Source organism: Polypterus senegalus, chromosome 12 (genome assembly GCF_016835505.1).
Source record: "Polypterus senegalus isolate Bchr_013 chromosome 12, ASM1683550v1, whole genome shotgun sequence".
In the NCBI taxonomy this organism is placed as follows: Eukaryota; Metazoa; Chordata; class Cladistia; order Polypteriformes; family Polypteridae; genus Polypterus; species Polypterus senegalus.
The window spans coordinates 157,115,041-157,259,219 of record NC_053165.1 but is presented as its reverse complement, the minus strand read 5'-3'; the positions used below and the strand labels follow the sequence as shown (position 1 = coordinate 157,259,219).

At 42.8% G+C, this 144,179-nt stretch overlaps 2 protein-coding genes across 5 annotated transcripts; one reads left to right on the top strand and one right to left on the bottom strand.

Annotated features, from left to right (window-relative positions):
- The first annotated feature begins 35,978 nt into the window (after positions 1 to 35,978).
- On the top strand, positions 35,979 to 52,765 carry c12h19orf67 (chromosome 12 C19orf67 homolog). Its single transcript, XM_039770440.1, has 5 exons — positions 35,979 to 36,105; positions 36,676 to 36,776; positions 49,249 to 49,434; positions 50,178 to 50,303; positions 52,413 to 52,765. The coding sequence occupies exons 1-5, from the start codon at positions 36,094 to 36,096 to the stop codon at positions 52,585 to 52,587; spliced, it is 600 nt and encodes a 199-aa protein (XP_039626374.1). The 5' UTR covers positions 35,979 to 36,093; the 3' UTR covers positions 52,588 to 52,765.
- On the bottom strand, positions 52,740 to 105,602 carry si:ch211-214c7.4. Of its 4 annotated transcripts, none has more exons than XM_039770438.1 (6): positions 105,413 to 105,599; positions 82,494 to 83,120; positions 78,969 to 79,071; positions 70,914 to 71,077; positions 64,974 to 68,450; positions 52,740 to 52,846 (listed from the first exon to the last, which is right to left on the bottom strand). In XM_039770438.1, the coding sequence occupies exons 2-6, from the start codon at positions 83,053 to 83,055 to the stop codon at positions 52,755 to 52,757; spliced, it is 4,398 nt and encodes a 1,465-aa protein (XP_039626372.1). In that variant the 5' UTR covers positions 83,056 to 83,120; positions 105,413 to 105,599; the 3' UTR covers positions 52,740 to 52,754. The 4 variants fall into 4 exon arrangements, with proteins under 4 accessions (XP_039626372.1, XP_039626370.1, XP_039626371.1 ...); XM_039770436.1 differs by lacking the exon at positions 52,740 to 52,846 and adding an exon at positions 54,464 to 55,054 and having other exon boundaries at positions 105,413 to 105,602; XM_039770437.1 differs by lacking the exons at positions 52,740 to 52,846; positions 105,413 to 105,599 and adding exons at positions 54,464 to 55,054; positions 104,673 to 104,782.
- Between the last annotated feature and the right edge of the window lie 38,577 nt (positions 105,603 to 144,179).

Below are 144,179 nucleotides of genomic sequence, written 5' to 3'. Positions count from 1 at the left end.
ATGGGCTGCAAGGGTGGATAAAAAAAATCAGGAGTGGTCTCCCTTCGACTTTCTCATATACTCAGATGTGGGGATGGCTATTTGGGGAGTAAACCACAAGACAATGATTCGATTTTTATATTATGGTACATTAAAAAACCATCAACAACAAATCAAATCAAATTAATATTATATTGAACAATTATTATAAAAGTAAAGTTGAATAAATCAGACTCTGCAGCTGCATGAATACAAGGTAAAGTAACACTTCTGGTTAGTGGAAATAGCCCAAAAGTTGATCGAAATCTACGTTTTGTACCAAATACTTGTATGCAAAATTTGGTTGATTGAAGTGAAAGTGTACTCAAGTTATCGCATTTACATACATACATACACACAGACAGACATACACACAGATATCAATCCAAAAAAACGGTATTTTCCGACTCAGGGAGGTCTAAAACATCGAGATTCATCAAAGTCTCGATATCGAATCTTTCGACGATTACAATGCTTCCCTATCCTTCGTATACGAGAAAGTCAGGGAGGTCTAAAACGTTGAGATTCATCAAAATCTTGACATTGATTCTTTGGAAGGTTACATTACCATATATACTGTACTCACGTATAAGTTGGGTTTTGAAGCCCGAAAAATCGATCATAAAATCAGACCCCGAATTATGTACCCGTTCAAAAATACGACACATTTTTTTTACATCTTCTTGCCTCCTCCAATCTCGCATCAGTTTCTCAGACACGTCGAATTTTGTTGCAGCAGCGCAGTTACCAATTTCTTTCGCTACTTTAACAACTTTTAATTTAAAAGCAGCTGCATATTTTCTTCGGATCAAACGCTCCATCGTAGATAAGGGATGCTCTTACGGTAAAGGTGTATGAGGGTTTGAGATACAAAAAACACAAATCGGGCAATCGTCTCGTCAGAATAGTTTGGGTATCACCATGTGGTGACGTACACAGAAAATAAAGGCCGTGTGCCCCGTGGTGACTCTCTAGGGTGGCCGTCAGCATATCATAATCTCTTGGACCAATAGCGTGAGTTTTCCTCATTCGACTTAAAACACCCACCGACATTATAGAATACCAGAATACCAGAGATCTTAAACGCAAGTATATACGGTACTTTCCCGATACTATGTATACGATAAAGTAAAAAAACAAAGAGGAGGGAGGTATTGCAAATTTGCCTTTCAAAAACTGGAAGGTGACAAGCCCGGTTCTGTCAAACAAATCACAGAGTGTGCTACGACCGATTTCTTTAATTCCCTCCCAGTGAAGTATCGAGCGCAATGGCGCACCAACACGAAGGACGTTAAACTAACAGGAAAACTGCATGAAAAGCAATCGATTATTTGGCCGATGTGATTTTAAGGATGACGCAATGAAACCGCTCCAAAATGAAATGCAATTTAAAGTCTTAACTATGTTACAATGCAATGCATATGCATGTGGTGCGTTTAATTTTGGCACAGTGTAAAAGATAGGGGGCGCCACTGAGCCCCAGACACACCACACTAAACAGTCCTTGGTATAAAATAAAGGTTTTTACTTTCACCAAATACCTCTTTTCCAACCAACCCACTGTCTTTCAATAAACAATCCTCTTCTTCCTCCTCCAGATGAGCTTTGCCTTCTGCCTTCTGCCTTCTGCTTGGTCTCGCCGAAAGAGGCTGGACGTCCCGCTTTAATGAGCCGGGAAGTACTGGCACATAGCCTGTCAGATGCACTTCTGGGTCAAGACAGAAGCCTCCTGAAACAGGGAGTTCTTCCTTATAGAGTGCCCCCTGGTGGCACCCATGGACCCTGACAGAGTTGTCCTGCAGGACTACAACTCCCATAAACCCCTGTGGGTATCATTACTGGGTCTACGTCAGCAGAGCACTGCCATCTATTATTGCTCTTCATATCCCAGCTCCTCCCTGCTGTCCACTAATTTATCCCTTTGCATGGGATGTTGATTCAGCACCGTCCCGGGCAGGTTGTGCCTCCTTCCATACTCTCCTTTCATTATGGCGTCCCGGCAGAGAAAGGGTCCAGCTCTGCATTTACAAAGTAATGAGAAAGAATGGCTTAATTAGGCAGAGTATGAAACAGTAAGAGTGGTTAAGGTGTTACGAATGAAAGGCACCTGATGGGCTTCCCCCCCGCCCAGAAATAGAAGGAGGGGCACCACAGGCCCATCAAGTGCTGCCCTACCCTGCAGAAAATGCTGAACCAAAGGGCTGCAGAGCAGCACACTTCCCTGTGAAGCACCCCCTGGAGAGCGTGAGAAGGAGAGTGACAAATAGGTACCATAAATGCCGTTTTATTATTCCAATCTGTCATCTGAAGAATGGTTGAAAAGAAACAGGCAGAGGTCACAACACAGCAACGCACAGCAGGGGCAAGCAGTGCGCATCCAAAACACCAGACATGAACGAAATCCAGCAAAGCAGACAGAAGGTCAAAATACTCTAAACCCTAAAATATTTTTAAAAACAACCACAGAAGGAGCGTAGACCAGAGGCTGTCACAAAGGCGCCCAAGCACTACAGCAGCGTGAGGTTCTCCTGCCATCACGTGACTGCCGCCTGATTGACGTTGCACGGCAACTGACACTGATAGGTGGAGTCGGGGAGAATGAGAAGGCAGTAGGAGTGGCCCGGTGGAGGCGGGGCCTCAGACTTCTGACAACAAGCTTGGCTGCAGTCCGAGAATGTTGTTGTGGTGACACAAATGCCCCCCGAATCATCTTCACTGTTTACTCCTGTCATTCCGAATTAAACGTGGGGCCTTTTTAATGCATGGGGCACTCTGCCATTCTCTATACTACACTGCAGTGCCAGTTTATCATTTGACTTTGGAAGGTCTTTCTGACTTGCGGCTTCCTCGCTGTCTGCTGTTTTGCTCTTTAAATCTGAATCTGTACTGTATAATCACAGCAGGCTCAGCCATCTTTTGTCAGTTAATACAGTAGATTATTTCGAAACTGTACCTGGACTGGTAGTGTGTGCTTGGTGTGTGTGTGTGTGCCCTGCGGTGGGCTGGTGCCCCGCCCGGGGATTTGTTCCTGCCTTGCGCCCTGTGCTGGCTGGGACTGGCTCCAGCGGACCACCCTGACCCTGTGTTCGGATATAGCGGGTTGGGTAATGACTGATTGACTGATTTCATGAGAAGTCCTTTATTGCTGAAATGCTGTCATAAATAAAAAATGTCATATTGCTCAAATGACATTTTTCTGTTTCTTTTTAGTTGTCGCCCTTTTCTAACATTATGTATTCTATGTACCTCTCTATCGGTCTTCTGTTGATTCACCGTACTTAGTTGGTCTGTCCTGGATTGTTTCATTGTTGGGGTCCGGATTGTCTTCTGTCTACCTGTGTGCCGAGGACTGATAGTGGATTCAAGGCTTTCCCGCAAGAAAAGGAGCGCTCCGGAACCATCCACCCGTCTTCACCCTTACAGTGTTTTTTTTTCATTCCCTTTCAATGTGCAGATCTCTGGACTTACTATCGCCATCATTTCATTACATCCAGGGCGGTCTCCATTGGACTTTGCTGTGGGGGTTGTTGGTGTTTATGTGTTTAATGTAATTTCGCCATAGGGGTACGGGGTGGTATTGTTTTTATTTATTTCATTTAATTCCATTATATTCTTTAATTGTTGTTTGATTCCAGTGTACAGTTGTGTTTGGAAAGTTTGTGAACCCTTTAGAATTTTCTATATTTCTGCATAAATATGACCTAAAACATCATCAGATTTTCACTCAAGTCCTAAAAGTAGATAAAGAGAAACCAGTTAAACAAATGAGACACAAATATTATACTTGGTCATTTATTTATTGAGGAAAATGATCGAATATTACATATTTGTGAGTGGCAGATGTATGTGAACCTCACGGATGATCAGTTAGTTTGAAGGTGAAATTCAAGTCAATGGGATGCCAATCAGGTGTGAGTGGGCACCCTGTGTTATTTAAAGAACAGGATCTACCAAAGTCTGCTCTTCACAACACATGTTTGTGGACGTGTATCATGGCACGAACAAAGGAGATTTCTGAGGACCTCACAAAAAGAGTTGTTGATGCTCATCAGGCTGGTAAAGGTTACCAAACCATCTCTAAAGTGTTTGGACTCCACCAATCCACAGTCAGACAGATTGTGTACAAATGGAGGAAATTCAAGACCATTGTGACCCTCCCCAGGAGTGGTCGACCAACAAAGATCACTCCAAGAGCAAGGCGTGTAATAATCAGCGAGGTCACAAAGGACCTCAGGGTAACTTCTAAGCAACTGAAGGCCTCTCTCACATTGGCTGATGTTCATGTTCATGAGTCCACCATCAGGAGAACACTGAACAACAATGGTGTGCATGGCAGGGTTGCAAGGAGAAAGCCACTGCTCTCCAAAAAAACATTGCTGCTCGTCTGCAGTTTGCTAAAGATCACGTGGACAAACCAGAAGGCTATTGGAAGAATGTTTAGTGGATGGATGAGACCAAACTAGAACTTTTTGGTTTAAATGAAAAGCGTTCTGTTTGGAGAAAGAAAAACACTGCATTCCAGCATAAGAACCTCATCTCATCTGTGAAACATGGTGGTGGTAGTATCACGGTGTGGGTCTGTGTTGCTGCATCTGGGCCAGGACGGCTTGCCTTCATTGATGGAACAAAGAATTCTGAATTATATCAGAGAATTCTAAAGGAAAATGTCAGGACATCTGTCCATGAACTGAATCTCAAGAGAAGGTGGGTCATGCAGCAAGACAACGACCCTAAGCACACAAGTCGCTCTACCAAAGAATGGTTAAAGAAAAATAAAGTGAATGTTCTGGAATGGCCAAGTCAAAGTCCTGACCTTAATCCGATCGAAATGTTATGGAAGGACCTGAAGCGAGCAGTTCATGTGAGGAAACCCACCAACATCCCAGAGTTGAAGCTGTTCTGTATGGAGGAATGGGCTCAGATTCTTCCAAGCCGGTCTGCAGGAATGATCAGAAGTTACCGGAAACGTTTAGTAAGGAGGGTCACACCAGATACTGAAAGCAAAGGTTCACATACTTTTGCCACTCACAAATATCTAATATTCGATCATTTTCCTTAATAAATAAATGACCAAGTATAATATTTTTGTCTCATTTGTTTAACTGGTTTCTCTTTATCTACTTTTAGGACTTGAGTGAAAATCTGATGATGCTTAGGTCATATTTGTACAGAAATACAGTACAGGCCAAAAGTACACCCATTACTACATTGGTAGATTCTCACTGAAGGCATCAAAACTATGAATGAACACACGTGGAGTTATGTACTTAACATAAAAAGGTGAAATAACTGAAAACATGTTTTATATTCTAGTTTCTTCAAAATTGCCACCCTTTGCTCTGATTACTGCTTTGCACACTCTTGGCATTCTCTCGATGAGCTTCAACAGGTAGTCACCTGAACTGGTTTTCACTTCACCGGTGTGCCTTATCAGGGTTATTTAGTGGAATTTCTTGCTTTATCAATGGGGTTGGGACCAGCAGTTGTGTTGTGCAGAAGTCAGGTTAGTTGGACGATCATTTATTTTTCAACAGGACACCTCCAGGCTGTGTAAGGGCTATTTGACCAAGAAGGAGAGTGATGGAGTGCTGTAAATGGTCATGAAAATAAAGAAAACACATTGAATGAGGAGGTGCGTCCAAACTTTTGGCCTGTAGTGTATAGAAAAGGGTTCACAAACTTTCAAGCACAACTGTACATTATTCTGTCTCTGTTTGTGAGTGTGTGCGGGTCGGGCCAAGGCTGGGAGCGTCCCTGGGATCTCCTCCATTAAAATTAATAAATCGCTGACTTCTTTACGGTATGAATCTTAGTGGCACCGGACCGCTACAGGTTTACGCTTTACCATAAGGACGTATTGCCCTGCACAAAAACACGGTCCAATACTTTTCTTGGGGGGGGGTCAGTGGGGGAATTCAATATAGAGGAACCTCAAAAAGCTCAGCCACCTATATAACTAGACATCAAGACGTGTCGAACTGTATATCAGATATGGGAGTTGTCTCGTAATGGGGTGGCACAAGACAAAGAAAAGCTGAAGTGATTGGAAAGCATTCAGAGGTAATTCTTACGAGTACAATAAACGTATTCAGTTTTCTGAGTTGCTACTACAAAAGGAATCATTCGTATTCTGTATTAAGGCATTTTAGCTAAATTATATTTACAAGGACAAATGTTGTGCAAAATACTCTGGTGCACTTCTCGATTTTTTTATTTGAAATACAAAATTAAAGGGCAATATCCGAGTCTTATGCCAAAGAATATCTGAAATTTCAGGCTGCCAAAAATATTTTTCAATTGAAACGACTTTCTTTTTAATATACAAAAAAAACGAATGCATTTTAAGTGTATTTATAGGTATGGATTTTAAAACCAATTAATGTATAATAGTGATTCAACTCCCCCTTATTGAAAGGAACTGCATAATGGCACTTCATTATGAACCATCTGCAGTAAATGCATATGTATATCGCACTTATGATTCATATTGGGTGTTTTTTATTGTTTTATCGTTATTTGTATCATTTTATAGGTAGTTTATTTTATGGAGGAATTGTACATTGACAATGAAGGAGTTCAATTCAATTCAATTTGATGTAACAAACACGGTGGTCTCACTACTTTATTTAACTCACATAATTCAAAATGAAAATCTTTTGTTTTTAAGAAGTCTTCGTAGTGTCGTACCTGGCAGGATTGGACAAGAAAATCAGCAACCAAACATTCACCCTTTTCATTCAAAAGATGTAAGTGAAGTGATTTACGAAGTACACCTGAATGATTGAAGGAGGGCACTCGAGAAGTTTGAAGTGCGCGAGGAGGGAACGCACCGTGAGGGTCGTCGATGCTGGACCCGGGATGTGGCAGGGTAAGATATATCCTTATTCCAAACCCTTAGTACTCCTAACCTTTACCGTTCAGACTTAATTTGGCCCCTAAAACTGAACTGATTTAATGGCGCTGCGGCTCTGCAAACATGGACAGCGTTACGCTGGAGCTGGGGAGTCCTCTACAGCACGGGTGTCAAACTCCAGTCCTGGAGGGCCGCACTGGCTGCAGGTTTTCATTCTAGCCATCTTCTTAATTAGTGACCAGATTTTTCTGCTAATTAACTTCTTTTGCTTTAGTCTTAATTAACTTGATTCAGACCCCTTAGTTATCTCTTTTTCCTTAATTAGCAGCCAAACAATAATGAGACACGAAACAAACTGCCACATGAGCAGCTCACCTGTGCCCATCACACAATATCTGAAAATAAAGAAAGGTGAAGGACTCGGTAAGGTTGATCTCTCAGGTCATCAAAGGATTTTGACGGTAAAAACGAAAATCAACAATTTGGGAAATGCCTGCTGTGGCAGAATGAGAGCAGCAACTAGCCGTGGAATTAAGTAATGGGTTTAATTAACAACAAGAATCAGCTTCTCATTAAGAGACTGGTTGCAGTTTGAAGCCCCAATTTAGCTGGTCATCTGTTGGCTCGTTTCACATCTCATTTCTGTTTGGCTGCCATTTAATGAAGAAAAGAATAAACTCAGAGGACTGAATCCTTAAAAACGGCTATTAAAATGAAGGGAAAAGAAATTAATTAGCAGTGAAAACTGGTCATTGTTTAGGAAAAAGGGTTAGAATGAAAACCTGCAGCCACTGCGGCCCACCAGGCCTGGAGTTCGACACCCCTGCTGCTCTACAGCCCATCTTCAACCTGATCCTGGAACAGGGGAGAGTCCCGAGGCTTTGGAAAACATCTTGTATCACGCCAGTCCCAAAGGTATCACGTTCTGGTGAGCTGAATGACTTCCGGCCTGTCACTCTGACATCACATGTGATGAAGACCATGGAGCAGCTGCTGCTTCACCACCTGAGGCCACAGGTCCGCCACGCCCTAGACCCTCAGCATTTCGCATACCAGGAGAAGGTGAGAGCGGAGGATGCCATCATCTGTATGCTACACCGATCCCTCTCCCACCTGGACAGAGGCAGTGGTGCTGTAAGAATTATGTTTCTGGACTTCTCTAGCACCTTCAACACCATCCAACCTCTGCTCCTTAGGGACAAGCTAACTGAAATGGGAGTAGACTCACACCTGGTGCCATGGATCGTGGACTATCTTACAGACCTCAGTATGTGTGTCTCGGGAACTGCAGGTCTGACATTGTGGTCAGCAATACAGGAGCGCCGCAGGGGACTGTGTCTTCTCCGGTCCTGTTCAGCCAACATACATCGGACTTCTAATACAACTCGGAGTCCTGCCACGTGCAAAAGTTCGCTGACAACACTGCTATCGTGGGCTGCATCAGGAGTGGGCAGGAGTAGGAGTACAGGAAGCTAATCAAGGACTTTGTTAAATGGTGCGACTCAAACCACCTACAACTGATCACCAGCAAAACCAAGGAGCTGGTGGTGGATTTTAGGAGGCCCAGGCCCCTCATGGACCCCGTGATCATCAGAGGTGACTGTGCAGAGGGTACAGACCTATAAATACCTGGGAGTGCAGCTGGATGATAAATTGGACTGGACTGCCAATACTGATGCTCTGTGCAAGAGAGGAAAGAGCCGACTATACTCCCTTAGAAGGCTGGCGTCCTTCAACATCTGCAATAAGATGCTGCAGATGTTCTATCAGACGGTTGTGGCGAGCGCCCTCTTCTACACGGTGGTGTGCTGGAGAGGCAGCATAAAGAAGAGGGACGCCTCACGCCTGGACAAAATGGTGAGGAAGGCAGGCTCTATAGTAGGCACGGAGCTGGACAGTTTGACATCTGTGGCAGAGCGACGGGCGCTGAGCAAACTCCTGTCAATCATGGAGAGTCCACTGAACAGGATCATCCCCAGACAGAGGAGCAGCTTCAGCGACAGTCTGCTGTCACCATCCTGCTCCACTGACAGACTGAGGAGACCCCACACTATGCGACTCTTCAACTCCACAGGGGCGTTCTTTAAACGTTAACATTATACGAAGTTATTGTCTGTTTTCCCTGCATTTTTTCACTCTTTAATATTGTTTTATATCAGTATGCTGCTGCTGGAGTATGTGAATTTCACCATGGGATTAATAAAGTATCTATCTATCTACAGGACGTCATTTACCTAATACAGTAATGAATAAAGAAATTGAATAATTACTACGGCATTTAATAAGCTAGGAATGTCAATACTAATTTATTTTAAAAATGCACGGGTTATATGCTAACAATCTCTTATCCTGTAGCGAGAGAACAATTACCGAGACTACTCAACGTGATTCATTCAACGTGACAATAGAATCAGACGCTTCTCGAATATGGGCGTATGGAAGGAGTCTGGAATACGAGCCCGCCCACATGACTTCTTGCCCAATCGTATGTCCTTTATCCTGGGAAGGGTTACTGAATACGGGAGGAGTCTGACACGAGGCCACGCCCCCCGGCACGCCGCGCAAATTGGTTTTGCGGTGAGGCGGGCAAACCAACGTCCGTGTCAAAAAGTGAACGGACTTTTGACTAGAAAGGTTTGTAATTAAAATTTAACGCACCACTAATTATTACATTCTTATCCAATGCGTTTTTATTTATTACGTTTTTAATGAATTGTTAATATTTATGTGGAGGGACAAGCTTTATAAAAAATACAAAACAGTGGTCCGGCATCGAGGTTCTCAACGCCGAAATGAACATATTCAACACCGTGTAGTCCAGTTTAAGGGCGTAGGAGGTCGCAGTCCATCACGATAACATCGGATAAGTTTTTAAACTTAGAAAGAAACTTGGCCTTTTTAGCAGTTAGATAAAATAAAAGCAAAGGTGCGAAATTGTATGAAACGCGAGGACATTTGAGCCATTTCAAGTTAAATAGAAGGCGTTAGTGCCAAACGAATTAGATGACAATTAAACGTACTTTGGCAATGTTTATTTTAGAAACTACAGTGTGTTGAAATTCAAAGTTTCTGTGAAACCTCAAGTTTATGTGTCGCTGGAAGAAACGGGAGATTTTTAGTTTCGCGTAAGTTGGGGCGGACATCAGGCCGTTCAGTACAAGGATGAAACCAGAACACGTGACGACGAATTGCCGTTGCAGGATGTAGACCTCTCGTAATCGGGTTTGGCAGTTTTAAACGTGTTATAGACGAGGACTGCCAGATTTGGGAATTGTAAGTGTTACAAAACTCAGGTAGCCACCCGGACACCGACCCACTTCGTAATATAAGACTTTCACTCTCGTAGTAGTATTGTCACGTGTTGACATTACAGCGAAATTATTACCTTTAACGGACTCTTCTCGCTTTGGAAAACCTTGCCATTCATTCAGCGCTCTTCTTGTAAACGTGTAGAAATAAAAGTGCCCAGCGCGCTTTAAGCCGTTAGTCTGCCATGTATATATCGTAGTTCAGCACCCGTTGAGTAAAAGTCCGGCTGGGGGAGTTGCATCAGGACAAGCCCCCAACTAGACCAAGTAACGACAACAATAAAATTTTTATTTTTAAATTTTATGTTTTCACTTTTTTACTTTCTGGTATACGATGTATAGGGAAAGTATTGCAATCGTCCAAAAATCAGATGTCGAGATTTTGATGAATCTCGACGTTTTAGACCTCCTTGACTTTCTCATATACGACGTATAGGAAAAGTATTGGAATCGGCCAAAAATGCCATGTCGAGTCCCGAAAATACCATTTTTGTAATTATGTCTGTGGTGTATATGTAATCACGGGAACTTGAGTACGCTTTCATTTAGGTCCACCAAATTTTGCATACAAGTACTCGTAGGTTTTTTTTATCAACTTTTGGGCCATTTCCGCTAACCGGAAGTGGTACTTTACTTTTTATGCATGCAGCTGCAGAGTCTGATTTGTTCAACTTTACTTTCATAATAGTCGTTCAATGTATTATTAGTTCGATTTGTTGTTGATAGTTCTTTAATGGACATAATATAAAAATACTAGCGGACGCCCGCCGTAGCATAGCTATCATACATATCTTGGACTTCCTGGAAATGTGGACGGTAATATAATCATTTTGCCTACACGTACGCTGTTATTTTCAGCGTTTGCTTGCAGCGCGTCTGTATTCAAACATTGTATTGTTTCACGCGCAGATCTTGTTGATGTAATCTGACATAGTTGAGACGCGCGCCCTCTGTTTTAACATACGCATCTACGACGTACTGTTGGAATAGTTCGCCGCTGGAGTACAAAACACTAAATGTATTCGTCATTGCTAATCTGTACGTTAAAATTGGCATTGAGTAAGCCTCATTCGCTTGGCGGTTCTTTTTTCGGGAACGTGTTATAAATCTTTTGTGCCAGCCAATGTCTCCGTAAGGGAATAAAAGTGGGTAAACCATAGGATCGCAATTCATATTGAGCATGGACATCTGTTTACAGGAGTGGCGTATGGGATAGATGCAAATGTCACTTTCGGCGGGCGTTTCGCCATCTTCTCCGACGAAAATCGGGGCATTGTATCGTCGTAAATCCTGCCTAGGGTTTTCTTTGAAAGCCATTTGTACAGATGCAGTTGGATTGGACTGAGCGATTTCATGCATGTGTTTGTATGATTTAGCGAAGGGGTTGATGGTTCTGAGCATGGAATCTAGCTGGAGAAGTACATTTTCGCTGCATGCAGAGTTTGCTTTATTTTGTAAGCGTACTGCAGTAGCCTGCGCTGTGTCAAAAACATACAACTGTCCATATCCTGGAGAGGTAGAAGTGTTAGCGTATAGTGGAGAGATTTGGCGATACATTTGCCCGTGTATTTTAAAACAGTATGGTCCGTGGCCAGGAGGTTGAGTTATCTATGCACCCATGGAAGCAAACGCTAGAGAAGAGTTGTATTCTCAAAAGGCGGTAAAGCAACTTTACCGTTGTGGCAGCACCTCGAGTACTTGTTGGATGTAGTGATGGGTCGTTCTTGAACGATTCGTTCATTTTGAACGAATCTTTAATGTGACTCGGGAAGAACGAGTCGTCTCGTGTGAATGATTCATTCAGTCGCGCATGCGCATTTGCGCAACTTCCTATAGTTTCTGTATTGGAATTGATTCACCTGTTTCGAGTCTTCGGGTTTTCGAGTCGTTCGTTCATCACGTGACAGCCCCATAAGCTTAACCAACTCAGTCTGAGCCGGAAACAGAATTGATTAGTTCATCTCTCGAGTCTTTATTGTGTTGCAGGTGTCATTTTAAATGAATACATTTGCAGTTTGGCCAGTGAGACAACTCACAATAACCAAGAAGTGGAAAAATATTTTTGTAAAGGTTTGCCCATTGATTAAAAGCTAAAAAACGGAACTCTCATTTCTTTAAGTATTTAATTATTTGAAAAATAATGATTTGCATTTATATAGCACTTTTCTCACTACTCAAAGCGCTCAGCAATTGCAGGTTAAGGGCCTTGCTATAGGGCCCAACAGAGCAAAGTCCCTTTTGGCATTTACGGGATTCGAACCGGCAACCGATAGGACTTTGCACAAAGGTCTTTGGCAGCAATACCAGCTCAGAGTCCTCATGGATAGGTCTCTATAAGCTTTGCACTCCTGGATTCCATTTTTCTTGGCAGATCCCCTCAAGCTCTGTTAGATTGAATAGGAAGCTTCTGTAAATTGATATCGTCAGGTCTCCCCATGCTTGCTCTATGGAGTTTAAATCTGGGTCTGTAGAGGGAGGGGATTCTTCCTGAAGTCCGATATTATTTCTTTGGTCTTGTCTGTGTTGAGGATGAGGTCATTCTCCTCTCCGTAGACAAGAGTGTTGTTTACCAGGGTCCTGTACCCTGACTCGTCCCTATTGATGAGCCCCACGATGGTGGTATCATCAGCGTATTTAATGACGATGGAGTTGTCCTGGGTGGAGACACAGCCGTAAGTGTACAGAGTGAAAACTTTGGGGCTAAGGCAACAGCCCTGTGGGGATGCTGTGCCGACTGTGAGCAATTCATGTGATTCAACTCTCCCTTATTGAAAAGAACTGCAGAATGGCACTTCATTATGAACCACTTGCCGTAAATGCATATGTACAGTATATCGCACTTATGTTTTCATATTGGATACTTTTTATTGTTGTTATTTCTATCATTTTATAGGAAGTTTACTTTATGGAGGAGTTGTACATTGAATTTCATTGTGTACAATGACAATGAAGGAGTTCAATTCAATTTGATGTAACAAACGCGGTGTATTGTGTTGCAGATTTAATTTTATATCGATAAATTTGCATTTATAAATGACAAAGTGGAAAAATATTTTTGGAAAGGTTTGCCCATTGATTAAAAGATAAAAAAACGGAACTCTCTCATTTCTTTTAAGTACTTAGAACTTTGCAGAAAAGGTCTTTGGTGCAATACCAGCTTAGAGTCTTCGTGGATCGGTCTCTACAAGCTTTGCGCTCCTGGATTTAGGCCCAAGTATTCCATTTTTCTTGGCAGATCCAAGATAGATTGGATAGGAAGCTTCTGTAAATTGATATCGTCAGGTCTCCCCATGCTTGTTCTATGGAGTTTAAATCTGGGTCTGTAGAGGGAGGGGATTCTTCCTGAAATCTGATATTATTTCTTTGGTCTTGTCTGTGTTGAGGATGAGGTCATTCTCCTCTCCACTAAGGGCACGCAAGACAGAGCCCCGCCCGCCAACTCTAAGGGCAAGCAAGACAGAGAGCCACGCCCACCAACTCACAAAGCCCCGCCCACCAACTCTAAGACCATGGGATATGCATGCATTTAGTGTATAAATGGATATAAATAATTGCATGTAAACGATTCTCCAAAATCTGTTGTATGTAAATGATACTGTTTAAAACGGCATTGTTTTTTCATCAGAAAACCCGGTTTCCACGTCTACCTGTATTAGTTTAAATGGCACTTTTACCACTCGCAATAGGGCGGACGCACTGACTTATCGTGTTGACTGCGGCATCTATCTATATATGCCTGTGTTTTTTGTAGCGTGCTACAGGAAGGTACTCTCTCGACCATTGGCATTGGTTTTGCTCCTTGCTATTTTCGTTATACTGCAACGGTGGTTTCCTAAGCCTTTGTTATACTGAATTCCTTTCTCACCGTTTTCCGTTCCGATTCTTACACCGCCGTATACTACGATGGGCTTCGGCTAGTATAATATAAGGACCTAGCTAAGAGGCTAAGACTCTAATTGTACGCTGTTGTACGGAGAATGTCCATCAATCCATTATCCAACCCGCTATATCCTAACTACAGGGTCACGGGGGTCTGCTGGAGCCAATCCCAGTCAACACAGGGCGCAAGGCAGGAAACAAACCCCGGGCAGGGTGCCAGCCTACCGCAGGGCACACACACACCCCAAGGACAATTTAGAATCGCCAATGCAACTAATCTCAGTTCTTTGATTGTGGTAGGAAACCGGAGTACCCGGAGGAATCCCATTAAGACACGGGGAGAACATGCAAACTCCATGCAGGGAGGACCTGGGAAGCGAACCCGGGTCTCATAACTACGAGGCGCTACCCACCACGCCACCATGCCGCCCTACGGAGAATGTATGGAAATAAATTGCTTTTCTTTAATCTTTAAGTGTTACATTTTTTTAAAGTTTTCAGTATTGGAAAGAAAGCTACAGTAACTTTGTATAACAGTATAATAGTATTTGTTCCAGTGCGGCCAACTGACACACGTATGGGAGTCGAAGCGGCCCACCAATGGTAGTGAATTTGACATGCCTGCACTACACAGAGCAGATTGAAAATTGTCTGTCAGACTTTATCTAATGGAAAAAAGTAACGATTCGAGTGTTGCCCAATGTAGCGGAGTAAGAGTAGCGTTTCTTCTTGACAAATGTACTCAAGTAAAAGTAAAAAGTGCGGTGCAGTAAAACTACTCTTAGAAGTACAATTTTTAAGAAGTTACTCAAGTAAATGTAACTCGTTACTACCCACCTCTGATACGCAGTATGTATATATTATATATAGCATTTTTAATGTAGGTAGATCATTTTGACCGGGTCATTTTAAAAGTAGCTCACAAGCCAAAAAACTGTGGGCACCCCTTCTGTACATGATTAGACATTTCAGTTTTTCATTTTTAAGAAATTTGCAAGCTTTCTGAAAAACAAGCTTTCATGTTGTCTTGGGTTATTGAGTGTAGATTGATGAGGAAAAGTTGCAAATCTGTCCATTTAAAATTTAAACACTGCTTCACTGTGCCTCCAGCATGAGAACACAGAAGTGGCAAGACACCATTTAACCCGTTTACATGCCAGTTAAACATTGTCCGATGCCGTGCTTTGAATGTGGGAGTCTGCCAAGTTTGCACCGGCATTGGGCGGAACAAAAACATTGCGCTCAACATGGGACATTTTTTCAGTTTTGAATTATTGATCAGGTTTAATGGCAAAAATCAATATGTGCCTTTTAAAACATCGGTTCATCCTTTTAGAAGCAACAGAGCTGTGTGAGTAAGTCACCAGCTGAATAAGCAATTAACTGCCTTGTCTTCTTTTAACCGTTTGTTTTATCAACAGATTTGTGGTTCTCAATAGCGCAGTAGCTCAACGTGTTAATAAAACAGCCCGATTAAATGTCAAGTAGTGATGAGCATATTGCGAAGAAACAAATCAGCTTTTGAATCAAAAGTACTAAATCACTAATAAATACACACACCACACAATACAATTTATACTGCAGGCTTCACTATATATACACACCAAAATGTTTTTCATCACATCTTCAACAATAGTCGGCTGATTTACTTAATGTTTGATACAAAGTGTATGTAATATGTTTTCCAACAACAGTTGTATTAATTACTCACAAGTTTATACAAGGTTCCAAATTTTATCAAAATCGGCCAACTATTGTTGAAGATGTGATGAAAAACATTTTGGTGTGTTTTTTTTCCACTCACAGTGTGTGTATGTATATATATATATATATATATATATATATATATATATATATATATATATATATAGGTGGTGCAGTGGGTAGCACTTCTCATGTTCTCCTCGTGTCTCTGTGGGTTTCCTCCCACACTCCAAAGACATGCAGGTTAGGTGCATTGGCGATCCTAAATTGTCCTTGGTGTGTGTATGTGTACGTGTCCTGCGGTGGGCTGGTGCCCTGGCCTGGGGTTTGTTTCCTGCCTTGCGCCCTGTGTTGGCTGGGATTGGCTCCAGTAGACCCTCGTGACCTCTAATTCAGCAGGTTGGAAAATGGATGGATGGAATTGTGCTGTATCATTAGTGTTGCTTGTTATTAGACATTTATAAATCAAAACATAGCAAAATACATTCAAATCATTGCGCAAATACACATATTTTACTTTTTTCTTAAAATAAAACAATTTTAAATATTAAGGTAAACTGTTTGCACTGCAATAACATCAACTTAAATGGCATGTTGATTAGCTCATGCACGTTAGAATGTTCACTCTGTGAACTGATAGTGATCCTTCTGGTTGCAATGTCTCTGCTATATGTCATTTGGTATGGGATTTGTAAAAGCCAGTGTTAAACTTTGTGATGTGCCATCTGTTGGAACGACAAATATAATGCACACTAGCCATGTGCGCCCAACTACGTTGCGTGTGTTAAAGTTGTGTGTGAAGGGCTCCCTGTTTAAACGCGGTTGCCAGTCGTGAACTGAGCCTTTCGTCGCACAGCATTATGATTTTTTATAAGGGAAACAAAATGACAAAAGAAAACCCTTGGACATTGATTTGATAGGAACGGCCCACTCGGAATCACTGTCCGAATAGTAATTATGTGGCGGTGTAGGAGCATTTCTGCTTCTGTCTGTTCACAGTCCGTCTCGTTTTCACGACGCTTTCGTTTCCTCTCACGATGTCTTCTCATCCTTTCTCCAATCTCGCAGGTTGCTTTGTGGCAATCCAAAGAGTAAGGCAATATACACGGAGCAATGGTTATAAAAGGGGGACACACAGGTATCCAGGCTCTTTAAAGCATAAATAGGGATCACTTCACTGACATGTGAGCAAGCCACGGTACAACTGTGAGACGCGCAGCACACACCGGCTACAACGTAACAATAAGAAATTCCGGAACGTGCTGTTACGTTGTCATTCATTATACCCACTGTGTTTCTTTTCATTCATATGTTACGTAGGCACGTACCTTTTATCTTCGACAATCTCATTCTCTAACCAGGCCTCAGGAGCTAACCAGCGTAACGCTGTCCACCACCACTTTCGTTATTCCGGCACATCGTTGACATCCGTGAGTAACAACAACGTACTAAACTGGAAGGTGGTCTACGCATGTGTGGAATTCGCAGACAAACAAAGATCAAGATCTAAATGAAGATCTCTGGAGTTAATTTAAAGCACAACAATTTGTTTAGTTTGAATGTCTGTGTTTTGAGGTGTGACTGGCGTACTACAGTCTTCAGTAGGATAAGCCTGGAGGAGATTCTTAATGCAATGCCTATGTTTTAGCTGTCTCTCTACTGCCATCTAGTGCTGCTTCTTCTAATTCATTCGCGGACAAACAAAGATTAAGATCCAAATGAAGATTATTATAGAAGATAGTCTCTTTTGGGCGGCACGGTGGCGCAGTGGTAGCGCTGCTGCCTCGCAGTTAGGAGACCCGGGTTCGCTTCCCGGGTCCTCCCTGCGTGGAGTTTGCATGTTCTCCCGTGTCTGCGTGGGTTTCCTCCGGGCGCTCCGGTTTCCTCCCACAATCCAAAAGACATGCAGGTTAGGTGGATTGGCGATTCTGAATTGGCCCTAGTGTGTGCTTGGTGTGTGGGTGTGTTAGTGTGTGTCCTGCGGTGGGTTGGCACCCTGCCCAGGATTGGTTCCTGCCTTGTGCCCTGTGTTGGCTGGGATTGGCTCCAGCAGACCCCCGTGACCCTGTATTCGGATTCAGTGGGTTAGAAAATGGATGGATGGATAGTCTCTTTTGTATGGGATTTGTAAAGGTAGTGCTAATGTGATGCTCCATCTGTAGGAATGACAAATACAATGTGTTTTATTTTGCCATCTTCTGGAATGACAGAGTCATAGCAACCGGATGGACACACAGAGACTTAACATTTTATGAACTCTTTCCTGGCGGATGTCGACATATAATAACATGTAGGAGTGTCTTTATGCAGCTACCAGCCGCTACACGAACGCATTCAGCACTACGATCAGCTGATGCTGGTTTATCGATCTCCAGATCACTTGCATCAAAATCGGAGACTGATAAGTCAGAGTCAGATTCAGCAATAATAATACGTAACAGGAGTATTTTGCTTTGCATATCCGCTTCGCTCTCCCACCAAATCCATCTTTAGCTCTGGAGGCCAGCAGCTGCTCTGCTGTGTATTCTTGCTGCCAGCCAAAAAAAATATTCAGACCTCAAGAAGTTAAGGTGGATGGAAGGAAGGCAGCCAAGCCTGTTGTCAGATGTGCATTTCATTTTCCCTATACCTGTCTGTGCCATTAAATACCAACAGATTACTACAAATAATTGTGGCGCAGAATCTGTTGAAATGACAAATGCGATGCAGATGTCTCAGTTATATGCCATTTGGTATGGGATTTGTCAAAGTAGTGCTATTTGTGATGTGCCATTTGTTGGAATTAAAAATGCTATGCATTTTATTAGTACATGCATTACAAAATACATTCCAATTGATGGTGCGAATTAACGCCGAATGCATGGAGGATTAGTTAGATTTTAACCTGCCTTAAATGGGTAGCACAGCTAGTAACCTTGCAATGATATAAAAAGCTACCGTGGTGTCAAACCAACCACATTTAAATTGATCTTTTTGTTTTCTGAGTGAACATCAAAATTTGTTCAAGCACTGGCGGTCCTTTCATTTCTTTCTTGAATGCCCCACTGATCAATGAAGGGTGTATGAAGAATGTATCATTTTGTATTTCCTTTTAAGAAAAATGAGATTGTCAATGCCGTGCACTGATGTGACAGTATTCCCTGCATTTGAAACACTCACAGAGTACAAACGACGCAGGGGGAGGCATAGGATTTGACCAGAAAAGCAAACATTGACCTGCTTTCTTTCCCCCCCATACTGCAGGACTGCTGTTGTAACATCCACCACTGTACGATTCCTCCTTGCTGTAATCTACCTGTTTCTGGATCTGTATAAAGCAGGGGTGTCAGACTCCGGTCCTGGTGGGCCGCAGCGGCTGCAGGTTTTCATTCGGACCCTTTTCCTAATCTGTGACCAGTTTCCTCTGTGCTAATTAACTCCTTTTCCCCTCATTGTAAGGATTCAGTCCTCTGAATTGATTCCTTTCTTCATCAAATGACAGCCAAACAGAAATGAGACGTGAAACGAGCCAAACTCGGTCCTGGGGACCCCCTGTGGCTGCAGGTTTTTGTTCCAACCAACTTCTGTTTTTAACTGGACTCCTAGCCCAATGAAGTGAGCTGTTATTTCCCAGTTTCTGTGTTTTGGAGTCAATGGAGAAATAAAACTATCCATCCATTATCCAACCCTCTACAGCAGCGCTTCCCAACCTCTCCCAAACCATGGCAGCTTTATGGCGCTTTTCCACTGCATAGTACGGCACGACACAGTTCAGTTCAGCTCACTTTTGGGGGGTTTTCCACTGGGAACAGTACCTGGTACCTGGTCCTTTTTTTAGTACCACCTCAGCCGAGGTTCCAAGCGCCGAACCGTTACCAAAACGTGACGTGTAAACTGCTGGTCACTGATTGGCTGGAGAAAATCGTCATTACTGCCTCACTGGATATTCTTTTCTTTTAAGTACACACACGCGGAAGTTTGTGTCCCGTCTCTCCATCGCTGGACGCAGTTTGTTGCATAAGTGGATGAATGTTTCTTCAGACATTAAAGTTCTCCAGCCACTGAGTGTTTGTAAAACCGGGAACAATCACATCCCACCACTCTGAAGCACGGTTAAATGTCCAAACAGATGGTCTGTTGCGGTGACTTTTTTGCAAAATGTGGAAGATCTGTAATATACAGAATCAGCATTTTAATGTTACACTGGCAGTCAAGTTCATTTTATGCTTTGCAACTGTGATAAAAGTTAGCTAGTGATGTGCTTTTTTTTAGATGCTTACCCTTGCGCGTCGTCGATTTAAAGTGTTGTCGTTGTCTGCGTGTTGTTGTAAAAGTTCCACGGTGTCACGGCAGTAGAGGCGGCGCAACTCTAACGACACGGGAATAATCCCGCCCACTCTAAAGCGGTAATAAACTGCAGTCGAAACGCAAACCGAGCCGAACCAAGGTGAGCTGTACTGAACCGTGCTGTGCCGTACTATGCAGTGGAAAAGCGCCTTTAGTGAAATCTTTTCAGCTAACGGCACCCCTTCACTCTGATATGTAACTACTCAAATTAACAATTTGTGTTTTCGTTTTTGCAACTTTACTGCTCCCCGCATGATCATTTTCACTGAGGTCGTTGATGCTGCTGTTGTTGTTGATTTTACGTTTACAACTTTCACTACGGTCGGCCATTTTTGGCGCAAAAAAACAAACAGACAACAGGAAGCAACATCACTTACCCTGTGGCAAGTAAGTAAATTACAGCTAATATTTATTAATTCGTCAGACTGCAGTTGAAATAGGATGCACGCCGGACTGTATTAAAGCACACAGGTAGCATGACTTTAGTCTTGAGGTGTAACTGGTATTATTATTATCAGTTCAAATCAAATGTTTTTATGGTTCTGACACCGGCACCCTTAGTCCGTGCTCATGGCATACCAGGGTGCCGCGGCACACAGGTTGGGAAGACCTGCTCTACAGGGTCACGAGGGTCTGCTGGTGTCAGTCTCAGCCAACACAGGAAACAAACCCCAGGCAGGGTACCAGCCCACCGCAGGGCACACACACACACACACACACACACACCAAGCACAATTTAGGACCGCCAATGCTCCTAACCTGCATGTCTTTGGACTGTGGGAGGAAACCAGAGCAGACACATGGAGAACATGCAAACTCCACGCAAGGAGGACCCGGGAAGTGAACCCACAGGTCTCCTAACTGCAAGGCAGTAGCGCTACCCACTGTACCACCGTGCCACCCGAAATAAAACTATGTTTGGTAAATTTTTATCAAAATGTACTAAGCACTTATAAAGGGATAGTTTTTAACTTTTTCAAATTTTTCCTCCCGATTTTCATTCTGCTTTTCCAGGTGTTGTGATTGTTTAATTTATTATCTATTGTAAGCGCCCGACCCGGCACAGACCACGCAGAGGCACGTGTATAAAACACACAGGCTTTATTCCTTTCTTCACCCGTGGGCGCACGTCTTCCCCGTGACCCACAGGCAATACACAGTTCCAAAGCACAAAACTATAACCAACCCTTTCTGGCACCACCACTCCTCCCAGGCAACCTCGTCCTCTTCCTCCCGATACTGGCCAAGAATGAAGGGAGGTTGGCCCACTTTATAGCCCACCCGGAAGTGCTCCAGGTGCCTGACCAGCTGGTCTTAATTGCACCTCCGGGTGGGGCTGGCCAGTCGTCCAATGTGGCGGCTGGCTCTCCGCAGCACCCCCTAGCGGCCACCACATCTCCCAACCGGGCTGTGGTGGACTCCATGTCATGACTGAGGAAGGACCCACGGCCAGGGAGGCTGCCCCCAGGCGCCCCGGGGGAGGCATTGCACTGTCCATGGTGGCTCCCCCGGGACATATGCAGCAGAGGCGTCCTGGCCGGGCATGGGACCCGGCTGTCCGTCACACTATCTAATTAGTGAGTCTGATGATAAGTTATTGCACCCTTTCATCATTCAGGGTTGTTTACCTGGCTGTCAGCTCTGTTTGGTTTTAATTATCATTAGTAGGATACAAACTGCACAAAACAATAGGACAACAACAAAAGAGCAATAAGCATTTAGAGCAGAAGTAGAAATATTTCTCTATCCTTCAGCCATCACCATGCTGATTGCTGCGTAAGTGGTCAGTCTGACCGAGTGCACCTTCATTCTAAGTTAACATTAGATAAGGGACAAGTGCAATATAACGTACGTACGTATGTATGTATGTATGAGTGGAAAACATTGTTCTGCTGTTATGGACAATTTTGGATACTTATTTTATTCCCTTATTTTAGTTGTAACTTGAGTAATTGTGTTTTGCTTTTGTTTTTATTTTTTCTGCACTGGAAAATTGCACCTAAAAATTTCGTTATACGATGTCAATAAAGATTTTGATTGATTGATTGAATCTCTATTTAAAAGCCAAGTACCGCTGAGTCACTCATCACGAAATCTCCCGAACCAGGAGGACCTGAAATTTGGACTGTAGGTTACCTTTAGCCCATCGGTGCTCGCTAAGAAACGGTTTTAAAAATGTGCGAAAACTCCAACGTCTGTCTCTCTGTCTGTCCGCTTTTCACGAGAGAATCACTTAACAGATTTAGATTGTTTTTTTTTTTTCTAGAATTTGCTTGAACATTCCGTTGATTTTGCGTTGAAATTTGGACTGTAGGGTTACCCTTGGCCCATAGGTGCTCGCTAAGAAACGGTTTTAAAAATTTCGTGGTCCAAGCGTGAATTTCTTATAGTTTTTTAGACCCGTTTGTCTGTCTGTCTGTTTTTCACGAGAGAACGACTTAACGGATTTAGATTTTTTTCTAGAATTTTCTTGAACATTCTGTTGATTTTGTGAATTTCTCATCGCACCAAGTATCAGAGTTGGCTTACGGTAACCGATTTATTAGCGCAAATCCCAGAGAGACTCCTCAGGGGGCGGGGCCCTCCTCACTCGCGCATCTGCCCCTCGGGGGGCTTAACCTTAACTCCGCTTAGTTAGCGAACGAGAACACAACTTAACGGATTTAGATCGTTTTTTTTTCTAAAATTGGCTTGAACATTCTGTTGATTTTGCGATTCTCTCATCGCGGCAAGTATCAGAGTTCGCTTGCGGTAACCAATTTATTAGCGCGAATCCCAGAGAGACTCCTCGGGGGGCGGGGCCCTCACTCACGTGTCTGCCTCGAGGGCTTAACCTTAACTCCGCTTAGTTAGCGAACGAGAGAACAACTTAACGGTTTTAGATTTTTTTTTTTCTTGTAAAAGTTGCTCAAACATTCTGCTCGATTTTATGATTCTGTCTTTGCGTTAAGTGTCAGAGTGGGCTTGCAGGAGCGATACATTCACACTAATCCGAGACAGAGGCTGGAGGGGGAAGAGTGACATCAGAAGTAGAGAGCCGGACCGGCCCTCCTCACTGTCCTGTTTCATTAATATGCGGGCAAAGCTGTGAGGGTTGGCCAGTAAAAACTAAAACAACAATCAAGACGGACCAGGATTGGTTCACATTGCACTAACAAAACACATCGAGACTTCTTCTAATGCACTTTTTCAGTTCAAGGTTATGGGGAGCCTGTGCTCACCACAGTTTATCATCACTTGAGTTCTGAATCCACATTAAGGTAACGTGCAGTTGGTCTTGGCAGTCACCAGTTGAAAGGTCATCAGCCAACACATTGCAGCATTGAGTGTTAAAATGAAAGGATTTAGACGTTACTTTTAATGTAACTGGATAGTCTGCAGTTAAAAACACCCCAAGTTACAGGGGCTGTAAATATATTATCAGTAAACGGCATTTCCCATAAATGTAATTGTCTCGAGAAGGCATTATTAAGCACATTTTGATAATAAACTGTGTAATATTAATTTAAAAAAAAAGTATTTAGTTATTATACACAAACATTTGTACTAGTTTGAGAAGTGTCTGCAATTAAAGAGGTGTAGTCAGCCCAACAGCGTCTGAAGAAATAAGGCTGCAGAACTGAAAAAGCAGGCTGAATCGCTCAGGGAGCCAGTGAACTGAATGCCGTAATCGAGTCATTAAGTGAAATTAACGTTGAACAAATTACGAGTATAAGCAGAATGGTAAACTGAATGAATCATTAAGTTAACTGAAGCAGATCTGGCGAGAACAATAACAGCAGCAATAACTTTTATTTTTAGAGCACGTTTTCATACAAATAAAAGTGCTTTACAAGATGAAGAAAGAAAAATAAAAATATAAAAATAAGATTGGGCGTTATTGAGTAACACAGAATAAAGTAAAGTCCAATAGTCAGGACGACAGAAAAAACAAAAAACTCCAGAGGGCTGGAGACAAAAAAAAAAAAAAAAAAAAATCTGCAGGGGTTCTGAGGCCACGAGACCACCCAGCACCCACTGGGCAAACATACAAATTCCACCCCAGCCCTGTCAGATGGACTCTTCAGAATTGAAGCAGTAGTGCCCACCACACCACCCATTATTGACATTTACACTTTGCTGTATTTAAACACAAAACATCTACGCAGGTTGGTCTCGAACACACTTAACATCTCATCACGAGTATCCAAAAATACCGCCATCAAAGGAGCAGCAAGTTAAACATTGACCTAGCTGGGTGAGCTGAGTAAGAGCAATGTCTTATATATAATTTAAACATCTCTTCAAACCTAACTATTACCTAACTGGTAAAGGATGTCGCCGAGTTATCTTTCACCAAGTTGTTTCTTCGCAGAATTCTTTTTCACTGGTTCTCTTTCGCGGAGTTCTTTTACGCTGGGTTGTCTTTTTGCCGAGTTCACTTTTGCCAGGTTGTCTTTTGCCAAGTTGTCTTTTCGCGGAGTTCTCTTTCGCCAGGTTGTCTTTTGCCAAGTTGTCTTTTCGCCAAGTTGTCTTTCGCTAGCTTGTCTTTTCGCTGTGTTCTCTTTCGCCGGCTAGTCTTTTCACTGGGTTGTCTTTTCGCCGAGTTCTCCTTCGCCGAGTTCACTTTCGCCAGGTTGTCTTTCGCCAAGTTGTCTTTCGCTAGCTTGTCTTTTCGCCGAGTTGACTGTCGCCCAGTTGCCACTGAACCGTTTTCTGCTAACATTACTACTACTACTACTACTACATCTACTCTAAATCAGCAGTACCTGTTTGTATAGTGAATATACACTAAATGTTAATTTTTATCTGACCCTCACAGACTCCCTGAAACCCATCGGGGTCCACAGACTTCAGGTTAAGACCCCCGATTTAGAAATAATAGAACGGCCTCTCCCTTTTACTTCTTTTGCAGAGTGAGGATCGCTTACTAATCGAAATGGCACATTTAGTTTGTGATGAGGATTCTGATGTGGAGCCGCTCAACAGTCCAGACATACAGCTGCTTGTGTTCATTGACTCCGATTCGAATTCCGAATCCGGTGAATATGAAGACACGCCAGATGTGCTGTTGGAGCAGGAGGCTCCGTTTTCCATTGAAGAAATGGATGCTGCGACCCTTCCGCCAGACTGTGAGGCCATCTTACTGATATACTCGGATGTGAGTGACCTCACTGCTGGTGTGGATTTGTGTGACATTTCCATGATAGAAAGAGAGCTTCATCCAGTTAATCTGCAACTCCAGCAGCTACTGAAAGAGGCCCAGGAGATTAAAAGCAGCTTGCTGTGCAGGTACCAGTTAAATATTTTTTTTCTTTAAATGAGTTTATAAAATTGTCATTAGAAGTTCAGGTATTTTTTGGGGCCTTTGGTGTCTTGAACATCTAAATATACCGTAGAACACTTTTGTTCACCTGAAAACTCTTAATTCTTCAAAATAATGGAAAGTATGTTGGATGTTTGAAAGGTTTCAATGGCCTCAGAGGCAACCAGCACTAGTCCTGAATGATTGCCATTTTGTCTGCTGGGTTGTTTTGAGAAGAACGTTTAAATTTATATTTAAAGCAAAGGTAATTTGTATTAAGTTAAGTGTACGTTGGTAAAAATATGATGATTAGTAAAGCTGATGTGAGAATTTCATAAGTCTGGTATGCTTGAGGTGAGATTTTGATAGATTTATTTAATGAATTCTTTTGTTACCCTTATTATTTCTGGACAATGAAACTGGACAATCGTTTTCTACAATACCTGCGCTGTACTACAATTATAGACGCATGAGGAAAGGAGCAGATTTTAAGTCGTGATGGTTGTGCAAAGTAGCCACTTCTATCTGGGCTCCTTCACGCCATGTGGGGCAAACATCCATCCATCCATTATCCAACCCGCTATATCCTAACTACAGGGTCACGGGGGTCTGATGGAGCCAATCCCAGCCAGAACAGGGTGCAAGGCAGCAAACACACATCGCCGATGTACTGTGGGAAGAAACACACGGGGAAAACATGCAGACTCCATGCAGGGAGGACCCGGGAAGCGAACCCTGGTCTCCTTACTGCGAGGCGGCAGCGCTACCCACTGTGCCACCGTACCGCCCCCAAACATACACCATTTGTATAAAGTATGTAGTAAACGGTTTGGCTGCAATAACCTACACCATTACATTTTTACATATAGAATTATTTTATGTGCCTCCTTGCTGGTGTTACCCAGTTGTAAGTTACAATGTGGCGCATACACACACACACACACTCGCACACACACACACACATACACACTCTGAGGTGAGGACACTTGGACAGTCGAGGAGGTGGTAGCAAACGGCCCTTCATTTCCAGGGTCAGGGGTACGCGCTGACAAATATTTAAAAAATACATCCATCCATTATCCAACTTGCTATATCCTAACACAGGGAGCCAATCCCCGCCAGCACAGGGCACAAGACAGGAACAGATCCCCGGGCAGGGTGCCAGCCCACTGCAGAGAAGTACATCTGAATTAATTTAAAAAGAGAATGGTTGCTTTTATTATTTTTGGTTCCTTGCATTAGTTGCTTCTGCCTGTCGTTAGGCTCTTACAGAATATCACTGTGCAAGCCAGATGTTCGTTTGAAGAAGGGTCCTGTAGACATCTGAGTGACAGCAGGAGATTCCTTCTGCCGAATCAGTGCAATCAAGATGGAAAAAACAAACCCACTAACTTGATAGTTTAGTCTTTTTTGTTGAAGCCTGTAGACAAGTTTTTAAGAGAAAGTTCAACTGTATTATTATATGTAATAGGATATACTGTATGCTATACCAAGGCTTCCCAAACTCGGTCCTGAGGACCCCCTGTGGCTGTGGGTTTTTGTTTTTAATTGGAGTCCTGGGGTAATTACGTGGACTGTTATTTCCCAGATTCTGTGTTTTGGGAACAATATAGAAATTAGAATACTAAGTTCGGAAATAAATAAATGAGTAAATTGCAATAATGTTACTGCCTCGCAGTTAGGAGATCTGTGGTTTTGCTTCCCAGGTCCTCCCTGCGTGGAGTTTGCATGTTCTCCCCGTGTCTGCTTTGTTTTCCTCCCACAGTCCAAAGACATGCAGGTTAGGTGCATTGGCAATTCTAGATTGTCCCTACTGTGTGTGTGCTTGGTGTGTGGGTATGTTTGTACCCGGCGGTGGGCTGGCACCCTGTGCTGGCTGGGATTGGCTCCAACAGACCCCCGTGACCCTGTGTTAGGATGTAGCGGGTTGGACGATGACTGACTGACTGATCTATACTAACAAAAGGCAAAGCCCTCACTGACTCACAGACTCATCACTAATTCTCCAACTTCCCGTGTAGGTAGAAGGCTGAAATTTGGCAGGCTCATTCCTTACAGCTTACTTATAAAAGTTAAGCAGGTTTCATTTCGAAATTCTACACGTAACGGTCATAACGGTCGACAACGTCTGCCATGTTAAACTTTCTTATTTACGGCCCCATCTTCACGAAATTTGGTAAGTGGCTTCTCTGCGCTAACCGAAAACCGATGTACATGCTTATTTCAGTGGTATGACGCCACTGTCGGCCGCCATATTGAACTTTCCAACGGTCTTTGTTACCTATGAGCCCATCTTCAAGAAATTTGGTACGCGGGTTCCCAACGCTAACTGAATCCTACTTACGTACATATATACGTCCAGAGCCTGCAGCTCGGTCACCGTGTGAGGCAGCGTTGGGTCCCCCATCCCAACTCCTCCCACATTGTTGGCTGCCTGCCTATATAAGGCCGTCCGTCACTCCAGTCTCTTCATTCCCTTCCTTGCTTCGCCACGGGATTCACGTCTCCCTGTTGATAACTACAGCCTTTTTATTTAATCCACGGCTTCTCCGCTGTTTTATTGTTCATTTATTACGATTATAGTTATTGTGTAGGTATTTTAGACTTACTTTACATTGTTCAGGTACCCATTTCCTTTATCGTTCCAACCGCACCCCATTAACATGTCTATCGAGGTGATCACCATCGATCAAAGAACTGTCACTTACCGAGTGGTTTCCATGCCCAGAGATGGCGCCTGCCTTTTCCATTCTCTGTGTTACATATTGCACGGCCATATCAGGCTCACTCTTGATATCCAGAGGAACATTGTGTCTTATGTATTGAATGACTGGGACAGGTTCAAGGTGTGGACTGATGACGGTACAGGAGATAATTAGACTACACAGGAGCACTAGAAGAGTGAAATGCTTAAGCCCTTCACCTATGGATCTGCATGTGAGTTGATGGCTGCCGCTGAATTGTTCGGTTGTCGCTTTCAAGTGTACCGAAATGGCCAAATATTTTACACCTTTGGAGAACCGCCAATGTCTCTTAAACATCTTAGATTGACAGGTGACGATTTCAGTAGTGGACACTTTGATGTTTATGAATGTTTAAACTCTCAAAAGCTGGATGTGAAGTTATCGATGAAACCGGTTGTATACTTACAACGCTTGACAGATGCTGAATGTCACCTCAACACAAGTCCTACAAATACTGTCGTAATTGAAACAAACCATGAAACTCAAACCGATTATGACAGCAGCAATCCAAGCTGTGAGATTTGAGACAAGATTACTGTTCACATGGCCGACTGTACGTTACATGCTCAAGAGTAAGCTCAGCGCACAGCTTGGTCATATTACAACGGAGGGCCGAACTCACAATGTGGTATACAAAGAGATCCTTAACAAATAATTATTGGCATATTTTCCCTCAGTTTAAAAAGGTTTAATTTTCTTCTTAATAAAAATGTTAAGGCAGTACTTCGCCGCTGCAAAGCGCAGGTATTTTGCTAGTTTGATATATAATAAATTTTGATGCATGAAGTCCTGTGCAGTATTGTTCAAGTATTTTGACTAGATCCTTTCTCTCTATAGTTTAGTTTTAGCAATTAGCAAGTTCAATTTTAATAACAGTTTTTAAAGAAAAAGTACTTATTGTGTGTTAGCACTTTTTTTTTTTCTTTTATTTGCCCACCATACAGCCAAAATCCTATAAATCACGAAGATTTGATCAGCTCATTCACTGAGTTTGTGACATCGTGCCAGCTGTATTTTACATACGCCGAGTCAACTGCACGCAGTGTAATCGTGGACCAGACGCCTCTACCAGAATACATTAGAAGACAGGTGAGCGTCGCCAATTGTGTCTCAGGTGTGAGGTTAATATTATCGTTTATTGATGTAATTAATAAAGACAACAAATATTGTGCACGAAAGAAAAATGCATGTTTTGTTTCTTTCCCTGTTGGTTTATCGATGTGGTTTTCAACAAGGGCCTCACCTGATAGGCGACTGACCCTTAGGAGCAAAACATTCGTCCCGTTTCATTTGAGACGGGCGTCCGCTTTCATACTGGTGTTAAGTTACAAGTAGTAGGCTGTGATATAATATTAAGAGCAGTATTGAAATTTTGATACCCTATGCCATATAGAATGTAAAGCAGTAAAAATGTCATAACATCTTAACATCATTGGAAACAAATAATACAAATTTTAGTCATTAAATGCAGATACGTCAATACGTGCGTATAATGGCCCTCTGTTATTGGGGCGGCCGTGTCGGGAGTTTTCTTTCTTTTTCATTTTTTTTTTGCTTTTTACTCATACTGGTGTGTGTTCAGACCTCTGTGTGTGTGTGTGTTTCTTTATCTACCTACCTATTCAGATATTTATTTATTTATTTATTTAAATATCTTCTGTTTTTCTTCCTCTTCTTTCAGCTGCTCCTGTTAGGGGTCGCCACAGCAGATCATCTTCTTCCATATCGTCCTGTCCTCGTCATCTTGTTCTGTCACCCCCATCGCCTGCATGGCCTGTCTCAACATGTCAATAACAAAAAAAAACTAATTTAAAAAGCTTCTGTTAAAAAATAAATAAAAATCCCCCTCTTCTCCACTGCAGTCTTTTGTAAGAGGTTTAGAGTAAATTCCTAAAAACAATCAACCAATTCAGAGATTTTCTTTACATTAATGAAAGCAAAAAGGGGCGGCACGGTGGCGCAGTGGGTAGCGCTGTTGCCTCGCAGTTAGGAGACCTGTGGGTTCGCTTCCCGGGTCCTTCCTGTGGGAAGTTTGCATGATCTCCCCGTGTCTGCGTGGGTTTCCTCCCACAGTCCAAAGACATGCAGGTTAGTGTGTGCTTGGTGTGTGTGTGTGTGTGTGAATAGCCAAGTTTCCATCCAGTTTTTTGTGACGTTTTGTTATCGACAAACAGAATATACGTAAAAAAAATGTGCGAAATTTGCCGTCTCCAGCCTGTTTCCATCCAACTGGCTTTTTATCGATAAAATGGTGTGCGTGATGACATCACCCCCCCCCAAAACGAACTGTCGCATAAGTTTTGTTGTATCGCGAAAAAAAATCTGCCCTTGAGCCGTTTCCATACATAATTTTGTGTATGTCGCAAATTATCTACCTTTTGTTTTCCACGTTACACCCCCTCCACTAAACAAAGAAATGGAGAGATTATTTAGGCAGTTTTTTGAAATTTGCCAGCTTACTGTTATTTCAGTTTCACAAATAATTAGAATTGTACATAATATCCGAAGACGACAGCAGAATGAAGCAGTTGCTTGTCCGATAGCCCTAGAGCGCGAAGAAAAGTACCCCAGTGCGACGAAACCCACGGGTATGGGAGAGACGACGAAATAAGACCTTCTGGGAGGAGGTGGTGGAGACACACTTTACAGAAAATCTCTGGCTGCAACATTTTAGAATGACATGGCCAACATTTGAGATGTTGTGTGGATTCATCAGTCCTGATGTTGCGCCAATCACAGGTTGCCATCGACCACCGGTTCCAACCCAAAAGCGGATTGCCATCGCCCTTTACAAGCTGGCAACCTGCGCCGAGTATAGAGTAGTTGGAGAAACTTTCGGGGTTGGTAAAAACTCCATCCATCGATGTGTATATGCTGTGTGCACCGCCATTAAAGAAAAACTAATGCGGCGTTATATCAGACTACCGCAATTCCTTGGTGCATCTTGTGCCACAGATTTACGGTGCGCTGGATGGCACGCATGTGCCTATTCTTCCCCCGACGGAAGGCTACCGCGATTACATTAATCGCAAAGGGTGGCCATCTATTGTTCTCCAGGCCCTTGTTGATGACAGGTGCATGATACGACACGTTTGCGTTGGCACTCCTGGAAGTGCCCATGATGCAGCTGTGTTTGTAGCATCGGATCTGTACAGGTGAGCCTACCATTCAACATCCCTTCTCAGTGCGATAACAACTGAATTAGTATTGTAATCTGCTTCCCTTAAGGTTTTTAATTAAAACTGAAATTTGAATTAATACAAACTAACGAAGTTTAATCAAAAAAAAACTAAAGTTAATATTAATGAGAGAATTTCTCATATATGCTAAAACATCTGCCATTTAATAATAAGAAAAAAAATGTTTAGATAATGAAACGCACGGTTTATTAAATATTTTGACTGGCACAGTAAACTACCTTTGCGGTTTTTGTATTATTTAGACATCCTGAGAGACACCCCCAGGCTACAGTTGATGTGGAGGGAGTTCAGGTACCCCTTTTAGTAGCCTTTAGGAGAGACCCAGCCTATCCGCTACTGTATTGGCTCATCACGAGAAATAGCGAGACTCTTCATCAGACCATGCGAACCGCTCCGCTATTTTCGTTTTGATTGCACATGATGAAAATGTATCATGTGACACATTTATTTGCGTTAAAGCCCTTTTTTTCCGACAAAAAATGTTTCCAATGTAGTTTTTGCGACATCTGAAGTATCGATATGGAATTTATGCGCTAAAGTTAAACGGAAAAATATTAGGTCGACATGTACAACATTTTATCGATAATTAGTATTTCCATCAGCTAAAATTTGAAGCGCTAAATATTTTTTCGCAAAAACTCCTTGGATGGAAGCCTGGCTTGTGTGTGTGTGCCCTGCAGTGGACTGGCTTCCTGCCTGGTGCCCCGGGATTGGCTCCAGCAGACCCCCGTGACCCTGTGTTAGGATATAGGGAAGAGAACCCACAGGTCTCCTAACTGCGAGGCAGCAGCGCTACCACTGTGCCACCGTGCCGCCCATATACTAAAAGTGATGAAATATAATTTTAAAATAAAAGTAACATGCTACAAAAGCAGATTTTTCAGCAAGGGTTTAAAAGTTGGAGGTATAATAATTGCAGACCCCTGTCACAATGTGTTAAATGTTTAACTGCCTATAAAAACACTTTTAAACTTGTAGAAAAAAAGTAAATGTCAAATCTCTACTTCAGACTCAACAGTTCACCGCAGGTTTATACTTATTAATGTTTCCATAATTTAGAAATACATTTTTTTTATTGAGTTGCTTGTAAATCTTACCTCACAGACTCACCCGTCCCCATTTCCCACAAAGTATTTCCAGGTGACCCTCTTTCTCAGTTTAGTGTGCCAGTGTAACCTCCGATGGCACTGAAGTGAACACCTCTGAGCAGATGGAAACGGGGCCGCAGCTCGAGTCATGGGGAACTGGAAGTGCCTTCGTAATGTAGGCTGTTGAATCGATAGCACGAGAAATGAGTAATGAAGTAATTTTAAAGTGTTAAAATAAGAAATACCTAATGATATGTTTTAGACAAATCTGTTCTTGGTTGAGCTTCAGAATTTAAATCACTGAGGGATTATAGTGTGTTTATCTGTTTGTTTAAGAACAGTGTTTAATAGAGAGAAAACTACACAACACAAAATAATACATGTAGAAATATAAATTACATACGTAAATATATAGATATGTGTATAACAGGTAGATAGATGTGAAAGGCACTATAGAATAGATAGATAGACAGATAGATAGATAAGGCACTATATAATAGGCAGATAGACAGATAGATAGATAAGGCACTATATAATAGGCAGATAGATAGATATAGATAGAGCATTATAGACAGATAAACTATATAACAGATAGATAAGGCACTATATAATAGACAGATAGATAGATAGATAGATAGAGCACTATATAACAGATAGATGGACATACCCTGATTTTGATAGTAAAATGTTTTCCTTACCTGCCGTGGGTCCACTGTTGGCGTCTCCTGCCAGGTAAAACGTGGGTTGCCTGCTTAGAGGGTTCTACTTCTGCCCAAAGAGGTCCCTCAGTGTACCAAGGTAAACTCTGAAGACGTATTCAGTTCAGAGGACTTACTGTATTTTGTTGAAGCGGCAGCAGCACACACACACACACACACACCTTGGTAACTGCATAGTTTCAATCTGACAAGTCCTAAAATGCTCATTTTGATCTTACAATAATCACATTGCCATTAAAATGCTGCCATAGGTGTTTATGTTAGTTTGTACAATAAAATAATACTTAAAATGTGCAGCCATTAAGAATACATTCGCATCAAGCAATATGAATATTCATACTGTATTCCTGCACTGCTACATCTTTTACATCTTTATTATCTAATGAAACATGTTGATGGCCTCATCTCTGTTTGTGAGGTGACGGCCCTCTTTGAAAGCCTGTCACATTCTGTCTGTCCCCCGCTAATATCATTCCTTCTCAATGTCTCTCTAAGATTTGTCACATGCCGCTACCGTCATTGCCCTCATAATGAGACTGCTGCGTCCACATGGATCCCCTGTCGTGGGTGTATGTTGGAGTGACCACTCTGCTCCGCTAAGGCCAAGAACCTAAGCTTTATAAGGCCTACTTTGTGTTTTCTTTTTATTGTTTTTTTTATGTAAACAACAAATGGTAATGCTAAAGATCTGAAGAGCTTTGTGTTGTGAGCACATTGTGGAGGGCTCTGGTGGTGCTAGTGAATATAATGGACATCTAAGACTGCTTCACCATGGCTTCTTCTTTTTAAATCACAGCATTTACAGTTTTTCTAAAAATATTTATTTAGTATGTTTTACTTCCAAGTTATTTACTGCTCTTTTGTTGGAGTCTGTAAAGATCATTTTGTTACTCTCACCCTCAAATTTCAGAAATGGAAAAACAGCCTTTCAGAAAGCTTTTCTTTAAAGTAAATGCAGGCTGAGCATTCCTAATGTGAAATGCATTTCAGATATACAGTGGGTATAGAAAAGAATCCCCCCCTTTCAAAATATTCCCATTTTGTTTGCTTTACAGCCTTAAATGAAAACACACACACTTAATATTTTTTCCAGCTTTACTTACTCAATGCAATCTCTAACATCCAAGTGAAAGATATCATAGCTACAGTTCAGAAAATTAAAAATCAAAAACAAGAAATCCTGAGATGAATAAAGGACCCCCCTAAACTCCATCAGGTGTCAGTGCCCACCATTTCCATTGCGGTTGCTGTCTTCCTCCCACCGTTGATCAGCTGTAATGAGTGTGATCAGTGAAGCTGTTCCTGGTCCATTCATTCCCTTCCTTGGCAGAGCAACTGACAGCAAACAACTGACTACGGGTGGCAGGCCACTTTCAAAAGATCTCAGGGACAGAGTTGTGGACAGACAGAAGGCAGGAGATGGAGACCAAAACATCTCAAAGGCTTTATCAATCCCAAGGAGCCCAGTAAAGTCCACAATAAACAAGTGTTTGGCACTACTAGGACCCTCCAAACTGGATGGAAGAGCACAGAGGAAACTGGTGAGAGAGGCTACTGAGAGGCCAATGGCCGCTTTGAAGGAGTTACAGGACTTTATGTCAAAGAGTGGTCATTAATGGTGTGCAGGTGACAACAATTTGACAAGCGCTCCACAATTGTGACTTGTTCAGGAGGGTCGCACTTCTCAAGAAAGGCCACATTAAGGCTCGTTTGAGCTTTGCCACAAAGCACCTTGAAGATTCTGATGCCAAGTGGGTAAAGGTCTTATGGTCAGATGAGACCAAAATCAAACTAATTGGCCTCAATGCCAAACGGTACGCCAGTGCAGCTCACCATCCACAACACGCCATACCTACAGTAAAGCGTGGAGGGGGCAGCATCCTGTTGTGGGGGGCCTGGGGTTCTCATTAGAGGAGAAGTGGATGGGGCAAAATACTGACTTGAGGAAAACCTGCTACCCTCTGCCAGAAAGTTGAAGACGGGCAGAATGTTCAGCTTTCAACACGACGACGACCCAAAGCACACAGCAACATTGAGAACATGGTGGCTGAAGGAGAAAAAAGTGAATGTCCTGGTGTGGCCAGTGAGAGTCCAGACCTAAATCACACTGAAAATCTGTGGAAAGATCTGAAGATAGCAGACCACCAACGCTCACCGGCCAGTTTGACCGAATTTGAACACCGAGTGGGGGGCAAATATTACACAATCTAGGTGTGCAAAGCTGATAGAGAAGAATCAACAGACTCAAAGCTGCCATTAAAGCAAAAGGGGGGTCAACAAAATGACATGGGGGGGTGGTGATCCTTTATTAATCTATTAATTGTTTAGATTTTTTTAATTCTTCTGAAGTGTAGCTGTGATTTCTTTCAGTTGGATGTTAGAGGCTGCATTGAGTAAGTAAAGCTGGAAAGAAATATTGGTTTGTGTGTTTTCATTTAAGGCTGTAAAGCAAACAAAATGGGAATATTTCAAAGGGGGGGATTGTTTTCTATACCCGCTGTATTTGGATTTTGGAATATTTACACGTATATAATGAGATGCCATGGGGTGGGACCCAAGTCTAAACATAAATTTATCATCATTTATGTGCATTTTATGCACTTAGCCTGAAGGTAATTTTATACAATATTTTTAGTAATTTTGGGCATCAAACAATGATTGTGCACAGTAGCATTGGCAGAATACCCGCATCAGCTGCCGGACCACAGAAACCACAAACAATGGCAGGTTTACAGTCAATACTTAAAATGCTGTGTTTTGAATTAAACATTTCTGTACTGAGAGAATGAGCAAAGAAAACACAGAGAGAGTAATGCACGATGGTCAAAAACAAAAATTCAGCTCGTTGCGCTGCCACCAGCTGCTATCGTTACCTTTCACCCTGTGGTGGTGCGTCTGCGGCTCCCCGCACACCCACCCCAGTCTCGTCATTCGTGTTTTGGAGCACCGCTTGAAATTCTAAGGAGGGGGATGAAGAAATCGGTAAGTACCAGCTCATGTGTTACTCATATCTGGTCATCAGTAAAAAAAGAAAAATACATTAAAGGGAACACTGGGCAGAGCCCCACATTGGCAAGTGTGGCGTCATGCGTGTTCTCAAAATGTTATGGCATGTCGGATTAGGGATACTCGGCCTGCATTTGAAAAATGATTTCTAAAATATTGACATGCAGTACTTTTTAAACGAGGAAGCTGGCGAGCCATCTGAGGCTGGGGATCTGTGCTGGTTTCCAGTTCGAATCCCCGTCACTGCTAAGAGAGATCCTACTCTGCTGGGCCCTTGAGCAAGGCCCTTAACCTGTAATTGAGGCTCTCGCTGTACGATGGCTGACCCTGCGCTCCGACCCCAAGGGGTATGTGAAAACTAACAAATTCCTAATACAAGACATTGTATAAGGCGAAATAAAGGATAAAAAAAATAACAGAGCTGTTCCACTTTAAAATTCTGCTTCTGCCAAGGAAGCGCTGAACTCGGCCACGACAGCCGTACGTTTTAGAGGTGAATCTGCTGCGTTTCGAGAGTGCGTATTAAGTGGCTTTGTTCTCTTTCAGCTGTTGCACTTCTCCCAGCAGCTGTCCTCATGCTTGGAAAATTTGACGAAGATGTTTGCCTCTTTCAACCTGATCACCCTGGATGAGACGGACCCCTGTGGGTATGTTACAAAAATGAAGTTCTCCTTGTTCGGTTACAGTTTTCAAACATGGCAATTTGAAACACCTCTGTACTATGCAAAAAGTAAAAAAATAAAGGCAACTCTCTCTCTCTCTCTCTCTCTTCAAATATTTAAATCAGGATCTCTGAAGAAAGTCCAGGAATGCTTTTTGCACTTTAATCTTCTCTCTGGACCAGAAGTGTGTATTGCTATAATACATTTTAAGTTCCGTTACTTAGCAATGATTGAACTCTCGGGCAAGGAGAATATGACATGTAGTAGTCATCAGGGTGACACAAAGTGTTGTGGTCCCACGTCCGGGCGTTATTCAAATGGCACGTATGGGCAGAATACTAGAAAAAGACTTAAAAAAGTCCAAGCATCTTAGCCATTCCAGTAAAGAGAACCTTTGATAGTCTCTGTAAATTGTCATTTCACTTGTATACTTTGAAACTGGCTCATTTGGGTCCCGTCACTGGAATGGCTGGAAGAAGCTCCAAAAAGCTTTGAAAGGCTTCTTCCTGATTGTGCCACAAAAAAGGTCCCAAGTTTCAGCGCTTTGAAAACAGTGACATCTAGTGGTGTAGGGAAATCATAGCAGCTGTGAGCTGGAGACGGTCAGGGAAAAAAAAAAAAACATTAGAACGATCGAGACGAGAACACTGCGGTGGGTTGGCACCCTGCCCGGGGTTTGTTTCCTGCCTTGCACCCTGGGATTGTCTCCGGCAGACCCCCGGGACCCTGTAGTTAGGATATAGCGGGTTGGATAACGAATGGATGGAGACGAGGACAGGCCATTCAGCCCAACGGAGCTCGCCAGTCCTATCCACTTATCTCTCTATTATTAAATAAAAAAATAATCTTGGGAGGGAGACGAGACGTGATCTTCTCGGAAGACACTTTGACGTCACGTAAGACAAAAGGACGGGCGCTGTAGAGGCTTTTAAATGATCAACGCGCAGGGCGACATGCAGAACACGCAGCAGCAAGACAGCAGACCCCATCTCCTTAGCGTGCGTTCAGCCCCCCCTTCACAATGCGAGCGGCGTAATACGACCCGCAAGAAAGACATTTAACCAACGCCCAGGGCCGGAAATAAAGGACAAAGAGTAGATGACAAAGTAGAATGTCGTAAAGAATTCAAAAATGTTGGCGCGGTACACATGCAGAGCAGGTTAGAGATAACGGAAGTACAGAAATTCAAGAGACTCAAAAAAATTATTGTAAAGATCGCATTAGTGCAAACAAACGGAAATTATTACTCGGTGAAATAACGGAACAGCGAAAAGAGATCGAATATATTGTTTGGATTTAAACTTTAAGTTGGAGACTTGTAGATCGTCTAATCCGAGTTGCCAGCGAGAACTAAAAGATTCCAAAAACGTTGCTGCGGTATGAAGTCCTGTGAGACGGAGACTTTTAACAGGAGACTCTTTCAAAGTTACACCCAACTTACAACTGTTTTTCACAGGGCTGTGGAGTCGGAGTCAATTTTGAGTACCTGGAGTCAGAGTCGGCAAAAAGTTACCCGACTCCGACTCCTACTAAATTTAAATGGGAATTAAAAAAGTAAGTTGAAATGTCCCAATTCACAAACAGTCATAATGAACTACTTCTCTGCTGTAAGAATAAAGCCCAATGCATGCAGTGCGTAATGTTACCACAAAACGAACATGTCAAGTAACCATGAAGCATGCTTTTCATTGACTGTATGCGTCACTATATGGGATGTAATGCACAGGTGAGGTGCGGCACCGCTTTCCATTGTGTCGTGTTCCACTGTTACAGGGAACTGTGAACCTAGCCTAAAGCCCCCCATACATTTACAGATGCACTGCCGATTTTTCGGCCATTCAACGAGTCATCACGCGTCAAACGCCTGAAAAATCATCTGGTGTGTTCTCAGCTCCGTCGGCTCCCCTTCGCTATGCGCTAGTGAAGGGGGCCGAAGGAGCCGAGAACACAGATCTCCCTACCGGTCTCCAGCAGAGGCTCGTTCTGCTGATCAGCTGGCCGGTGAGTGACACAATGCACTAAACTTCCGGCTGGCTGACAGAGGAGACGGCCACTGCAGCAGACAGAGGCATCACGTTACTTTGGATGGGGGCGGTGGTCGAGATTTTCGGCAAGCTGGATCTGCCCGTCCATGTGGACACCCGCAATCTGCGGCCGCCAGTCAATTGTGTTTGTCTTTAATCTGGCATTATAGTAGAGTGTTGGCTTCCTAGGCAGTAGTTCTGTGGTGAAATGACATGCATGTTGCCTTCCTTTCCTTCAATGGATGTAGAAAATACATTAGCATAGTATATACATACAGAGGAGTTGGAAGATTTAGAAACTGAGGAGTCAGAGTCGGAGCATTTATCTACCGACTCCACAGCCCTGGTTTTTCAAACAAGACCACGGTCCTCTAACCTCTCAGTCGTGTGAAGGCTTTTGGCAGACTCACTTCCTGCACTCTCCGCTCTTATAAATTTTATCAGGACAGTAATTTTATACGCTCTAAATGACACGTCAGCTGGGATTAATGGTGCCTCCAGCAATGCAATTGGAGCTTGATCTACTGCTGTTTGGGGAGACATGCTGGCGCAGTGCTCAGACTACTGCCTTGAAGACCACACTTTCCTCCCACAGTCCAAAGACATGCAGGTTAGGCCATGCTAAATTGGCCCAATGGTGTGTGTGTGTTCTGCGATGGCCATGCACCCTATGCTGGCTGGGATAGGATCTCCATCGGACGCTAGGGATCTGCACTGGCAACCGGGAGGCTGCCGGTTCGAATTCCCGTAAATGCCAAAAGGGACTCTGCTCTGTTGGGCCCTTGAGCAAGGCCCTTAAGCTGCAATTGCTGAGCGCTTTGAGTAGTGAGAAAAGCGGCATATAAATGCAAAGAATTATTATTATTATTATTATTATTATCCCCCAACAAGACCTTGGTCTGAATTAAGCAGATTAGTAAATGAAATCACACGACTAATGGTGCTCAGTGGTTTCAGTTCAGGTTTCCTGCGTGTGTTGACTTTGCTTTTCTTCCCTTTTTCCTCTTTGCTGTTGTGGCTTGAGCTTCATCTTCTTCCCCAATGAATGGACTTGTAATTTGACTCAGGCTGGCTGGACCAAGGTGGATTTCCATCTTATGGTTGTTTATTGTTGACCTTTCTTGTCATCTTGTTTTTGATTAAACAACTACTGTGATCGCACAGAAAAATGGTGGCACCTTTGTTGTACATGGTGTACAGCAGTGGTCTCAAACTCTGGCCCTGGTGGGCCGCAGTGGCTGCAGGTTTTCATTCTAACCCTTTTTCTTAATGAGTGACCTGTTTTTGCTGCTAATTAACTTCTTTTGAATTCATTTTAGTTGACTTTCTCTTGAAGACTCAGACCCCTTGTTTCTTTTTTCCTTAGATAGATACTTTATTAATCCCAAGGTGAAATTCACATACTTCAGCAGTATACTGATAAATAACAATATTAAATTAAAGAGTGATAACAATGCAGGTATAACAGACAATCTATATATATAATTCACTAAGGGCACGCAAGACAGAGAGCCCCGCCCACCAACTCTAAGACCATGGGATACACTTGACAGAGCCCCACCCACCAACTCTAACCCTCCTACCGCGTCATGGGATATGCACGACAGAGCCCCGCCCACCAACTGTAACCCTCCTACCACGTCATGGGATATGCACGACAGAGCCCCGCCCACCACATCATGGGATATGCACGACAGAGCCCCGCCCACCACATCATGGGATATGCACGACAGAGTCCCGCCCACCAACTGTAACCCTCCTCCCGCTTTCCAGCGTCGCTCTTGAGGCTTGTGCACTGCCTGCTCATGTGCCCGCACGCAACAACTCACCAAACACAGCCTCAGTCGCTTTCATCTGTGCTACACTCCACATGAGAGAGACACACACACACACACACGCATTGTTGCAATGTTACTTTTCTTGGTTGTTTATTAAATTATGGATTTTTCAAATGTTTATTTTTTTCCCTGTGCTTAAAACTCATTAAAATAAAGTGTTTTTAGCGAGCTGTTCGTACTCTTGCAGTGTTGGTTTTCTCTGTTATTCAAGGTTTTTACATCAGTTTACTATTACGCTGTGCATTCTAGGGTGTAATTAACTATATTTGTGCTTAAAAATATATATATTTACATACAGTTCATACGATCTGGAACGGATTCATTGTATTTACATACAATCCTATGGGGGAAATCTCTTCAGTTCACGACCAAAGTTTTGGAACGAATTATGGTTGTGAACCGAGGTTCCACTGTATATATAAAATCGACCAAGTCACCCAACCATGGGGTACGCACGACAGAGCCCGGCCCGCCAACTCTCACCCTCCTCCCGTGTCCACCCTCGCTCTCGAGGCATGCGCACTGCTTGCTCATGTGCCCGCCCCCAACATGTCATGAAACACATCCTCACTCGCTTTGGTCTGTTTGCCAGCTGTGTGCCACGTTGACTGTTCACGTTGATAATTATGCAGCGTATGCTACAGCGCGGGTTGGCTAGTAACTTTGTATAATGTTAACGTTTACCCCCCCGGTGGAACTGAAGAGTCGCATAGTGTGGGGTCTCCTCAGTCTGTCAGTGGAGCAGGATGGTGACAGCAGTCTGTCGCTGAAGCTGCTCCTCTGTCTGGAGATGATCCTGTTCAGTGGATGTTGTGGATTCTCCATGATTGACAGGAGTCTGCTCAGCGCCCGTCGCTCTGCCACAGATGTCAAACTGCCCAGCTCCGTGCCTACAATAGAGCCTGCCTTCCTCACAAGTTTGTCCAGGCGTGAGGCGTCCCTCTTCTTTATGCTGCCTCCCCAGCACACCACCGTGTAGAAGAGGGCGCTCGCCACAACCGTCTGATAGAACATCTGCAGCATCTTATTACAGATGTTGAAGGGCGCCAGCCTTCTAAGGAAGTATAGTCGGCTCTGACCTTTCTTGCACAGATCATCAGTATTGGCAGTCCAGTCCAGTTTATCATCCAGCTGCACTCCCTAAATTAGCAACCAAACAATAACGAGATACAAAATGTGCCAAAACAGGACCAGCAGTCTGTGACCATCATACAATATCTGAAAATAAAGAAAGGTGAAGGCCTCAGGAATGCTCATCTGCTCAGGTCCACAAAACATTTGCCCAGAGCTCTTAGAAAAGAGAAAAATCCACAATTTCAGAAATGTCTGCCATTGCACAATGAGAGCAGCAACAAGTCATGGAATTAAAGAACGAGTTTAATTAACAACAAGACTCAGCGCCTCATTCATAAGCAACTGGTTGGAGTTTGAGGCCCTGACTTAGCTGGTCTTCTGTTGGCCACTCACTTTACATTTCACTTCTGTTTGGGTGCCATTTAAGGAAAGAAATGAAACAATTCAGAGGAACAAATCTTAAAAAACAAGTCCATTAAAATGAATTCAAAAAAAGATAATTAGCAGCAAAAACAGGTCACTCATTAAGAAAAATGGGTTCGAATGAAAAGCTGCAGCCACTGCGGCCCTCCAGGACCAGAGTTGGGGACCCCCTGGTGTACAGCACCTCATAATCAAACCAGGTTCTGCTCCCATCATTGAAAAAGCTAAAAAAACAAAAACACTTCCAGAGAACGTGTCGGTAGGTGTAATGAATACAGCGGACTTACGCCTCGTGGGAAGATCAGAATACAAATAAATCCTCAAAGAGTCCTTTGTCTTGAGTGGTGCTGGGGGTCTAATGACGATTGACGTTGGGCCCCTTGATAAGCGAGTAGAGGAATGGATTCAGTGGCCCAGAATATCTAAGTATTGTTTCAGATCAAGTGCGCCCCTTCATAGTTGATGCGTATCCATTTGTAAATTGAGTTTTTTTCCCTCAAATGCTTGATTATCAATGCCACAAAAGAGTGGAAAAAAAAAAAAACAAAAACCCTGAACTGGTTCCATGAAAACCAAGGTACAGTCCAGGGGGTCCTCGGGTTACGAGGTCTTGACATACGACGTGCCGAGTTTACTACACTCACTCCCATAAAAACTTAAAATTGAGACGGCAGCGTTTTGGCATACGCCGCTAGCGCCGTACTTGCGCACTACTGTTGTTTGGTTATGTGCGGCGGAAGAATACGCAGTGACGTGGCGTGTGAGGGAGGGAGTTGGCAAACTCGTTTCGTTACGCGGGGCACAAGTGTTCTGTTTGTGTGGCTTTGTTTGCCGACCTTGTGGCCCTTATCATGGCTCCTAAACGAAAGTCAGAGTCTTCAGATTGGCAGTGCTTTGAAGAAGAGGAACGCCATCACGATGGAAGTGAATTTAGACCTTGTAAAGAGATCAGGAGGAGTAACGGTAAGGACATTTTTTTTTTTACGCTCATTTTTTCTGTTACTACAGTTCAGTATTTTTATGTCCTTTTCCTGTTTCTGTGGCTTAGTTGTGTTATGTTCTAGATTATTATTTTGCAGATGGGTTAGGATAGGTTGTGTTAGGTTACATCACTGTCGTAGGAACAGAACTGTGTCGTAACCCGAGGACCCCAACCCGTGTGTTGAATTAAATGCCGTGTTCTTTCTCACTGCTGTAGCCATCATGGCCCAGTTCACTTAACCGCTTTTTTAGATTTGTTCCAATTTGTCGCATCGAGTGGATATCCACTGTCACCACATGCAGCTGCCATTTGACGTACGGAGGCCACACTTCACACATTCGGTCTGTCCAGAGGGCATGTGAAGGACCACCCGAGGTGGGTGTGCCCGTCGTAATAAAGTTGTCACTCTGTGTCTAAACGTAACAAGGCGGTTTCTAAAAGCATTTCTGACCGATGACTCCGAGACCTCCAAAATGTTACGCAGCATGCAGAACAGGACATCACATAGCCAAGATGCTACAAGACCCAGCCGTCGACAGGCAAAGTCTGCCAACCTCCACAGCCAGCCAGCGGGCACACAAAGAGCAGTACGCACGCCCACCATGATTTGTGAGGTTGGTGGAGTCGTTCCAGTTCTCTAACCTCGATGCCGTTGTTGAAAGCTGCCAATGTTTTACTTGTGATCTGACTAGTCGTTTACGGTAGGGGGGCATTTTGGCAGGATTTGCTTTGAACGTGTAGTTTGTGCTTCAAGTGGTCTTTTCCATTTGAAAGATCCCGGCCACTTCTGTTGTTACTAGAATGAGATGATGCTGTATTTATGTGCTTTCGAGTGACATATGTTAAAAATGACACAAACACTAACCTCCTAAATAAAAATAACTCTTTACATTTATAGGAGCGCTTTACGTAGGGAGTGGGGAGCCACTTCAGCCACCACTAATGTGCAGCCTCCAGCTGGATGATGCGATGGCAGCCACTTTTGCACCACCCATGCGCTCTTAGGTGGTAAAGTGAAGAGACAGTGGATGACCAGGCCGTGGCCATCGGGATGTTCTTTAATGAAGGATGCCCAGGGATCTTTTATGACCACAGAGAGTGTCAGGACCTCTGTTTTTACATCTCACCCGACAGATGGTGCCATTTTTACAGCACAGTGAACCCCATCACCACACTGTGGGCATCGGGAATCCACAATTCAGACCACAGGGTGAGTGCCTCACCAGCAGCAACCCAAGATTTCCCTAAAAGCCTTACTGTATCTTCAGGCGGATGACATCTTCTGAAGTGCGGTGGTGGCTCTGAGGCGAAGGATCTGTGCCGGTATCCAGAAGGTTGCCGGTTCGAATCCCCGTCACTGCCAAAAGAGATCCTCCTCTGCTGTGCCCTTGAGCAATGATTAATTAAGGTTCAACAACAGCAGGAAGCACGACAGATAAACGTGACGCACCAAAACAAACTTTTTATCTCTATTTGCCCCCTGCCCTCCTTTTAACCTCCTTTGACCCCCCCAGCAAGGACTGCTGGGAGATGAAGTTCTTACATATTAGCACTGCTGCAACCCTTAACCTGTAATTGCTCCAGGGGTGCTGTACAATGGCTGACCCTGCGCTCTGACCCCAAGGGGTATGCGACAACTAACACATTTCTAATACAAGAAATTGTATAAGGAGAAATAAAGAACAAAAAACAAAAGTGCATGTGGTATGGCTGCTGGATTGAATGATATTCAGATGAGAAGTTGGGGTTTACATGAGGGACTTAAGAAGTCCAAAAAGCACCTCAGATGTCTCCTCTTAAACCAGAGGAGCAGCAGCAACTTCTAATCGAAGGCTCTTCCAAACTGGGTTCACTTCCCGTGTTCTCCCCGTGTCTGCGTGGGTTTGCTCCCACAGTCCAAAGACATGCAGGTTAGGTGCATTGGCCATCCTAAATTGTCCCTAGTGTGTGGGTGTGTGTGCCCTGCATTGGGCTGGCGCCCTGCCCGGGGATTTGCTCCTGCCTTGCGCTCTCTGTTGACTGGGATTGGCTCCAGCAGACCCCGTGTGTTAGGATGTAGTGGGTTGGATGATGATGACTGACTTGACAGGCTTTTCATACAAATTATAAGGCTCCAATTGCTTTACATGATAAAGAAAGAGAAAAAAGACAAAATAAAAAATGAAAATTTGGGAACACTAATCAACATAGAATAAGAGTAAGGTCCAACGGCCAGAGAGGAATAGTAAAATCTGCAGGGGTTCAGAGGTCATGGGACCACCCAGCCCATTCTAGGCATTCTACCTAACATCCATCCATCATCCAACTACAGGGTCACGGGGGTCTGCTGGAGCCAATCCCAGCCAACAGAGAGCGCAAGGCAGGAAACAAACTCCGGGCAGGGCGCCAGCCCACCGCAGAGGTTTTCATTCGAACCCTTTTTATTTTGTTTTTTCTCTAAATGAGTTTGTGTTGCTAATTAACTCCTTTTCATTTTAATCGAATTGTTTTTTCACGATTTCTTCCCCTGAATTTCTTCATCGTGCCTTTCAATTGTTTCACGTCTTTCCTTAAACAGAAATGAAACGTGAAGTGAGTGAGCCAAGAGAAGATCAGCTCAGTCAGGGCCTCAAACTCCAACCAATTTCACTCCAACCAGTTGCTCAGTCAGGCGCCGATTCTTGTTGTTAACTAAACTCGTTCTTTAATTTCATGGCTTGTTGCTGCTCTCATTGTGCAATGGCGGACATTTCTGAAATTGTCGATTTTCTGAGAGTTCTGGTCAAAATGTTTTGGGGGTCTTGAGCAGATCAGCGTTCCTGAGACCTTCACCTTTCTTTAATTTTCAGATATTGTGTGATGGACACCAGTTGTTTTGGTTCATTTTTGTATCTCATTGTTTGGCTGCTTATTAAGGAAAAAGGGGTCCGAGTCAAATAAAATGAGTTCAGAAGAAGTGAATTAGCAGCAAAAACAGGTTATTAATTATGGAAAGGGTGAGAATGAAAACCTGCAGCCACGGTGGTCCTCCAGGACCGGAGCTGGCCACCAATGATTTAACACCCTGGTGCGGCCTAATCTAGAATCCTGTGGGCAGTTTGAGTCTCCAGGCTACAAAAAGGACATAACAGCACAAGAGAAAGTCCAGAGCGGAGTGACAAGGCTGATTCAGGACTACAGGGGATGAAATTGAATGTCAGTAAATGTAAAGTACGACACGTAGGAAGACAAAATGTGAGGTCTGATGAGTTACGAGGAAAGATTAGAAGAGCTGAACCTTCTCAGTTTAAGCAAAAGGAGATGAAGAGGAGACCTGATGTGTGGAGTCCAAGACCTATTAATGCTTTATAAACACACTGGTGTAGCCTCATCTGGAGTCCTGGGTGCAGTTTTGGACTTCAAAAAGGACATAACGGCACCAGAGAAAGTCCAGAGAGGAGCGATGAGGCCGATTCAGGACTACAGGGGATGAGTTATGAGGGAAGATGAAATGAGCGGAGCCTCTAAAGGGATGAAGAGGAGACCTGACTGACGTGTTTCAAATTACGACCAGTGGGTCGTGACGGTGACTTTAAAAGGAGTTCATCAAGATGACGGGGACAAAGCTGGAAACTTGATAAGAGTAAACGGCACACAAACATTAGGAAGTTTTTCTTTACACAGAGAACCACAGAAACCGGGAATGAGTGACCAAGTAGTGTGGTGGACAGGACGACTTTGAAAGCTCAGCTTGATGTTATTTTGTGTTCCCGATGATGGCTTTTGGCCGTGTGTGTTCTGGTCAGCTCTTCTGGCCGGTGTATTCATCTTCCACCACACGTTCCTCATGTTATGGTGAGCTGCAGCAACCATTTGAAAGCAATCATTCACTTCTGCTTATTCAGCATTCTGTTTGTTGAAGCCAAAACACAATCAAATGGTGAGCTAGTAACCAAAATAAATAAAGATTATCGTAATTTGTAACTGGCTGGTGTGAGGGCTGGATGAGGTGAAAGCACCTGAGCGGATCTTACGACTGCTCTAATTTAAGGGGTCAACCGGCTGGCAGCACACACGAGGACTAACCTGAACACAATGAGCTCGGTGACGGCCTGTTCTTTTCAGTAGATGGCTCAGCCCTAATTTAGTGAGCATTGTTTATTTCAAAATGTACAAAGGAATTATTTTTTATTTATATACACACACAATGCTACTGGGCAAAGACAGTTAAATGGAATAAATGTTAAAATATTTCATACCTCTTGCACCGTGTGCACTTATTTCCTTGGTGTCCTCGTGCGTCCCGACCGACGCTCGCTCTCAAGTGCGTTCCCATAAAGCCTGCTTCTCGTTATTTTCAAAGGAACCCTCGCTTGCCTCCTGTCCGCTTTTATGCTTCTCCTCGTGTGTCTCACACGGACACCTCCTCTGCCGATCATGTCACCAAAGCCGAACTGACCAATCAGATTGCTCATAGGGACCCGACCTGCACACAGACCTTAGCCTCATCTTCTTATATAATACACTGACGCAGCTGTCGGTTTGTCTGTCCAGGATTTCAAATCACTTAGAACTCACAAACTGTTTGACCGATTGACCTGACAGTTGGTACACATATACTACGTGACGTCTACGGTCAGATTTTGGGGTGATGATTGACCTCCATTATTTTATTGTACAATCAACTCTCTGCAGCAGCCAGCAGAGCGGCGGTGTGGCGCATGTGTACGGGTGCCGTTCTCATCCCTACCACCTTCACCATCACTTCCCATAGGTCTTCATATCTTAAATTACTCTTGAGGCAGATTGAAGAAGTGAAAAATGTAGGAAAACGTACTAAGTAATTACAACAGAAACACCGACGTAATCTGTTTTAGCGTGAAAAGATGCCAACGAAAGAAGAGAAGAGAAGAAGCAGGCCACTCGGGTGAGGAAGAGAAGAGCTGCTCAGTAAGCAGCAAGCGCATCAACCTCTGAGCAAATGAATGATAAACATACGGAGAAAGAAAGGAGGATGAAAACTATGAACACTCAAGTCCAGGGTATTCGTGCAGTTCGCAGTTCCTTTTTTTTTATATAATAGACATGGGGGGCTCTGACCCCCAGGTTGGTTTAACCCGATACCCAATTTAAAGAGTTTGTTATTTTTATGGGGATTGTTACATATGTATCATTTTCACTTTTACTTTAAAAACTGCAGTTAAAACAAATATTTGGAATGAACTTTTCTTCAAGATCGCATTGAATGTTCCGTGTTTGGACTTGTGTCGTGAGAACACAACGTACATCGGCCTGCGAGTGAATTTCGTTTCTCTCTCTCTCTAATAAATACGTTTTCGAATGTTTGTCCCTGCGATTTGTTAATTGTCTTTGTAAAAGCTCTTCTAACGTGAAACTGTAAACGTTTTAATACGAATGGCATATCGAGATCTTCTTTGGTGTCTCATGTTAGATGGACTTCATTACCTTTCTTGTCGCCTATTAAAATTTTACATGTCAGAATTGTTCGACCAATTTTGAATACAACTAATCTCGTCCTATTGCGTAGCCCATCACTCAGACATCAATTACGCAATTACATTACGAGACATCTTCTTTCAACAGTAATTCAGCCGGTGGAAGTCTGGACGATATGAACGGTTGTCGATATTCTACACCGATATCGTAAGCTGATGTTTTCATCTTCTGCACGATCGCCACCAACTGTTTCAGCAGAGTCTGTTGATACGCATTTAACCAATTTGCTGTGTATCCGTTCGACAATTTGAGTAAATTTGACTGTTTCTCGCTGCCATATTGAGATGAATGGGCGATTGTAAACTGGATCTTCGTGTGCGTGTGTGTTTGTTCATAAGTAAGCCCTTTAATGGATTGCTGTCTGTCCAGGTCAAGTGTCGCAATGCACCTGATGACCGCAGTCTTGTTTGAAAATAATTTCAAGTATGGTGGGACTTGAAAGAATCTCATGTTAAAAGACTTCCAAAAAGTCACATCTCGTCTCCTAAGATTTTTTTAATTATAATAGAGAGATATTTATATAAGTATATGAAAATGAGTCACTGCCATATTGCGACAGCAGTCTGTGAAAGGAGGGAAAGATCTGAACAACCGAGGCGTTATTCAAGGGCACTGCTAACCGTTTGCTTTGTTATTTGCAGGATGTCCCACTTCTGCTGCGGGGAGGTTCACCTTGAATCCTGGTATCGGGTCTTGCTCTTCCGCTACTGCTCCCCGACACCCTTCAACGCACGTGATGAAGCGTGCACCTTGTACAAGAAAATGAGGTGGAATGTGGAGCTCCTGGAGAGCAGTTGTCCAAGTCAAGGAGAAGCCGAAACCAAATAGTGAGTAAAGACATCTTGGCTGTGAACTTGTCACGCACGTCATGCAGTCGGTGAAGAGCGCAACACAAAGATGAACTGAACGGAGAAGCCCATTAACACTGCAATACGACTTTTGCATCTCGGCTCAGTACTTTCTTTATAGGTTGGCGCAGTGGGTAGTGCTGCTGCCTCGCAGTTAGGAGACCCAGGATCAGGTTCGCTTCCCGGGTCCGCCCTGCGTGGAGTTTGCATGTTCTCCCCGTGTCTGTGCGAGTTTCCTCCCACAGTCCAAAGACATGCAGAGGAGGTGCACTGGTCATCCTACATTGTCCCTAGTGTGTGTGTGTGTGTGTGTGTGTGTGTGTGTGTCCGGCGGTGGGCTGGCGCCCTGCCGAGGGTTTGTTCTTGCCTTGCACACTGTGGTGGCTGAGATTGGCTCCAGCAGACCCCTGTGGCCCTATAGTTCAGATATAGTGGGCGGGAAAATGACTGACTTTATATAAAATAAAATTATATTTATAAAAAATAAAAAAGTCACCCCAATTAACTCTTAAAATGGCCGAACACCCAAGATCTATTCTTCATCATATAAAAAGGTTTTATTGTCATTGTTTGCGAAATGAGAATGCTCAGACTGTAAGCAGAGACACACACTCTGTGTGTGTGTAAGTTTCATATTAAAAAAAAAAAAAAAATCTAAAAGGTGAATGGTTTAAGGTTAGGAACAAAATGGCAACTCCTACATTATATTTATTTCTTTTCAGCTACTTCCTCTGTTGCAAGAGCAACACAGAGACTTCCGACACCAGTGCCCAGATGTCAGGGTCATGGTCAATTGGGAAGGGCATCCAGATCTCTCCTGACCCAAGGAATGAGGACATACAGTCATGGTAAGGATGACAGTACAACATCGGGTTGTGTTGTCCACATCATAAGTGTGCCAATCACTGTTTGGAATTACTACCACGCTCCTTTTTAACGTCACCTGTTTGTTGTCTGGTACAAATCTTGTAAATCGATATTTAAACCCACTTCCTGTTGTGCAAATGGCTTGACATTTTACACACTCACTTCTGTTGACAACACGCAAATCAAATATCAGTTTCACCAATTGATTAATTAAATCTATGTCAAGAAATTAAATTTTCATATGAAGAATAGTTCAAGATTTCACCACTAGACGGCGCTAGTAACAGATAGAAATATTAAAGGAAGTGTTAAAATATTGGATTACAAAATTATACTAAAACAAACCCAAGAGTAGAGATAGAGGGTGGTCCAAATCTAATTATGCAGATCCAGATTGTCTGGATGACTTCAATTTATGTGGGGACGACTCTTCATGCCGTCAGTTCACACACTTCTTGAAGGTCCGGGATTTTTCAGGTGATTTTCGATGTAATAAACTTAAGTTTTAGTGTAATGAAAATTGCATAATTAGATCTGATACAGACATACACACTTTTTAAAAACCACGCTTATATTAAGTGTACTAAAAAAAAAAATAAGTCTCTCATACATCACTCGTAAAATAAAAGCGTGGGTGCTTTTGCTTAGATTTTATTGATTGATGAAAAGCACCCACGCTTTTATTTTAGGAGTGATGTATGAGAGACTTATTTTTTTTTTAGTACACTTAATATAAGCGTGGTTTTTAAAAAGTGTTTTTTTATATAAATATGATGACATGTTTTACTCCCAAAAGAAAATCCTTGGAAGGTAATGGGAGAGAACATAACTTTTGGATAATTTGACAATCCTGGGTTAACACGGATATCTTAACTGAATACAAGTGTACTTTCAAACATTGGCTAAAAGTGTGCAGGTGCTCCGCGTATTATTGTTGGATAAACACCCGTGAAGTGCTTAGGACGCATGTGCTGCCGCTTCTGTTGAGGACCTACAGTTAGCCACACAAACCACAACGAGCTAGTGAGTGATCAACACAGGCTGTGCAGGAGCAGACCTGATATTCCACCACACAGGACACCACCTTAAATGAGGTCTTCTCAAACCCCACCCTTATAGTGGCAGGAAAGTTCAGATTGCCTGAATATTTTTTCCATCATCCACTACTTTCAACAGCATATCAGGTGAGACGCTCTCTTAGGAATAGGAAACTGATTGGACAGCCCACATTGATGAGAGACAATCGATTGGACAGTCCTCAATGAAGAGAGACAATTGATTGGACAGTCCTCAATGAAGAGAGACAATTGATTGGACAGTCCTCTTACAAGCACCACCCATGTTCTGTGCAAGAGCTTAGGAGTTAGGACTCTGGATCTGTGAGGTGGCCACACTACCCAGAACCCCATACCATTATGTGCTTATTTTTTAATGGTGTGGTTTGAATAAAGTATACCTTCAGGTTATTTAATTTATTCAGTTTCCTTATCTAAATTTTAAATGAGACATTTCCTTTGCTTGTATCTTGTAAAAATGCTTGGGGCTCCATCCTGTGCACGAGATCTTGGAATAGAAATAAATGTTGGAACTTTGGTGTAGAAGGCCACTTTACCTACACTTACAATACCACGACAATTTACTTTCAAATTCACAGAGGCGGTCCAGAGTGAGACGTGTAGGACAGCAAGTTACCAGTACTTTAGAACTGGTGCTGCTAAAGACCAGGCATAGTACACACCCTCAATGGTCGGTCTATCATTTTATTACTTTAGGCAGCCTTCCACAGTGTTAATTTAAAAAAAATAAATAAACCAACCCACCCACCCACCCACCCACTCCAGTTCAAGGTGAAAGGATTTAAATAAGCCAAATTCCTTTTCTATTCTCATTTGATATCTTGTTTTCCTGACCATGACCAACTATGCTGCCACCCATCTGTACAATTTAGAATGTTCAAAATGAAATGACAAACCCTTAAGAACACCACACACCTTACCTGTAAATGCCACAGTGCCATCTCCCTTTGTGTTGCATAACAATATGGGGGCTAAGCGTTTTGAGTCTTTCCAAGTTTACTGTTATTTCTGCAGGATACTGTGTACCCATGCGACAATGAAGTTCCAGGCACTTCTGAACCTTGGCACCGAAGAGCCATCCACGACTCAAGCCACAGACTGCCTGATGGAAATCCTGCAGAACCCATGGATGGAGAGCAGCTTACCTTTAGACTGCAACCCCTTAGAGCCATCTGTCGAATTTCAGTAGATTTGCCCCTACACTCGATACCCTAACATTCAGAGTCGGCAAAATACACCAGAAAAATAAGTGTCTGTTCGGAGTAAGACAAGACAAGTTTGAAGTTTTCTGAAAACGTTCAGGTACCTAATAGTTGAAGCCGTTTCAGAATATTTGAAGGTTAGTTTTGTTCATTTTCAATATGCAGTCATCTGAGCCCTTTTTCTATTTACAGTAAAGTTCACCTTTGTAATCTGAGCCTGCAGCAGGATGTAGATGGTGTGTAATGCTAAAAAAAAAAAAAATCAATTTGATTAAATCCTAACAGTGAAATTATGATCACCGTGGTAAAGCTGGCAAGTTAACACCCAAAAGGCTTCATTTCTGCACTTCACAAGCTATTCCTATGAACAGGAACAGACGAGGCACTTGACCTCAGGCACTTACCTGGTCTCCCTAAACTGAGCTATCAGCCCTTTACCAAAGGAGATGATTTGGTTACAGAAGGCCACCTGACCCTAAACCAACTGAAATATTTGCCTTTCAAAACACCACATCCTGGCTAAATGTAAATGTTCGATACACAGGTGAAAGCAAGTCCCTGAGCTCACTTTTGTTACAGGATACGGGATTTGGATGTAAACTAGAGATTGTAGACATACCAGTAGACCGGGGTGAAAGCGTTTCAGTCAATTCAAAACTCTTGTGATTTTTGTACTCTCTCTATATCTCCAAGCCCTGTGTTGTTATAAGTATTTATAAATTACTAAATATTCTAATGTGCTTTTTTTTTTTTTTTAATTGCTTTTATTTATATCCAGCAACACCACAGCTGACAAGTCATTACAAAAACCCGGGTGCGGGGATATGAACACACACACTGCACACTAAAAAACACACCGAGGATCATTTATAAATTGTGCATTGCTCTGCTTCACAGTAAACTGCATTTCAAGCTGCCCTCTCGTCCTTAATCTTGATTGGCTCACGTAAGATTAGGACCTTCAAGTTTTTCCCATTTTCATTAACAGTACCAGTTTAAAAAAAATTACCTGACTATACAATTCTACTAATGCCCTTTTCACAATATTATTTCAAAGTTGGCTTTTACTCCTTACATCATTTTCAGCTACTTAAAAGAAAACCAACACTAGAACCAAATATATAATTTCTTCCAAAGTTCGAAAAAAAAAAAAAAAAAGCTTCAATTTACAATCACAATTTAAAACAAAACAAAGGAAAAAAAAAATAAGACAGACCGTGTCCCGCAGTCTGCATTCTAAGGACCGGCATCTAGTGTTTCGTTCAAGGTGCAATTCATGGCAGTAGTATTAAAATAAAGAAATACTAAAGTTTTCTGACAAAAGCACTTTAAATGGACTTCTGCCGAGGTCCATAATTAAAGAAATCTCTCAATAGCCGTTAACACTTGCGAATGTCTTCCAAAACAAGGAGTTGCACACATCCACTTAGCCGCTCCTGAAAAACAGCAACGTCCAGTGCCCTCCGAAACAAAACAGCTCGGCTGTCATGAAGGTTCAAGTAAAGCGGGAAGTCTAAAAGCAAAATGATTAGGCAAGCTACTACCTGGGGGGCTACACGCAGGCAACACCTCGGCCATTCCAGATATGAGAGAGAGAGAGGACATTTCTTCTCACTAGGTACCTGTACAAAAACCTGACTGCTCACATTCCACTGTATAAATTTAAAAAACATCTAAAGAGAGTCTCTGGACCACTAACACATGCTTCATAGCCTGCTTAAGGGGGCGACAGGCTTGTAGTCTGTAAACAAAGTCGAGATACTTTGCCCCCCATATGTTTCGATTTCAACGTACAATAGAACATGATAATGCTGAACAGAATGGATCTCCATTTTAAAAAAGTGTGACGTGTAAACGCCAACCTTTTTTTTTGAAAAAGCACACACGGTGGGTGGGCACAAGGGGCATTTCCTGGAGCGGACCAGACCGATCCCAGCAAGCGAGGTTAATGATGAGTTTCCAGTTCCACCACCGTCCAGTCTCCCTGTGGCGACACGGTGTCTTCAGGGGAGTAGCTGGTCACCGAGGTGATGCAGGCAGAATCATTCAGTGGAGAAATCAGGTCTGTCCACTGGCTGACCTCCACCTCGCTAATTGTGCCACCTTTACAAGGCAGGTGAGCCTTCTCCCCAGAGATGAGCAAGGTCTGCTGAATGAGCTGCTGGACCATGTCGGCCTTTTCACAGTCGAGCTGAAGGAGAGATTTCCGGTTTCTCATGGACAGCTCTTCGTTCGAGAGAAGATGCCCCTCGTCTTCATCATGCCTCACCTTAATCTCCTGCTCTCCTAGGAGATGCACTTTTCTTTTCTGTTCCTCTTCATCATCGGAGGTTTCCATGGCTTCATAAATGGTGCCAAGAAGTGAAGTTGGAGAAGACTGCTGTCCGGGAGAGATTACCAACATCACTGGGGCATTAGGAGGGTTATCAGCAGCCATCTTCCTGTTCTGGTTTCCTGTTAAACAGTTGAGATCACTTTGAATCGTTAAAGAGCGCCTGACTGTGTTTCAATACGTCTAGGATGATAAAAAAAAAAAAACACTAACACACTACAGCTAGCATCACTAAAACGAATGACAGCATCCAGAACAGGAAGTGGGACTGAAGACGGACGGACGGACGAACGAACCACAACACACACACACAAGACACAAACAGGAATGAGCGTAGGACAATGGCAAACCACACAGTCACAAAAAAACAGAAAATGCAATTGAGAAATGGCAACTTGAATGCTCTTCTAAACTTTCAAACATTTTACATAATCACTGGGAATAATGCCACATGAATTTCAGAACTTAATAGATGAATTGAAACTTTTAGGTGCTTTTCAGACAAACCTGGCAATAAAGAAAAAACAACAAAAGGCAGTTGGCTCCAGGCTGCCTACTGTGTGCGAGAACAAAGGGCACAGAAATTTGGAAAGTTTAAAATGTCCTGCCAAGCTGCTTACACAACAACTCGAGTTAAACAGTATTCTCCAATTTGTAAATGATAGCACAAGAGGCGTCCCTGATGGAGACCTGGCTTGTGAGATTCCCAAAAGAAAATCAAATCACGTGAACACAGGTTAAGAACAGAATTTTATCAATTCATATCTCTCAGGTAATACTTGAACATGCAACCGTTTGTCTCTTAAGCCATGCATGCTCATAAGTGCTCTGGAGAAACCTATGCAGCTCTGTGTCAGCAAGACAAAAAAATACCAGAATCCACATTAACAAAAAAAAAAAAAAGCCAAGTGCCTTTTATCTTACCACAAAAAAAAGAGAGAACTACTTTAAAAATGAGGGTATGAAAGCAGAACCATTAATTTTGTAGATTTACTATAATGGGACACAACAGACAAGAAACCACACAACACACTTGTGAGATTAAATGAAGGAACAGGGACATCTGGTGGATGTGGAGAGCATTACACTCATATGAGGCCGTTTCTATTCTTTGCATTCTGCAGTTGAAGTTTCTACTCTAATCAGCTTAACGACTAATCGTAATCGAGCATTTGTCGCTCATAAATGTAAACTTGTACTGTTGCTCTATTAAATGAAGAATAATTGCAATACTTTGTTATAGATTTAAGACCACTGACTTTTTTTTCATGTACTCTCTCCATGGACTTTGCTCTTCAAATCATCAGGATTTTTGCATAGATAAGGAAGCAAAAGAGACATTGAACACTAAAATGGAAGGCAATTACTGGAGTGTCTTATCCATCCCAGGGGCATTCTGCAGGGCAACTGTTGAAGTTATTGGAAAATTTCAGTTAATTTTAGGGGAGGCAAAGTCCTTAAAACAAGGGAAATCCTATTAAGATCTTCATAAAAATTTAAAAAAATATTTGGCTTGCTACATTATAATAAGAGTTTAAACAGGGGAGATGAAACATTGAAAAGGACCGAATGTAAATGACAGTACAAAAAAGGCAGGATTCCATTTAAAAGCAGATGATAGTTGGACTAAAAACTGCAACAACTGTGGTCCCCCAGAACTTAAAGCAGTGGTCCTACTGTTCAGCTACATCTAATCTAAAAACTTGATGCCCCACCATACAGAAAAATGAAAGGCAAAGTTTTAAAATTTCTTATTTTAGTCATTCTGGTGTGTGTGTTCAAATAATTGTGTATTAATATATCTCTCTATTATATAAAATAAAAATCTTTTGAAGGAGACAATACGTGATCTTCTCGGAAGACAATTTGACCCCGCGAGAGACAATTTAACGTCATGTGAGACAAGGCAGTGAGACGGAAGGACAGTTGCTGTAAAGGCTTCAGAACACGCACCTCGGCGGCGGCGGCAGGAGAAAGACAGCAGCTGACCAGACCGCATCTCCTCAGCGTGCATTCAGCCCAAACACAACGCGAGTGGCAGACAGCGTAGTGCACCCGGGGGTGGGCAAGCAAAGCGAATGAGAAGTGATCATCTAACCTAGCAGTTGTTGGAATGCTTTTGGCAGACACTTCATGGGCTCCCAGCTCTTAAAACAACGACAAGCAGAACACGCCGCTCGCCAGCAGATGATCAGACTGCATCTCCTTAGCGCGTGTTCAGCCATACCTTCACAACATGAAGTGGCTGGAAGGTAGCGTGCCCAAGGGGCAGATGGGGGGAGATGGGAGGGGATGGGCGAGTGAAGCGAACAGGGGGCAAAGCCCCTAGTATATTGTAAAGAGTTTCTGTAAAAAGCAAAAAATTTCATCCTGTGGACAAAAAGTTCAATCTAAATGTTCCCTTTCAGGGTCAGCCATGTACTGTAAATACTGGAAACGGCAAGACTAAAAAATGCTTGGTAAAAAGTCCCCTGCTTAATCGGTGCCCGACTGGAGGACCTGTTGGCTCAATTGCCAGTATTAGATGAGGTAGCTCTTTTATACACTAAGAGGAGGTTATAAACTTATTCCTTCTACTATTGAAGTGTGTAAACATTTAGAGAGTGTGTGTAAACTTTACTTCAGGTGTAGAACTGGGTCACACAGAAACGCCAACTGTACCATCTGAAGCTTCTTTGCCTAGTGAGGATACGCTGACCTCCAGGCCTGCACAGGTATGTAGTAACTTTTTATCATGGCCACATAACTCCTTACACTGTCATCCCCCAATGATATACTGTATAGGGAGGTCCAGATCTAATTATGCAATTTTCATCACGCTATAACTTATTACGTTTATTACATAGAAAATCACCTGAAAAATCCCGGACCATCGAGACGCGTGCGAACTGACGACATGAAGAATCGTCTTCGTGCTGAACTGGAATCATCCCCATAAATCAAAGTCATCCAGACGATCTGGATCTGCATAATTAGATCTGGACCACCCGGTATATAACCTGCAGTGATAAAAATTAAAAGGCCAATTTCTCCTTTTTCAGATTCTGGCCTTTGAGATGCCCTTACAAAATGAAGTTAGAAGCAAAAAAAAAGTCTAGCAAAAAGGACGATGAAAAAGAGATGACTGGCAACCAGCCTAATTAGGTGATCCTGTCCAATCAGATTCTTTTCCTTTAAACTTTAATAAATGTTTCTAAATCGAAGAAATGGCAACCATATTTTTACTGAAAAGTGAGTGTCTTATCTTGGCGGATGTTAACCCGATTTAAATTTAGTTACAGGCTCAAGTAGAGACAGATCTTACTAAGCTTTTATACTTCTCAGGTTGTCGAGTATTTAAACAATTTAAAGCCGTGTACAAATGTTAAAAGAGAGAGTGTTGGTTTTGGCTGGACTCTGGGAGATGCTCTATCCTCTCCAATATCCTATAATATACTGTACCAACATCATTTTATTACTGTGGGCACTCCAAAGAGCGTTTCTAGTGGCTACAGTGCCCGTCTCCCAGACTCGATACAGATATTATAAAAGCATGTAAAATGTCCGACGTTTACTTGATCAGGGTTGCTATGAAAGCAGTTTGTTTCCACTGGTTTCGTCTCCATGTCAAAAGATTTGCTAAAAATTTGATGGCAAAAGTGACTGAATTGCTGCTCCTTCCACAATTTAGCAACAGTAATGAAGCAGCACGTGTTTAGCCACCACAATTAAAAGTGAACTACTAGGTTGTAGCCTTAAATATGGGCGAGGACTTGCCTGGCAGGAACACTGAATGGAAGCGTGTGGCCCAAATATTCAAATCAAAATTGCTATTGTAGAAATTAGGCACTCCCTGTACCGGTCAAAAAACTGCTAACTAACAGAACCACCTAGTGACGCCTTATAAAGCAGATACTAGAACCCTCTAGATGAGAACAGGCCATTCAGCCCAACAGAGCTCGCCAGTCTTATCTAAAAAAATATCATCAAGTCGAGTTGAGAGTCCCTAACGTCTTACTGTCTACCACACGACTTGGTCGCTTATTCCAAGTGTCCATCGTTCTGTGTGTAAAGAAAACTTTCACAATGTTTGTGTTATCTGAAGCCATTACTAGGAACGACACTTGTGTTAAGAATCAAAACGTGCAAAGGAGTTTCTTGAGCCAGAAAAGCAACACAAAAATCCAAGAACAAAACGTTCCGGTGATGATACTCCATTTCTAGGGGACCAGATGAGAATTTGCTTTTTGCCTTCAGATTTACCTTTTTATTTATTTATTTTTTTAAGGTTTGCACTGTTGCAAACACTTGAGACTCTTAACGAATGAGACCGACTTCTGGTCACACAAGTCAGGTCAAGATGCACACGTCTGCCTTACGCTTACCCTCACAGAGCTGAGAGACAGATTATTAGGTGTGCCCTACTGTATGGGTCAGTACTTGAAATTAATTTGTTCCTTCATTAGTTGCGAGATACATTAGTGAAGGGCAACATATTGAAATGACATTCATAAAGATGTAGGTGGTGCCCTTTCCAGTTTATGCTCAACTCCAATATTTGGTAACACTTCATATTTAACACAGCACTGGGGCAGGAGGGTAAGTGACAGATTTGAGACACATGTCAGACAAGTAATGGCATTGCACACATTGCAGGCTCAATGTTTTAAATTCCAAAAAGCAGAGCACGGTGTGGCTGCTTCCTACTCTTGGGCGCTAGAGGACATGGTGCCAACTTCAAGGCAGAATAAAAACCTAAAACCAAACTGAGGAATGCGAAGTAAATTCTTAACCATACTGTTAAAATGCAGCGGCCAATTAAGAAAAACAAAAAGACCAAAGAGAGTCTTACACTTTAAGCTACACTGCTACCCGTAAGTAAGTGAGATTGAGAGAGTAGGTAACATGGCTTCCCCCTCTAGAACAGCACCTGCATGCCTGAACCAGTGGTATTTGTGGCACACGTGTGGAGCAGACACTAGTAGTTCTATCGTTTCTCTGTGCCGATGTGCCCTCATTCACACAGACGGCTCCCGTTGACGTGTATTTCTAGTGTTTTTTCTCGGAAGATGCACTACAGCAGGGGTTCTCAAACTCGGTCCTGGGGGACCCCCTGTGGCTGCAGGTTTTTGTTCCAACCAGAGTCCTAATAAGTGATAGCACTGATCTCATTTAATTAGCTGGTATTATTTCTCTTTTATTCTACATTCAGAAAAGCACAGCAGCATGAGTTTTACATTTATAAGAAACTTAGAAATATTTCTGTTTTTGCTGTGGATTTAAATGCTTAACTGTTTTTATTATATTTCGCCCTTTCTCTGTGCAGTTTGCTCCCTTCATTGAATCTTTATAATGACAATTAAAAACAAGCAGAGCAGAAACCCAAGCAAACACTCAATCGTGAAAGGCTGCAACTACTTTAGCGTCAGCCCCACTAAGTAGTAAATAACGGATTAATTAAACAATTGGAACATCTAGAAAAGTAGAATGACAATCAAGATGAAAATACTGATAAAAAAAAAAATACATACAACTGCTTAATACATTAATACTTTTTTTTTTTTTAACAAACTTAGTTTTCTAATTTGTATATTGTTCCCAAAACAGGGAATCTGGGAAACAACAGTTCACTTAATTAGCACAGGAGTCCAATTAAAAACAGGGGCTGGTTGGAACAAAAACCTGCAGCCAAAGTGGGCCCCCCAGGACTGAGAGTGAGAGCCCCCTGCACTACAGCATTCACAGGAAGCCGTTTTAAAATAAACAAGAAAACCATGCAACACGTAAAAACAGCATGTGGTCACTGTTTAAACACAAGATCTTCTCCCCAAAGGCAGTAATACGTATGAATTATCTATTTAGTAAACCAATTAGCGGCGGTAATTTTGCTCTTTTTGACCTGGGTATTCAAATGGGGGTCGCATAACCAGAACAAGGTCAACAGATTATCACATTTGCCTCACACCAATTTGAGAGCCTGCCCCAGACCAGCAGTGGGTGCAAGAAAGGTTAATGCAATGATGGGCAATTATCTCCAGCAAACAAGGATCACAGATGTTCCCATATTTCCAAGGTTGAGGAGTTGCATGTCATCGGTTGTGTGCTGCTTCAGCGATGAGTAACGACTTGTCTGTAAAGACTGAGGTGTGAACGGTACAGCAATCCAGCAAAAAAAAAAAAAAAATGTGCTACAGAGGTTTCACAATATCTGATGTGCAAAAGGCGTTAAGCTACAAGTCACAAGAGTGGCATGTAAGTGGGCGTCTCGGAGACGGGCTCCATAAAACACGGAGTTTTGGTTTCCAAACACACCCCAAAGACCTGCAGGTTAGGTGGATTGTGGTTGCTAATTTAGGCCTAGTTTGTGCATACGAGATAGAGTGTGTGTGTGTGTGTGTGTGTATCCGGTGATAGGATGGCACCCTAATGCAGGTTTTATCCTGCCTTTAACACCCAATGCTTGCTGGAATAAGAGAGAGTTACAAAGATAGATGGAAAGATTCTACAAAGAGCAGACAACAAAATGGGAATGATCCTCAAAATGAAGGCAATCAGTAAAGTTAAAGGCTGTAAAACTGTAGCTTCAGACTGTAGGCCAGATGTACATTATATGGCATATATTGGCAGTGAACTACCAGGGGTGGGCAGTGTCGGTCTTGGAGGGGGCGCAGTGGCTACAGGTTTTCACTCCAACCTAATTGCTTCATTAGAGACCAATCCTTAATCTCAGACCTTATTTAATTTTATGGCTTGTTAGTCTGCAATGTAAGGTTCTTCTATCGTAGATTTTTTTCCTTTCCAAGGATATCAAAATGATTTGAAGCCCAAAATGGATAATTTTCAGTCTGTCACATTTTCTATTAAGAGTTTTAATAAATCAAACAGTGCATGATGAACACACACAGATGTAGACTGAAACAAGTCAGATGGTGAACTGCTGGCTGCTTTGTCATTTACACCCTATTGCTAATAAGAAGCCATCAACACACAGTGAATGCAACAGTTTTAGACTGAAACAAACAAAGGGTGGGGAACCTTAAAAAGTGAGACCACTAAAATGAAGCATCAAAATGTCACTTGAGCAACAAGTGCTTCATCAGCAGTAAATGACTCCTCATTTAGAAACTGGGTTGGAACAAAAACCTGCAGCCACTGCGGCCCTCCGGGACTGACATTACCCACCCCTGATCTAGACCAGTGGTCAGCAATGCTGGTCTTGGAGGGTCACAGTGGCTGTAGGATTTAGTTCCAACACACTTGCTTAATTCAAAAAAAAAAAAAACACAAACAATCCTTGCCAATAAGAGATCTAATTTCATGGCTCGTTAATCTTAACTCTGCCATGTATGGTAATTTTTTTTAATAAAAAAGAAACTACTATATATATATATAAAAAATATAATATACACACACACACACACTAGGAACAATTTAGGATCGCCAATGCACCTAATCTGCACTTTCCAAAGACATCCTCCAAATGACTTTTAGCCTTAGAGCAGGGGTCCCTCAGTCACAGTCCTGGAGGGCCGCAGTGGCTGCAGGTTTTTATTCCAACCCAGTTGCTTAATTAGAAAGCAATTCTTGCCAATAATTTAACTTCATGACTTGTTAGTGCTTTAACTCTGCTATGGCAGCTCATTCTCATATCCTCGATCATCCAAATGACATAACAGCACTAGAAAAAGGTCCAGAGATGAGCGACTGGGCTGATTCAGGGCTACATGGGTTGAGTTATGAGGAAAGATTAAAAAAGCTGAGCCTTTACAGTTTAATCAAAAGAAGATTAAGAGGTGACATGACTGAAGTGTTTAAAATTATGAACGGAACAAACTGTGCAATATCTGTACACTGGACAATATCATTACTCTCAGGGTTTAACATCCACTACTCACTGCACATGATTGTGCAATATACCAATAGTTATTATTCTTTCCATATGTATATAGTGTCGCAGAACGTTTTTGCAACTCTTTGGACCATTTGTTTATTTACTTGTGTTCTAGATATGTCTGCACTGAAGGAACTGCTTTTAATCTCATTGTTCATGTGTATAGGGACAATAAAAGGCATTCTATTCTATTGAATTAGTGGATCGAGACTTATTTTAAAACAAGTTCATCAAGAACATGTAGACACAGTTAGACACTTAAGGGTAAATTTCGCACAAATATTAGGAAGTTTTTCATTACACAAAGAATGACAGACACATGGAATAAGAGACCGAGTAGTGTGGTGGACAGTAAGACGTTAGGGACTTTTTAGAATAAAGAAGTGGATAGGACTGGCGAGCTTTGTTGGGCTGAATGGCCTGTTCTCATCTAGAGGGTTCTGATGTTCTAATGATTTAAAGGCTAAAATGGAGTAATTCTCAGTCCTTCACTTTCCTTCCAAGTATTTAATTAAACCCAATAGTGCATGATAAATACACAGGTGTAAATGGTGGTCTCTTGTCATTTGCATCTTATTGCTAATTAGGAGCCATTAAAAACCAAGAATACAGCCGTTTACAACTAAAATAAGCAAAAAAAGTTCAAAATCTTAATGAGCGAGACCACTAAAGCGAAGCAGAAGTGTTACTTAAGCAATTGGGTTGGAGCAAAAACCTACAGGCACTGCGGCCCTCCAGGACTGTGACTGAGGACCCCTGCCTTAGTGGCCGAGTAATTCTCAGTCCTTTACTTTTTTCCTCCTCTGTTTCCTTACAAATATTTGATTAAAACAGATGTTTCATGATGATTCCACACTGGTGTGAATGGAGAGAAGTTGGAGAACTGCTGGCTCCTTTTTCATTTGCATCTTATTGCTAATAAGAGGCTTAAAAAAAAAAAGGGGGAATGCAGCTATTTAAGATAAAGGGGGGAAATGTTAAGCAAGATAATTAAAATGAAGCAGAAAAATGTTGTTTGAACAAGAAGTGTTGCAACAGCAATGATTGACTTCTCATTAAGAAACTGGGCCAGAACAAAACCTTGCGGCCTCCTCCAGGACCAACATTGCTCACCTGCCTGATCTAGAGGGGCACTAGGTTCTGGTGGACTATTTGAAGCACATGTGGGTCACAGCTGGTAGCTAGCAGAAAGATGTCAGAAGGGTGTCACCAGAACACAACCAAAAGGTCACAAAATCAAGCAGGGAACTATTTGCTGGATCTCTTGAAGTGAATGCCAATCTGGGAGATCTGCCAGGGTGCAGCTGTAGTAGTAATTTTAAAGGTGGCAAATTCTGTTTGACAAACTACACCAGACTTCAACACGAACATAAAATTCAAAAGCCCAAAACAGCAGAAAATAAATGACAAAACGAATGAGGGCTCAGCATGGGATACAGTGTAGGAACCAAAAAAAAAAAAAATGTATTTAGAAGCAGAGGAGGACAGAAATGTGCAACACGGGCTCCATTAGCTCTGAATGCCATGCTGCCGAGGAAGACTATGTTTAAACGGACCTTAACATTTATTTAATGCACATATTAGATTTAAATACATAAAGTACCCCTTGTAAATGAAAATTACTTGAAGTACAAAATTTAAACAAAAAAAAAAAAAAAAAAGGTGGTGACGACTTTAGGAAGGCAGAAGGAAACAAAGGGGCATGGGCCAAAAAGGGTCTCAACAGGTAGGAAACCTGTATTAAATTTTACAAAGAAAAAAATTTTTGCAGAAAAAGATCATTAAATATCTACTTTTATTTAAAGCTATTTTTTTTTTTTAATTTCGAAAAAAAAACAATAAAACTGAAGGCTGAAGTACAAATCCCTACGTTTGAAAGTGTAAAACATTCCAGTGATGCACATACAAAAACAGGGGAACACATTTTAGGTTAAAAACAGTAGGAATATACAGAGGTAAAGAGTCCTTTAATAAGTTAACGGCTTAACAAAAACAAAAAAAAAAAAATACTTCTTATAAACCATGTGCTAAGTGATTACTTACTGTAATGCTTCTGTTTTGGGGGTCTCTATCAGCTATTGCACATATAAGAACTTAAGCCATAATGAAAAGTGGCACAGAAATATGAAGCCCTACAGCATCACCCCTAAATACTCTGCACTATACATTACCTGCCAGCACGTTATCAGTCTTTTCACAAATAGCCGAGTAGTAGGGTGGGACCATGTCACCATCGCCCGGGGTCATGTCAGAAGAGCTAAGTGCATTATCGGGGGAATCCTCATTTGAGTCCTCGCTTGGCAAATCCTGATGCAGCATTCCAGGGCTTGCCATGGGACAGTCCGTTTCAAAATTTCCTAGCATGCTGGCAAAAGTGGTCTTGGGACAGGACATGTACTCGCAGTCTTCGTCCCCATCTGGGTTTAGGCAGAGCTGCTGGGGAACCATCTTGCAGGAGACATCTTCCAAGGGAAGTAGATCCACATTCTGGTCAGAGTCATTATATGTAGGTGCCACTCTCTCCATGGATTCCTGGGCGAAATCCTCAGCAGGGGGGTGGTGGTGGTGGTGGTGCTGCTGCTGCTCCTCCTCCTGGAGCTTTAGCTCCTTTATCAACGTAGGATCTGCACCTTCCTCCAGCAGCTGGTCTTCATTCTCAAGAGAGAAGATACCAGGACTCTTGCCACAGCTTTCTGCAGTGGAATGGGCATTTGAAGTGCTATCAAAAACATAGGAGGCTACTGAATTGGCAGAATGGGGGGTGTCTGCGCCCCCTGCATCAGCAGACATCAGATGTTCCTCCGTTTCATCCACAGACTGAAGTTCAGTCTGGATCTTATTCTCCTGGGCAGCGGCGGCAGCCGCTGCCGCCAAGAGTTTTCCTTTCTCTTCAAAGGCAAGGTTATCAATGCCATTAAAATCCATCGCTCCTGGATCATTAATCAGCATTTCTCCCTCGGTATCTGAATGATCATCCTCCTCTTCTGTTATGTCCTCAGAGGAGGATGCCGGTTCTGTTGGAGGGTCCCCCAAAATCTCATCGGCAGGTAGTGTTTCTGCCTCGTCATCTCCTTTGTCCAAGTGAATCCCCAAATCCTGATCAATGGGAAGCTCTTCCACGGGGCTGTTAGCCTGGTCAATTGGAGGAACTCCAGCTACTTTTTCATCCGATCTCGATTCCACTCCCGAGCTGCTGTCAAAGTCTTTAAGTTCTTCAGGAGTGCTTGTCTCACTGCTGCTCTGAGCTGCGAGCTCTGGCCCACTCAGCGTACTCGACTTAGACAGGCCCTTTTCATGCTCTGGCTCTGGAGGCGGCGGAGGAGACGAATGGTACCTTTTAGATTCGTCGGGGTAAGGATCAAACTCGAGCGTAGTGTCGCTGCTGCCAGCGGCCCCCTGACACTTTTCTAACTGGAGGGCAATAAGATCTTCTCTTTTGGAACATTGCTCGATTACAGACTCGACCAGCAAAGACGGCGGCTCACTTGCCACTTCATATGGGTCCAGAACAGAGTGCAAATCTTGATATTCAGTAGCAAGGGGTTCATTCGCAGCAGAAGAAAACTCGTCTAATACACTGACGGGATTAAAATTGGACTCCTCTGACCAAGCAGCCACTGCAGATTGAGAACAACTATCTTGACTGGCAGACCAAGGAGCATCACTCTGTTCTGGTAGCTCTGTTGTACAAAAGTCGGCTTCTTTCTTGCTCATCGCCTGAGCTAAATCACTCTCATGTTCCTGAGGAGGAACCCACGCTTCAGCAGCTGAGCCAATGTTGGGCACATTCTGAAAATCTGATGCATTGTGCAACTCTAGTAAATCGACCAGGCTATGGCAGACCCTTTGCTCATCTTGTAGCACATCTAAACTAGGAGCCACCGTAGCCAAAGCAGCATCTACATGAATGGGGGTCAAGTTATTGAGATTTGTTGCTTGCATAATGTGCTCTAGTTCCCGGGGCATTTCTTCTTCTTCAAAGTCTTCATCTTCAGGATTACCACAACTCTCATGACCGCTTTCTGTAACCACCTCACTCACCATCTCCACATCTTCATCCTCCTCCTGATCAACATCCTCTGCACCTTCAACTTTCTCAGACCCAACATCCATTTCACATTCTCTGTCTTCAAGGTCCATCTCCGGGTTAGCTTCTTGGAGGACTGCGTCTCTTTGCTGGTCCAAATCATCCTGGATATCAGGCACAATTTCAATGTCTGGAGAACCTCCACGGCCAACCTCATTCAGATCGTCCATACTTTCTAGCATGCCTGCATTTGACTCGGGGGCACTAAGTTCAGACATGCAGGGATGACTGACGTCTTCAGAATCCATTTCTGAAACCATCCCATGGTGAAGATCCATTCCAGACATCTCACTTTTTTCCATATATTCAGTTGGTTCTGCCATCGTTCTAGACTCTGTTACGGGGGCATCACTCATTTCTGATACCGACACCCTGCTGTCTTCTGAATGGTCGTCATCATCATTGTTAATTTCGGTATCCGCTTTTTCAATCTCGCTCTTGTCGATATTCATTTCCAATTCTACAAGTACATTTTCGTCAGGCAAGGCAGACTGCGGCTTTTCAGGTCCCTTAAGTAAGTCGTCATGCAAAGACTCCATTTCAGTCATAGCAGCATCTGACAGGTCAGCGAGTAGAACTTTGTTAGATTCCCTTTGTTCCTCAAACATAGGCACATCTGGTGAGTGGAGAGATTCAGGACTTTCAACTACAGGCACATCTTCTTGCAGAGGTGTTACAACAGTCTCAACTCTATGCTCGCCCAAAACTTCTGGTGTAGCAAATTGGTGAACTTCAGTTACCTCACTAAGATCAAGTAAGGGTTCTCTGACAGCAGCCGAGTGATCTTCTAAGACATCGGGTTCCTGGAGCTCCAGAATTGGTTTTTCAGGGATGGGGGTTTCATTGTCTCCTTGCTTTTCTACTGTGGTTTCTTTAAGTGATGCTGGAACTTCAATCACAGATTCTTGATGTGCCTCTGTGAGGTCTGAATTCTGCACTTCCAAGGGTGTCTCTAAAACAACAAGTGGAGTCTCCTGTGGAAGGTCCCCCAGATCAGGAACAACAGGCTGAACTTCTGCAATTTGAACTGCAGGTTCCTCAGGAACTTTAGAGGTGGTTTCCAACACATCTTGTGGAACAGCATTTTCATTCAGACTCTCAAGCACGGTTTCTGAGGTTTGTGCTTCAACCACTGGCACAGCTTCTGGAGTGGCTGTAACTTCTTCAGAAGTAGCAGGAGGTTGGGCTTCTTTTGTGGCTGTCCCGCCGCTCATGATGGGTTGTACGGACTGTGTGGGTTTTGCCAGGCGTTTAACTGGCATTGGGGCACTGCTACCAATGGTCTTCTTTGGACTGGGAGAAGCAGTCTTCATCAGGCCCGCTCTGGATGGAGTACGAGGGCTTGCAGTGGTTTTCAAAGGGGAAGGCTGAGTCTTGGACTCCTGCTGGATCTTTGCCTTGACTTTCTCAGTTGCTTTAGGAGTGGCAGATAAACGCTTGGTTTCTGTATTTGTGGCTGGGACAGCTGAAGCTACCTTTGGGGTTTCACTTTTTGAAGGTTTGATTGGAGCAGTAGCAGCTATGGGCTTCTTAGCAATGGAGACTTTGGAGGCATCGGGGACTAGGGAAAAAAAAAAATATACAAGGAGATCTCAGTAATAATGATCAAAAAACAGTATTACTTCAGAGCTTCAGATTCCTGAACATGCACAAAACACTGGCAGTGTTTTATTTTCTGAAGAATTAAATTTGAACTTTTCAGCCAAAAAAAAAGCAAATTGACATGTTACACAGCTATTAAGTTTTACATGATATATGCAAAGAAAACTTAACCATACAGCATAATTTAAATAGGGGGCTTGGATAAAGCTGCAGCATAAATGGCAGTAAAGCAGCTAGTGATTTTTGTTTAAAGTTAAAAGCATAACTATCGTATATACTCGCGTTTAAGTTCTCCCACGGATAAGTCGGGGCTTGATTTTACAGTATAATTTCTGGTATTTTATAATGTCGGTTGTATAAGTCGAATGCAAAAAACTCGCACTATTGGTCCAAGAGATGATACGTTAACGCCCACCTAAGAGAGTCACTAAGGAGCACACGGCCTCTAACACTTCCGCCCCCCCAATGTATTGTGCCTACTTGACCACACGGTAATACCCAAACGACTCCGAAGCAACGTTTGCACCAATTTGTGTTTTTTGTATCTCACACCCTCATACACCTTTATCGTAAGAGCACCCCTTATCTACGGTGGAGCTTCGATCAGAAGAAAATAAGAATTTGGTTTTAAATTAAATGTCATTGAAGTGGCGAAAGGTATTGGCAACTGTGATGCTGCTACAACATTCGAGGTATCCTGAGAAACTGGAGGAGGCAAGAAGATGTAAAAAAATAAATAACGACCGTATATACTCGCAGGTAAGTCGGGACTTGATTTTATCGTATAATTTATGGTATTTTATAATGTTGGTCGTACAAGTCGAATGTAGAAGACTCACACTATTGGTCCAAGAGTTGATATGCTAATGCCCACCTGAGAGAATAACCATGGGGCACACTGCATTTCTTCTATGTGGGTGTGGCAACGCGCTGTATCAAGAGTGTGCTCCTAACCTCTCAACTCTCTCTATTGTGCCTACGTGACCACACAGTAATACCCAAACTATTCCGAAGAGACATCTGTGCCGATTTGCGTTTTTTGCATTTCACACCCTCATACACCTTTATCGTAAGGGCATCCGATATCTATTAAATTAAAAGTCAAAGTGGCGAAAAAAATTGGTAACTGCAATGCTGCTGCAAAATTCAGTGTGTCTGAGAAACTGATGTGAGATTGGAGGAGGCAAGACAGTTTGTGTTGTGTTTGTGAACGGGCATATCAGTCGGGGTCCAATTTTATGATCGATTTTTCGGGTTTGACTACCTGACTTACACACGGGTATATAAAGGTAAACCCCAGAATCTACACTCCATGTATTTTGTTAAAGGGAAAGAGGCAAACAAGTAGCATACAAGACCGCATATTAAGTCACTGGGGCAGAGTCCCAGAGGGTCTGTGGGTCAGAAGCAGTTTAGATCGGTCCTTACCACTTAAGTGAACTGCCCAACAAAAATCTGTTCACTGGAGTCTTGCAGTTAAAGGACAAGTATGGCATTTTTCAAATCAAAGTTTTTTTTCTCAGACCAGATGTGTGTAAAATAAATTATATATATATATATCTTCTTTTCTCTACCCTAGCGACCCGCTTCTTCTCTTCTTTCATCACCATCTTTTCACATTAAAACTGATGAATTCAGTGTTTGTGTTGCGATTACTTAATACGTTTCCTTAATTTTTCCACTTAAGCTGGTACTTAAGTCTTCAATCTGCCTCAAGAATGATATTTTTTTTTTTTTTTTAATATCAAGAGGTAGGAGAAGTGATGGCAAAAGGTGGTAGGGATGAGAACGGCGCCCGTACGCGTGTTGCCGAGAGTCTACTCTACAATGAAATAAGGAATAACCTTGGAGGTCAATCACCACCCCGAAAGCGGACAGTAATGGTCACGTAGTATATGTGTACGAAATTTCAGGTCAATAGTTCAAACGGTTTGTGAACTACAGGCGATTTAAAAACCTTGGACAGAAACCGATAGTCACATTAGCGTATTATATAAAAGAACATGTTGATATACAACTGGGTTAAAAAAAAAAAAAAAAAGCTAAATACAGAAATCTCACAATAAAGAAATAGCATTTTGTTACATGTTTTACATAATGAATCTGCCCATTAGTACACGCGGAGTGATGCATGTTGATACTCTGCAGGGTAGCACTTAATCCATACACAAAGAATGGGCACGAATAAAAATTTTATTGCATATCAGGACAACTTCAACAACATATTCATAATGACGGCTTCAAGGTAAAGTGCCCTGTATACGTGTCCCCCACCCCATGGTGAGCAAATGCAAAGTCAACTGCAGTAATACTAGAAAGCAAAACAGTCTGTCCTGCCTTCTCTTTTTCAACTGATGCACCTCATTTTAGGCAAAAATCACTTCAAGTATTTGTAGGTTAGGAGGCCTTTAGTGTCGGTTACCTTTCTTGTTTGCAGGTGCAGATGAGGGCTTTGAAGCCACTGCTGCGGTTCTGGCACTAGATGGCGCTGTACTCCCCACTTTGGCTGAAGCAGGCTTAGGAGCTGGCGGCTTGGATGTTGCATTACTAGTTGGGCGAGTCGCTGCTTGGGAAGAGCCAACAGGTCTGCAGGAGAACATAGAAAGAGCAGCGTTAAAAAAAGGGGGGCAAGAAGCAAACTGTTATTACTACCCGTGCCAAGACAAACTGATGAATATTGACACTATTAAAACACACACATGGTAAATAAATTAAAATGGTTATCAGCTGCTTTGAAGGCTGAAATAAAAAAGAAACAGCAAAAGGTATAATCAAATCTGTTAATTTCCAAAGGCGAGCCTTAAACGTGTTAGGAAACTCGTGACAAACAGAAAAAGGGCACTGCCAACATCTCAGTCCTTTTTCTACCACCTATTTGAATTAAACCTAAAATACACTTTAGTCATACATTCTGTAGGATGTTTTATGTAAAACTAACAAAAAAAAAATTCTATTCCAAATAGCAATTCTAATATTGTAACCATATTAATCTTTATATGAAGACAAGCTGGAGATAATTGAACACTGAGGGGAGCACTCGAGTCTGAAGAAGCAATCACAACAGCAGCTTTTCTTACAGCAACATCCCAGCCATGGAGTCCTTGAGCAAAACAATTCTGCTGAAAGAGAGCTGTGTACATTTATTTATTTATTTAAATCAATACTTTCATGTTAGTGAAACTAATTTCTGAAAGGTGCCACTAACATGTTAAAAAAAAAAAACACAAAAGAATCAGGCATATACAAAATGAGGCATACATAAGTAAACACGCGTAATCTCCTGAATTTCTTCCCACCACTTGGGTATTTATTTCAATCCGCATTCACTCTGCCTCTTGCACTGTGGTGGTTTTAAAATCCAAGCCAGTTACCAGAGCTGGCCATTCTATTTTCTGCAGGAACATCAGGCTTGAACTCCAGTATCTCTTGGCTTCCCTACATTTTGCACCTTTGAGCCATTACTTACCTTCAAAAAAACACCAGATTTCTAACGTAGCTATCAAACTGCCCATTATGTAAGAGGGAAAATGGATCCCCAAACACGGATGGCAGGCCAAGGACACCTGCCAAGTCTCCTGCTACCATATTGGAGGAACAATGGACACTTCTGCCTGGGCTGCTTCATATACCTACTGGTGCCCCTGCCTACACTGTCAAGTACTGGACCAGAGCCGCTGCTTGGGGGATTTGGTCCCATGTAATGCAAATCTAGAGGGGCACTCGACAGACATTCTCCTGGCAGTTGGGCACCTTTTCTTAAGAGCATTTAAAAACAAAACTAGTTGGGTATTTTGGTGAAATATAAAGCTTTCCTATTAAACAAAACTGATTTAAAAAGGCCAGGATTTGACAGAAAATGCACCATTTTTCTTTTATAATATGTATAAAGAAAATTTGAGAATTAAAATGTGTTTAAAAAAAAAAAAAAAAGTCTTGTAAATCAATAATTCACACAACCTTTTTAAAAAAGGCTCATTGTTACTATATGAAGTCTAACATTGTACATAGACAATGGTATGCCGCACAATCTTCACTTGTGACCAAGCAGGACTTGAATGTTCCACGTACCTCAGAACGACATTACGATAATAAACCACACCGAAATGTTTCAAGTGCGTAATGTCCATGCCCCAAAGCAGTGGTTCTCAAACTCTGGGGCGGGCCCCCCTAGGGGGGCGCAAAGATGTGAAAAAAAAGAAAACAGGAATCAAAAATATGAAAAATACATATATTGAAACCAAAACTAATTAACTTAAACTACATTCTGATACTAGAAAAATATAGCGTCAGATAAATGTCGATATAAGTAGGTATACATCAGACTTCCAATACGACTCGGAGTCCTGCCACGTGCAAAAGTTTGCTGATGACACTGCTATTGTGGGCTGCATCAGGAGTGGGCAGGAGGAGGAGTATAGGAACCTAATCAAGGACTTTGTTAAATGGTGCGACTCAAACCACTTACACCTGAACACCAGCAAGACCAAGGAGCTGGTGGTGGATTTTAGGAGGCCTAGGCCCCTCATGGACCCTGTGATCATCAGAGGTGACTGTGCAGAGGGTGCAGACCTGTAAATACCTGGGAGTGCAGCTGGATGATAAATTGGACTGGAATGCCAATACTGATGTTCTGTGTAAGAGAGGACAGAGCAGACTATACTTTGAGAAGGTTGGCATCCTTCAACATCTGCAGTAAGATGCTGCAGATGTTCTACCAGACGGTTGTGGCGAGTGCCCTCTTCTACGCGGTGGTGTGCTGGGGTGGCAGCATAAAGATGAGACGCCTCACGCCTGGACAAACTTGTTAAGAAGGCAGGCTCTATTGTAGGGTTAAAGTTGGACAGTTTAACATCTGTGGCAGAGCGACGGGCATTGAGCAAATTCCTGTCAATCATGAAGAATCCACTGCATCCACTGAACAGGATCATCTCCAGACAGAGGAGCAGCTTCAGGACAGACTTTTGTCACCGTCCTGCTCCACTGACAGACTGAGGAGACCCCACACTATGCGACTCTTAAGTTCCACCCGGGGGAGTAAATGCGAACATTAATTTTATTTCAATTTTTTTCATTTTTATTACTATTTAATTTAATATTGTTTCTTTGTAGCAGTATACTGCTGCTGGATTATGTGAATTTCCCCTTGGGATTAATAAAGTATCTATCTAATAAAATATGCACCTATGATATATCATTAATTAAAGAACAAAATGGTATTAGTGGGCTCCTTTCAAAAAAAACGTTAGGGGGCGCGATTAAATCGGTTATGAAAACTTGGGTTGCAAATACTTAAAGGTTGAGAAATGCTGCCGCAAAGCTTGCTGGTAAAACCAGGGACTGAAATCCACACTAAGCGAAGTCAGTTATGCGCCAAATCGAGATGCTCTGCGATATACAAGTGTTTTTAGAAATTTAGAACCTCAGCAAGTGTAATCCAGACATCTCGTAGGAGTTAAAACCAAACAAAAATGCAATTTAGTCTTCATTATCCACATGTACATTTTATTAAAGTTGGCTTTTTTTGGAAAACAATGTCAGCAAATATTCTTGTGGTAAATTTGGCGAGAGGGTGCTCTGTCACTTAACACTGGTAAAGGCCGAGCTGCCGCACAACTTTAGACTCTGCGGCTCACAACATACCAGCAAATTATTAAACTTGCATCAACTCATCCCCAGGCGGGCAGAAAGATTGTAAAGGAGTTGAAATGTTCCGATTTTTTGAAACCACACAACTCCTTTTGAATGCTTCAAATAATCATGGCAAGGCGAGCCAAGACGACCACCCTCTAAAAGAAATGAGCTTTCACTTACAGTCCTGTATGCCATTTGAAAGGCTACATCAAGATGCAAGTTGTCACTACTGCTTTATGAAAAACACTCCAAAAACGTCCTACTAGGCTGCATTACCTTTCAATTTCTGCAAATAAAATTTCTGTCCAAGCTGACAAACCTGGGGCATCACCACATGGGCAGACACTTTCACTATTTTAGCTGTTCATCCTAATCTCCAGCTGCTCCAGAGGTCCAATTACACCATCAATTTGATGGGGGAAGAAAAAAAAAAAAAAAAGTTCACTTCAGCAAGCCTTGGGATATTTTCCAGTCAGCACATACCAAACGTTTGAAAATTTTCTTGCTTTCGGTTAATCAAGATTCAAGTGAAGTTAGCTTAGGGCTACAAGATAACCAGAGTATTGAGTCAGAAACAAAGGTAAACTTGCTTTTAAAACTAGGAGTGTTATTTTAATATACCAAAACAGCAAGGTTAAAGACTATTGTAAGCTGAAGATTTCAAGTAATGCTTAAAACAAAAAAAAGATCACTTAAAATAAGTTTGCCCACAGCCCACTGGCTGCTGTAAGATAGAGCAACTACTTAAACGTCTACAGCAGGGGTGTCAAACTCCATACCTGGTGGGCCGTAGTAGCTGCAGCTTTTCATTCTAACCCCTTTCCTAATCGGTGACCAGTTTTCACTGCTAATTAACTCCTATTCCCTTCATTTTAATAGCCCTGATTTTAAGGATTCAGTCCTCTAAATTGATTTGTTTCTCCATTAAATGGCGGCCAAACAGAAATAAAATGTGAAACGAGCCAAAAGATGACCAGCTAAAATCAGAGATTCAAACTCCAACCAATTGCACTCCAGCCATTTTCTTAAAGAAGAGGCTGAATTAACAGTTTGAATTGGCTTCTCATTAATTCCATGGCTTGTTGCAGTTCTCATCATGCTACAGCAGACATTTCCAAAACTGTTGATTTAGATCAACCTCACCGAGACCTTCACCTTTTATTTTCAGATATTGTGTGATGGGCACAGGGGAGCTGGTCACGTGGCAGCTTGTGTTGTGTCTCATTATTATTTGGCTGCTAATTAAAGAAAGACACACAACTAAGGGGGCCCGAGTCAAGTTAATTAATACTAAAGCAAAAGTTAATCCGCAGCAAAAACTGGTCACTAATGAAGGTGGTTAGAATGAAAACCTGCAGGCACTGCGACCCTCCAGGCCTGGAGTTCGACACCCGTGGTCTACAGGTTTGTGCAGACAGCACACATTAAACCAACCATCTTATTGGTTTTAGCAAATATTTGAATTATATACATACCCCCCAATGTTTTATATACTTTATACCCATGCGGACACACACACACCCCCCAATGCACGTCATTAGGATTTCTAAAGTGCTACAACAACAATGAAATGACAAACCAAGTATCCATGCCACAGAAGCAAGACTGCCCACCCAACAGAATGTGGTTTGCTGTGTGGCAATTTTTCCTATGACTCTCAGAAACACAAGCAGCATGCAGTGTTTGTACTTGTTCTGGTTGGCAGGGGCAAAACTTTAAAACTCATTTTAACTGCTGATCAAGAAAAACCACACGCACACTACGTGGACAAGCAGTCGGCCTTCCTCAATGCTAAAGAGGAAATCTCTGCATCATCTGCACCACGGCCTGCTGCTCCTTTGTCAGCAGAGATGTATTTGGGAAAGCAAGAGTCATACTTACCTTACCACTCCGATTCTCTTGCTACAGTGCACTTTTAAAACTAAGGAGTAAAGTTAAGATTTGTTCCTGAAACTACATTTGCAAAGGCCTAAATATGAAAAGGGGATAATGCTTTTCATTTAAAGCAACGTAAAAAACAAACTTGTCTGCAATTTTAGCACTTAAAATAAATTTAAACAATGGCAGGACAGATATCAGCATATGCCACTAAGGTAAAATTCAACTAATCAGTACTGCCCCAGAATTTACATATTTGGTGCATCAGTAGTTTCCCTACTTGCAGTGGTTATTTAGGGTAAGGTTGTAATACATTGTGAATCTCCTATGTCACACTTTGTGCCCATCAGTATTCCGTAATGCTTATTTGCCTATGTATTCTTGGAAAATTGTTTCCCATTCAGTTTTTAAATGCTGTTACTTCAGTTTCTTAACTTTAGTACAGTAACTGTAAAGAATTTGCCTTCACGTTACTCAAAAGACAAATTACCCAACCTCCAAAAGGGCACCACCCTGTTTGTATGGAGTTTCCTCTCGATTGTACCAGCAAGTCTGTCCATCTTTTACCTGAAACCAAAGTATTTGTTATATTAGGATAACCCAGTAGGAATAGCATCACTTTTACAGGAATGTGGGGCAAAGGGGTTTGCTTTTCTTAAGCTGCCAATCTCCAAATACACTAATACTTTACATAATGCAGCGATTCCCAATGAGTGGGGCAATTTGATTTTTTTAGGAGGCAATTTGAGAATTTAGGTAATTTATATAATGCAAAAACAAGTTCACGGTTAAAAAAAAATGATAGAAAAAACCAATTTTATTTTTATATATTTATATAAACATAGTAGGGACAGTGAAGAACCTTTTATGATTTTACAACCGGCTTGGGTTTTTCTACTTAGAAATCATTTTTACCATTAAAATATGAATTGTAACAATAATTATAAAATTTTCCAATATAAAATGATCAAAATATTAGAAAAGGCCGTCATTAAATTTTGCATATTTATGAATACCACTCCTCTTACACATTTTCAAAACTATTTTCATATTACTTCATATTTTAACAATTTCTAAGTGATATCTGTGTCAGTACTCAAACTTTCCTTTCCTTCTTTTGTTTCCATGTTCTTGATTAGACCAAATGAATGACATTATGGGCTTCCTCCACATGAGGAGTAGTTCACTTTTTGAATAGGTAATAAGGTATATGTTACACCGGGGTTCCAAAACTCTACTGGACCCTTCAGCAAGGCCCTTAACCTTCAATTGCTCCAGGGGTGCTGTACAGTGGCTGACCATGCGCTCTGACCCCAAGGGATATGCAAAAACAAACAAATTCCTAATACAAGAAAATAAGGTGAAATAAAACAAAAATCATGATTATAAAGAGGCCTAGGTGGGGCACCACTGACAATGTGACACAGGTCCAGTTTTATAGCACTCACGTCTGGCAAGAAAAAGCTGGCTTGCAGACAACTTTTTTGTGGCTGTGGAAAGCATAAAAGTGGCTCCTATTGGCCAGATCAAACTCATCATATTTAGTCGCTGAACAGCAACAATGATCGAGGTGTTTATATCTATGACAAAGATTTACGCTACTGTATCTGACCACATTCAGAGTGGGGTGTGTGTGGGTCCGGAAGCAAATCCATCGACAAGATGGCTCACAAACAAATCAGTCAACAGAAATAAAACAAAGGACACTTACTAGCATTGTAAAATGTCATATGCTTATTGAACTGTTGGAGGAAAGTCACCCCAGAATGTGTTTAGAGGCAACTATAGTATAGAGAAAATACTGTGACAAAGTTACCAAAATAAAAAAATTCACAGCTTTGTCTCCAGCACGACTCTAAAATGTTGTCATCTAAGTTTAGGCTCAGCCCACTACATCACAAGGACTTCAGACATGTTAACTACTCGGACGTTACTGACAGGAGGACTGCTACAAGCACCCCTGACAATCATTCTGAGGAGATCTTACATATATGAGAACTACTGTATTTCCGCCGTATGTTTAATGTCCACAGTCGCATACAAGGCACCACTCCACCAGCAGCTGCGTGGCTATACCAGCAAGCTTAGCCAAGGCTCTTCTGTGCGAGAAGAACTTTTAAATGAAATGCGCCCAATTGCAGCAGGGGTGGGGTGGATATTAGTAAGATAAGAGGAATTTAAGGACAGCAGCAGTAAGTCGTACAGATTCTGCAATCAAACTCACAGCTTTGCTAAATGGCTGCTACAGCTGTGCCAATGCATTCATTCAAGTGGCTTAACATTCTGGATGCCTGTTGGCGTGAACAGATATTTTCTTGCAATTGATCACCAAGCCTCAGAGGGTAATGGAGTTTTGACAACCTAACTGTATTCACTGCCCAGAGGTGCACATAATTTATTATGAAAAAGGGATTGGTTGCACTTAATCTCTCAAACAGGCTGCTTCCTCTCACCAGCTCTCAAGATCCTCTAGAAGCATCCTCTGTCCATCTCAAAAGTGTGACAAGCAAGATGAAAAATGATTTATAGGGAGCTTTCTCCCAACATATTTATAGAGAAACAAATAGGTCTTACAGGAACAAATTATTGAATTATTATTATAATTATTGAATAAGGCTTACAGGAACAAAATCAAAACACACGTGTTAAGTTTGTTTGTTTGTATGAAGATAACTGAATGGAACATTGGACATCCTCAAACCTTCGCCAGATATGATGGGTCAGCAGCTTTACCAAGAGTAGGAACACCCTGCACCGTTCCTTGACTAAGGACTGGTTTTGAAAATATATATGCTGTATGTTTATAGGCTGGTATACATCTGCTGATAGAGAACCAATTTAGCACCCAGACAGCTAACAAGTAAATACTGTTTGAAAGATGGCAAGTCAATTCAGCCCCACAACTTTTTTCCACTTCAGCACCCACTCCAGGTGCCATGCTGGACTAGTGAATGGGCCAACAACTCACCTGCTTGTCTTTGTAACTCCTGGTTTCTCAGTTTTAGCTCCTGCTGCAGGCCCCACGGTCGATTTAGAAGGAGCAGTGGAAGTGGTCTTTAGTGTTGAACTGGCTGAAAAAGAAGATATCAAAATTTCACTAAATACTGTAACAAAAGATTGGGTTGGTCTAAATCAGTTTATTCTCAAACAGCATAGTGCACCCTCTGAATAGTCTACTACTCTGTCTGAGCTATCTGGACAGCACACTGGCACTGCTGCTTCAGCTCCAGACCTTTGGACTCAAATTCCAGTACAACCCTAGCTTAGTTCCAAGACCTAGAATTCAATTCCTGGCTAGTCAGTATGCATCTGGAGTTTACTCGTGCTTCAAGTGTGTGCCTCCTCTGGGTGCTCTGGTTTACTTTCTGCATCCCAGCGTTAAGGGAACGCAATTCATGTACTGTTGGTGCCCAGTCTCAGCGTGTACCCAGGAGTTGGTTCTGCAATTAACTGGCAAATGTTCAGGGCTGGCACTTACTTTCTGAAGGCCATGGTTCCCCTAACCCTGTATTTTATTAAGCAGGTTTAATAATAGATGGAACTTCTGAAGTGAGGGCGGCACGGTGGCGCACTGGTAGCGCCGCTTCCTCACAGTAAGGAGACCCGGGTACGCTTCCTGGGTCTTCCCTGCATGGAGTTTGCAGGAGTTTCCTCCCACAGTCCAAAGACATGCAGGTTAGGCGCACTGTCAACCCTAAATTGTCCCTAGTGTGCCCTGCGGTGGGCTGGCACCCTGCCCGGGGTTTGTTTCTGCCTTGCGCCCTGGGATTGGCTCCAGCGGACACCCCCCCCGTGACCCTGTGTTAGGACCATGACTGACTGACTGACTTCTGAAGTGCATAAGGAAATATCTTAAAAATAATCTTGCAAAATAGCAATATCAACTTTTTTAAGTAACAGTTTGACAAATGACAAAGACATTGCCTGCTTTTAGATAAAAGTTACTTCTCCCACATTGTTTGTAGATGTAGCCAAGGAAAATGTAGTCCGGCATTTTCATGGAAAAACTCGATTAATTATTCAGACATTTTAACGGGGGGGGGGAGGATAACATTGAAATGCAAACAATATCAAAACGTACACAAACAAAACAAAAAAAAAAAATCTCAAGTTGTTTATGTCAAGTATCGGGTTGTACGCTCATGACATCCTAAACACGTGTATTATTGTAAAAATATTGCTAGATAATCCTCTCGTGAGTGAAAGAGCATGCTCAAACAAGAACGACCTTTTGAATTGGGGGGGGAAAGGAAAACAAACATGATCCTCGTTCATTGTCTGGAATCCTGCTCTGTAGCAGCTCATTCATTTGATACCACGACTCTTCATGTTGGTATTAATATACTGCTGAGCATAGTCTGAAAGGTGTATAAATCAAGAGAATTAAAAGGGAAAAAGGGAATAAAAGACAAATCGGGCAGAAAGTATGTGTTGCATTTGTTGATAACCAATTTGGCTCTGAAATCTGTACTAACCCTACTCTCTCTGCTGTTCTCCCCAACCCAGCCCATTCAACAACTGATCAAAGCAGCCTGCCACAGGCCCACATAACCGTCACCATCTAATTCTTCCATTTGTAGCCTGAAAACCATGAGGGCCGATTGAGATCATTGACGTTATGTAGAATGCGTAGAGGGTGCTGGGTGGTCTCGTGGCCTCATAACCCCTGCAGATTTTGTTTTTCCTCCTCCAGCCGTCTGGAGTTTTTTTTGTGTGTTTTTTTTCTGTCCTCCCTGGTCATTGGACCTTACTTAATTATCCGAGAATAAAAAGTATTACCTACTTTTATTGTTTATGAGGATGGATAAGATTAGAAACAAGGACGTTAGAGGGTCAGCTCAAGTTGGACGGTTGGGAGACAAAAGGCAGAGGTGCAAGATGCATTGGTTTGGACATGTGCAGAGGAGAGATGCTGGGTGTATTGGGTGAAGGGTGCTAAGGATAGAGCTGACAGGGAAGAGGAAAAGAGGAAGGCCTAAGAGGAGGTTTATGGATGTGGTGAGAGAGGACATGCAGGTGATGGGGGTGACAGAGCAAGATGACGAGGCAGGAAGAGATGGATGATCGTCCGCTGTTGCAACCCCTAACCGGAGCAGCCAGAAGAAGATAAGTCTTTTTTCTCTTTCTTTATCCTGTAAAGCACTTTGAGCTCCATCATTTGTATGAAAATGGGCTCTAGAAATAAAATAAATGTTGTTGAACAAGCAGGTGATCAGTTCACCTGCAATAGTGATGTGTCTTGACAAATATCAAGCGAGGGAAGAAGCATCTGAAACACGCGCCCCAGACATTTGAGGGGATCTTCCGCAAATTATATATTAAATGTATTTTTTCCAAGATTGATCCATGTGGGATGTTGTGATACATGACATAGTAATAAGACATCACAAGGAACTTCAGATTTTTTTTTTTTTCCTCACCCTGAATTGTTTCACAATCATATAGACAGGAAGCACCAGGACTCTAAATATGATGGAGTACAAAGGACTTATCCAGTGACCCGAGATGAAGACTGGACTCCTTTGGTACCGTGTCTCACCAGAAAATCCTTGGGTACCGTTGGTTTGACTGTTACTCATGGAGTCCCGAATGAGGCACATTACCTGCATTGTGAGCGAGCGTCAGTTACGGCACTACAGCCACGTGGCGCGTTTCCCCCGAGGGTGATCCAGCTCATTGTTGAGGACCCGAGTAGCTGGACCAGGCCAAGGGGTCACCCAGGTAACACCTGGCTGCGGCAGAGATAGGGTCATTTCCGGAGGGTGGGACTGGGCCACGTGTCTGCCAACCGGGACCCCGAGTTGTTTCGATGTGTGGTAGGTGCAGCAGCACGCTGTACCAGTGCATGCTCCCCAACTTGACTTGACCGATATTGTTTGCTGTTACGTCAGCGTTGCCCCCTATGGAAACCCACTGGGGTCAGGACCGGCGTTTTCGTTTTTCCATTAAAACTATTAGACAGTATACTTTACCACTTCTCGGTCATTCTACTTGGTGTGGTAGAAATTCTATCCAGCTTCCTTTCGGAAACATGGCTTCTCAAATGTGAGGCTCATCAGACGTGTGCAGCTTAGACTGACAATCCTTTAGACAACTTCAGACCCAGCGATCAAAAAAGTGCGTTTATAAATAAAATGTGTGCATTTCTACTCAGATTAAAAGCCAGGATGTAAAGAATGTAATTTACTGTAGTGACTGCACAGAATTAAGAGTTCAAGGATACAGGCAATAAACCTCAATTTTTTGCTGTCAACAAGAGCATTTTTTCTAACTTAGAGAGACGTTACTGTAGCGTGTAGCCTATTCACTTTGGGGTCACTTGCAAGAAGCTTTTTCAACACTGAACAAACCATCTTGCTCTCTGCATAAATCATCATGCATTTATTATAATAGCACATATACACAATATTAAGATCTTTCTACATGGGAAGCCTATCCCGTAAAACAAACAAAAATAGACATAAGTGCTCCATACACACTTTCAAAAACGTACCAGATGTCGAAGGACGCACTTTTGCTGTTGTGACTCCAGTGGATCCTGGCTTTTTTGTTGGCACAGTTTGCTTCACCCCATTGGCTGATAGGGTGGATGAGGAAGGTGCTGTGGCAGGTCGAGCCACTCCAAGCTTCTTGTCAGCAATTTTGGCATTTGGGGCAACAGGTTTTTTAGCCGGAGCTACTGCTGCGACTTTCTTTTCAGTAGCTGTTGGTGGGTTTTTTTTGGCTACTCCATTAGTAATTGGTCTCTGTGTTCCATTAGATGTTCTGGCGTGAGTGTCATTCGTTTTGGAGGAGGCCGCAGAACTAGTCGTCTTGACTGGCGCAGCATTGGGCCTACCCTTTACTGCACCACCAACACCTTTGGCTTTAGGCTTGCCTTCTCCCATTGCCTTCCCATTTGCTGCCTTTGATTTAGGAGTAGCTGGATTCCCAGCTGCTTGCTGGTTTTCCGTTGACTGCGGGGGCAATACATCCCCCGGTGGCGAAGCTTCATTACCAGGCTCTGCACTCTGCACCGTCATTGGTTCAGCTGCGGCAACCCCATCAGATTTCATCTCTCCTCCAGTTTATGGCTTTGGCTTTAACAGTGAAAACTTCCGTGCTTCAAAATTGTGACAACCTAGCAGAGAAAAACAAAAAGGAATGCAGAGTGAAGCAGCATTAAGAGGACAACGGTATCTACAAGCAATTGTCTATCACATGAATGCACCTTTTTCTTCTTTCAGCTGCCACAGCAGATCATCTTTTTCCATAATCAAATGCCTGCACCATTGCTATCTAAAAAAAAAGCGTTATATCAGCGACTACAGTGAAAGTCTTCACAGATGACCAGTATCTTGCCTGCCATAAATCAAGTTTAAAAGAGGTAGCTCTGCAATATCACACTGATGCCAGTCTTCTACTTAGGACAACTTTCAAGATACAGCAAGAGCTTCTGCACGGTTGTGGTTATGTGTAAAGCCCACAGTTCTCTATGGAGCTCCTGTGGGCACAAGTAACCGAATGCCCACAGACACTACTGTAGGACGCCTGCAGGTGAGGAACCGATTTATGCCATTTGTATCACAGGAGTGGAAATTCAGGTTAGGAACTACATTTCAGTCAGCTTGTCAGATTAGAAGTATTTACAAATATTGATGTATTTTTAGGAGTGTGTTTCTATAAGGAGAAGGGGTGGGGGCTTCGTCATTCCAGCTTGGCACAGCTACTACTGCAAGGGCTGGCAGGAGCATAGTTTTACCAAGGAAAGCTTTTAAGCTTATGTCAGCAATCAGTTATAAATTGGACTCCGGTTCTCCATTATCCCCCCCCCCAAAAAAAAAAAGAGATCCCACAATAAACTGGCACTTTCTAAACTGTGCAGTGCAAGTCATGAACAAAAGATTAACACGCATTCCTTCCACAAGTGTGGCATGCATTAAGCAAACAGGACATTCTCCTCACGGCTATGGGAGCCTTCCCCCCCCCCACTGACAAAGATATGCTGGTTAAGTTCACTGGCGAGTCAAAAATTGGTCCTGCGTGAGTGGATCCTGCAAATGGACTGGCACTTTGTCCAGTGCTGCTGGGATATGCTCCAAACGCCAACAATCATGAAAACGGACAACTCTGAAAAAGGCAATCGTCATCATGGTTGAGCCTCTCCAGGTTTGTGCGCGAGTGCACCAATATAAATACACACACAAACCATATATAAATAAAGGCCGAGAACTGTATGTTTACAGGAGTCTATAAAATACCATTTAGGATTTTGTAGATCCCATATTTACTCACGTACAAGTTGGATCTAGAAACCCGAAAAAAAAAAAAAAAGCGATAAAAATCAGACCCCGACTTATACACCCGCTCAAAAATACGACACTTAAACTTTCTTCTTGCTTCCTCCAGTCTCGCACCAGTTTCTCAGACACATTGAATTTTGCCACAGCATCGCAGTTACCAATTTCTTTTGCCACTTCGACTTTTAATTTAAAACCAGCTCCATCACAGATAAAGAGATGCCCTTACGATAAAGGTGTATGAGGGTGCGAGATACAAAAAAAAAAGCATAACAGTGCAAACGTTGCTTCGGAATAGTTTGGGGTATTACAGTGTGGTCACGTAGACAAGTACAAAAAAAAAAAAAAAAGCCCTATGCTCTGTGGTGACTCTCTCAGGTTGGCGTTACCAGATCGTAATCTCTTGGACAAATAGTGCGAGTTTTCCACATTCGATTTATACAACCAACATTATTAAAAAGACAGGAAAATTACACGTTAATCAAGCCCTGACTTACAGTACGGGCCAAAAGTTTGGGCACACCTCCTCATTCAATGTGTTTTCTTTATTTTCATGACCATTTCCAGCACTCCATCACTCTCCTTCTTGGTCAAATAGCCCTTACACAGACTGGAGGTGTGTTTGGGGTCCTTGTCCTGTTGAAAAATAAATGATCGTCCAACTAACCTGACTTCTGCACAACACAACTGCTGGTCCCAACCCCATTGATAAAGCAAGAAATTCCACTAAATAACCTGATAAGGCACACCGGTGAAGTGAAAACCATTTGAGGTGACTACCTGTTGAAGCTCATCGAGAGAATGCCAAGAGTGTGCAAAGCAGTAATCAGAGCAAAGGGTGGCTATTTTGAAGAAACTAGAATATAAAATATGTTTTCAGTGATTTCACCTTTTTTTGTTAAGTACATAACTCCACATGTGTTCATTCATAGTTTTGTTGCCTTCAGTGAGAATCTACCAATGTAAATGGTCATGAAAATAAAGAAAACACATTAATGAGGAGGTGTGGCCAAACTTTAGGCCTGTACTGTGTATGCGAGTATATACAGTATTTTTTTTTTTTTTAATACAACTCAGTTATTTTAATAAAAAAAGTTTCTTGTACTTTTTTACAATTATAAACATTTTACAAGTATACTTAATAGCTTTATTTAAGTGATCCTTTTCTGATCCTTGCACCTATGGCAACTGCTGGTTGGTGCTTTTGCTAAGATACAAACTCCAGCTCTCTTTCAATCTGTCTTTCACTTTCTACCTGTCTTTCACTTTCTACCAGTGCCGGCACACATTTTTACCCAAAATTTCATTTCCTCCTACACCCTAAAAAACAAACAAAAAAAAACAAACAAAAAACCACACACCACCACATGTAATGAATGTCATTTCTAGCCCTCTTGTTATGTTTACCTATGACACACCTGAATCAGCCACAGGCAGGATTCCAACCTTATGATGGCCATTGGTCCCCTAGCAATGATGAAACGGAATACAGAGGTTCAGAAAATATAGCTCAATACATCTCTCTCCATTATATAAAATAAAATCCTTCGACGGGACTTCCCCCAAGTCCCATGAGACGAGACTTTTGCCTTGAGATTTTTTCAAGTCCCACCGTCCTCTCAGCTCTCATTCGTGTGAATGAATGCTTTGGTCAGACACACTTCCTGCACTCTCCGCTTTTCCTCACTTTAACTTCCCAATTAAAGACGACTTATGTCCAAATCTTTTTGAAGAATTTCACCACGAAGGGTTATCAACATAAAAAAAAAAAAACGTACACGTGCAACCCTGGCAACGAGAAAGTCAAACGAATTAACGCCAAAAAAGTTGATCAGTGACACATCAAATTGGTTAAATGCATCCAAAAATATCAAACGATTACACAGCAACTTGGTTAAATGCGCATCATTAGACTACTTTGAAACAGTTGGTGATGGTGCGGAAGATGAAATCAACTTACAATATCAAAAGAATATCTACAACCATTGACACGGTCTGGACTTCTTCTGCACAAATTACTATAGAAAGAAGGATTTATCCAAGAAAGGTAAAGGAGTACATCTTCAGGGGATAACATCACAAAACAAAAGGAGATCTTGATGCCATTCATATTAAAATGTCTACAGTTTCCCATTAGAATAGCTTTTGCAAAGACAATTCACACACCTGGGAGACAAACATTTGAAAAAATTGTTTTATTTAATAGAGAGAGAAAGAAACAAAATTCAATCACGGGCAGTATTACGTTGCGTTGATGCATATGTAACAATTCCCATGAAAATGATGCGTTTAAATTGTATATCCGCATCCCCATACGCGAGCAGCAGAACTGCAAAGAAGCTAGCGTGTAGCGCGGGGTTGGCGAGCAAAGCGAGTGGGGGCAGTGCCCCCTAGTTAAATTTAAAAACAGAAATCAAAATGATTAGAACTGCTTCTTCACAATGTCTGGGTGGGTTTGCGCATATTACCGTGACAGAATGGCGGTCCATCCATGTTTGGGTCTTGCCTTGTAATTGATGCCGATTGCCTAGGTTTCAGGTCTCTATAACCCAGAATTCTAATAAAGCAGATCAGCAATTGAAATAAAAAACAAAATAAAAACTCACCACTTATACCACCTTACCATAAGCATGTATCATGTAATACCAGTAACAACGTGCAGTGAATACACTCGACTTGCGCATTCCTAGTTTTCATCCTCTTTCTCTGTACGTTTATCATTCGTTTGCTCAGAGGTTGATGTGCTTGCTCCTTCCTGAGCAGCTCTTCTTTTCTCCACCCTAGTGGCCCACTGCTTCTTTCTTTCATTGGCATCTTTTCACGTTACAACTGATTAAGTCGGTGTTTGTGTTGCAATTACTTAGTACGTTTTCTTTCATTTTTTCACTTAAGCTGGCACTTAAATCATTCTTGAGGTAGATTGAAGACTTAAGATATGAAGATGGAAGTGACAGCGAAGGTGGTAGGGAATGAGAACGGCACTCGTATGCATGCACCGCATGGGCACCCTGCTGGTGGCCACCTAGAGTCGATTCTACAATAAAATAAAATAGAGGAATAACCTTGGAGGTAAATCATCACCCCAAAAAGTGGATAGTAGACGCCATGTAGTACGTGTGTACCAAATTTCAGGTCAATAGGTCAAACGGTTTGTGAGCTACAGGTGATTCAAAGTCCTGGACAGAAACAAACAGCCATGATAGTGTATTATAAATTGATTGTGGCAAGACTAGTAATAAACATCTAGTGTGCAAGTATCAGGTGTTAAGTCCTCAGTAATCTTGGAATACATTTTTTTTTTTTTAATCCATAAAAACTTCAATCCTTGTATACAGCTGTTCAGAACAGGCAGCAAAATACAGCCAAGCAGATGAACGCAGGAAGTAGAAGTACAGGGGCAACTCATTTAAAGACCTCCGCCAACAACAACAACAGGGACACCGAAGGGCAGAAACCAAAGTAGATGGTTTAGAATTGTCTACATCATTACTAAGCATCGACTTCCGGTCTGAAACCGTAACGCAACCTGCTCAGGTCTTTCACAGTTAAAATTCCTTTCAAAACGTCACTTGAAGATAAAATGCCAAGTCTGCCTGAACAGCACTATTTCCTCCCAGAATCTGAAAAGGAAATTAAGTGGGCCCATTTAATTAAAACCATAACTGAATGTTCATATGCAGCCATTACAAATCACTAGCCCTGGGTAGATACAATTTGTCATTTACACATTTCACAAGTTTTACAAAATTACACACTAGCAAAGCAACTGGAACCAAAACTATTAAGCAGCGTTTTCATGCCAGAAATGTTTTGGAAATAATTTTAGTATTCCTTAAGAATATGGGGTAGGAGATGGAGTCCAACTAATTTACCATAACTGTCCTGGTATGGGATGTCACCTCATTTTGTACGATAAATGCAACCAGCAATTTAATGGATTAAATACAGCGTTCAGCTGTTTCAGCAAAAAAGCAAGATTTTTGGAAAAGCAGGATTTTTAGACGAGGCTCCAACAATCACCCACCAAACATACTGAACTTCTCACACACACACACACCCCAGAGTCATCATACATAGTGCTTGGCACCTTTAACCTTAGAGATTAACATGAAGATACAAGGATTTCACTAGTTAAACTGCAGAAGATATCAAGTTAAAAAAAAAAAGTGTTGCTGCTGAAACACAAAAGGCTTAATTCAATTCAAATATTGTCCCACATACATAAAACTGAGCAAGGAATTCACCATCGAAATGACAAAAGCACATTTGTCTACTCTAAAGACACATTTTCAAAAAGCTCCAAAAGACCAACACAAAATGCCTAGCCAACACATGCCTTGGCAGCACGTTACCGTAAACGCTGTGAAAGGGGTACGGACGCAAGGGTGTTTAACACTGGGCATGTGTCCAGGCTGCCTCAAGTGTTGACGCTAGGCAGGACTACCTCAGACCAGACAAGCAAAAATGCCAGAGTTCAAAGTATTTCATTGTACCGAATTACAAAACAAGCCTTTATAACCAGTGCAAATTCCTAAAGAGGCCAGAAACTCGACTTCCTGGGCTGTTATCAGAGATTCAGTTTCAAAACAACAACAAAAAACAAAACAAAAGAGAGAGAGAGAGGGAGGGAGTTGGACTTGGATTGCAAAGCAGTTCACCCAACGTTTACAGAAAAATGTAATCAGTACTCAATGAACTTATTCCCAACAGACAGGATGCCGAGAATAGAGTAAGGAAAAAGAAAAAAGCGCACTGAGATTTCCAGATCAATCTCAGTACCAAAGTATTGCAAACGATTCCACCTCCTCAAAACTAGGAAGATAAAGAGCTTACAAGAAAAGCAAGCTTTAATTGGATCAGAAAGGATTGAAGTGTGTGGCCCACCGAGTTTGGGGCGGTCACTATTTAAACCTCTCCAGCACTTGTAAAGATGATCCACAGCAACCATCTGAAATGAACTCTGGAATTCTTAAGAACAAAATCGTGAAGTAAGCAAAGACTAATCGAATGTGGCAAGAATTAGGTTTAGGCATGTCTAGTGAAATGGAAAATGTGTCAAACAGATCTAATGGACAGAGTGGTGAATTTCAAAGATGGTTGGCAGACCAAGTCTGGATACCTGCATCAAATTTCTGCCACCATATACAGCCAGACAGCAGCAAAGTAGGAGACTGGAGCACCCAAGCAAATAAATCAGCCATATTCACTTGCTTTTTAGCTTGTGAGTTTCGGTGGTTAAATCTTTAACTACGGAGTTAACCTTATGTATGTATTTATCATCTTGCTATTTATGTTTGTGTGTTGGTGTGTTGGTGTGTGTGTTCATGTATGTATAATGTTTCCTTGTGTTTTTCTTGTTAATTCCTTATCTGGCTTTTATTTCATACTGTTATTCTATGTAAAACACTTTGGTCAACCTCAGGTTGTTACGAACGAGAGCGCGAGAGACAGCGCGAGCGAGCGAACGAGAGCGCGCGAGCGAGCGCGCGAGCGCAAGCGGCGCGCGAGCGCGCGCAAACGAGCGCACGAGAGCGCGCAAACGAGCGCACGAGAGCGCGCAAACGAGCGAACGAGCGCGCAAACGAGCGAACGAGAGCGCGCAAACGAGCGAACGAGAGCGCGCAAACGAGCGAACGAGAGAGCGCAAACGAGCGAACGAGATGTGAAAGGCACTATACTATAGATATTCATTTTGGTATAGTAGGCAGGATTAGATAGATACTGTAGATAGACCTTAAACCTGACTCAACTGTGAAATGTCACATTACGTCACTTTCCTTCAATTTTCAGTTATATCCCTCAATTACATAACCTTAGTGAGTCAGAGGCAGTTAACAATGCGCTCCTGTGAACCCAGGCCCATAATGTGAAATGCCCAGCAACTCACTCCAACATAAATGAAAAAAAATGTTGGTCTTTAGTCGTAGGGGTGTCTTGGTCTCACAAACACAAGAGAAGCTCGTCTGAGGTCTTGCGTTTTGCATGCCATAACAGAATAGGCTGGGTGTTGGTGGAGAGGAGGCAGAAATTGTGGCTGAACTTGTCATGGCCGTTAACCCTTCCCACAGTGCCGACTCCAACAGACGGCATGTTATTAGGTATCACGAAAGAAGGGAAAGCATGGCTTTGCTGGAATGTCAACACGATGACACTAAATGCCATGCCCAACTATTTTCGGTCGAGAAAACCAACACGGTCCAGCAAAGAGATCGGTAAATAGTGTTGCCATGTCTGGTGTAGCGAATGACTAGAAGTCGAGTAATGTGACATGTGATTCAGATGCTGAAGAGACACCAAGCAAGAGCTCGCTCTACTGAATAAATTGCATTGCTACACAAAAGAAAGTTTGAAACACAGTTCAGAAAAAGTACCAGAGAGCTTGGAACAGAGAACGCCTTCGACCTTCAAGTCAGCGCCCATACGGATTCACAGCATAGCCCGAGAGAGTGTGAGCGATACACATGCGCCTTTGGCAACAGACGTCTCATTGTGAGGCTTGCAGGAGGTTTCAACGACAAAACACTAATGTGACACACAGACACACTTGCCTTGCCATCCAAAATGCACCAGAAAAGATCAACATTTAATCTAAAAAAACACACAAAGGCTCAGCTCAAAGTAGTACTGACAGAAAACACGAGTACACAGTACTGGCAAGTGAGGACTTTGGAATGCCACAGTCAACATGCATTTACATATCCCATGTTGTAAACCTCGTTTTTATACATTTTCAGTAACAACCCTGAAAACTGTTTTGCTATACTGTCAAAACTGGCAATAAAATTTGCTTTATGCACTAAAACTGCCAAATAAAATGACAAGAAGCTAAGAGTCTAGCAGGTTAGCTATGCAAGGAATGAGTGCTGCTGCCCCTTCATCTCTCTCCTTAGTCGTTCCACCTAAAGCACATCACAGTGACAGGGTGTGGAGCGTACAGACAGACATCGCTGCAAAGCACAAAATATCAGTTTGTGCATTGGATTAAACCAATAGGTCACATTCGAGTTTGAGAGAGTGCTGGGGAAATCTAGCAAACAACCCATTTGGACTGTGTACACAGTGACTCAAGACAGACAACAGCCAAGCAGCTCTACAGAAACAGATTCCAAGTAACTATTAATCTTTTTTTTTTTTTTTTGCCAAGGGACGGCCACACTTTCTAACCATACATGGAAGCTTTTCTCAAAGAGAGCCAGGATGTTACTCCTACAGAGTGAGATCAGAGCAACTGGGAGCACAAAAACAAACTAAACAATTAACAAAAGGGGCAGGCTTAGCCCTCTGGTTGGCAGGGCACCGCCAAATCTTTAGCAACATTATCAAAAAAAAAATAAAATAAAATTAGGGGAGTACGGAAATAGAGACACAAGGTCCTGGAGAAGGCTGTAAAATCTCTCTCTCTCCAAAAAGACACAGGCGCTACATGCTTTTAAAAAGGAACAGCAAGCAAAGAGGAGGATGAAATTGCTCTGTCAAACCCACACAAGGTAAAAAGTCTTGCGTCACCCTCATGGACCCTTTTCCCCCCCCTGTAACACACGCTTGAATGATTTAGAGACTGACTTTAGTGAGTTTGAGAGCAGTGGGAGTAAAATTCAGATTTGGGGAGATTTTTTTTTTTTTTTGCTTGCAATGGCCATATAACTGAAATAGACTTCTAGATTTAAAGAAACAGCAACCTCATGCAAAGTTCAAGTATTAAAAACACATTTCAAGTTTTGATCACGTTTCGCACATTTTAGGTAGTGCCACAAAACTGAACTTCTGCTTGATCAAGCATTTTAAATATAAATGCCTTCATTATAGAAGGCTCATTTTTCACAAACTCAAAGGACTAGCTGTCTATTGAAAATGTACTCCCTTACATTGCCACCATTTAAAGAGGAGGGTCAGAAGTTTAAAATTTCAAATGACTGTGTAAACATAGCAGCCATTAACAGCGTAGCTTATATATGAAAGCCAGATTTAAGTCACTCTCAATGCATATGAAATTTACAAATCACCAAAGCAACCCATGAAAAGGGCTCAGAGTTTGACTTCTCTCTTCAAATCAAACAGCCTTTTATTGTCAATTCACTATATGTGCAGATCATACAGGAGAATCAAAATGGTTTCTCATCTTAGTACAATAAAAATCTAAAAAAGAAAAAAAGGATAAAAGAATAACATAAGATAAATAACATTAGGACTTATAAAGTAGACCAGTGTACAATAGTCAGTAGTGCAAAACGAGAAGGTTCATTATAGAGTAGCTTATGAGATATACAAAGACAGTTAGCAGCAGATGTAACATTGAGTCTTTATATAATACCAGCTGAGGTAGGGTACTTGACAGATAGTGACTCTTGTTACGGTGCAGGGGCAGGGGGCAAGGTAGTGGACAGAGTTCAGCATCCTGACAGCTTGGTGGATGAAGCGGTTAGTCTTATGGAGCGGGCCCAGAGGCTCCCTGAGGGGAGGCGGCTAAAAAATGAGTGTAAAGGGTGGGAGGAGTCACCAGCAACATTGATGTCTCTACGGGTGTGGAAAATGTCCTTGAGGGAGGGCAGTGGGGCACCAATGATCTTACTGGCCGAATCCACTATGTGTTGCAGGGACTTCCTGCAGGAGGCAGTGCAGCCTCCATACCACACAGATGCAGCTGGTGAGGATGCTCTCGATTGTGCCCCGGTAGAATGAGCACATGATGGTGGGGGTGATACTCGTGCTCTCCTCAGTTTGCATAGAAAGTAGAGGCAGGTATGAGCTTTCTTGGCCAGTGATGGAGTTATCTAAACAGGAGGGGTCCTCAGAGATGTACACCCCCCAGGAACTAAGTGCTACTCACCCTTTCCACGGTTGTACCGTTGTTGATCAGGGGTGTTTGGGGTGGAATGGGGGGTGCTGGGGATTGCTGTGAATGACCTCTGCTGAAATCGACCACAATCTCTTTGGCCTTTCCCACGTTCAGGAAGAGATTGTTGTCTTTACACCGCTGGACCAGTTGGCGCACCTCGTTCCTGTAGTTGGCTTTGTCATTGTTGGTGATGAGGCAGACCACGGTTGTATTGTCCGCAAACTTGAGAATGTGATTGGAACTGTAGGTTGGTACAGTCGTGGGTCTGCAGGGTGAAGAGCAACGGGCTGAGCACACCCCCTTGTGGGGCCCCTGTGCTCAACGTGATGGTCTTAGAGGCGATATTGCCGACCCGCATATTTTGTGGCATCCCTGTAAGAAAGTCCAATGCCCAGTTGCAGAGAGAGGTCTTGAGTCCCAAATGGCCGAGCTTTTGCAATCGCTGCTGTGGAAGGATTATGTTGAATGCTGAAAATCCAAGAACATTTGCACATAGGAGTTCTTGGAGTCTAGGTGGGTTAATGCTGCATGGAGAGCAGCAGAAATGGCATCCTCTATGGACATGTCTGACCTATATGCAAACTGAAACGGGTCATGGGTGGGGGTCATTTGGGTGTAGAATGGACTTAATGCTCTGCATAACAAGCCTAAGAACACAAAATCCTTTAAGGTAAAACCTTACTGTTAACTTCCTTTACCGACATTGTTCTGATATGCCATAGGTAATTACCCTGGAAACTTGTTGCAGATGAGGGTTAACACGATCAAGTGTCAACATAACTACGTGTGTGTGAAGAATTTAGAGGTGGGATCCATGGTATTACCCTGTAAAGCAATCCTGCACGTTTATCAGTCACTACAGATATTATTTGAAAGGCCCTTTGACATCTGCCATTATAACACTTTAGTAAGTGATTGCACTGATGGCCAAGATAATGGCAGCCGTTTTACTGCTTCCAGAGTATGTAAGCATTGCATGTAAAGAAAACAGGCAAAGAAAAGCTGAACTTGCTTCCCCCTCCCCTTTCCTCGGGAACCAGAACACGGCCATTTTCTTGAGGAACACATTCCAGTACCGCATAGGAAACAGGCTGCAATTGAGGTCAGCAATAAAATTACATACATATGCAAGTTATAAACTAATAGCGTGTTGAGAAAGAAAACGGTCCAACTCAAAAGCACTAGCTGATCATTCTGTACATCTCAAGGAGAAAGCATGCCATCAATTCCCTCATCACAAAAATCTGAATTCTTTTAATTCTAATTGTGTGACCAACTAGAAGCAGTAGTAAAACTGAGAAGATAGAAGTAACGGAATTAGGCATTTGCTACTATCCACTGAAAATGCCTGGGTCTTGAGAAAAGGCCAAAATGAGCAGTCACCTTTCCCATGATACTAATTTGTTGATAATGATACAAACACCTTTTTTTGGAGGGAAAAACAATGTACTCCTCACATCAAGAAAATTAACTTCTCAGAATAAATCTTTCAATATACAACTGTAGCTGCTGTAAGATTAGGACAGCTTTCACACTTAATATTTTAAAAAGATGTGGTGTATTGCATCAAGCCAAAACTAAAAAAAAAAAATTAAAATTCTGTAGAGCAGGGGTCCCTAACTCCAGTCCCGGAGGGCCACAGTGGCTGCAGGTATTCATTCTAACCCTTTTCTTAATGAGTGACCAGATTTTGCTGCTAACTCTTTGCCTTAATTTTAATTGATGCACAACTTAATTTTCCTTAATTAGCAGCCAAACATTATTAAGACAAAATGTACCAACAACTTGTCCATTAGAAAATAACTGAAAATAAATAAAGAAAGGTGAAGGCCTCAATAACGTTGATCTGCACAGGTCCACAAAACATTGACAGCCAGCGCTCTTAAAGTCAGTCAGTTTTGGAAAGGTCTACCATGGCAGAATGAGCACCTTGGAATTAAATAATGGGTTTAATTAGCAATGAGAATTGGCTTCAAATTAAGAAACTGAATGAAGTGATGCGATTTTGGAGTTTGAGGCCTCATCTGTTGGCTCACTTCACATCAGATTTTATGTTTAGGTGCCATTTAAGGAAAAAAAATTCAGTAGTCAGTCACAAAAAAAAGTTAAGATAAAGGGAAATAGTTAATTAGCAGCAAAAACTGGTCACTAATTAAGAAAAGAGAATGAAAACTTGCAGCCACAGTAGCTCTCCAGGATGGGAGATGGAGACTCCTGCTCTATAGAATTGCAAATATTAAAGATGGTTCACTCAATACAAGCTGCTTTCTACTTGGACTCTAATCTACAAGCCTGCGCTCGAGTTTACAGTCCGAGGTACTGCTAATATTCTGGTAGATTAGATCCCTCTTTTTGTTTTGCAGTACTAGGGTGTTGATTTGTCACTACATTCATATTGGCTGACACAGTACAAGTAAAATAAATCCTTTTATTGGCAAAAAAAAAAAAAAAAGATTACAATACGCAAGCTTTCAAGGCAACTCGGGCCCCTTTAGGGGACATGTAATACAGAAACTGGAGTTCCCGTGTTTATATACACACTAGGACAAATGCAGCATTGGAAAACCCTTATGTGAGACATTTTAAATGTAAAAAAATTAATAGACCTCTATCAGGCTAAGATTCATTAACCAAGAGAGGAGAACGTCGTCTAGTTAAGATCTTTGGATAAGACGACTGGCCAACAAAGTCTTTTCAAGTTTCTGATGAGTTTTTCAATACAAATGTGGATCAGTGAAAGTTCAGAAACAGACTCCATGAGGAATCAGAATGTGCTACAAATGACTTGACCTCTTATTAACTGTTCTGTCAACTGAATACTACAGGGTTTTAAAAAAAAAATTTATAGATTGCAATTAACCTTAATGCTTACAGGAATGCTGCAAAATGACAAACTTAAACCAGTTTTCTAAATGTTACTCCAAATATAAATAGAGTACCTGGAATGTTAAACACAGTCTAGAATTGGGTAAAAACACTAAACCCATTAGAGCAAGTGTGCATCCCAACTCTTCCCCACTACGGGCACCTAAAATGTATCAACACTGACTTGACTGCACTGTACAGGATACCTGATGTGCACAATACAGTAGTAATGAGTGAAAGTACGGGCTATTCAAAATGAAGGAGCAGATTTCAAAAATATATTTCAAACAAACTGTATAAGGCAGAAACACATTCCGCACATCACTGGATAGAGGAAAGTTCAAAGTTTGGTCCTGTGGTCCACTCAACATGAGCACCGTGTATAGTGCGACAAACATCAAAACGGCAGACCACTTCTTGCCACACACGGGCCAACTGGTCCCTAGTTACTGAATTCACAGCTCCCTCATTTCAACATCGCAAAACGATGAGCAACAGCTTGCTGTCCACCTCTTCCAATCCAATGTCCTGGAATGGCGTCGTTCAGGCAACGGTGGACCTCCAAGTGGAAATGAGGCTGGGCACCATCTTGCATGAAAATGAAGTCATTCAAATCTTCTAGAAGTTGGGGAAACAACCCAGTTTTGTAGCATGTCCAGGTATGAAAATCCAATTGGTTTACTCCGCAAAAAAAAAAAAAAAGTCCATAAACTTGATGTGCAGAAACGGCACAAAACACATTTACCTTCGGCGAGTCTCATGTGTGACGACTGTGCAAGGATTTTCATACCCCCAAATTCCAACATTGTGGTGGTGGCATTCACTGGTACTTTTAGGCAGGCTTTTAAACTTTCCTCTATCCAGTGATGTGCAGAATGTGTTTTAGCCTTATACCAGTTTATTTGAAATAAAATTTTTGAAATCTGCTCTCTCATTTTGAATAGTCCTGTATATGGCTACAGAGAAGAGTGATTTGCAAAGCCAAATTTGAATATGTACCAGCCATATTAACTTAGATTCTTCGACTCCCGCCATATATACAAATCCATGGTTGGATAAACAAGAATCTTTGAACAGTGTATTGCGAGTTAGAGAAAAAAAAATAAAATAGTGTTTCAGAGCACTGGTGTCTATCAAATTAATGAATCTACAACTTGAATTTGTTTCCTTTAAAATTAAAGAGTTTCTCATTTGAAAACAGTAACTTAACTGGCAGGGATTATTTGTTAAATAAAAAAAAAGGAAGAACACACAGGGAGCTACTGTTGGAAAGCAGAAATGGATGAAACAAATATTGCTTTGGTGAATGAACTTGTGCAGTGCCCGAGCAGATGCCTGCAATGGAAAACACAGAAAATAGGCTCACTATCGAAATAAAAGGGGATGCAAGAGAAATAACGAGAAAGGTAGTATTTTAAAATCATTCACTTTTGACAGTCTGAGAGGCTCCTTGCATTTCCAGTAACTACTGATAGAAACGTACCTTATCTTGAGGAGTAGCTATGGGCAAGATGGGTTCAGTTTTTGGACTTGTTGCAGTATTACACAAGTAGGCCCAAAGTCTAGCCAGAGCAACCAAGTGGGTCATAAAACAATGCTGTAAACAGAATGACAAAACCTTTACACAGAACATTCACATGCACGTCAAATGACAACTTGGGCAAATATCCTTACATTAAAACAAACAATATTCAATATCGTTTCATGTCCAAAAACAGCTTGTAAATGAACCCCAAATGTACACAGTGACACCTTCAGGGGTTGGGTCGGTCATGGGCTGTCCATTGTAACAAAAAAAAAAAATCATGGCTTTTAAAATCAGTTGGCAATTATAACAAAGTAGGCATCTCCCTGAAGGATCACAAAATTTCATACTACTTCACATCTAATTCACTCTACCATCCCAGTATCCATTAACCACCACACTGAGTGTCTTGGCATTGGGCAGCAACACCGCCGTCTTCGAGCTTTTCCTGTATTTACCTAAAAATACACTTCAGAGGTTACTAGAGATGACTAATTTGGACCAGTGTGAGGCAGTGTGCCCTGGAAAGTACCGAGGTCTTGTCTGTAGGTGCCCCCCCCCCTTATTCCAGTGTTGCCAGAATGGGCAGGGGCTCCTCCATTCCTAAAGTAAATAGACCATTCACAGAAATGGATAGGTACAAGTTTAAAAATCAAAACTTTTTAAATAAAATGCCAACTCAAGACACACATTATGATACCAAGTCTGACATATCACACATTTCCTAGAAAAATTCACCTGCACCTTCCTTACATGTCTTTTGGTGGAACAGGATAAGGAAGTAAAGCTCTCTTACATTAGCTGCCTGCTACTGATGTGACTTTAGTTAAATCTCATTGGAAATTAATGAGCTTTAAAATTAGATTAATGCACATTTGCACACAAATGATATTTACGTTGAGGTGTGTACGAGGAAGTTTCTTGGAGACAGTATGGAGGAAGACTGATGACAATGTAGAGCAAGCTTTACACAGCATCATTTAGGAGGTAAGCCATTCAAAGTTAAGACAAACTCAGCTTGTGTGTCTGTCACAGGTTCTCCTTCACCTCTTGAGTGAATCTCATCATTTATAGTTAACACTGTACAGTACTTGTGAGAGGGTTGTGCCAAAACAATGAGCTCAAAAAAAAAAAAAAAAATTAAAACTATTGTGACATTCGTGAAGACCGATATTTGTGGATGGTCACATTTTTGAGGATCCCTGAGAGACTGAAGGTTGGAAAGGAACAGATTTACCATGCAATTGAGGAAAACCGAGACGCAAGATGTCACTTAGATGGGGACCCTATTGGACTTCATTTGTTAAAGATTATGCAATATCTGCCTTCTCAGTACAAAAAAGGTTTATGAATGGACGAATAAGAGCAGATACAGCAATATGAATTACTGTCTATCAGTCAACCAAAATTACAGGGAGTAAGAGAAATGTCTCACAAAAAAAAAAAAAAAAAGTCCTGCTTCCAAGAAATGGAAAGGCCATCAGCACAAAAGGACATTGGGAGTTCATCAGGATTTAACATTGTGGCTTTTCATAAACATATACTCTGTGGGTAGCCAGCATGAGGTAAATACATCAATTAGCACAGATGAGGTAAACCTTCTAAATGGAAAAATTACACATTCAAAATTAATGTGTGCATTTGTGTACTGACAGACGCCAAGTCCCTGATAGCCGTGGCTACTGTTTGACTGAAGGTTACTGGTCAGACTACCTAGTAAGGTACAACTCTACAAAATAACACAGCTAATCATTTCTTAATCAAAACAAACACACATCTCAGGCAATAACATAAATGAAGCTGTCAAAAAAAAGCTGAACATCCTGAAAACTAATCTTCAAGGAGTTAGATTACCCAAAAAAGGGCTGAAATAGGATTACAAGCAGCAGCAGCACTGGAAAGATCTGCAGGCTATAAAGCGTTAAAGTAGAATCTGTCCGAATCCCTCCCTAAACCCGTAACCCTAGGATTTATGGAACTTGCTTTCAAAAACAAGGCAGCATTGACTATGGAAAGATTTTTGCTAACACTGTAAGGCTACGTTGCATGACATGACTTTTCCAGCAATTTCAGTCCCAGCTTTCATTTATGTAATCTGAGAGTCAGTCGACAGGAGCATACGGCAAATCCACAGTGATTCAGTGCCACTAGTGTATGACTCGCTCTGATAAATTCAGACATGTTTGACTTTATCTTTAGTTGTAGGGGCTTGAGCTCTGTGCACGAGAGCGGACAACCAATGAACACTCTGGGAGTACAATTAAAATAATGCAATGACGAGGAATAAGGAGTGTGGATGTTTAGGACCCCACAAACAGAAGAGAATCTTGATTTCTGATGTCATTTTATATACCGAAACAGGAAAGAGAAAAAAAAAAAAAGCGCCATCTCCGTTAAGGCAGCACGCCATTGGCCGTCACAAAAAGGGGTGAGCTTAACTGTGCCGAGAGGCTGGCGCGTGCTGTTGGTAAAGCAGACATGCCCAGTGATTTTTGGATGTTTAAATGCATGTGGTCTGGCGATAAGAAAGCAGTGATAAAGTCTGGCCTGCCTCACACAAGTCGCATAATGCGACACTGGTTTTACCAAGCTCTTCCTGAAATTATTCCATTCTTTCATCTTTTTTTTTGCATGACTACAAAAAAGATATTCCCCGACTACAGTGTTTTAAGAGGGGCATCTGCTGCAGCAAGGATGTGAACAGCCTTGCCTCCCTCTGAATTGGCTTTCTTGTTAACTAAAGTGTGTGAAATTGTTACTGCACAGGCCTAATGCAAACTTCAGTTGTCAATGTCATTATTTTTTGAAAATGCACATTAATTTCCCAGACCATTTTAATATGATACAGTGCCAGATGGGCCTACCCCAGCAATATAAAATGCAAAATATAAAAACTTATCTTTAAACTGAACACCCACCCATATAAGGACAAACTTATGCACACACCGTCAGAGCCAATCTGGAGACGACAAAAAGGTCTTAAGTATGTACAATTCCAAATCGGGGTAGAATCTGTTCGCACATTAGAATCACAAATGTAAGCTTTTGCTTTCTTGTCATGTAAAAATGGCTATGATAATCAGGGCTGTGGAGTCAGTAGATAAATCCTTCGACTCCGACTCCTTAGTTTACGGTACTTCAGACTCGGACTCCTCTGTATTTAATATGCTAATGTATTTTCCGTGTCGATTGAAGGAAAGCAACATACATGTCGTCATTTAACCACAGAACTACTGGCTAGGAAGCCGATACTCTGGTGTACTGGCCAGTTTAAACAAAAGACAAGAACCCCTGAACACACAACAGGCCATAGCATACACCTCCACCTACATCATTACACTTGTTTACACTCAAATGAACTTGTTAAACACATCATATCTGAAATAAATTGAAAACACTTTTTGTAATATACCACAATCCAGATTATAATATGTGAATGTAAGGTTGTATAATAGCTCGGCTGAACTTCACACTAGTAGTAACACAACTATGAACTGGACTTTATTCATACAATCAGAGAGGTACTTAATTATGACTATTGTTTGTGAAATGGGACCGTTTGAACTTGCTCTCTCGCTCTAGTCACAAATTTAAAATTCATTAAGAGTCGTACATTTTTGCCGACTACAACCCCAGGTACCCAAAATTGTCTCTGATTCCACAGCCCTGATGATAATGTCACAATACTTGGTCTGTACTCAAGGGCACTCGTGCAATACTGTCACTGCAAACGTTAACTGGCCCCAGAAAATGCTCCCCTCTCTCTCTCGCTCTCGTGCTGACCACCACAGAGCAGGCCTTTCTTACACTTCTACTCAGCCTCTGACAGGCTGTCGTTGTGAGTGTAGCTCAGTCACAAGTGATTATGGGGGCTGATGCAGTGATTAGTTTTGTCATGCGTGTATACGTATTTAAATGGCAGGGCACAGCAACAGGAGTTGTGCAGATTAAATATTTGGCAACACTGTCAAACGTTAAAAGGAAAAAAAAAATAATTCTGTATACTGCCAATAAAATGACTGGCATGAAATTCCCCCATATAGTTAACTTCAGTTGAAAATGAAGTGATCAAATGTGCAACCGTATTGTCAAAACAAAACACAGCAGATTATAGGCAACACACCTATAAGCATGTGCTTCTTGACAAATTTCCCAAAAAATCCATTAGCAGAACTGCTTGCAGAATTTCTGTACAATCATTAATTAGATTAAAAAAAAAAAGTTTGGTGGTATAAAATGGGGGGGGTGGCATGAAACATTTCTACTTAGCAGGGGGTGAAGCTAATCACCATTGTAGCAGCTGCAGGACAAAAGATACCTGCCAAGCTTCTCCAAGGACAGGTTGCCATGGGTGTGTTGAGTCATTTGATCAGCCCAGTCCATGTAAATCTACATCCAAAATGGCATCTTTCCAAGCCACATGCTGCTGTGGAAACTGGCAGCACATAGATGAAGCTGCTGCCGAAAAAAAAAAAACTAGTCTGCCAGGCTGCCAAGAGGCAATTTTACAACAAAAGGTAACCCCTAACCTTCCCAACAAACAAACACAAACACACAGAGGCTTATCTAAGGTGGACACAAGAATGTGTGCTTTTCACTGGGCCTCTGCCATACTTGGACCTCCAAACTTCCCAAACATACCTTGCTATAAACAGGATAAGTGAAATATATGCCAACTACAAGTCGCTGTTCCAGAAACAAAAGACAATTACCAAAGCACTGAGACCGAATCTGAAACTGGGGTGTCTTTAGACACTGCCTAGGTCATGCAGTATTCGCCGAGCAATTAAGGTAGTGAATTTCATTGAAAGCTCCTTTCTTAAAAAGCTAACTAAAACTGCTTGTACAAAAGACAAATATAAAACAATACCCTGTGGTATTAGAAACTCCCGTCAGTAAAAAGGCAAACTCTTACCAAGCTCTCACACCCTGAAATGAAAGGGGGGGAGTTGGAGAAGAGGTATGAATGGAGGAGCCAAGAAAAAATGCTGTGCAGAGAAAAACATCCTGCTTCTAGGCATCCTAATTAGACAAACTATAGAACACAGGTTTAGACGTAAACCAACCAACTTGGCACCGTATGCCACCGTTAGACAGGATAGGGATACAAGTAACTGGGTGGAAACCACACCCATAATCATGCACCAAAACAAAAGCAGGGATAGAGAACTGTAAAGTAGTCTTAATGATCAATAAGCACTTTAGCTACCATCTTAAGCCACCACCAACAAAAGGTGTTTAAGTAAACTCAATTAAACATGTTGGGCTGAGGGGCTCCTCAGGTTTCTGTGGGTTATAAGCAGGGCTCTCAGACTGTCACCTCGCTTTCCTATTCAAATATATACAAAGCCACATCTAGGGGATTGAGTTATAGATCATGTCCATACCCAGAATTTAAACTGTAAGGTTATCACACACAGGATTAAATTTAACATTTCAGCCAGGAAAAAAAAAAAAAAAAAAAAGAGGCTAATAAAGAAAACTATAAAAGGGGAGGGAGATGAGCTGCATCATATAGTGAAACAAATGGCAAGTCATATTTTACTTTTATGCCCTGAAAAAACTAGACAGGCTACATAGCAGACCTCACTGATCAGCTCGAAACAGAACACAGAAAGTTCATGTTACACTATACTCAAAATAACTGGAATGTAAAAACCTCGAGGCGAGCAAAATAAACCTTACTGTTCTTTTTGGGAATTTATTAAGGCTTTTCGCAGAAGTAACCTTATGAGCGGTCATAACGGGCTTTACAATGAACATCTGATCATGACAAATAAGAAAAACTTCTTAAAAATGGACTGTGACTGAGAATTACTGCTATTCGAGCCGACTGGCTGCTGAAGGAGATCCAGAGAATGCCCCATCGTTTCTCACCACATAAGCTTGGCAAAAATCAATGATATTTACCACACAAAGACCCATTCTGGAGCTCCAGGCCTCATACCACAAAGCTGCCTAGACTGAAATGAAACAAATTAATGTAAAACATTACTTTGTAACTGCCTTTTTAACATGGAATGCAAAAAAAAAAAAAAAAATGGGCATAATAGCATAACATTTCAGCTCTTTGGTGGTCACCTCATTACCCTAACATTTATCTTGCTAAGACAAAGGAACAAAGTATATAACTAGAAAGTCTCTAAGAAATAAATTATGCAGGTCTCTTTATGTGAGGTGCCCTGACACAGTTACAACTGGAATCTCAACTCGAGGGTCACTTAATCATTAAGGGTACAACAGGATAATCGAGTGATGTAGCAACACTCACTATGGAAGGAAGGCTGTAAGTATCACTATAACACAAGCACTGAAAAAACAATGGCAGAATTAACAGATGGGAGGGACCAGGCTGCTCCACTTACTGGTGTATTTTAAGATAACCCCCACTCCAAAGCACAGGCCTCCTTTCTCAAGCCTTGCAAACATCTCATTTAATGTAGACATTAAAACATTAAACAGACAGTGGGGTTATTTAAAATACAATTACAATGAGTTGCCATTAAAAATTTTGAGAACCGCTAATATTAAGTACTAGATCTATATATAAAAGATTATATAAAACTAACGTCTGTCACACGATTACTTGCAAACTGAGACTAGAACCTTGATCTTGGTCTCAATCAAATGCTGAGGAACCGATATTATAATGATGATATTTATATATCACCTTTCCTTTGCTCAAAAAGCTTCACAAATTCTAAATGAACAGGGCATATACAATATTGGATATAAACAGCTGCAGAATACACCAAACAAAAAGGAAACAAAGCTTTGAATTAGAACGAGACAAACAAACAAAAGAACAATACTACAAGGAAAATCTGAACAATTAAAATTTGGGATACAAATCTTATGTAAATTCCAAACAATTACAAGTAATAAAATTTGCATTTTATTTTAGGACCGTAGGTGTTTCAATAGTAATTTATACGTATGCTATTTTTAAGTGACAAAACAGATAAAAATAAAGGAAAATTGTAGAGAGGTATTTTGTAACGGAGGCAAACATCTTGGCAACAGGAGTAACTGAGGCCGTGCATCAGTCACACAGAAGCATATACCGTGAAGTCCTCATCGTTCATCCTCTTAGGCACATTCGCTTTCATAAGAAGTTTAAAGTATGTCCTTTAAGAAACTAACAAAATTATACAGAAAGCAACTCACGTCAAGCGACGTAATCGAACAAAGGAAGTTAAATGGTTCGAAAGAAGCGCATCCGACTTTTCTGCACAAAGGACTCACTCGTTAGTGTTCGTGTGCGACGCCTGCCTTTGCCTTGAGCGGAGCGGCACGTCGTTTAGAATAGTAGAATCGCTCTACCCACCCAGATTCACTGCACATGTCCGGCAGGCACGCACGCGCCCAACGGCGCGTTCTAGCGAGACTTCACGCGCGTGCACGGTTAAGCACTCATTCAAGTCAAGCCCCCGACATCCACTCCAAAGGCGCGAGCTGCTCACACATTCCCGCTAAATGAGCCTCACGTACAGCTCAATAAGAGTTACTTTCAAATAAAACGTCCAACTAAAAAACATCCTAAAAATGATTCGACATAAGTGAATATGTTAGAAAGAAAGAAAAACACTTATGCGCGCAAGGGAGAAAAAAGACCACGTTACAGAATACAACAGAAAGGGCATCTTGCAGGCGTTCTTTTGTTTTCTGTTCTGACTTGAGCTTTTTCAATTAATATGAAAACAAACTTTCCATTTGAGAGAAAAATAAATCTTGAGCCAAAACCCCCTCAACGCCGAATCGTCGAACGCATAAAAGACACAAGAGGTTCGGGTGTTCACACGCGGACTGGGGAGTTTCTGTCGCGATGCGCTTTATCTGCCTCCCTTCCACGACACAACCCGGGGTCCAACATCGAGCTGCTGTGCAGCTCCAGCGTTTACACCTACCAGGCAGCCGGCTGCTTGATCTTCTCGGCCCCCGGTCAGTTGAGATTCAAGCGTAACGTTGCACTCAAGGAGGAGAAAGAGACGACAAACAGAAGCAGCCTCACTTCACAGCCGCACTCTCAATCTCAGTTTCTGTCTCTCTCTCTCTCTCTCTATGTCTCGCTTTCTCTTTCTCAGGGTGTTGCCGGCCGTGCTGGAGGAAGAGGAGGAAAAACGAGGGAGACGGAGAAAACGATTGGCAACGGCCGCGAGTGACCAATCAGAGCGCGGGACTGCGATTGGAATGATGTCATCTCCACAACGCTCCCCCGCCCAACACTTCCGAGCCGCCGCCTCCTCCTCCTCTTCTCTTCTCCTCCTAGCACGCGCGCGCGCGCGCACTCGCCCAGTGAGCGCTCTCCGCTTGGCACCCCGCCTTTCTTTTCTTTTTTTTTCTTTGCTTGAACAATAGTGCGTCCCTACCGCTGATATGGTGGGAGCGTGGGGAGCGGAAAGAGGGGGCGAAAATAAAAAAAAAAAAGCTGGGGAGGACGGTGCGGGACGGCGGCTCAACTTTCTGCATTGCTTCCAAGTTTGGGGGTCTGAACGAAACGCGCAGTACAGACGTGGAAATTTGAAATAATCCAAGTTAAAACTCATTTGTCTCGCGAGGATCCAAAACTTCGCTGTGTAGTGCCGAATTCCTCGAGCATTAGCTAAGCCGACATCGTGGCAGGCAGATGGTAAAAAATCATTCAATTGCTTTTTACGTCGCATGAGTCAAGTTGCTTATTCCGCCCCAGCAGCTTTTCCTACTGCAATACTGAGACTCCAGTGCGCCGTTGTTTTATATAGCGCCTTTCAAGGCGTAACGGGTAGTACAAGTGCATTATTTATTTTTATGACTTATTTATTTGGCTACTGCCTTTATACCACAGTGCAATTACATTTCATTTGTTCTTCCAGTTGGCAGGTGAAGTGACGTGCTCAGGGTTACAAAGTCTCAGAGGCCAAATTTGAACCCAACACCCAGCCAGCCATTATAATACAACTATCGACCTTTGAAACCATTACACAGCGAACGTAACGTGATAGGTTACTACTGTACAAGGCAGGAACCCACCCTTCTTAGGAGGGCACATTCATAACTTCTTTCATTAGGTTTGAAATTGCTCTTGGACCTAACAGTGTGTGGGTGGAAGCTAAACTGTTTTTTATGTTTTGTTTTAATAACACAGAGTTCAAAGACCTACAGGGCCCTATACGAGCAAGAGTCGGTGACTCTGCTTTATGGAATGATGCCCAGACCAGAGTTCTCTCCTGCCAAACACCCAGTGCTGCCAGGACAGGCTGTAGCTTCACATTAATCTACATGGCAATGCAGTGCCTATAAAAATGATTCATGCCCCCAAGGAAGCTTTCACATTTAATTGCTAATGCAACGTTGAATCATAGTACAGTAGATTGAATTTGGCTTTTTTTTTTTTGACGGTGGTCAACGGAAAAAAAAACCCTTTAACATCAAAGTGAAAACAGGTAAGACCATAAAAAATGGGACAAACCACAGGAGACCGTTGAGTCTGTGAGGCTCATTTATTTAGCTCATGTCCCAAAGATCTCATCCATTCACTTCTTCAGGATGACTTGTGTTCTCTTCTGTGTATTGTGTTGTATTGACACCCTCTTTGTTGACACCCAGTGCACACCCAGCGTACCTGGAAAGGGGTCTGTCTTTGAACTGCCTTTCCCAAGGTTTCTTCCATTATTTTTTGGGAGTTTTTCCTTGTCTTCTTAGAGAGTCAAGGCCAGGGGGCTATCAAAAGGCAGATTCCTGTTAAAGCCCATTACAGCACTCCTTGTGTGATTTTGGGCTACACAAAAATCGATTGTATTCTTAAAGGTGGTCAAGGTTTCAGTTTGTTCCAGATTCTGACAGCTCTTTGCATTAAGAAGTGCTTCTCATCATCCCCTTAATTTCTCCTGGTTTCCTCAAAACACAGGATTTATGTACAAAGTGAAAACAGATCTGGACACAATGTCAGTCAGTCATTTTCTAACCCGCTTAGTCCTGAATTGGGTCACTGTTGGCAGCTGGAGCCTATCCCAGCTAGCACAGGGCAGGAATAAAACCTGGACAGGGCGCGTCAGTCCACTGCAGGGCAAACGCACACACACCAACCACACCCTAGGTAGGGCCTAACCACCCAACCTGCACGTCTTTGCATTGTGGGAGGAAACCCACACAGACACAGGGAGAACGTGCCAAGTCCACCCAGGGAGGACCAGGGAGACAAACCCTTCCTTGCTGGGGGCGGGGGGGGGATGCAGCAGTGCCACCACTATGTCCCCACCAGGTTTAAAGCTACTCTGATTAGTTTGTATTCAAAGATTCATTTAGCACACAATCCACAGTCAGTCTTTACCAGGAGCCCCCTGATATAAATCGACAGATGTGAATGCAGCAGTTAGCTCAGGTGCTCTTGATGCCGTTATCTTCCTCAGATGCTGTCTGAGGCTGCAGAATGTTGTCAGCATTTCTCTTAGCAGTGATGAACACAAAGCGGTTAATATTAAATACAAGCATAAAACACAAAATGGGTGAACACATAAGTATTCACCCCCTTTCAAGTCCATATATTCAGTAGATGAGCCTTTGGCAGCAATTCAAGTCTGTGTGGGTCGGCCCGGACGTGGCGATTTTTCCCTTATTTTCTTTTCAGAACTGCTTGGTGTCTGCCAGGCGGCACGGTGATCATGACTTTTTGAGTGTGCTGCCTTGTTCAAGTCCATCTATAATCCGGATTCAGACTTGGGCCACTCCGGGACATTCACATTGTCATTTTGTAGACATTCCTGTGTAGCTTTGTCTTTTTGCTTGGGCTCGTTGTCTTGCTGGAAGACAACTGTTCTCCCAGGGCACAGATTTCTTGCTGACTGCATCTGAATTTCCTCCAGGATTTTGCTACATTCTTTTTTACCCTCGAAGGCCTTCCAGGGCCTGCTGCTGAGAAGCATCCCCATAGCCTGATGCTGTAAACACCATGCTTTACAGTGAGGATGGCGTGTTTACAGTAAAGTGCAGTGCAGCATGGTGTTTACTCAGGTGGCCAAAAAGATCAGTTTTGCTCTCAGTAGGCCATAGAACCTTCTTTTGGCTGCCTTTATTGTCTTCCATGTGCCAAGATGTCCGGTGTGTTTTGTCTCTTTGCCACTCTCCTATAAAGCTTCAACTGGTGGACCACCTGGGCAACACTTGTTGCCTGCCTACCTGCACAGTCCCTCCAATGGGAACCACTGTAGCTTGTAACTCCTTCCAAGTTCTCCGAGTGCTAAACCCACTCTGTTTATACGACACCCCTAAATCATCACTGCTGCAGCAGATTGGTTTTAGACGTCACAGAATTACTTCAATGGAGATCACCTGTCTGGCGATTCCATTGATTGGACCTGTATCTGCCAGGACCATCTTATAGTGAGTCGTGTATGGTGGCCTAAGCTAGACAGTGAAGATGAAAAAAGAACACTCCAAGCAACTCCATGAAAAGGTCAATGAATAGCACAAATCAGGGAATGGAGATGAAAAAATACTGAAAGTCTCTGAATATCCAGTTAGATCAGTCATGGAGAAAAGGAAAGGGTATGGCACAGCAGGAAATCTGACGGTCATCATGGATTGGTTCTCGAAGAAAGACTAAAGAAGAGCAAGACTGGGTTGTGAGAAAAAGGGAAAGATGTAAGAAGCACCACTATAAGTTGATGCATCTTTGTGCCATTGTGCACTTTTATGTTTTAGTAGTCGGTCTTATGGTCCCGTTTCCCTTACAGGCTCCTTAAGGTCATACAGTGCAGCAGGGTGGGAATTTGCTGGGTGCATTTGAAACCTCAGAGCTGCCCAGTCTAACTCTTTCATCACCAGGGCACATTCCTTGCAGCAATGGCATGTGAAGGCTCACGGCAGAGGTATTCATTTTGACATATTTCCTTTCTTAAAAATGTAAACAATTTGTACACTTTGTGGGTGTGTGTTTTTTTTTTTTTTAAACTCCTAGACATTTTCTTTTCTAATATATGAGTATATAGCGGATTCATAAAGTATTCTGACCCCTTCTCTTTCAGTACACATCACTGTGCTATAGGCTTAATGTTAAATGGATAAATGTGCCACGTTTGCCCATCAGTGTACACTCAATGTACCCTTTAGAAAGGTTTGTAAATGTATTCAAAATCAAAAACTGACATCTCTCATATATTTGAGAACTGACATTCTTTGAAATGACAGTATAGCTGTCTCCACATCTCTGTCTGGTGACGTGTAGAAGTTTAGGAGACTCGGGGTTTACACAGTGGCCCAGTGCTAATGGTGGAACTGGCAACCATGTTGTTCATACGCAGCGCTCTTCACAATGTTTGGGACAAAGTCACATTTTTCTTTTCCTTGCTTTGTCCCTTCTGCTCCACAGTTTAAAATTACAAATCAAACAATTCAGACATAATAAGTGGACACTGCAGACTTTCATTTAAGGGGATTTGCAGGCATTTCGGTCACACCATGGACCCTCATTTCAGGGTATGGTAATGGCAGGTCTATTAAAGCTGTTGTCATGTTTAGGACATTGCATGCAATGACTTAAGTCTGCGATTCATACACATCACCAAGTGCTGAGGATCTTTTCTGGTGGTGTTCTGCCAACCCTTTCTTGTAGCCATCTTGTGGTTCCTGTTTGTTTCAGGGGCTTGACCCCTAATGTTTTCTCTTCTGCATATGGCAGACCTGCTCAACTTGATTTAAATTGGGCGACTGGCTTCACCATTCAAGAATTTTTAATTTTTAAGCTTTGATAAAGTCCTATGTTACCTCAGCAGTATGTCTGGATTATTGTCCTGTAGTTGACTTTGAAGGCATCTACTGGAACTTGAGCAGATGAGATGTTTCTCTACACCTCAGAATTCACTGTGCCTCTGCCGTCAGCAGTTCCATCATCAATGAAGAGAAGTGTGCCAGCCATACATGCTCAAGCCATAACACCCCCAGCACTGCCATGTTTAACAGATGAGGTGGTCTGCTTTGGATCTTAGGCAGTCCCTTCTCGTCTCCAAATTTTGATGTCACCATCAGTCTGATCAGGTTTATCTTTGTCTTGTCTGTCCACAAGACCTTTTCCCAGAATTCTGCAGGCTCTTTGAAGTCCTTTTTCACAGGCTGTAATCTGGACACTCTGTTTTAGTGGCCAGCTGGAGGTTTGCATCTTGCAGCGTGGCCTCTGTGTTTCTGTTCATGAAGTCTTCAGAAGGCTGGTGTGTGTGTGGCAGAGACAACTGTTTCTGATCTGTCACACAGGCTTTTCTTGACCATAGTGAGGATTCTTCTTCATTAGCAGTGGAGGTCTTCCTTGGCCTAGCAGTCCCTTTGTGATTACTGAGCCCACCAATGTGTTCTTTCTTCTTCATGATATTCCAGTCAGTTGATTTAGGAAATCCTACGGTCTTACCGATGTCTCCAATGGTTTTATTCTTGTCTGTCAGCCTCATGATGGCTTCTTTGACTTCTATTGGCACAGCTTGTGCCCTCATATTGAATGCTGGCAACTACAGACTCCAAAGGGTACAAGCAGGCCAAGGTATCTTATGAAGCCATGAAACCCACCTGAGGAATCACGAACACCCGTGGTGCCAATTGGTGCCCTGAAATGTGGGGGGGGGGAATGCACATTTATAAAAAGTGTTGTGTGACTGAAATGTCTGTAAATTCCCTTCAATGAAAGTCTGCAATGTACACTTTAATCACAATGTCTGAATTGTTGGATTTGTCATTTTAAACTGTGGCGCAGAGGAGCAAATCAAGGAAAAAAGGGGGTCTTTGTCCCAAATATGATGGAGGGCACTGTAGCTCTTAACCTATTTTCAATTTTAACAACACTGTTTCCATATTTACGGAGTATGATCTCTGGCCAGTGAAGTGACTTGCTGAGGGATCAGACTGTGAGTCAGAGGAGAGGCTTTTACCGACACAAGTGGTATTTTGCACAATACCTTAATGAAGTAAACACCATTATCTGGCGGTGTAAATCTACAGCGCTGCTGCTGTTTCTTTATTTTAAGAATGGCGTCTGGCAGATTTAGTCATTTCTGCTCAGAGTCAGTGGAATGAATCGTTCCAGGACACTCGTGGCTTCAGTACTGAACATCCTCCCAGGGCTCTTCCCATTTACGGTTGTTTTTGTGTTTTTATTAGTTCACCATCTGGCACGTTAAGTTACTCACTTAAAGTCACAAAGTGTTGAGGATTATATAGTGACTTGTCATAGTAAACATGGCGTTTTTTTCTTTTTTTTTCAACTTCAGCTGTTAGTTCTTGCAGGGCACTGCACTGACAATATTGTGATTTTATAAAACTCCTTCCCATAATGAAACCCATCTCATTAATTGTACTGAACGGTTGCATCCTTAGTTGCCCCCAATGGAGGCTAATGGGGCATGCGTCATCGCCAGAAAATAAAAGCTTAAAAACTTATTGAATACGTCCAAGACAGTTGTCAAGTATTGATCGGTGTCTTGCGATCACACACACATTGTAAAATAGTTTATACTGTACATGCCAATTTTGAACAAAAAAACACCAATATTATGAGATTCTGCCGCTTTAAAAGAAGACCTGTTGTGTGTACCACCTCAGCGTTTGTCTTCTTCTGCAGTAATTGTTCACCGTTCCCACCAACCATGGGGTCATGGTTTCCTCTGCCAGGGATGACGACCCGGCTGGGACGCCCTGAAGGACCGGAAGAGGGTCTACGCCCACCCTGGATCACGTGGGGGCCGCCACCCTGGTTGCTTTGGGGCCCGTGGTCACCGCCAGGGGGCGCCCCGTTGCCTTTGGAGCCCTGGACCTCAGCACTTCTGCCACACCAGGAAGTGCTGGGGGGAAGAGAAGAAGAAGGGACACCCGGAGAACTTCCGGGAGTAGAGCCGGCACTTCCGCCACACAGTGGCGTGTCGGTGGGTTATTGCCGGAATTCACCTGGAGCACATCTGGGTGCTAATAAAAGGGGCCGCCTCCCTTCATTCGAGGCTGGAGTCGGGTGGAGGCAGGACAAGGCAAGAGAGTAGAGGTGTTGTGTGGCCAGGACTTTAGGGGGTTTGTGTGCACATAAGACTTTTGTAAATATTGTAAATAAACGTGTGGTGGTGGAAAAAGAACATGTCTGCCTGTCTGTGTCCGGGCCACGTTCACACCTCATAAGACCAAATTACAGTAAACCTTTCATGCCACGTGGTTGGTTTTGTGATTTATTTCTGTATTCACGTGACAACTCACACAAGCGAATAGAAACTGTATCCTTACCATGAAAAAAGTGCCAGGAATGTGTGATAAAATGAAAACCTCCAGATCCCATTTGTTTCCACAGATACAGAAGGCATGTTTTCTTAAATTGAAACTTTTAATGCTTCATCGGTAAATTTTTAGGCTTTTATTTTTCCAGTGACTCCCCATGCCCTATTAGCCTGTGCAGGTAAGATATTTTTAAAAACTAGCTGTCCCCTGCGGCTGCGCCCACGTAGTAGTGAAACAGGACAAACTTTAAAAACCAATAGACGTTGTCACCGTATCTGATCGTGTTCAGCTCTGAAAGGAGAGCGTCTCTCGCGTCGGGGGAAAAGCACATGGTCGTGATATCTCTGGCAATCAGCAGCTACCCTCTAAAACACACGTAGCTCTGATCTCTCTCTCAAAAACATCAAACATTACTCCTTAACAATCTGTAGATGATAATATCTGTTGAACAAACGGGTATCGCCAGCTAAGCAGAGGCGAGGTGAGCTCCAAAACGTGGTGAGAGGTGCAGCGACTCGAATGGAGACTGGCGTGTGAGTGAGGGGGGCTCCTACCTCCCCCGGGCCTGCAGCATCTCTCCCAGATTCACGCAAATAAATTGGTTCTGCAAGCAGACTGTGATACTTAGCGTGATGAGAGAAGTCGCAAAATCAACCGGAATGTTCACGCAAATCATAGAAAAAAAAAAAAAGATCTATATCTGTTAAGTAGTTCAATCATGAAAGCAGACAGACAGACATATACATATATATATATATAGGCGGCACGGTGGTGCAGTGGGTAGCACTTCTTATGTTCTCCCCGTGTCTGCGTGGGTTTCCTCCCACAGTCCAAAGACATGCTGGTTAGGTGCATTGGTGATCCTAAATTGTCCCTACCGCGTGCTTGGTGTGTGGCTGTGTGTGTGTGTGTGTGTGTGTGCCCTGCGGTGGGATGGGATTGTCTCCAGCAGACCCCCGTGACCCTGTAGTTAGGATATAGCGGGTTGGATAATGGATGGAGATATATATATATATATATACAGTCATATGAAAAAGTTTGGGAACCCCTCTCAGCCTGCATGACAATTGACTCTCCTTTCAACAAAAAGGATACCAGTGCTGTGTCTTTCATTTCCTAGGAACATCTGAGCACTGCGGTGTTTTCCAAACAAAGATTTTTAGTGACGCAGTATTTAGTTGTATGAAATAAAATCAAATGTGAAAAATTGGCTGTGCAAGAATGTGGGTCCCCTTGTCATTTTGCTGATTTTTTATTTTTTTCTCCAGCCTTTGGAGTTTTTTTTTGTTTTTTCTGTCCACCCTGGCCATCGGACCTTACTCTTATTCTATGTTAATTAATGTTGACTTATGTTTATCTTTTATTGTGTCTTCTATTTCTCTATTCATTTTGTAAAGCACTTTGAGCTACATTTTTTTGTATGAATATGTGCTATATAAATAAATGTTGATTGATTGATTGATTGATTTGAATGCCTGTCACTGCTCAATGCTGATTATTTGCGACACCAAATTTGTTGGATGAGCTCATTAAGCCTTGAACTTCATAGACAAGAGTGTCCAATCATGAGTGGTAAAAGGTATTTCAGGTGGTCAATCGCAAGTTGTGCTCTCCACTGAAGAGTGACAGACAGCATGGGATCCTCAAAGCAACTCTCCAAAGATCTGAAAACCAAGATTGTTGAGTCTCCTGGTTTAGGGGAAGGCTACAAAAAGCCATCTCAGAGGTTTAAACTGTCAGTGTCAACTGTAAGGAATGGAATCAGGAAATGGAAGGCCACAGGCACAGTTGCTGTTAAACCCAGCAGGTCTGGCAGGCCAAGAAAAATACAGGAGTGGTATAGGCAGAGGCAGGATTGTGAGAATGGAGACAGACAACCCACAGATCACCTCCAAAGACCTGCAAGGTCATCTCATTGCAGATGGCGTATCTGTACATCGTTCTACAATTCAGCGCAATTTGCACAAAGAACATCTGTATGGCAGGGTGATGAGAAAGAAGCCCTTTCTGCACTCACGCCACAAACAGAGTCGCTTGTTGTATGCCAATGCTCATTTAGACAAGCCAGACTCATTTTGGAACAAAGTGCTTTGGACTGATGAGACAAAAACGGAGTTATTTGATCAGAACAAAAAGTGATTTGCGTGGTGGAAGAAGAACACTGCATTCCAAGACAAACACCTGCTACCTACTGTCAAATTTGGTGGAGGTCCCATCATGCTGTGGGGCTGTGTGTCTAGTTCAGGGACTGAGGCCCTTGTTAAAGTCGAGGGTCGGATGAATTCAACCGAATATCAACAAATTCTTCAGGATAATGTTCAAGCATCAGTCACAAAGTTGAAGTTACGCAGGGGTTGGATGTTCCAAAAAGACAATGACCCAAAACACAGTGGGAAATCCACGAAGGCATTCATGCAGAGGGAGAAGTACAATGTTCTGGAATGGCCGTCACAGTCCCCTGACTTGAAAAGAATCCAGAATCCAGACCCTCATCAAAGGCTATAGGAGGCGTCTAGAGGCCAAAAGGAGGCTCAGCTAAGTATTGATGCCATATCTCTGTTGAGGTGCCCACATTTATGCACCTGTCTAATTTTGTTATGATGCATATTGCATATTTTCTGTTAATCCAATAAACTTAATGTCACTGCTGAAATCCTACTGTTTCCATACGGCATGTCAGATATTAAAAGGAAGTTGCTACTTTGAAAGCTCAGCCATTGATAAACAAAAATCCAAAGAATTAAGAGGGGCTCCCAAACTTTTTCATATGACTGTATTTCTAGATAGAAATATATATATATATATTGTGAAAGATGACGCAATAGACAACATAAAGGTTTGGGGTTTTCCGGCCCCGTATATCGCAGACAATCCACAATATTCTCAAAAGAAAGCAGGTCAAAATATAAACAAAACAGTTCATATGCGCGACACCCTTCAGAGGCGTCGGCGGCCATTTTATAGAGGAGGAGCCGGAAGTGGAGGAATGCTGGGAAGGAACCGTGAGGGAGGATGGGACTGCTGACGTCAGGAAAGATGGCGGAGGAAGGGCGGAAGTGGACGTACTGCGGGCAGGCTATGATGGCGGAGCGACTCTTTTCCTGGAAGACAAAGGAGAAAGGTTAGTACCCCACCACTCCCTGCCGGCGAACGTCTTTCGAAGCGGTTTAAGGTCCATCCGCGGCCTCCTACTCGCACATGCGTGACAATATACTGTATTTATATATAATGTATATAGATGTTTAACTATAGAATGCAATTTTATGTGCCAAGTACATATACTCTCTACCATGTTTGTGAAGAAATAACTTTGACTTGAAAAATACCAGACCTATGCTTTAAATCTAGGGTAGGCAACGTCCAACCTGGAGGGCCTCAGGTTTTCATTCCAACCCAATTGCTTAATTAGAAACCAATCCTTGCCAATCTCAGACCTCATTTAATTTTATGGAATGTTAGTCAGCAATGTAATGAATGCTCTTATATCGTAGAGTTTGTTCCTTTCCAAGGAAATCATCCAAATGATTTGAAGCCTAAAACGGTTAATTTTCAGTCTGTCACATTTTTCTCTTAAGGTTTTATTAAACCAAATAGTGCGTGGTGAACACACACAGGTGTCAATGGAAACAAGTTAGATGGAGAACCGCTGGCTCCTTTGTCATTTGCATCTTATTGCTAATAAGGAGCCATTTAAAAAGCACTGAATGCAGCGGTTTAAGACTGATGTAAGAAATTAAGAGTGGGGAACCTTAACAAGCAAAACCACCAAAATGAAGCAAAAAAGTGTCACTTGAGCAATAAGTGCTCCATCAGCAATAACTGATTTCTCATTACGAAGCTACATCGGAACAAAACCTTCAGCCACTGCGGCCCTCCATGACCAATGTTGCCTACCTCTGCTTTAAATGAATTCCGAGAGGATAGTCAAGGAGTCGATGGTGAGAACAGAAGTGTCAGCTGTAGCCACTAGGGGGCCGCACTGCCTTATTTGGTGTTTTCAATGTGCACTACAGTATATGGTAAGAGTGTACCTTTCGACGCTGTAGTAAAAAATAAGGCAGCATACAAGAAAGAGGTTTGGGGATGGCCACCCCATATACTGTAAAAATCAGCAAAGTAAAAGAAGCACGTCTTTAACAACTGAACTGAACTAACAGGGTGAGTCTGTTCTATAAGTATGATGGATAGGAGGAAGAGGTGGAGTCAGGAAAACAGGAACTGATGTAGCAGAAAGGTGAATTCTGGGTACCGGAAGTGATGTCATCAGGGTTGGCCTGGAAGTGATACTAGTGGGTAGACCGGTGGTGATGTCACTGAGAGGCAGGGCCTTCGGCTGAACTGCAGCGGAGCAAGAGGAGAGAGGATCAGGTGAGAGCGCCAACCCCTGGTCTGGCTGATGAATAGCACTCTTTGAGCCTGTAAACTGTGCCCCTATGCGCACATGTGTGACAACACGCATGTATAAACGTTTTAAAAACGTTTTCTTATTAATTTCAGTTCAGTCGATCAACATACATTACAGGGCAAAAAGAAGTGGGGATTGAATTATGTGTATTAGAAGTTAGGACAATACAATGAACAGAGAGGCACATCAGGAGCACACAAAGGAGAAAACACCGCGTGATCTCACAGGTAAAGGAATGTCAGTTTTTGAATGTGAAAGGTAAGAGAATGAAAGCCGGGATAGATGATGACAGGAAGGGTTTTTTAGAAAGTAAACACCACAAACCCTCGCAATAGAAGAGCACCAAAGCTGCCACACAGGGGGCAGCCTGACTGACTGCAGGCCATCCGAGTCGTGACACCGTTTTATAAGGGGTGCTTTAAGCATTTAAGGATTGCAGAGGGGCAGTAAGTAAAAGTTGGCTCCAAAATCAGTACAAGACCACCAAACAGAATAATAACAGAAAGGAACACGAAAAATGTCCCATAAATTGAGTCTTTTTTATCAGTAATACTAAATTGGTTACTGGGTATAAAACAAGATCGTGCCATACTGATCACCGCACTCACCCATAGGGCATGCATTCAGCCCCTACATGGAAAAAGTAACTTGGAGGTGGCATTTCGAATTGACAGGCTGAGACATAAGGAAGTGCAATGCATTACTTTATGGTGCTGACCTATATAAACTTTCAGGAGAAAAGGAACTAGCATAGGATGACGTTAAGTACGTTACGCATACAGCCGCGATATGAAACATCATCCTGAAAGGCGAAGTGCGTTATGGATGCACCCACACATACATTTGCAAGTCAAATTTATTCAGACTTGCAGAAAGAGCAGAAGACCTTTGTTACACACCACATTTTAAATGGTGAAAGGGTGTCACGAATGGGTTCAGCTGGCAGGCGTCATCTTTACACAGTATGCAAACAACGTTTATTTCGTATAGCATCCGAGGGCAATTTCAAAGTACACATAGAGAGTACAGGACAGCTCAGGTCAGGCTGGGGAGCACGCAGCACACATTGAAACGGCTCGGGATCCTGGTTGGCAACCCCCCAGGCAGACACGCGGTCCAGTCCCACCCTCCGGAAATGACCCTGTATCTGCCGCAGCCAGGTGTTATGTGGCTGTCCCCTTGGCCTGGTCCTCAACAATGAGAGAGAGAGCCCTGTGAGCCGGATCACCCTCGGGTAATCGCACCACATGGCCGTAGTGCCGTGACAGAAGTGACGTTGTCGGGCCCCAGGACCGGACATAATGTCACCGGGGCTAGGTGGAGTTTCCCGTACCTGGTCTACAGTGGAAAGAGAGAAAGGATGAGCACACTCCGCCACCCCCTGGTCTGCTGTGGAATTACATTCATTCAAGCCCTTTAGCTGCCTCCCAAACACACGTGTGGCACTCATCAAATTTTGGAAACATATTCTACTTTGTCAGGAAAAGACCGTAGATTTCTTTGGAACCCAAAATTGTGACCAAACTCTCTTCCCTGTGGAAAGGTTTTTCCTTTTTACTACAGTGAGTTTTAAGCACAGGACCTTTTCCTGGATGCTAAAAATAAATTACATTAATTTACTGAAATAAATTAAATTAGCATCTTCTGCTGCCAAATAAAGTCACACGTAGCTCTGATCTCTCTCTCAAAAACTCCTTAACACTCTGTAGGTGATAATATCCGTTGAACAAACAGGTATTGCTAGCTAAGCTGAGGCGGGGTACCAGCAGCTGGTGAAGGTAGAGCAACTTGAACGGAGGCTGGCGCGTGAGTGAGGAGGGCCCCGTCCGGCACCCACTCCCCTCGGCCCGCAGCCTCTGTCTCGGATTAGCGCTTATAAATCCCTCCTGCAAGTGAACTATGATTCTTAACGTGCTGAGAGAAATCACAAAATCCACCGGAATGTTCAAGCAAATTCCAGAAAAAAACCTGATCTAAATCCGTTAAGTAGTTTTCTCGTTCGCTAGTTAAGAAGATGTAAGACGCGTGAGTGACGATGCCCGCCCCCTCCCCTCAGCCCGCAGTGTCTCTCTCTCTCGGATTTGTGTGAATAAATCGGTACCGCAAGTGAACTACGATACATAGCGTGCTGAGAGAAGTCGCAAAGTTGAAAGAATGTTCAAGCAAATTATTATCTCATGATAAGCGGAAAGACATACAGACACACAGATAGATGCTGGATTTTTTATATTACTGCATATAGATATAGATTGGGGCAGCACGGTGGTGCAGTGGGTAGCGCTGCTGCCTCGCAGTAAGGAGATCTGTGGGTTCACGTCCCGGGTCCTCCCTGCGTGGAGTTTGCATGTTCTCCCCGTGTCTGCGTGGGTTTCCTTCCACAGTCCAAAGACATGCAGGTGAGGTGGTGTGGCGATTCTAAATTGTCCCTAGTATGGTGTGTGTGTGTGTGGCATGCGGTGGGCTGGTGCCCTGCCCGGGGTTTGTTTCCTGCCTTGCACCCTGTGTTGGCAGGGATTGGCTCAAATGGAACCCCGTGACCCTGTAGTTTGGATATAACGGGTTGGATAATGGATGGAGATATAGATTGGTTTTCTCAGTTATGATTTCTGTGTGAATTCTGCCATCTCCTGATTCCATTCTGTTTCAAATGTGCTATCGTCCTGTGCAAGCTGTACATTAATCTGACACACAGCCACTCACATTACAGCTGTAATGGATGCCATACATGAGCTGGTATCCTAGTCAGGGCTGAGCAGGCCAGTGTAATGGAGGGACCAGTGGAGATGGTTTCTGGTGAATATCTTATATGCTAGATGGCAGCATCCCTGGGCTTTGGTTCTCAATCAGATACTCACAGAGCATGCTGGGAATTGGAGTCCTGGAGTAAAACCCTGTTGCGTTACAGAAGGTGCCACCAGGGTAGGGGCGCCACCTTGTACCGAAGGGGTTTTTACAATCCCAACTTAATGGGACTTCCACCTGACCCTGATGCACCGGACGTACTCTCGGGTCTGAGATAAGAGGAGCCGTTCCACCTCACCTCAGTGAGTCAGAGTTGGGAGGCAGCGGGCAACACTCATCAACAGGGCAATAGGAGGAAGAGAATCTGTGGTAATGCTTGTGTATTTTGGCTGGTGTTAAACAGGCCAATTTAGAAAAGTCAGTCAGTCATTGTCCAACCCGCTATATCCTAGCACAGGGTCACGGGGGTCTGCTGGAGCCAGTCCCAGCCAGCACAGGGCGCAAGGCAGGAACAAAGCCCGGGCAGGGTGCCAGCCCACCGCAGGACACACACACACACAAAGCACACACTGTGGGAGGAAACCCACGCAGACACGGGGAGAACATGCAAACTCCACGCAGGGAGGACCCGGGAAGTGAACCCAGGTCCCCTTTGTACGAGACAGCAGCGCTACCACTGCGCCACCGTGTTGCCCACATTTAGAAAAGTATTGGTTGCAAATAAAAACATTTATTATATTGGGTGACATTGTGTCTATGGTGTGGGGCTCAGTGGCACCCCCTTGGGGTTACACAGCCTTATATACTCATAGCATAGGCGTGTAGTGGGGATGACTTGGGGGTACTTGTCATGATTTTGTGTTTGTGGCTACAAATATGTAATACGTTTTGCTGTTATGTTTTTGCCATCATTACAACACTATTTATGGGGGGACACTTCATGTTAATACCAGCAAAGACACTAGCGGCTCTGTGCCATCGAGTGGTGGACTAACACAGCTCAAAGATATGGAAAGTTGGGACGCCAGCCGAGTTATCCCCTTGAATTCCTCTAAATGCAAACAAAAGCAGCACCTGAGGGCGTCATCTCAGAGGGTTGGCGAATTAGAGCTGTTCTTTTAGAGGGTCTTCTTGAACAGGTCGGAGCTCCGTCCTGCGGTCAGCCGAGTTTAATACCAGACTTCCTCATCCTTTTGGGGTTTATGGGGCTCGTGAATGGAAGGGTCAGGGTCAGTTACCGTTCTCAGAACTGTGGAGGAAAAGGGAGACGACATGGTTAGTGACAGCGCCCCCTCACGTCCTGGGGTGGTACGGCACACCTTTCGTGAGCCCAGAAGGTGCTTGTCTGACGTGCTTAATGATTTTTGTAAGGGAAGACATTCTATTTGTTTCTGAACTGCTTACAATGATTTTGTGACTTTAGATGTTTGGCTTCTTTTCGGGTATTTTTGACCTAAGACTGTTGCTTGACCATGATGTTCATCTGATCCATTTTCTTAAAGAACTTCTTCTCCTGATCTAAAATATTAGTTTCAGCCTCAGAGCTTGTCTGATCTTTTCCTAATTAAAACCTTCACTGTGCTTCACTCTTTGGAAAGTAACCAAGGTGCAGCGCCAGGACATATTGGAAGATGAAACCACTCAGCTGACCTGAGATTGCATGGGAATTCCCCAGGAGGAGTGACAGACAGATCAATGCTGAGGATGGGACGATCCTGTCAGTCCAGCTGAACTGGTTACCACCAGTATGTGCCCCGCCAAATAATGCAGAGTAAACAATGTGATGAAATCCTAACTTTAATGTGATCTGGTGTCATTGACTGGCTCCGTGATGTCACCTCTGCACGATGAAGGTTAAGAGATGTTAGGAAATAGTCAGGATCGATTGTCTGGCTAATTTGTCTTTTTATTTATCTTTTAAATTTAACTTTGTAAGTTCTGCAGTGGAGCAGAAAAAAAAAAAGGCAAAGAATTAAAACAAGTTAAGTGACAAACAGAAGAGCTTGCAGTTCAGAGGCTGGCTGACAGCCCACCTGCTTACCCTGCTACAACAAAAAGGGATCAGGAGATGAATCAGAATCTGAAACGGCAAAGGTCACAACCAGAAGATCAAGAGAAACAGGCAGCTGGCCGAAGCGCCAAGCTAAACTCCCATTCAAAAAATACAATTCTTAAAATCAGTGAGAATGGCAAACCCACTGGGAAATACATATATACACACTATATATACTCAACAAAAAAAGAAACGTCCCTTTTTCAGGACTGTGTATTTCAACAATAAGGTTTTAAAAATCCAAATAACTTTACAGATCTTCATTGTAAAGGGTTTAAACAATGTTTTCCATGCATGTTCAATTAACCATAATCAATTAATTAACATGCACCTGTGGAATGGTCGTTAAGACCTTAACAGCTTACAGAAAGTCACAGTCCTAAAAACGCAGGACACTAAAGAGACTTGTCTACCGACTGTGAAAGATGCCCAGGGTCCCTGCTCATCTGCGTGAACGTGCATTAGGCCTGCTGCAGGGAGGCATGAGGACTGCTGAATAAATTGTCATGTCCGCACTGTGAGACGCCTAAGACAGCGCTACAGGGAGACAGGAAGGACAGCTGATCATCCTCGCAGTGGAAGACCACGTGTAACAACACCTGCACAGGATCGGTACATCCGAATATCACACCTGCGTGACAGGTACAGGATGGCCACAACAACTGCCCGAGTCACACCAGGAACACACAATCCCTCCATCAGTGCTCAGACTGTCTGCAATAGGCTGAGAGAGGCTGGACTGAGGGCTTGTAGGCCTGTTGTAAGGCAGGTCCTTACCAAACATCACCAGCAACAACGCCGCCTATGGGCACAAACCCACCTTCGCTGGACCAGACAGAAGTGGCAAAAAGTGCTCTTCACTGATGAGTCACGGTTTTGTCTCACCAGGGGTGTTTATCGTCGAAGGAATGAGCGTTACACCGAGGCCTGTACCCTGGAGCGGGATCGATTTGGATCGATGGCTAGGGCCATTCCCCCAGAAATGTCCAGGAACTTGCAGGTGCCTTGGTGGAAGAGTGGGGTAACATCTCACAGCAAGAACTGACAAATCTGGTCCAGTCCATGAGGAGGAGATGCACTGCAGTACTTCAAGCAGCTGGTGGCCACACCACATACTGACTGGTACTTTTGATTTTGAGCCTCCTTTCATTCAGGGACACATTGTGAAACATTTTTAGTTGATGTCTTATGGTGTTGACTCTTTTAGTGTTCATACAAATATTTACACATTAAGTTCACTGAAAGTAAAAACAGTTGAAAGTCAGAGGACGTTTCTTTTTTTTGCTGAGTATATATATATATATACACACACACACACACACACACAGTATATAGGTTTAGTTCTGGAGACATGCTTGGCCAGTCCAGAACCTTTAACCTTAGTTTCTTTAGCAAGGCACACACAATATATATATATACACTCACCTAAAGGATTATTAGGACCACCATACTAATACGGTGTTTGACCCCCTTTCGCCTTCACAACTGCCTTAATTCTACGTGGCATTGATTCAACAAGGTGCTGAAAGCATTCTTTAGAAATGTTGGCCCATATTGATAGGATAGCATCTTGCAGTTGATGGAGATTTGTGGGATGCACATCCAGGGCACGAAGCTCCTGTTCCACCACATCCCAAAGATGCTCTATTGGGTTGAGATCTGGTGACTGTGGGGGCCATTTTAGTACAGTGAACTCATTGTCATGTTCAAGAAACCAATTTGAAATGATTCGAGCTTTGTGACATGGTGCATTATCCTGCTGGAAGTAGCCATCAGAGGATGGGTACATGGTGGTCATGAAGGGATGCACATGGTCAGAAACAATGCTCAGGTAGCCCGTGGCATTTAAACGATGCCCAATTGGCACTAAGGGGCCTAAAGTGTGCCAAGAAAACATCCCCCACACCATTACACCACCACCACCAGCCTGCACAGTGGTAACAAGGCATGATGGATCCATGTTCTCATTCTGTTTACGCCAAATTCTGACTCGACCATTTGAATGTCTCAACAGAAATCGAGACTCATCAGACCAGGCAACATTTTTCCAGTCTTCAACTGTCCAATTTTGGTGAGCTCGTGCAAATTGTAGCCTCTTGTTCCTATTTGTAGTGGAGATGAGTGGTACCCGGTGGGGTCTTCTGCTGTTGTAGCCCATCCGCCTCAAGGTTGTGCGTGTTGTGGCTTCACAAATGCTTTGCTGCATACCTCGGTTGTAACGAGTGGTTATTTCAGTCAAAGTTGCTCTTCTATCAGCTTGAATCAGTCGGCCCATTCATTCTCCTCTGACCTCTAGCATCAACAAGGCATTTTTGCCCACAGGACTGCCGCATACTGGATGTTTTTCCCTTTTCACACCATTCTTTGTAAACCCTAGAAATGGTTGTGCGTGAAAATCCCAGTAACTGAGCAGATTGTGAAATACTCAGACCGGCCCGTCTGGCACCAACAACCATGCCACGCTCAAAATTGCTGAAATCACCTTTCTTTCCCATTCTGACATTCAGTTTGGAGTTCAGGAGATTGTCTTGACCAGGACCACAGCCCTAAATGCATTGAAGCAACTGCCATGTGATTAGTTGATTAGATAAATTGCATTCATGAGAAATTGAACAGGTGTTCCTAATAATCCTTTAGGTGAGTGTATTGTGGAATGGGACCCGGACACAGAGAGACGGACATTGTTTAGCACCCAACACACACGTTTATTTATAATAATATTTACAGTTGTTCAGTGCACAACCCAGTGCCTCCAGCACTGATCCCCCAAAGTCCAGGCCTCACAATCTCTAGTGCCTTTGTCCTGGCCGCCTCCACTCCACTCTCTCTCAGCTCCGTCCTCTTCCACCTGACTCTTGCTCCTCTTATATACGAGCCCGGATGGGCTCCAGCTGCTTCCCGGCAATCCAGAGTGTGGTGGAAGTGCAGAGGTTTGGGATTCTTTAGGCACCGGGGCGCCCCCTGGTGGTGCCCACGGGCCCCTAAAGGGTTGGGCTTCCAAGCCCTCTACCCGTGGCCCCCAACACAACCAGGGCAGTCGCCCCCTCGTGGTCCTCCTGGGCGTCCCGGCTGGGTACCACCCCCAGCCGCCCGCCACAATATATATATATATATGTTATCTAAACATACAACACGATAAAGTGTGCAGAAAGTGATGGGGTCTGAAGTTTTTCTGAATCCACTGTAAAAGGTCCTCCATAATGAAGATCTGATTGACCAATCTGATTGATTCCACCAGTTTGAATATGGCACGATTGTGGAGGTGATTCATTTTGTCCAACCCTGCACCGTTGAAGGCCCTTTAACTCTGCTTTCCCTGCTCTGCCTGCCTTGTGTGTTCATCTGTAAGGCCCAGGGCTTTAAAGGAATACTTGACCTAAAAATAATAGAAGGAGACAAGTCCATTAACAGCAGCGCCCCCTCTCGTACCAGGGTTGTAGAACTTACTGTGCCAGGTGAGCCCAGAAGGTGATTCTCTGGCACACGTTCGTGACACCATTCTTAAGCGCACCAAGGCTCCATTCACTGTTTAGTATTGTACCCTTGACGTCATTTCTGCCATGCATTTTTATTAACAGCAGACGTTTCCCGAAAAATGCCATGTGAGGTCTCTTCTAAATGCTCCTCATTTAAATATGCTCCGTCCTCTTTTTTTTTTAAAGAAAAGTTAACACCCCCTTTTGCGTTTTAAACACACCCCTTCTCTTCTCTTAGGTTGGCCACACCCCTGACTTTGAATTGTTGCCGCCCACTTCCCCACACCATAGACAGCTTGCCAGTTCTGTTCCTTTAAAAGGGCGCAGCCTCTTTGCACTTCTCGGCCACTGTAATTACCTGCTGGGCGCCATTTGGCATTTGCTTCTTAAAATTGGTGGTATACACACAAACTGCCCCAGTTTGTGCTACTAAAGGGGTGTGTGCTCTGCAAACCGAGGGGGATCATTCGTTGAAGTCTACCTGCTATGGACAATGAGAGGCGATGTCCGTCCACCCAGCCTAGGGCACCAAATGGGCTACAACTTGCACGGTTTGCTTTAATCCAGAACTAATCTCTGCAGCTTTCCACGGACTCTGAATCTTCGATATATAAAAGCACTAGATTAAAAAATGTCTCGGCTGCCGCTACAAACTACATAGGTTAAGTAACATATAAAAATATATCATTTTTGGGTGGAGTATTCCTTTAAACACGAAGGGTGCAGGTTCTGACTCACAGTGTGACCCTCTTGGACTGTAGCTTGGTATTCACAAAGTTATTACAGAAAGGGTCAGCATCCATCCATCTATCCATCCGTCCATTATCCAGGGCAGCTGGAGGAATCACCCTTAAAATGATCGTTTGTATATCTCAAAAATGAATTTGATTGCCTCCTGAACACACACAGACACATCCTCACGATGAGTGCCATCAGTTTTATAATGAGAGGGGGGCCAGGCCTTTATTCAGGAGAAGCCCACTGCTTTTTATCAGCTCTGCCACTTTGCCAGCCTGAACATGTCATTCAGCATTCAGGATACAAAGGGAGCGCTTGAGCCTCCGCAAAAGAAAAAAGACCACAAAAGAAAACCAACTCAAATCTGCTAGCCCCTCCATATTTCATCCCACAGCATCAGATCTCACCAAAACTGTCTGACACATTTGTAGGCATCAGCCTAGCTGTTGCTTCAGGGTGGCAATGCGGCATCTAAGGGATTTGTACTGTTAGCGGCCATGTAAAAATCCTAACAAAAGTGGATTTCATTGTCAGTTAGCATGAAATTTCATCTGGCAGTACAAGGTGGACATCCAGATTTTCAATTCTGAACTATGAAAATATGACTTTAAGAAGATTACACGTAACCACTGGAGATATGCCCGGTGCCCATCAGGGTTGCAGATCACCCATAAAAGATAATCAGCCCTGAAAAAAATATATATCAAAATGACTACTTTTTTTTTTTTTTTTTGTTAAGTAAAAATCGGTTTGTTTTTAAAAGGCTTGACGGTTCCATTCAGAAGGTGCCCTTTAAGAGATGTTAAGCCAACCCCCCATCCTCACAGCTTTGGCTTCAAGTGAGGAGGAGTCCCATCTGCTTCACTCCACCAGCCGCTGTGCAATGGTCTGGAAGCAGCTGCTCAATTTATCAATTCAGATTCCCTCAGGACATTGAGATACAAAGATCCCTCCCCCGATAACACCCCCAACCCCATATCGCCTCAGCTACCCACCCGGCCACCACCCCCCACCCCAGCATCTCCTTCTCAGATTAACCTCTACAAGCCCAACGCTAAAGCTGCCTATTGTCTGTGTCCTTGAAGCCGGCAAACGCGAAGGCCGGGCAGATCCATTCAAGAACATTCCCTCGCCTTCCGCCGTCGAAGGTCCGAAACAATCAATCAGTCAGTCCATCATTATTTGATATAGCGCCTTTCACAATCTGTTTGTATCTTTACGTCTGTTAAACACAATATGGCAAAACGGAGGGCCCTTGTGCTTTGATTGATTTGGGAACCTGGTGGGGGGGGGGCATTGTGGGTGGCGACTTCACATGTTGGATGGATGATGTGACTTTGGGACATAAAATGACCTTAACGAACCCCCCCACATGCCACTAGTCCATCACGGGCCCACATCCTATTTGAGCATATTTGTATTTTCTGCAGGTTTTAGATTGTTTTATGGTTTTTTTCTTCACTCTGTAGAATCTGTTTTTGAGGCTGTTAAATATCCATCCATCCATTTCCTAACCTGCTGAATCCGAATACAGGGTCACGGGGGTCTGCTGGAGCCAATCCCAGCCAACACAGGGCACAAGGCAGGAACCAATCCTGGGCAGGGTACCAACCCACCGCAGGGCTGTTAAATAATTTAGAACTAAACTGAAAAAGTTTGATTTTGTTTTGTTCCTTTGTTGCCGTGACCCAGCTGGATGCATCACATGACCATCGCGGGATGGTCACCATGGGATTTGACGCTACAGATATGGCGGCGATCATATAACACATTGTCCCTTGGTGGATAAGTAACTGGTGACGCAGTGCACAAATGGTGGTGGCTTACACAGAGAAAGATCGGCTGACGTCACCAGGAAGTGCCCCGCTCGCAATGTCCAGAGGTGGACTCTGCATGGGCGACGAATGGAGTTACTTCTTTAGCATGCGTTAAAAAGATATTGGTTCCAAGTCAGAGGTTGCGGGTTTGCGGCTGACCACCGGAAGTTTACCACAGCACACATCTTCAGACTGAGATGCTTCACGGTGCGAGTCCGCAGCAGTTCCTTTGGCGTCGAGGATGGGATTTGCACTGTGGACAGGTGGAGTCTAGTGACGAAGCTGTGAAGAAAAGGTAGGGGCTGACACATAGAGAAACCGAAAAGCCCTCCGCTCCCGGTCTTCAGAGATGACCTGTGCAGCAACTCCTTTAGCACAAGCTACAACCAGATTGCTTCTGAGTCAGATGATGCGGATCCATGGTTAACCACCGGCCGTTCACTACAGTGCAAATCTTCAGACTGAGATGCTTCACAGTGTGAGGCCACGGCAATTCATTTGGCGACGAGGATGGGATTTCAACTGTGGAGAGGTAGAGTGTAATGACGAAGCTATGCAGAAAAGTTAGGGGCCGATGCAGAGAGAGAGATCAGCTGACATCACCAGGAAGTCCTGTGCTCCCGGTGTTTGGAGATGACCTGTAGGGCAACTTCTTAAGCACACACTACAATCAGATTGCTTCTGAGTCAGATGTTGAGGGTTCACGGTTAACCACCGGCCGTTCACCACAGTGCAAATCTACAAACTGAGATGCTTTGCGGTGTGAGTTCACAGCAACTCATTTTGCCATGAGGATGGGATTTGAACCGTGGAAGGGTGGAGTGTAGTGTAGTGTAGTGATAAAGATGTGCAGAAAAGTTAGGGGCCGACACATAGAGAGACCGGAAAGCCCTCCACTCCCAGTCTTCAGAGATGACCTGTGCTGCAACTCCTTCAGCACACACTACGATCGGATTGCTTCTGATTCAGAGGTTGCGGGTTCGCAGCTGACCACTGACCACAGTTCACCACAGTGCAAATCTCCAGACTGAGATGCTTTACAGTGTGAGTCCACAGCATCTAATTTGGCGATGAGGATGGGATTTGCACTGTGGAAGAGTGGAGTGTAGTGTAGTGACAAAGCTGTGCAGAAAAGTTAGGGGCTGACGCAGAGAGAGATCAGCTGACACCTCCGGGAAGCCGTCCACTCCCGGTCTTCAGAGATGACCTGTGCAGCAACTCCTTTAGCACACGCTACAATCAGATTGCTTCTGAGTCAGATGATGCGGATCCATGGTTAACCACCGGCCGTTCACTACAGTGCAAATCTCCAGACTGAGATGCTTTACAGTGTGAGTCCACAACATCTAATTTGGCGATGAGGATGGGATTTGCACTGTGGAAGAGTGGAGTGTAGTGTAGTGACAAAGCTGTGCAGAAAGTTAGGGGCTGATGCAGAGAGAGAGAGATCAACTGACACCTCCGGGAAGCCGTCCACTCCCGGTCTTCAGAGATGACCTGTGCAGCAACTCCTTTCGCACACGCTACAATCAGATTGCTTCTGAGTCAGATGTTGCGGGTTCACGGTTGGCCAGTTCACCACAGTGCAAGTGATCAGATGCTTTGTGGTGCGAGTTCACAGCAACTAATTTGGCGACGAGGATGGGATTTGAACTGTGGAGAGGTGCAGTGTAGTGTAAGTGTGTAAAGCTGTGAAGAAAAGGTAGGGGCCGACATAGAAAGAGGTGGGGAGAGAAGCGCCCGGCTCACAGTGTTCACAAACGGTCTCTGTGCCGCTGACTGAAGGGGCTCTCCATTTAGCAGACCCCACAAGGAGAGCACTTCTGAGTCAGAAGGCCACAGGCAGATACCACGGTGTAAATCCTTGAACTGAGATGGTTCATGGTGCGAGTCCATGGAAATTCACTTGTGATGTAACAGCAGCAAATCACATTTAGATAAACATTGTGGTCTCTGGATAAATGTGTTCAAACTATGCGGCTATTTTAATAATTCTTTACATTTATAAAGTGCTTTTCTCACTACTCAAAGTGCTTTACATAGTGAGTGGAGAGCCACTTCAACCACAGCTAATGTGCAGCACCCACCTGGCAGCCATTATTGCGCCTGTACGCTCACCACACATTAGCTGTTCAGTGGTAAAGGGATGAGAGACAGTTAGCCAATCAGAGACATGGGGTGATTAGGGGGCCAGAATGGGCAAGGCCATGGAGCACAACTTATCCAGGACATCAGGATACACCCTACTCCTCACAAAGGATGCCCAGGGATCTTTTATGACCACGTCAAGTCAGAACCTCGGTTTTACATCTCATCCAAAGGACGGCGCCATATTTACACCACAGTGTCCCTGTCACTGCACGTGGGGCATTAGGATCCACATTTAAACCACAGGGTAAGCGCCCTCTGCTGGTCTCACCAACACCTCTTCCAGCAGCATCCCAAGTTTCTCCTATCAGGGGTCCCCAGCTCTGGTCCTGGAGGGCCGCAGTGGCTGCAGGTTTTCATTCTAACCCTTTTCTTAATTAGTGACCAGTTTTTGCTGCTAATTAACTCCATTTGAATTCATTTTATTTGACTTGCTCTTGAAGACTCGGGGGCCCTTAATTGTTTCTTTTTCTTTAATTAGCAACCAAACAATAATGAGACACAAAACAGGACCAGCAACCGGTGTCCATCATACGATATCTGAAAATAAAGAAAGGTGAAGGTCTCAGGGATGTTGATCTGCTCAGGTCCACAAAACATTTGACCAGCGCTCTTAGAAAAGAGAAAATCAACAATTTCAGAAATGTCTGCCATTGCACGAGAGCAGCAACAAGTCATGGAATTAAAGAATGAGTTTAATTAACAACAAGACTCAGAGCCTAATGAAGCAACTGCTTGGAGTGAAATTGGTTGGAGTTTGAGGCCCTGACTTAATTGGTCTTCTGTTGGCTCACTCACTTCACATTTCATTTCTATTTTGGTGCCATTTTAGGAAAGAAATGAAACAATTCAGAGGAATGACGAAGAAATTCGGGGGAACAAATCAATTAAAAATAATTCAAAAGAAGTTAATTTGCAGCAGAAAATAGTGCTCTAATTAAGAAAAGGGTTAGAATGAAAACCTGCAGCCACTGGTGCTCTCCAGCACCAGAGTTGGGGACCCCTGTCCTAGATGGTCTCCCTTCAAAGTACTGAACAGGCTTAGCTTCAGGTGGATGACCTGAATGTCTGCTTGATTTCGTCACGGCGTGTTCGCATTTCCAGTTAGACAGTCACGTCAAATTTCTTTAGTCATTCGTCCAGACGTGCAGTCAGAAGCTGAATGTTGTGCCTCCTCATCCGTGTTTCACTGATTGTTGTTAGGCCGATTTGTTTATTCGGGTGTTTTGAGTCCTGAAATCCGCATCTCCCGTGGTTCTTCGTCATCCCCTCTCTTGACGGAGTGTGACACGCCGTTTATTTCAAATGCAGATATTTTCATGAATATACAACTGCCAGTTCTTTCATGCTTACATTGACCCCAACGCTATCTTCGTAATCCTGAACAACAGGGAGAACACACAGCACGGGTGACGACGTATCATTCACATTTACCATTCGTCCATTGATGCCATCGATTGCCTGCCTGATGCAACAGAAAGGTTTTTCCTTTGCATCAGGTTATGTTTACTTTTAAATCGTGCACATTAATATATCTAATAGTTTTTTATTTTTAGGCGACGTTTCGACTATTCGTCGTAATGTGGAGCTTGCTGTCTGTCGGACCAAGTTAACGAGAGCACCTCTGATCTTTGCAGTTCAAAACTCGCCTCCCCTAATTGAAGCACCGCCTTCACGAGGCGTTGGATTGGCTTAGAAAGGCGACACTCAATGAGCTGTCTAATTGTGCCCACCCACTTTTCAGCCTCATTCACTTGTGGTTGTCTCCAGATGTACTGGATGTATTATATGTCTGGCCTCCGCGAGACTCTTTTTTATCCATATTGTTTTTTAACTCAGTTTGTCCTACAGCGTTTACTCCTTTATTTGTAATCATCACTAGTTATCGGTATTTGAATACAATTTAAGGAGCAAACCCCCACACAAATCCAGGTGAATTGAAATAAAAATAGTAAAAGAAAGTGTTTAAAATGATGACACAGAAATGCAAATGTCACACTGGAGCACATTTCTGAACCCAGAAGAAGAAGAAGACAAAAAAAGCCAGCTAAACAATTACAGTGGTGTGAAAAATGTATGTATGCATGTATGTATGTATATATGTATATACAGTGGTGTGAAAAACTATTTGCCCCCTTCCTGATTTCCTATTCTTTTGCATGTTTGTCACACAAAATTTTACTGATCATCAAACACATTTAACCATTAGTCAAATATAACACAAGTAAACACAAAATGCAGTTTTTAAATGATGGTTTTTATTATTTAGGGAGAAAAGTAATTGCCCCCTGAACCTAATAACTGGTTGGGCCACCCTTAGCAGCAATAACTGCAATCAAGCGTTTGCGATAACTTGCAATGAGTCTTTTACGCTCTGGAGGAATTTTGGCCCACTCATCTTTGCAGAATTGTTGTAATTCAGCTTTATTTGAGGGTTTTCTAGCATGAAGCGCCTTTTTAAGGTCATGCCATAGCATCTCAATTGGATTCAGGTCAGGACTTTGACTAGGCCACTCCAAAGTCTTCATTTTGTTTTTCTTCAGCCATTCAGAGGTGGATTTGCTGGTGTGTTTTGGGTCATTGTCCTGTTGCAGCACCCAAGATCGCTTCAGCTTGAGTTGACGAACAGATGGCCGGACATTCTCCTTCAGGATTTTTGGTAGACAGTAGAATTCATGGTTCCATCTATCACAGCAAGCCTTCCAGGTCCTGAAGCAGCAAAACAACCCCAGACCATCACACTACCACCACCATATTTTACTGTTGGTATGATGTTCTTTTTCTGAAATGCTGTGTTCCTTTTACGCCAGATGTAACGGGACATTTGCCTTCCAAAAGTTCAACTTTTGTCTCATCAGTCCACAAGGTATTTTCCCAAAAGTCTTGGCAATCATTGAGATGTTTCTTAGCAAAATTGAGACGAGCCCTAATGTTCTTTTTGCTTAACAGTGGTTTGCGTCTTGGAAATCTGCCATGCAGGCCGTTTTGCCCAGTCTCTTTCTTATGGTGGAGTCGTGAACACTGACCTTAATTGAGGCAAGTGAGGCCTGCAGTTCTTTAGACGTTGTCCTGGGGTCTTTTGTGACCTCTCGGATGAGTCGTCTCTGCGCTCTTGGGGTAATTTTGGTCGGCCGGCCACTCCTGGGAAGGTTCACCACTGTTCCATGTTTTTGCCATTTGTGGATAATGGCTCTCACTGTGGTTCGCTGGAGTCCCAAAGCTTTAGAAATGGCTTTATAACCTTTACCAGACTGATAGATCTCAATTACTTCTGTTCTCATTTGTTCCTGAATTTCTTTGGATCTTGGCATGATGTCTAGCTTTTGAGGTGCTTTTGGTCTACTTCTCTGTGTCAGGCAGCTCCTATTGAAGTGATTTCTTGATTGAAACAGGTGTGGCAGTAATCAGGCCTGGGGGGGGCTACGGAAATTGAACTCAGGTGTGATACACCACAGTTAGGTTATTTTTGAACAAGGGGGCAATTACTTTTTCACACAGGGCCATGTAGGTTTGGATTTTTTTTTCTCCCTAAATAATAAAAACCATCATTTAAAAACTGCATTTTGTGTTTACTTGTGTTATATTTGACTAATGGTTAAATGTGTTTGATGATCAGAAACATTTTGTGTGACAAACATGCAAAAGAAGAAGAAATCAGGAAGGGGGCAAATAGTTTTTCACACCACTGTAGATTGGTAAGACGTATGAACGACAAAACTGGTTTGTACCACCGGTTGGAATGAAAGCCGGTAGCCGCAGTGGTTACTGAACCGAACTTGGGATCTCCTGCCTTAGACAATTACATAAATCGAAAAGTAAGATGAAGTCCAAACGCCATTCATTTGTTAAATCCGTAGGCTGAGCCAGCGATGACACAGACACTGAGCTGTCCAGAACAGACGTGTAGCGTAACTCACCACGGCCAACCCGGTCAGTCAGTCCAAAGAGGATTCTGGGAAGGATCCAAGATGACTAAATGATTACCCGCATCCATGGAAGGCCGCACACCAATTAAGACTCCTTGACGGGGTGCTGGAGCTCCGACAGGGCCTTTCTGATGTCACTGCTCCTGGGGTCTTTTATTAGTCTTGTATGGCCTGTAGGGAGACAGAGAGGAGATTTATGATTAGGTACGCACAGTCGGGCAGAGCTCGGTCATGCATGACCCTGTTCTTAAGGAAGCCCCTCCAACCAATCATTTTCTGAAGCCTTTAATTATCACACTATGGCGCACTTCCATTTACCGCATCATCCAGCGTGCTGCAAGTCACCTAAAATAGCACTCTGACTGGCGTGCTGTGAAATACAAAATTATCATGCGAGACACAAACACATAGAAAGATGGAAGACATTCCCAAAAGTGTGCTGGAAGATTATAGGATTTCAATCTAACCGGATGATGGAATCGGCATGTTTTATTTTTTTTGGCAGCTAGGACTTATTATATCGTAGCACCCATGCCAAGTGCTGGTACGGGTTCGTGGTGGGACGGTGCGGGTCGGCTCCATGCTCCTACTTCTATTTGGGAGCCCCCTGAACCCACCGCCGCCCTTGATGAACCGGGAAAGTGAGGACACACACAGTTAGCAAGGGGTTGGTGGAAAAAAGGTGTTAAGTGCTTTCATTAAGGACGATCAAAACAAATTAACAGGGCAGCGCTCCTAAATCTCCAATTAATAAATAATCCAATCAGAATGAAGCATTCGGTGGAGGTTCAAAGTTGAATACACAAATCCATAAAAATGAGGTTAACCAAAAAAATCCTATGGCAGGAAAGTGTCCCTTAAAACTCTTTTAAAATGGACCTGACAGCCGAGGAGACACCTGATCGGCAGTTCAGCCAACCTTCTCCTACAGGGCTGGGTCCGTACAGCCCATGGCTCCCAGCAGGACACCACCCTGCTCCTGGGCACGGACCCCTTGCAGCCATCTGTGGGTGTGGCAGGGCACCATGTCGAGCCAGTCCGTTGCTCCCCCCATAGGTTGCCTCGCCGGGCCTTCTGTTACCAGACATATATGACGAGTCACGCGTCACTCCAACTCCCCAATCGCTCATTTGGAGTGGTCTTGTTCAGCCCCGAACGTCGGCCACAGGTTCCCTTAGGGACTTCCTCCCGGCTGCCTGCCTTCTCTTCCTCTTTCGTTTGCACCGGTTCTCTCCGCCTCCTGCCTCCTCTTTGATCTCTAACCTCCCGTCTCCGCTCTTTTCCAGTGTCTTCTTTCTCCTTTCTGCCATGCCGACTCCCCCATTATATGTCTCCGTGAACTGTGGAAAGCCAATAGAGCAGTCAAGACGGACCACACCCTCACGTGCTCCGTCTCAACTACCCCACCAACCTCCTGCAGCCATGCGAACACGCACACCCACCGAGATCGAGCTGGCTATTCAACCATTTCTTTATTTACAATGGATCTCCACAGCTTAGCCGCGGACCCACTATTCCACACCACGAGGTCCTTCCATGGCTGTTTCTGGTGGCTCGCTATCCTTCAAAGGACCACCTGCCTTGGCTGCACAAGTCGGAATGCATTTGTGACACTGCAGGCCTTTAGTTTTTTTTCCGGACTCCCCTGCAGCTGCTCATTTACATGATGGTGTGCCCACTCGTACTGTCGGTGACTCACCCCCAGGCTGATGCCACTTGTCAGCGCCACAGCTCATTCCCCAGCGACCACTTACAACACCTTGCAATGGTGCACAGACTCTTCAAGACTGCATGATAGCTTTTCATTTCCACAGCGGGCGTTCAGCCCTTAATAAAGGCAAATCAGCGGGGGGTTTCTTGAGCGCTTGGCTGTCAGATGGCGCAGCGGGGATGTTGTGGGCTGCGCTGTCAGGCAGAGCTGTTTAACGTTTCACTTCTGTGTGGTGATCTGTCCATTTCAGAGGTTTAGATTTGATTTGTCACCTAAACACACACACTGGGGTATACAAGGAGATGCAGCATGTATATGTAGACAGGTGAACCTCCATTTGTGGAGCTGCAGATGTACCAGTCTCTTGGCTTTTCTCCTTCAACAACACTCCATGTCCAGATCTCAGCTTTGAGACTCCACCTCCACTGTTGCTCTGTAACCCCTACGTGATCTGCCTCATTCACGGCCTGCACAGTTGCTGCACTCTGCTCACCTCACTGTCAAAATTATCCTTTTCTGACTCCATGAGCCTGAAATTCCCACTGGTGGCTGCACCCTTGAGTTGATGGACCTTAGCAAAATGGAAAAACGGTGGTGGCACGGCAGAAGTAGCAGTCTCTCAGCTGTCTTCCTTCCTGCATTGATGCTGGAAATGGCATTCCAGATCTAAGAACTCAACAGCAAGACTCTCAAGCAACTCTTCATTAGGGACCTGAAAAGGTCATTTTAGCTTTCCACGGCACTCTGTACTTTGCTAAAATGGAAAGTATTGAGAATTATTGTTCTCATCCCACTTCTGACACCAATTTAGCACAGGAGCCGAGGGTTAATTTGGATTCTTTGCTCTTTACATGGCTTTTGCTTATCCTACTTCTGACACCAATGTAGCAGCTGAGCTGAGCATATCTGTCTATGTATAATATAGTGCCTTTCATATCTATCTATCTATCTATCTATCTATCTATCTATCATATAGCACCTTTCATATCTATCTATTATATAGTGCCTTTCATATCTATCTATCTATCTATCTATCTATCATATAGCACCTTTCACATCTATCTATTATATAGCACTTTTCATATCTATCTATTATATAACGCTTTTCATATCTATATTATATAGTGCCTTTCATATCTATCTATCTATCTATCTATTATATAGCGCCTTTCATATCTAGAACTCAACAGCAAGACTCTCAAGCAGCTCTTCATTAGGGACCTGAAAAGGTCATTTTAGATTTCCACGGCACTCCGTACTTTGCTAAAATGGAGAGTAGGGTTATTGTTCTCATCCCACTTCTGACACCAATGTCGCACTTGAGCGGAGTGTCAATTTTAATTCTTTGCTCTTTACATGGCTTTTCCTTATCCTACTTCTGACACCAATGTAGCAGTTGAGCTGAGCATATCTATCTATATATAATATAGTGCCTTTCATATCTATCTATCATATAGCACCTTTCAAATCTATCTATTATATAGCGCCTTTCATATCTATCTATTATATAGAGCCTTTCACATCTATCTATTATATAGCACTTTTCATATCTATCTATTATATAGTGCCTTTCATATCTATCTAGTGCCTTTCATATCTATCTATATATCTATCTATTATATAGCGCCTTTCATATCTAGAACTCAACAACAAGACTCTCAAGCAGCTCTTCATTAGGGACCTGAAAAGGTCATTTTAGATTTCCACGGCACTCCGTACTTTGCTAAAATGGAGAGTAGGGTTTATTGTTCTCATCCCACTTCTGACACCAACTTAGCACTGGAGCCGAGTGCCAATTTGGATTCTTTGCTCTTTACATGGCTCTTCTGGGTGGCTCTCTCCTTCCACAGAAGCACCTTAAAAGAAGAAAGTGCAGACAGGGTGTGTGATGTCCCAGTATTTTTCATTACTTTTTCTTTTCTCTGAGTTATTAAACAAGGTTACCAAGATGCTCCCCAATCCTTCACCGTGTCTCCGTTTTTGATCACAGTCTGTACTTGTATGGTATGACCTGACGTTCTTCTATTGTTCCGAGTGTTTTTAACATTAAGACTTTTGTGTTTTGTTAATCTCAGAGGTTCAGGTCAGAGGTGTGTCTGCCTATGGGCTTCAGTGAAGGGTAAAGCTGTGTTTAGGGATCAAAACAATGGTCAACATTGGATTTACCAGACATGCTAGGCCCCATCGCCAGGTAGAAGTTCCAGAAATTTGGAATTAAGGGGTAAGCCTTCAGGTTGCCATCTCTTGCAGATTTCCTAATTCTATGCCAGAAAAAGTGGAAAAAAAGACTGGGGTCCTTCTTCCACCACCAAACCCATGTACCTACACAATGGACTATCGGTATAGTGGAAGTCAGCCAGCAGTAGCGGCTTTGGGTTTTAGGCACTTTATGCGGATTTTCTCGATTGTATTGACTTAAGCAGGCAGCTCTGACATGTCAGTGACGTGTTGATCGTGTGTTTGATGTGCCACACGGTCAGAATCGATCTCAGAATCCCTTACCTTTGCAAGGCTCCCTTTATTGTGTTTCGCAGTGGCAGTGGAGGTCATCCATCACACTAATTGAACTGTACTTTTATTCAGCCCTGTGACATTGCTGTTTGATTAATGAAATTACCGTTGTGCTCTTCATCTTACAATCGCTGTTTTCTTAGGGGCTAAGCAGGGTGGGAAAAGCGTTAAAACTGTCCAGTCGACAAAAGCTGAACTGCTCTTAACCTGAAGTGTAGGGCACATGTCACGAGATGTGGGGGTGTTCTTCACAACTATTTGTGTTTTAATTGTTTTAAATCAATGACAGTTTGCATATCTGCAGTGTGTTCTGAGACGCCTCTTTCAGAAATATTCTGGCCTGCCTGCACCAAACCATCCTCACCGAGTGTTTCGCTTAAATGTCTGCCTAAGACTGAGACCTCCTTCAAAATCCTTAAATAATCTGACACATGAAATCCTTAACTCACGATCTGAATGGGAATGATCTCCTACTGCCAATATTATCAATAACCTCAGCACATCTGACGGCCTCACAATTTAGTCTCCTTACACAGAAAACAACTGACATTCTGAATGCCCTAAAGAAGAAAGAAAAATCGGGGACTCCATGCTGACCGCCGTGAAAACAGAAATACGTTTCTGACTATGTACGCCGATTTAAGAACATTCACACAGTTGTCTTGAAGTTTGGATCCTGCCGACTACTCCAGCTACCTTCAGGAGTTCTTTTTTATTTCTTAACTGAAATGCAGCAGGACATTTTATATGTTTAGTAAATCTGGACTGGATTATTGAGGTTCTGTTCATAACGGCCTTTCCATAAATTGTGGAGTTTATAAAAAATACTGAGCATGTAATTTTACAGCTGAATTAAGATCATGTTGTCTAGTGCCTCATCTGTCTGTCTATCCATTATATAGTGCCTTTCACATCTATCTATTATATAGTGCCTTTCATATTTATCTATCTATCTATTATATAGTGCCTTTCACATCTATCTGTCTATATATAATATAGCACCTTTCATATTTATCTATGTAGTGCCTTTCATATTTATCTATCTATCTATTATATAGTGCCTTTCACATCTATCTGTCTGTTATATAGCACCTTTCATATCTATCTATCTGTCATATAGCACCTTACATTTCTATCTATTATATAGTGCCTTTCACATCTATCTGTCTATCTGTCATATAGCACCTTTCTTATCTATCTATCTATTATATAGTGCCTTTCATATCTATCTATTATATAGTGCCTTTCATATCTATCTATCTATCTATTATATAGTGCCTTTCATATCTATCTATCATATAGCGCCTTTCATATCTATCTATCTATCTAGCGCTTTTCACACCTACTGTACTTCCACCTGTCTGCCCCTGGTGTTTTCACCCATCTGTATTTCTCTCCCTCAGATCTCACTTTTTATGGCACAAGTCAAAGTCAATCAGGAAAAACCTCCCTCAGTGCAAGTTGTTAGTGATGATAAGCGTGAGGCTCTATACTGGGCTGCACACCCGAGGTCTTCAAGGAGCCCTCATGCTAATGTCGAGTATCCACACATCGTAGACTTTACAACACAAAGCAGAGCAGCGCTGTTTCAGTGACAATCTCTTTCTCAATGGGGACACGAGTCACATTAACAAAGTCCTGTACAAGCACTGAGGTTGACTTGCTGAGCCACACAGAGTCACCGCCTGTTCTATCAACATCAAGTAAAAGGCAGGAGCAGATGCTGGACGGACGTCAGTCTATCACAGGACATACCCAGTCAGACTCATACTGGACCAGTTCAGAGCTGCCAGTTCAGCCATCAGGCTTGTCTGGATTATGGGAGAAAAATAAAAACAGCTGTAGAAAACCCACAGCCTTACTGGGACAGGGTCACCAGCTCCAAAACTGAACTGGCTTCTCTGGAGGTGTAGCACCTCATACCAACCACAAACATAACATCTAAAAATGTGAATAATGTATAATTTGTGTATCCCACCAAAATAACCTTTATTTTGAAATAGTCCTGACTAAATACTGACCTGTTTTTGGTTTTTTTTCGGTATATAAAATCATAACAGAGTATATGAATATGCTGAAAGTCTCTGCATAACAACATGTGATCTCTGAGGTTTAGCTGAAGGCACCGGGCACAGCAGCAGTACAGGCAGGCATGGCAGGCTCCTCTGGGAATGAAGGCCTGCTCAGACAAACATTTGGTCTTGTAAATAAGATCTTAATTACTGAAAGTGGAATTCTCCATCATTTAGTATGGGAATGACTGCGGGGTGGGATGTTAGCTGGTGGGGGGGGGGGCATCACTTATTATTCTTATGAACAATACGAGGAAATTTCTCCCAAACAGATTTGTTCCGGTCTGAGAATGCTGGCAGCAAATGGGAAGGAAGGGCTGCCTTCTTAATGTATTAGGCAGTTATGTAAAGAATCAATAAATGGTGAGGAGACGACAGCCGGCACCATCAAGAGAGCCACACGCTCAGAGTTACACCAACACACCAGAGGGGGCAGCACTGAGCAGAGTCGCCGGAGCCTCAGAGGCAAAGAGGATGAGCAGCTCAGCGTCTGGGAGAGTTTGAAACTCAAGATGAAACCCGCTGGACGGCTGTCACCCGATAGATAGATAGATAGATAGATAGATAGATAGATAGATAGATAGATAGATAGATAGATAGAGATAGATAGATATGAAAGGCACTATATGATAGATAGATAGATAGATAGATAGATAGATAGAGATAGATAGATAGATAGATAGATAGAAAGGCACTATATGATAGATAGATAGATAGATAGATAGATAGTTTTCAAATAATTATATTTGAATACTAACCCTCACCTATTCTGTTTCTTTTCTCGGTACCCAAATGATACGCCCACCTGAAGTTGTTTGCCTGCCTATGGTAAAGTCATCCCTGATGGAGGATCACAGGCATCATGGGATCCTTTCATCGAGCAATGTTTCAGCCGTGGCATGGCCAAATGGAGATGCAGCTAGATAGATGAGGTCTCCAGATAAAAATATCGATAATTATGTCATATCATCTACTGTTAAACCGTAGCTGTCTTAAGGAATTGGCATATATACTTTTGACACCTACTGATACCTGGATAGATAGATAGTCTTCTAGAGAGTCATGGGGGCTGTCAAAGGCAGATAGATTGCGGCACTTCCTGATTTTGGGCTATACAAAAATAAACTGTATTGTATTGTATTGTAGATAGATAGATAGATAGATAGATAGATAGATAGATAGATAGATAGATAGATAGATAGATAGATAGATAGATAGATAGGAAAGGCGCTATATTACAGATAGATAGATAGATAGGAAAGGCACTATATTACAGATAGATAGATAGATAGATAGATAGATAGATAGATAGATAAGATAGGAAAGGCACTATATAATAGATAGATAGACTATATAATAGATAGATAGATAGATATGAAAGGCACTATATAACTGATAAGATAGATAGATAGATAGATAGATAGATAGATAGATAGATAGATAGATAGATATGAAAGGCACTATATAACTGACAAGATAGATAGATAGATAGATAAGGCACTATATGAGAGATAGATAGATAGGAAAGGCACTATATTACAGATAGATAGATATGAAAGGCACTATATAATAGATAGATAGATAGATAGATAGATAGATAGATAGATAGATAGATAGATAAAAAATGAAATGCATATGTCTCTGTTACATGCCATTTTGTATGGGACTTGTAAAAGTGGGGTTAACGTTTCTGATGTGCCATCTGTTGGAATGACAAATGAAATGCAACTTGTTCCTGAACAGACTGATATCTACTATCACTTCCAATCCTGAATTTCTCCATTATTCCATTAAGTAAATTGTTGGCATGTTGTAGCATTTTGATTAAGCTGAAGTCCGTCTCCACATTAATTCACATGAACAATACTTCAGGGTCTCACATGTGCCACACCATAATGACATTATGACACACTGCGATGAAGCCACCTGACAAAATGGAAATATGCCACTCCACTTTTCCGGTATTACGGTATGTGGCTGGATTTGATTGAGATTAATTTTGGATCTTCCTCAGCTTTGGGGTGTCGAGCTGAGCTCCTTAGCCGTAGGACCCAATAGTCTCTGCCTGAGAGAAGCAGGCGGCCTACTATGGCGGCTCCACACATAATTAGCTCCTCTAGCCTCCAAATTACAAGGACCGTTGATATCAGCAGCGGGTCAGCGTTTGATAGATGACACACTTTGTGTTTAACATCTGTTCAGGGTCCATTAGACAAGCATCCAGGCAAAGCAGGGATAAACAAAACACAAAGGCACACATCCCTGTTGTTAGCTCATTGACGTGCGGCCCCTCATTCCACTGACTCAGCCCACCACGTTTGGGATGCCAGACTGCCAGCCATGTGCCTTTGTGGACAAACAGATAACACGGCGGCTGTAATGTCTCCCCACAGGCCTCTGACTGCCGCCTCTGTACTGTTTGCCAGCCTCTGAGGCCGAATATAATGAACTTGTTTAAGTGGATTGGAATGGTGGACCAGGAGTGCAGGAGGGCTTGTGTGCAATCCACAGAAAACAATGGACTAATACAAAGAATGAGAACAATGGCCGCTTGTGGCCAGTCCTACAGCAGTCTATCAAGAGAAGGGCGACGGGCTGAAAAGATTCACACAATGTCCAGCTTTGGCCTTTGAGGAGCAGGAACAGGGCCGGGGGGGCTGCTGCTTGGGGCGGGGTGTGGAGTGCTAAGAAAATGGCTGCATGTTTCGATGAGCCGTACTCACTCATTTATCCATCCATTTGATTTACAATACGAGATTCATGAGGAGGAGGAGGAGGAATAAATCTGAGCAGCTTTGGGCGCAGGGTGGGAGCCAACACACCCACTCACTAATGGTGGATCGGTACTAATATTCTGAGTTGCTTAAAAACAATGAATCATTCATGAATCGCCCATCACCATAACAGGGTGTCCAAACTTTTGCAAAAACCACATTTACTTTTTTTTTTTTTTTTTACACCAGCTGTGCTACCCGCCTACAGTACGACCCGTCTAAATAATCAACGGAGACCTCAGCGTTAACATTTACAGTGTAGCATTCATCTGTCTGGTATAGGCCATTTGGAATGGGATTAATGTTTGCAGTGCACCGTCTGTTGGAATTATTTTGTAATGCATATGGTAATAAAATGCATTGCATTTGTCATTCCAACAGATGGTGCATTATTTTACTATCACAAATATCCATGGTAATAAAAGGATTTATTATCATATATATTAGTGGTAATAAAATGCATTACTACAAATGTTTATGATGCATTTTGATGCAAACATACATTTGTTGTATACCATTTGGTATAATATTCATAAAAACTGTGTTGGAGTTTTTGAAGTACCATCTTGGAATGAGAAATGTAATGCATATGTCTCTGTTACATGCCATTTGGTATGGGAATTGTAAATGCAGGGTTAATGTTTGTGATGTGCCATCTGTTGGAATGACAAATGAAATGCATTGTATTATTACAAATGTTTGTGATGTGCCATCTGTTAAAGTGACAAATGCAATGCATATGTCTCTGTTACGTGTCGTTTGCTATTGGATTTGTAAAAGCAGGGTTAATGTTTGTGATGTGCCATCTGTTGGAATGACTAATGCAATGCATTACGTTACTAAAAATGTTTGTGATGCGGCATCTGTTGAAATTGCAGAGACATAGCAACCAGACAGGCACACAAAGATTTATCATTTAATTAAGATGTTCATCAAATAAATCTGGGCATCAACATTTCTATAAAAACGCCATTTAAGTTTGTTTGCTGTCAAAGTTGTATTTACTATTCTTTACATTAAAATCAACAAAATACAGAATTTTGCCAGGGGTGTCTAAAGTTTTGCCCATGTCTACATGTGAGTGG

What these genes read in the sequence shown, in the direction of transcription:
- si:ch211-214c7.4 (XM_039770436.1), bottom strand. Translation starts at nt 83,055, where the DNA reads ATGAAATCTGATGGGGTTGCCGCAGCTGAACCAATGACGGTGCAGAGT. An exon ending in AGTGCGTCCTTCGACATCTG is followed by an intron (nt 79,072 to 82,493) that starts GTACGTTTTTGA and finishes CTTCTTTTTCAG; the next exon opens with CCAGTTCAACACTAAAGACC. An exon ending in GACTGATAACGTGCTGGCAG is followed by an intron (nt 55,055 to 64,973) that starts GTAATGTATAGT and finishes ACTGTTTAACAG; the next exon opens with GAAACCAGAACAGGAAGATG.
- c12h19orf67 (XM_039770440.1), top strand. An exon ending in GATGAGACGGACCCCTGTGG is followed by an intron (nt 36,777 to 49,248) that starts GTATGTTACAAA and finishes TGTTATTTGCAG; the next exon opens with GATGTCCCACTTCTGCTGCG. An exon ending in GGAGAAGCCGAAACCAAATA is followed by an intron (nt 49,435 to 50,177) that starts GTGAGTAAAGAC and finishes ATTTCTTTTCAG; the next exon opens with CTACTTCCTCTGTTGCAAGA.